This window comes from Poecile atricapillus, chromosome W (genome assembly GCF_030490865.1).
Source record: "Poecile atricapillus isolate bPoeAtr1 chromosome W, bPoeAtr1.hap1, whole genome shotgun sequence".
NCBI classification, from domain to species: Eukaryota; Metazoa; Chordata; class Aves; order Passeriformes; family Paridae; genus Poecile; species Poecile atricapillus.
Window position 1 is genome coordinate 36,306,160 of NC_081288.1, and position 144,179 is coordinate 36,450,338.

Genomic DNA, 144,179 nt, shown 5'->3' on the forward strand with positions numbered 1-144,179 from the left:
CAGAATTCCTGAAGGCTGAATTCAGCCTTTCATTTACTTTTACTCAGTACTGATTTTCCAAAAGTTGTAGAAACCAAATAATCTCTGATACTTCCATCTTCTCATCAACTCTCTTTGAAATTGTCAAGTTATTTATAGTCACCTTCCTTGGAAAAGGTGGAGGAGGAAGAAAAAAACCACACAAAATTTGAGCTAAATTATATTATTATAAATATATATATGAAATATTTCTATAACAAAAGGTTAATGTAAATATCAAAGATCTGATGACAGAGAATTAAAATATTTTGATACATTTGTTTTTAAAAAAAGCCCCATAGAAAAGTAAATTTCCTTTTAAGACAGATGTCCTATAACATTCTTTATAGAGAAAAAATGCAGTTCTTGTGTTAATCTCAATCAGGGGATGAAAGTCATTACATTTTTACCTTAATAAATGCTTTTATTTGAAGAAAAGATCAGGCTCAATAGCTCATATTGAAGTTATTTATTGGCATTATCATTTGCATCCTCAAGATATTTTGAAGATCTTGAAATAGTTTAGAAGGTCAATTTGGGACACACTCTAGAAACCAAGTGGATGGGTGGATTGGGCCAAGGACAAGAGACTAGTAACTCTGCAACAGAATAGTATTAAAACTCATGCTGTAGTCACATTGGCAGTATTTGATAATGATTGTCAAGAAAAACGGGGGTCATAGGGAATGCAGAGCAGAACACAAATATTTAACTTTGTAGAATGATTGAAAAGACAATATTTAACTGACTGCAAATAGTAGTGTGAAGCTCTCATAAAGGGTGGGAATCAACATAAAAATATTTCTCAGAAAAATATGTTTCTCTGCCTCATTAAAAGAAATGATGAAAAGGAACAGATGCAGTTTACAACACAGTTATCATAAGTTATCCCTGTCTGATATCAGGATTCCAATATTAGATATACTTGAGATAGATTTCATTAATATAAAAATAGTTTTGGTTGAAATGAGAACGTCTTCAAATTTTTACCATAGAGGATACCAGTTGATTTGGCTCTTAAACACCCTTTCTATGTTCAAAGATCATTCAAGTCTTCTTCAACCATTCTTTCTCTCACATAGGCCTCAATAATATCATATATAAAAGCAAGACATATGACTGCCATTAAAATTGTATTATTTAGGAAAAGAATGACTATTTAACTTGGCTTTTTTAAGGGCAACTGTCAAAATAATAGATTAAATTTTATTAGTCAAATGTGTTAAGACCACCTCCAAGAGGAAAAAAAAATCACAAAATCACAGTATAGTTATCACAGTTGGAAGGGACCTCTGGAGATCATAATTTTGCCCTTTTCTATATTAGTAAATATAGACTTGGGAAACAAGTAGGAAAAATAGTAAAAGAAAATTAAATTTGATGTGAGAGTCATAAAATACAATCAATTCATAAGTAAAACTGAGCATGAGAGATAAAAAGGCTGAAGAAAATTCAGTAAATAAGCAGTCAGTTGCTTAAAATTATAAAATTCAAGCTTGGAAAATATGGACTGCACCTTGATTGAAGAGGTATTACAAATGAATTGAGATTTATTTTATTCATAAAGAAAATATTTCAAAATTATAAAAAAATAAATCCATTATATGTGACTAACATTTGCCACCATTAAGGTATTAATGTATGTTGATCTGTATAAAGAGTACTGCTTAAAAATGGAAACCGTTTACATATGATAAAGTTTTGGCATTTTTCACTAATATTCTTTTGCACAGAGACAACTTCTATACAACGTCAAATATCAACATGTTGCAAACTGAGGTAAAAAGGGGTTGAATTAAAAATAAATCAAGAAAGGTCTGGCCATAATTTTTCTTTTTTTTTTTTTTTTTAAAGAACAGCTCTTCCTGTATTTCTTGCATTAGTGTAAGATTAAAAACCATGACTTCTTTTTGGTCTTTTTCACTCCACTGCCTCCCACATACACTATTTTCACACACACTTTCACACCCTAATGCTGCAAATGTAGGTCTGCCTGTAGTGAGCCTCCTTTTCTTAGCTACCTTTTCAGTACCTTTTGGAAGTACTTTTGCTGTGCTTAAAAGCTGCTTGTTGTGGTTTAGGAATGGTATTCCCCATTTTAGTGTTCCCATTGAACCACTCCAAATCACGCACTGCTCTCTCACTCCTCCTTTCCCCTCCTTGTCCCACTTCAGAGGAGAATTGAAGGTTAAGTATCATGGGTTGAGAATTATTTACTGGAAAAAGGAATGCAGTGAGAAAACTGACCTTGAAACTCCACCTTGCTCACTGACTGGAGAAGAGCCCTTCCCCTTGTCCTCAGAAAAGCCTATCAGGACCTATGCTCCAGGTCCTGGCCGTCCCCCATCCCAGCTGGAACCAGGACACCTCTGAATTACTAGATTATACCTAGGGTTTTTGCTTTTTTTCAAAAAAACAATCAGATGGATAATTAGTGATTATTTAAATTACAGCTGACCTAGAAAATAATAAATTTACAAGAAGCATGGTACACCACAGAGATTTACTTATTACTACATGAATTTCCAACACAAAAAACCCACAGACAATTACCATGTCTATGGAGCACTTCCAGTATTCCTTTACATTTAGTTACAACAATCCCAGAGGTCAGGCCATAAAGGATGACCATCAGAAGATACCCTGAAAGAATATAAAATTTCACATCTTAATTACATCAGATCCTTGGCTTTGTGAAAAATGAAGCTGACAGCACCCTAGATACAGCTCACCCTTGTATTGTCCCAGCACCTCCTGCTCTAGTTAATTAGGAACATTTGTTCACAGATAATGATGAAAGACTGACAAATGTTAAGCGACAGACACCTGGTATATGTTTAAAAAGAATATACAGCTGTTCATTAGTCTTAGCACATCTTTTCAGCTAGGGAAAGTACATGTCAAAAGAAAAACATTTCAAAACATAGTGAAATCATACTGTCAAACTTACTGAATGAGACTGTCTTTCTGTTACAGAAGAGATGTAATGAAGTTTAAGTCAGCACTTCTGTTCTAAACTCCTCTCTCCAAGGGAGTTGCCATTCAAAAATGTAAAACAGGACTCAAAGACGGGTTAAAGCACATCATTTTTTCAATCCAACAGGCACTTTTTAGCGCTGGGTTCTTTTTTTTATTTTGATAAGCTTTTTGAATTGAATTTCAAGTTCACATCCTAAAAAGAGCAAGTTTTCATTTCTCATGTAGATTTATACTTAATGCTTTGACATTCCAAAATATTTCTTCCTTGAAAATACTTGTGCAAAACTCTTTTTATACTCAAAATAAATAAATATAGATACTAACTAGTGAACTCCTCTGTTTTTATTTCCTTTTATTATAATTGTTTTAGGTAAGGAGGCAAGTTTAGCATGACCTAGCAATCAATCATTTCTCCATTCAGCAAATGTAATGTTCTAATGTCAACGCAATTATATGTATGCATCATTAAAATGAGGATTAAATGGAGTATATGATAGTTCTCATTTCCACATAATTCCCACTTGAATGTATGATTTCATGCTTATTTATAATCTACAGGCAAAAGAGCGTGTAGAAATGAGAAACCAAGCTTATTGGTCATTTCCAGCTGATCATCCCAAAGCTCATTTTTACCTCTCAAACCAGACATTGTGTAAGGAATAGTTTTCTAGTTTAGTCCTATGATTATGGATACTTTTCTTGATTTTTCTATTCCTTTTGTTAAATAGTGAGAAGGTCTGCTTACTCAGGCTCCTCATTTATGAAGGGCACAAACAAAAGAAAGGAGAGGAGTGGGACAAATAGAGTCAGATTTCAGGCAAGTATTTACTGTTGAAAAGAAGGAAAAGAGAGAAAAGAAGGAAAATTATGGTCAGGCAATATTTGAATCTCCAGACTACCTGCCAGTGTATTTAGTGCCAGCAGTAGCTGCTGAGCTTTACCATATCCCAGGGAGCATGTAGTTCCTATAACATGTATGTAGAGGGGAAATGTACAAAACTTAGTGGCTGCCTGGAGAATTGAGTAGAGGTACACACGCAGTGCCCACCACATCTGCTTGTCAGAGAAGAGGTAATATGAGCAAACAGACATAATCCAGAGCTACAAAATGGACAGCTGTGCAAGAGTGTGAAGGAAATAATTTCATCTACAGAACATCCCCATAGCCTGAAGGCATGATCTAGAAAAAATTAATTCATGTTAATGTACTTTTTATAGTGTCTTCCTTCAGGCACTATAAACACAGGAGGAATGGAACTGTAGAATACTAGGAAGAGGAATATGAAAAATGACAAAAGCAAAAACAGCAACAACAAAGGGAAAAAAGAAATTTGGAGGAATTATCTAACAATTCAGGAGCTTCATGGGCAATCATAAAAGATTTTGCTTTTCTATCATAAAAGTTAAAACATACAAATATGTTAAACATTGCTAATCTATTTCTTCAAGTAAAATCAAAATGAAGAAACAAATTAAGGAAAGAGATGCCCCATCTTTTATAATGCAGTAGTAACAGTAGGAATTTGTTGAATTAAAGGCCAACATCAGGTTTTTATGAATCATACTAGTTCAGTTTTATTAGAAAAATAACCTCTGAACTCCAAGTTTCCAGATGGTAATATTTGCTGTGTAATGGTCAAACCAGATCCATAACTTTAACACACACACAGAGCTGACAAGCCTCTGTAATCAAGCATATCATATTATTTTTTGACTGTCATCATATCTTGGGTGTGGCATATATATACATATAAAAAAAAAAAAATATATATATATATATATATGGACAGAGTTTTTAATAAATCATTACAGCCCAATAGTCTCCAAAGGGATATATGAGAAATTAAATTAATTTTCTTGAAATAGGGTACTTAATTTCTTTCACTTTGGTTAGTCTCCTGATAAAACAATTTTCCCTAAAAGATTTAGGAAAAAGGCAATAAGCAAAGAAAAATTTAGTGTTACACTGATTTATTGAAATGTATTTAAACTAGTTGTCTATCCCATGCTTCAGTGCCTCACCTTTACATATAAATGCACAATAACACAATAAAAATATATAGGACAAAAGATTAAATCAAAACATTCTCTCTTGTTTCCCAGAATTTGTAGATAGTTGAGTGATCCATAAGAATTTGGCACCTGGAAACAATTTTGGGGTGCAAAGGAAGAGTGCACAAGATTTCAGGTCTTTTCTCAAAGGTAGGTGTAACAGCACTGTCACAAAATTCATTTATATTATATTAATTATCTTATGTTATGTTATGTTATGTTATGTTATGTTATGTTATATTTATTATATTTATTATATATTATCATTAATAAACATCCCTTTCTATTGTTCTGATTTGTTGATTTTTTTGAGGTTTTTTAATAGAATATGGCAACTTAAAGGCAAGAGTACTATTGAAACAGTCATTAAGCAAACAGAAGAAAATGTATTGCCTGTCCCCAAATTCTTTATAGTCTCCTTGTAAGGTGATGATAAATAAATATATACAGATAGAGGGATGTGTAAGTACCTTGTTGGATTCTGAATTTCTTGTCCTGGTAGCTAAAAATAAAAAGGAAAGATCTTCTGCCATCCCAGCTATGAAGACTTGCAAGAAATTAAGTGTTTTGGAGATATATCTGGGAATTTATTTCTCAACTATAAAAGATTATTGACTCGATCTTCTCGAGTGGCCCGGCTAGCTCAGTGATGAGGTTTCTCTTCACTCGAGTTTCGAGCCAGCATATGTTTGTGGGGTTCACTGATTTTCTTCAAGAATTCAAGTCTATAGAGTGAGTAAAGAAATCAGGGGGGGACTCTCTCTCTCTGGTTTGCATTCCACAGTTTATTTCTGTGAAGGAGAATCCAAAGGACGAGAGACCCAGGATTTGGGGTCTGGGGGGTTTCTTTTAACAGAGTTTCTCGGAGGGTGGGAACATCAGAGAAAGAACCAATTATTTTTCTCAGTTAGTACATCTTACAAACTTTCTACAAATCAAGGTTACACACACCAAGATAAGAAATAACAGACACCAACTTCTTCAAATGCCCACAAAGGTGTAGGAGTATTCTCCACAGAGGGACAGAGGGGGAGAGAGGGGGGGCTTGGTTTCCTGGCAACACAGGGGGGAAAGAAAGGGAAGGCAAGGTAAGCATGCCCTCCCAGCTTCCATAGCTCAGAGGCATTCTGGGACAGGGAAAACAAAGTTAGAAACTTCCGTGTTGGAAAGAGGGGTCTCTCTTCTCCCAACCCCGTGCTTTCCTGGGCTAAAGAAACTTCAAGCAGCTGGAAATGCCAGCACGGTCTTCTCTTTACTCTATCCGGCCTCTCGCCGTGGGGCTGAGGAGAGAAACTTCAGTAACCATGGTAACTTGACGCCAGGTAAACAATTAGGAGAAAGAGAAGCTGGGGGGGAGGAAATCACAACTAAAAGATGGGAAAAATACATTTCAAGCTATCAACTACAACAATTATTTCTAATTAATTTTCCTACCTCAGCTCTGCATATGACAAACATAAGATTTCCAAGAAGAATAGACTTGGAGGAGATTGTCATAAAAGTAAGGAGACATTCAAGGTTGATATAAGAAAAAGCTGTTTCCCCAATCCTTTCTCATGTCTTTCCACAAAGTTTATGTAATTATTAATACTATTTTATTTGTTTTTCTCTCCCTTTGAAAGGCATGCTTATTTTCTTATTTCTTGAAAGACCAATGCTGAAAAGTCAGTGCTTTTAAAGAAAAAATTAGTATAAATCAGCCAACACCTGCAATTAATATATACAATTTGATAAAAAAGTATTTCAACATAACCTTTATGTGAGGTTACAGATCACAGTAAAAAATTACTTTTGAGCTACTAGAAATACAGTCTTATTTCTTTCTGTAGCTACATATAAATAGAAATCTGTCTTTTCCAATTTATTTTCTTTATTTTTTTCAGACCTGTGTAATATTAAAAACAATTTAAAAAATAAGATGGAACAAAACTCACTGAAATTTCTGAGAGGTAAGATAGACTCATGGGCAATATTACAAGTTCTTGCTTACCCCAAACAACAGTTTTGAACACAGTTTATGGAAACTGTAAACAAATAAAGTTTTGTCTAAATATTTTTAAAGAGGAGATTGAATTGAGAAAAATACATAGTGCTCACTGTTTAGTGAAATTGTAAAATTAAAATCAGAGGTATTGAAGAAGAATTTCAGTTCATAAGATTGTCATAAGAAAATATCTGCCTGTTGCAAACGTAGGCTTGGACTGAGAAAAGAAGAGCCTCCTGTGGCTTATGTTTCAATATACTAAGAACGTCCTCAACTCTTGGTTATGTTTGAAAAAAGAGAGAAATATATTTTCAGTCTAAATATTATCTGTAGCCACCAAAGTCTGTAGATTTTTAACAGATCTTTTTATGTGGTCTGTGATGTACACGGTGTGTTTATTAATAAGTGTCTTATGATTCTAAATATATTTAAATGTTATCTGAAGTTTGTTACATGAAGTGTTCCTCAGATTTTGGAAAAAATCTAAAAGGATGAAGATGATTATTTGATGCCCACACTTGAAAGGAATTTTTTTCTTGTTTTTAACATTTACTGAAATCTTGTTCAATATACATCTGTTTTCCTCTAAAACTGCTCAGAAACAGTTTTCTAGTTTGGTTTGAGTTAAGCTTCTTTTGCATTCATTCATTTAATTTATATAATGTTCACTTAGATGTCTATGAAAATTTAATAAAAGAGTAAATTAAAGAAAGAAAAACCTTCCTTATAAGAACATTGAAAGTTTTTATAGAAAATTCTACCATGAAGAACAAACTAATTAATTCCACAGTTCTGGCTTACAATATAAATTGAGAAGAATTATTTGAAGTGCTTATTTGCATGACAGTACTAAGACTGTACTTAAAACTCCTACCTACTTGATAGAGCTATTCAAGAAAAAAGAAAATTATTTTTTCATTCTTTCCAGTAGTGGTAAAATGGGTGACATATATATTCCAGAATTCACATACACATGATTTAGCAAACTTATTGTATAACTTACTCTTAGGCTAAAGTACACCCTTAACAACTGGAAATAACCATTTTTTCCTTCTTTAGTCCATGGTTGAGTCACTGTGAATTTCACACTATTAATCATAATGAAAACATACAAAAAAGTGTTTGTCTAATTCACAGAAATAAAGTATTTACCCAGCAGGATGTATCAGAGCAGATATTCTCCTGGAGTTCTGCATCCTAATTCTAACCCATTCAGCCACTCAATTTTATTGCAATTAGCATCCTCTTTGATGATTTCTTTCAATCTTTTCAACTTCTTTAAAAACTGTAAATTGATCCAAATTACATCCTCTGATCTAAGTGGAGTTTGGATTTAAACTTCAAGAAGCAGCTTGGCATAGCAGATCTTCTCCTAAAAGGGAATTCAATAAGATTCTGAAATATTTATTTAGATAGACAATGACTGAAATACATGTTATACAACAAAAAAACATTTCATTTAATCTTAGTACCCCAAATTACTGCTTTCATGTTGCAAAATGTAAAGAAATCCCAATTAAAACTCAATTTCTTCAATCGATTTCATTTTTGTAAGTACAGTAAAATGGCAGTATAACCCAAGCTGTAACTATACAGTACCACTCCTTTTCCCCCTCTTATCTGCATCCTTACCTACCTCACAGCTTCAGTGTAATCAGTAGTCAATCATGTTGCATGCATTTTGCAGTGCTTCTGATAGCACCTCTTTCCCTGTAGGGGATTCTTGCTGTTCTTCAGGCACCCCAGCAGAGCACAGCCCTGAGAGTGGCGCCAAGAGTCTGACTCTGATGTATGAAGCCATTTCAGGAATTTTCATAGTAAGACTTCTTTCAGATGCGAGATCTTTCAGAATGTCTAATTCTTGCTTCTAGAATTAACCTTGGGGTCTTTTTGCAGGTGGTGCTTGATGTAGGATATCCATGTAACTGTGCTTCACCCCAGTCTCCCTGAAGGTGCCAGGAGAGGTGTATAGGCACAAGTGCCAATGAAATCAGCCAGTGAAGATAACATGACACAGCTTTTCAATAGTTTCAGCTGTTTTCCTCCTGTTACTTGTCAGTCCATAACCTGTACCGAGACTCATCACACCTCTTGCATTGTCCTCTGTCACTGCACAGAGTGGCAGAGAGTCAGGCACTCCATTCTTAATTCTCCTGTGAAAGCAGGGCAGATGAGAAGCATTTTCAGAGGGGATCTCTCTCTTTCTACTAATTACAAAGAGAACCTGAGAGGTTTATCACAGGCATAGGTGCCCATGATATAGATGCTTTCAACTAAATGAGATTAATCCACTCTCCATGTGATTAGCCCTTTTAAGATGATGGTGTGGAAGCAATAATAGAAGCAGGCATATACATATACAAGAGGAATTCAAACAGAGTTTGAATATTTTCATTTTTTTTTTGAATGCCAAGGTTATTTTTAAATTGTAGTAAGGCAACCAGATCAAGATGAAGTCATGCTGTGCTCAGCAGTATTCCTAGTTTTTTAAGTAGAAATTGAGAGAGATGCCAATGGAAACTACAGTCACTTCTCTCAAGCAGCACTCATAAAGAATGCTGTGAAATCTTCTGCCAGAAAAATATATCTCAGCACAGAAAACCTATGTTTTGTCACCAGCATTTTAATTAGAAGCTTATCTTGTGATGTTGGCACTAATGATCATGTCGGTGGTGAAAACCAATCCTATTCACAGTTTACTTCTTGTTTACCATTTTCTTAAAAGCTGAAGAAAGAGATTTAAAATGTTAATATTGTCAATAGTTCAATTGGCAAATCAAGAAGAAGGAATAGCAACAATTTTTCTTTTTCTGACATCTTTCTCTCATTCTGTCAATGTAAGAAATAATGCCAGCTGCTGTTTAAATTAAATGGGAACATTAAACTAGATTTTAATTAAAACTGTTTTCCACTATATGTCATTCTTTGTATGTGGCAATAACCTCAGCTTGTGAAACTGTTCCAGGGTAGAACTTTGAAAGTTTTGAGACAGGGAAGTCAACTAACAAGAACCATCTCAGCATCACTGATCCCGGAGGAGTGTAGGATATTTAGGAAAAACAAGGTCAAAGAGGAAAAGGTCTGTCTAAAAGGAAAAGATCACCACAACATTTTGAGGAAGTTAAACCTTTTTTTCTTGTTCTATGAAACTGTGCAGAGTAGGGCATCTGACAGTCCCCCTTGTCACACCCAGGGCCGTGCTGGCAGGTGCAAGTGGACTGCACATTATCTTTTGGACAGTCAGTGAAATTATGAAAGGATGAAGTAAGCATTTTCAAGGTTATAGTACTATGTGCTTACCCAAGGGGATCCTTCTCAGGGAAAGAGAGGTCGTTCAATATGATCTATTTATTCCAAAACCTGTTGTATAATTATTATTTCAGCTGAATTTCTTTTTCCAGGCTTAGGTAGGAGTGTTGAGAACTCCACTGGGGAATATGAATATCTGCATCATACTGAACTTTCATTTGTGTGAATAGTTTAGTCTCAGTTCTGTAGGTTAGTCATGTATTCTGTGTTACCATTTTTATTTATTCAGCAGATTTTTCAGAGCAAACATCTTTCTCTTAGTTTCTGCTGTATTTTTTTCCCTTCCATGTTTGATCCCTATTTCACTTTCACCATTTCTGACTTCTCCTTTTTAATTGTGTCATTACAGAATCACAGAATCACTAGGTTGCAAGAGATCTTCCCAATCTATGAGATGGAAGAGATCGAGTCCAATCCATGCCCTAAGACCTCAACTAAACCATGGCACTGAGTGTCACATCCAATCTTTTTAAACACATCCAGGGATGGTGACTCCACCACCTCCCCAGGCAGACCATTCCAGTACTTTATCACTCTTTCTGTAAAAAAACTTTTTTCCCAATATCCAACCTATATTTCACTTGGCACAGCTTAAGACGGTGTCCTCTTGTTCTGTGTCCCAAAGTCTTTTGCTCCAGACAAATATTGTCCCTATCTTCCTCATCCTTATGATAAAGAAAAAAGCCCAATTAGTTTAATAGCTACAGTGGAATCCCAAAGACCAGATAGGATCAGAGACCCACATATCAGAAATGCATGTGAATGTTCATTGCAGGGCCTGTATATCTTGGCCGCCCCTAAGCTGAATCATGGAGAATTGAACCAGGTGTATCTAGACTATAACTTTAGCAGATAACCTTGTTTTTCTGGGAACTAAATCCGCTTCTGTCCACTTGGAAATTCTGTCTTTAGAGTGTATAGCTCTGACCTCAGTAAAATACCCTTTTAGGGCAGAATTCACTACACTGAGTCATAAGCTCAGAAGGTCATAAACTGAGAATGTAATAAATGAATTTAATTTTGGTTCCCATTTTAATTTATGGGTAGAGAGGTCAAGTTACCTCTTTTTCTGATGGAGATGATGTAAACTATATGTTATATTTTAAAATTAGGCTATTTTCATCCTTGCAACTCTAGGCAGGCAAAGGGCTTCAAAAGAAACAGGTTCATAGAAGAGAATTTCAGTGTTACACTGTATAAAAGTGAGTTCAAAAAAGCAGCAGTCCAGTACTCTCCTTGCTACTGTACAGCCAGTCAGTCTGTACCATGACCTCCTTCACCTTACCTCAAATGAAAAAATATTTGTTCTTCCCTGTTTGCTTGAAAAGTGTTTATAAGTCTTCTTCAACCCTGGAAGTTTTTGCAAATCACAGGTGACAGAGCTCAAAACTAGCTAGTCTCATTGTCACGTATCAACACACACAGTTTTATAGGATGATTGTGCTCTAATATATCCCCACTTAAAAGAAACCAAGTAACTTTATCCAGATGATTTTCCATTCTGAAGAACAGTTTCAGATGATATTTTTTCTAGTTATATAGCTAGGTGAAGAAAAAAAAATAATAAAATAACTGAAGCCATCTTAGCTCTTATGCCTAGATATTGTAAACAAAAAAAGAACATTCCTGCAAATGTTCTTTCACCCTTGTGTGGTCTGAAAAGTTGTAAAAGAAACACTTTCTCTTTCTTTTCATATATCAAAATGAAAACACTATTTACAAAGAGCAGCTCCTTAGAAATACAAGCATTAGTCTTATTCACAATCACACTCAATAAACCCAAGTATACTGTTAAAGCAGTAAATTGGTAGCAGGAACTCTAAATTGTGACAGATATTTTCATAAAGTTCTTCCTCATGGACAGTGAAGAAAACAGACACTGTTTTGAACACTTGCTTTTAACTCTGATTCACAAGATTTTCAAAATTTAGGTCAGATCATTTCATGGAGTTCAGGTACTCTCCTATTAAATTAGTTTGATATACAATGGTAAGGGATCAAATTAAAGACATTTGTAGCCTCTGAGATAATTAAGATCATTATTGATGCATCTTATCATATCACAGAAATCAGCCTTAAAAGTAAAGCCTTTCTAACATTTGAGGTCTTGTTACTGTGGATTTTAGGGTTAGAGAAAGAATTCCACTAAGATAAATGGAAGCAGTAGCATGTAATAAACTGTTATCAGCTTTTTTTATCTGCTATCAGTGAAGCTTTTATGGTGGAAAACTCTCTAAAGTGGCATTTAAAAGAAAGCCCCACTCTCCTAACAAACAAACAAACAAACAAAACCAATCAAACAACATCTTAAAGGGCTCTTAAAGGTAAGTAAAAACTAAATGTTAAAAATAATTTTAAAAAGCATTCAATTTACTGCTTTTTCTGAAGATGTGAAACAGTATTGAAGTCCTTGTATTTAAGCAAAAATTCAATTCCATTTTTAGGTACACTGAAACATCTGCCAAGTTAGTAATTTCTCCAGATTGTTAACTAAGCCCTAAGGGGTTATCTCATGTAGAAGGATGGTGTTGTGTTAGGAGGTTTCCTGGAGCAAATTTACTTCATTATTCTGCCTTCCTAAATTCTTATTTTTAACAAAAATTCAATTTGATTTCCAACTGTATTTTAAGTACTAAGGAAAATAAAAATAGTCTTTTCTTTCAGGGCTCTCTAAAAATGGAACACTAAACCAATAGTTTTAGCCATAGAATCTGAATGGATAGATATGCACCCCATTTTTGGAGGGAAAAAATTTATCCTTCTCAGCTTTCTTTTATGTGGGGAGTGAAATGACTCTTATTCATGCTTCCTGACCTGGATGTAAGCCTAACTCTTTCTCTGTTTACACCCTGTGGAAAAGAAAGGCATTTCTAAAGGAGAGCAGTGTTCATGAGCAGTGAGCTTTGCTCTGTGGAAATAGATTTATGCTGGGGTGTATGCTTTTCTGCCTAAACCCCTGACAGTGCTCTGAGACAATCTGAGCTTCCTGTGCCATGCCTGAGGACCAGAGGAACCTGAGGAACCTCCAAGTGACACTGTGCCACCACCAGGTGCCATTCTCAGGGACTAACTCTGTCCCTGTTTTCCAGAGACAGACATTTGACTAAAATGGAAGTTCGAAAAATTAGTTCAATAATAAGAAAGCTGATATTTGTTTGTACAAATTATTTGATAAAAATTATGTAGTGTTTACAGAAATTAAGACTGGGTCATGAATAATTCAGAAGACAGCAGATTAAATTTGTTGGATAATTTGACAACAAATAACTCAGTTAACTGAAAGTCATGTAAATCTCACATAAAATCCCCATCTGCTATCTCTGGAAAATTTTAATATAGGAATATCCCACTGAAAAAGATCAAACCACTGTCAAATGTCGGATGGGTTCATATTTTTTTGAAAAGAATGTGTAGATTTCTAAAAATACAATACGGATAATTAATTAATTATGATAAACCATCAACAGAAAGATTTTGTAAGCTAAAGAGAAGACTGTTGGAAACAGAAAATTAGTTGAATAAAATTAGATATCAAACTCCTTGGAATGGCTTTCTTTCACTTGTTTTTTCTTAAATAAATCACATTTGCCAAGTAAAGCATGTAAACAAAAGACAGTGATGAAGGGCATAAGGGATTTTATAAAAACTGAATAATATTGCATCTGGGCTGTGAAGCTGGGATTGGAGGAAGTAGAAAACATACATAGCTAAAATGATTTAGAAAAATATTGCAATGTATTGTTCGATATACTTGCAAAACCTCAGTGTGTCATTCCCAAATGTAAGCTGCAGCCTGGTATGATGCCAGCAAAATGTACATCCTCTTACAGTTGGTTTCACTTGTTTCTCAAGATAGTTTTATACAACACATTGTCTTGATTTGATAGAAACGTCATTTCACTTCATTTCATACATCCAGAAATGGAAAATGTATTGAATTCAGACTCTCAAGCATAGTATTCATTTTGTTTAGATTTAGCTGGAGTTATTGCATGAGAAGTGAAAGACTGCTGGCAGACTCCTTCAACCATTTCTGGACTTTGTTATAAGTACACCTACACGAGTGTATGCAGAACAGTAATTTTTGCACTCAGTACAATTATACCAAGGATTTCTTACCAGTAAATTGAAATCAAATTGCAGTACTGACTTTTTAAATACACAATGTATGTTCTTATGTGTGTATATAGATATAGTATGGAGCTTGAGTCTACAAGATCTGAGTATTATGCATGTGAACCAATAAACCACCTATATACACATCTAATTTATCTAGATCTTCAAAGTTATTATTCATGCTTAATGTTTTGTGTTGTGTTATGTTATCCAAGCTTAGGTGTTTTGGTGAACCTGCAAGTTTCACTATCTTGCAGAAACCTAATCTGTTTCTGAACAGTTCTGAACTTCAGAACATATATTTTAATATATATTTTTAAATGGCTTTGGCAATGAAATGAAGGGTTCAGAGTTTTGGGAAAATTCTGCTTGGATTTCCATAATTAAACAAAACCCAGTCATGAGACTAAAAGAAGCAGATTCTAAGTAATTAACAGGTTAAAATGGAATGTGCTGTGGTTTTATACTGAAGGCTTTCAGGTATTATGTCAGGACACAGCACAGGTTCTCTAGAAATGTTCATGTGATGGGGGCATGCTATTGCAAAGTGCCACAGCACCACTCTTGAGGGCAGCCCAATGAACACTGCTGCAATTTCCCTCCTGTTTCAGGAAATGCTGTCTGTTGGAGTGCTGGTACCTGATTCAGTCATTAAATGGACTATTTGTAAAACAAAAAACTGCATTCTCCCCTGCAGCCACCTTCTCATCATGTCCCTTGTGGTCCTAACATAGGAAATTCAGCCTGAACATTCAGCCTTAGGTTAAGTGCTCAGTTACAAACTAGACAGAAGCACTTCTTTGGCTCATTTGGGACACCAATTGTCTGGGCTTAGCTTTTAGCTTCAATGACCTGGGAAGATGCTGAGGCACTGAATAGAGAGTGCTTTTAGGTTTTTACCGTGAGAATTTACAGCAGCTCTGCAAAGAAGTAGGAATCAAGAATAAATGGGCAGGTAGATTAAGCTCTCAAGTTTCTTCAACAATTCATAACTGACTGTAACCATGTGGAGCAGCATGAATCCCTGTTAAGCTATAGGGATATTTAAAAACAAAGAATTCATGCATGTTTTAAAAGTGAAATTGGCATGCAAAATCTAATTCTGAGGCTGAAACTTCAGTGACAATCTCTCTCCTTTCCTATGGAAGAGAAAAAACAATAGTGGAAGCATCCAGACATCTTCCTATAACTCTTTTTCTTTTTTTGCCTTGAAAATTCAAACCGTTAAATAGAATTTTAAGGAAATTAGTAGTGAGATCTGTTGAAAATCAGAGAAAGATTTTGTATTCTGCTAATCTGGCATCTAGAATGAAAATTCGGTGAGAAAGTTTGGCACTGCTGTAATAGCAAAGACAAAACTCATAGCACAGAGTAACAGAACAGAAAAAAATTTGACCATATCTAATAATTTTGCATAATATTCAGTGATATTTTTAAATTATTATGGATTTCAGAAAATATTATAATTTTGATTAATTTACTGTATCTATCTTATTATATAAAATATATATATAATATTATATAAAAATATATATTATTTTACTGTATAGTTTCACAGGTGTGGTGATACTGATACCACAATAATTGAATATTCTTTACTGTAGCTGTAGAATTACTGTGAATTCATCATGTTTCATGATCTTTTTGCTCTTGTTCACACAGAACTGGAAGATACAGAGTTATAATTTATTTTTTTTTTTAATTTTGCTATAGGTTTGTGCTTAGATGTTGTGGTTTAAATCCAGACAGCAGCTGAACCCCACACAGGCACACAGTCACTCATCCCCCCTCCTCACAGTGTGAGAGGAGTCAGATGAAGCATCAAAATTGAGAAAACTCCCAATATAATAAAAAAATAAACAAAACATAAACCAAAACACAACAATTTTCTCTTCATATACAGTAGATACCAGTTAAAAAGTGGATACAGAAGGGAATTAAAAGAGAAAGGGCAATGGGTATATTACATCCTACTTATTCAAGCAGAGAATGTAGAGCTTGCTCATCTTCACTCAAAAAGTCAGTTATAGAACTAAAAATAGAGCTCAAAAGTGGTGTCTACTATGCATCAGTTACAGCAGTGCTAATATTCAGAATTCTGTATCTGACTTTTTAGAAGTATCTGCCGAGGTCATGTTGAAACTAGGTAGATGATTTCAGCAGACAATAGCAGAAATATCAAGAAAGGTCAAAAAAATTTTTTTCTAAAAAATATTATCATGCAAGGACAGCTGAAACAGTTGTAAATGGCAACAGTCATGAGACTTACAACACAAGAAAATGCCCTAGATACAAAAGCAGGTTTTCCCTGAGCCAACTTTGAGTATGGTTCTCAGAAATTCAAATAGATTATTATTCTGATATCAAATCTGCTCATGACATAACAAATTCATGCATAAACATGTAACCTTTGTAACATGATTATATTTGCATTGATGGTGTTGGTAAAAATAAAATGCTACTGGCTTATAAAGAGCAGATTATTAAGTACTAATTGTATCAGACAATATAATAATCAGCTAGAGAAAGTTTCCTTTTCTCATCCACCATATTTTTGCGAACTGGATTACAGGATCCCTCAAGCAAGGAGTAAAAGGCAAAAATATTTTCTTAAATAAGCCAATGTAAGTCTGAAAAAAATTTAGAGAATCTGGAAATTCTCCGGATGCTCACAAGCATAGCTGCTTTAAATATGTTCTTGTGCCTTTGAAGGGTATATAAAAGCATGTGTGCATGTAAGTTTGTCATAGTAAAAAATAACAGTCTTCATACTGAGTAACAGTTTGGCGCAGCAAGAAGCAGCGTTCTTCATCTGAAGTATCCTGATAACTGATGGCTTCCTTAGCTCTTCAGGTCCCCGGATTCTGGGTTCATGTTGTAAAGAAACCTGGGAAGGCAGAGACTGTATTACTTTTGGCTAAAACTAGACTGGAAGATTTTATGAGCCCACGTTATATCATTCAATGTAATAGGAACCACATACAGACAACCTGATAAGAAGTAAAGCACAAGATGACAAGTCTGCTGTTGGCCAGAGAAGTCACTAGGGAGCTTACACTGGTGTTTTTGCTGTATGTGGCAGAACAGACAACAAATAACCTTGTATAGAGTGGCCTGGTTGAGTAGTACTTGACCCAGAGTAAAACTTTCTTGTATAAAGTTAACCAATAAAATTATCTGAATTGATTTGAGCAAAAGAGTTTATACTGGAACAGTACTTTGTGCCTTCTGCCTGTAATGGTGCAGAGAGCCCTATAGACAGAGTTGTGTATAAAAATGATATATGAGCCTATCCTTTACTTGTAAAAGCTCTCAACAAATAATAAAGAACTTAATACCTAATAAAGTAAAATGTAGTTTTTATTAGGCTACCAAACCAAGCACAAATAATTTCAGAATCATTACAATATAGGCAGAAACAAGTTTCATATTCCCTGTGATGGGTGTCTAGGAATATAATGTGAGGTTCTGCATTTGACCAGTCATTTCACCTGCCTTTTCTTCATCTCTTTTGCTTTTCAGTGATACCAGCTTTATAGTAATACACTGGTCTAAGTGTGGTCTAAGTATGCAGAAAATGGAAAATGAATGCTTTTATTCCAGTTTAACTCTTTATTATCTCATTACACAGCCAAAAATGGTAGCAATACTTCTGGAATGCTCATTCACTCATATGAAGAACAGCTTCTGACACTTAAGTTAGCTCTAGGTGCTTACCATACTTAAAGTGTCTAAGAGGGTTAGAAACCCAAATTTTTGGGTTTCTCTGCTAAGAAAATGCACAAGCATTTTGTTTTATGAGTTAAGTGGTCTTTTGAATCTCACCTTAAGTTACTTAACCAGTGCCATAAGAAAAGCCACTACCAGACCCAGAAAAAAAATCTGACCACCCCCCAATTTCTTTATCACAAAAGCGTTCCTTCTTTTTGAGGAGTATACATGTGACCTGAAAAAAGAATATTTGATAGAGCAAACTTTCATTTTTTGTTTTTGTTTGCTGAACTCAAGAAGAATATTGGCCAGCAACCTGAATGAAGAAATTACTTGGATTCTTTCCAGGATTTCACACAGGTTTTCAAATGCCTTTGACTGTCAGTGAGGAGGTGAAAAGAGGCATCTATAGAAAAAAAGGTGCCTAATGACTAAATCACATTGTGATTTGTTGGTAAATTACTTCACAGCATAGGAAGTGCTGTGCATTAGAGCATTAGGAGTTTTATGTTTTTCCATGAAGAGAATAAATACAAATTAAAAAGTCAGAAAAGAAGTCACAGTAACTGTCAAGCAGATAGCTAGATTTAAAAATAAAACTTAGTGATGCTGTCTGTTAGTAAAACCACTTTTATTATTTGCTTTCAGCCAAAAACACACAGATTGTCAGCCAGCAAGTACATGAATTATATTATTGTATTATTAAGGAATATAAGTGTAATGTCTTAATGCAAGTAAAATCATTGTCTACTCTTCCTGCATAAGGTTGGTTATTTGATGTTATTTACTTGATACAATGTGAAGGATCAGAAAGATCAAACTCTGAAGTTTAGAGGTTTTTATCTTATTTGAAGGTTGCCAATCAATTTCAGAAAGTCTTTACTGTGAACACACCCAAAACATCAGACATTTAAGAATTTCTATAGGATTAACCTACAGTCTATTGGATAGCTTTGTAGTAAGAACCAAGTATTCATCCCACATTGGGAAAGTGCAGTCTCTTCATTAAATATATGGGCTGTCTCTGTGCAACACATTTCTGTTTATCTCTATACTTCTATCAGAAACAAAAAACATAGTTAAAGGAGGTAATTAGGGAAAAAGTGAGAAAATTATACCTTCCAAAAAATTCCATCTATCACATCTGTTTTTAACTTAGTGTTACATATTGTCTACTTAGTTTATTCTGTCATTATTGTGTTTTGCCATAATCTTTTCGTGGTTATTTTTCATATCTATTCTGAGCAATGATATTCTTTAAAAGAAATTTTGTGTCTAGGAAGCGCTATCGTCAGAAGAGATGCATTTGGTTTTCCAGTGTTCACTTAGTTCAACTTTATTCCCAAAGGATAATCAGGACTTAAGAGCATCTGGTAGAGATATTAGGATTGGTACCTGATTGTAATTGTTTTGTCAGCATAATTAGGTCTTTGCAGTTATTAAGCAATTACAGTTGGCATCAATTTTAAATACTTTTCTTTAAACCTAAGTGGTTTATTTCTAATTTTGTGACTCAATATAAACTTAATTGGTTATGATGATTGAATTAAAGAATGATTACATCTTATAAAACTGTACCTCAGATGTTCTTTAACAGATTTTTGTCCTTCTGATAACATGACACAGCCATTGCAAGTATAAATATATTCCACTGAATTTAATATTAATTCTGAGTAATCACAGCATGAATTGTAATAGTTAATAATAAATTGATGGGAGGAGAAACATCCAGACAGTAGATGTGTTTCGGAATATACTGTGTAGGGTGTTGTTATGCCCTTATGTTTAGCATGATGGATTGTTTCCTTCCAGGAGAGGAAAAAATATGCTCTTTTTTTTTTTGCTATGTGTACTTTTCAGGTCTAATAAAATGCTTCTTGAAACTCGGAATAAATCATCATGCTGGTAAATGAGTATGTAAAAACAGAAGTGCATGTTTCCAAAACAATTAAAGATATAAATATGTAATTTCGAAAATATCACAAGGAAACATTTTCATTTAAGTAAAATTCATCCATTTTCAAGAACTTGGCATAAGTTTAAAAAAAATTCAGATGACACATATTATGCATGTACAATGTTGTAACCACCTGGATCTGAGAAACACTCTCATGTTTAATCTGATGCCAAACATGAGAGGCTTTTCATTGGTAAGTGTGAAGGACAGTGCCTGGACATGTTTGTTACAGACCCTAAGCCATATTGGGAAGAGGAAGATATGGTGGAAAGGAAGATACATACAGCAGATTTGGGATATTCTTCTCCTCTAGCTCTTAGCTTCTTCCTCTCCCCAGGTTTTATTCAGATATGAGTTATTGAAAGTAACGTTCTTGTGCCAAGTTTAGACAGCTTAAAGGTGCCACTCCATCGACTTTTTCCCATGATGTGCAAAGTCTGCATTAACACTGAATTTCTGTCCACTTCATCCATTTATATATCTCATATGCAAACACATGGATTACATATAACCCTTCTACCAGATGTACTTTTGTCTAAAATAGGTTACTTAGCTTCTGTGTTCTTCAACTTCTACATAAAAACTTCACAGATAAATCAGAGAACCACGGTATAACATTTTTTATGGACCAATATTCTTAAAATATGACCAAAAACAATTCATGAAAGGACATAAAGGTTAAAGACAGAGGTCTAGGAATGCTACTTCATGTAAATTATAGAGAAGCTTGAAGAAAATTTTTTCTCACATAAATCCTTACAAATCATGGACCTCCAATTTCATGAGTGTCACATTCTGGCCTCGCTGAAATATTACTTAACAGTATAATTGGCCTGGTGAAGCTGCTTTCATGAATTATAATAATTTACAATAACTGGGTGGCTTATTTAAGTATTTTTTTTTTTTAAAAAGTGAGGAAAAGTTATCACAAAGATTCTTTGTGAGTCATTATAAGTTATAGCTTTATTTTTTTGTCACAAAGATCAGAAACATATCATTGCAGAGCTGTGCTATAGTTATTTATTTATGTGTTAGAGAAGCAGCCTGTGTTCTGAAGGGATTTAATAATCTCCTTCCATTTCAGTGTTTCATATCAGTTCAGTAACTCTGAGAGATACATAGAAATAAAATAAGAATTTCATTATATTGAAAAAGAAGAATAAGTCAGAGGTCCTAAAGTGCGGCTGTATTTTTATTTTACAGTTGATAAAGAAAGAAAGAAAGAACCTTTTTAGAGAATAAAGGATTACTGCATTAGGAATTCTGCAGCTCACAAAATTGTTGGATAACAAACTAGAATGGATTGGATTACCTTCCAAAAGCGTTTTAGGTGAAAACCATTTCAGACAACAGAGCCATCAATTTAGTAAGTACCCCAAATTTAACAAAATGCTTAAGCTTCTCAACTTCAGACACATGTCTAAATGCCACAGTGAGTGCTTTGCAGAACAGTGACGTACATATGTATATGCTTAAATTTTTGCTCATCTGAGATCTTAATGAATACTCTAAAAATCTTCACCTAATATAGAATGATCAGTTTTTCTATCACTAGCAGTCCAGATAAATTCTGTTTTTTCTCAACCACAGATGTGAAATAAAATCCTTTAGAGTCTGAGTGTAAACCACAAATTATGCCTCAGACTTATGAACTTAAGTCAGAGATAAGAAACACTTTAATTTTTATGCACTTAGGCACCAAAATTTGGAGGAAGTAATATAATTCTTGCATTTTTAAAGTTCATGTAACTTTTGTGAAATTTCTTTTCATGTTTACTGTGTCCTTTTCTTTGAGTGATTATTTTCTTGGCAGAAGACACAACAATAACAATCAAAAGAAGCTATTCCCTTGAAGATTGTACTGTAAAAGAAGTCGGGAAACAGGATTCAGAGTTTAAAAACTTAATAGTATGAAAGAACTTTGTAGTGTGGTACATACTTGTTTTGCTCAGACAGACAAAGAAAATTCCAACGAACAGCTTAATTGTCCCTTTCCTTACAGATCCAGCTCTTCCTTCTGTAGCATGTATAACTTGATTTTTACAAAGGGAGAAAGAGAAGCTGAAGTACGTGAAGCAGGTTATTGCATATGTTCCCAATATCTGACAATCAAATATTCATGTTCAGCTGCACAAACTGGTGCATATATAACAAACTAGAAGACCTTAAAGAAATAGGAATGCTGCATCCAGTAAGACCTGACACATGCTTAAATAAGAAAGAAAACCAATCTATTTTCAGCCAGTTGTAATTCTGCAATAAGAACAAAAAATACAGTGCAGAGTAAATGTGTGATTCACAGCTCACAAGTCTGACTGATCTTTTAATATTTCATCCTGATAATAATAAAGACTGTGTTTTTCATCATTAAACACATTAAAAAATGGAGGTGTTTGTAAAGTTGTGACATGAACTTTTCAATTTAATTATCCAAGATAAAAATTTTGAAAGAAATATCAACACTATGCAGAGGATATCAGTTTATTTTTAAAATTCCTAACAATTTTTTGTACAGTAATGCAAAATTTTTGCCCTAGCAATGAATTTTGGCACTACATGGCAACACACAAGACTATGGAGTTCATGGCGACATTTTCTCTTTTCTGATGTGTTTGTGAGTACAGTGAGATAGAGAGCTGGTTCAGAAAAATGGAGGAAATCTGTGTGTTGTGGTTTAAGCCCTGACAGCAGCCAAGCTGCACACAGCTGCTCACCCACTCTCCCACCAGACAGAGCATTGTAAGGGTAAAAGCTGGAAAACTCGAGGGTTGAGATAAAGATAGTTCCATAGGGAAAGAAAAAGCCACATGCACAAGCAAAGTGAAACAAGGAATTCAGTCACTATTTCCCATGAGCAGACAGATGTTCAGCTGTCTCCAGGAGACCAGGGCCCCATCACACATAGCAGTGACTTGGGAAGACAAAGGCCATCCCCTCTTCTTCCTCCTTCCCCCCAGTTTTATATAGTGACCATGATGTCATATGGTATGGAATAGCCCTTTGGTCAATTGGGAACCCCTGTGTCCCCTCCCAACCTCCCACCCCAAACTTTCTTGCCAATGTGGCAGTACGAAAAGCAGAAAAGGCCTTGGCTCCGTGTAAGCTCTGCTCAGTAAAAATAAAAACATTTCTATATTATCAACAATGTGTTCAACACAAGGGCAAAGCACAGACCCATCCCAGCCACTGATAAAAAATTAACTCTTACCCCAGCTGAAATCAGCACACTGCATTAAAGCTCTTCCTTGATTAGCCAATATGAACTCTGGAAGCAAGTCAATGAGACTCTTGTCAGATACACCTCTGCCAATAAGGATGTAAAATCAACATGAATGCATGATTCAGACTGAAATTAAGTAATTGCAGTTTTTAAAGTATTTTTTGTTTTCAAGACAGAAATTTTAGTTTACGAGAAGTTCCAATATATTTGGGTTAACTTATAATACAGTAAAATTTTGATGTATGTATATTTTCTTTTTTAAACAGAAAGCCTAACTTTCCAACAAACTTCACCAGTTCAAAAATACTGCCTAAACAGCAAGATGCGAGTTAATATCATTACTTATTAATTTCTCTGGCTGTTCTAGGGAATTAGAAAGCTCTTTCTCTATTTCCTGTCCACACTAGAGGTACAACCATGGCAGAAGGATATTCCCCTTATCGACATCCAGTAGCCCTTTACAGATTAAGGAGTCGTGTCCTTTTTAATGAGGCACGACATAAGCCTGCATGGACTGAACACTCTGACCTGACTCAACAAAGCACTTGAATATACACTTGAATACACAAGTAGGTAGGGACTTGAATTTGGTACATCTAATTCTCCAATCTGCAGCCAACTCACTATTCTACAATACATATTTTCTAACAGAAGAATTTCCATACATTTTCTTTGTCAGATTCGCCAGCCCATTTCTACATATTAAATAATATTTCTGGTACTATGCCTGGGTTTACTGCATCCTAGAGCGAAATCCTTTTTCCTTTTTTCTAGCATTTGATTTTATATACTTCAAATTAGTTCTAACATCAACTAACTCTTTATTCATTATTGAGTAAAGCTTACATAGATGTATTTATTTGGTGATTAATTGAGGCTTTCTTTTTTCTCATTCCCAGCTTCCAAAATATATTTATGCTAAAATATTTTTTAAGGGAAAAATCAAACATACTAATTCCTAATCCCAGGGACTTGTAACTGAATTGCATGATTCAGAATAAAATTCTAAATCCTGATTGAGAGTGATGGACAGAAATCTCCACACATTTGCACATGTTTTAGACAGCACTCAAGCAGCAAGAGGAAGGCTGCTAATTTGATCCCAAATTGTTTGTAGGAATTTCCTATTATCCATTTTATAATATTTTAATATTATAAAATACTAAAATTTTTAATAGTTTTAATAGTAATAGAAACACTTTCTTTGATTTTGCCAAAAATAAATACGTGGATGCATACTAAATAAAAACTTCTAGCATATTATGGTTTAAACATATTTATAGGTCTATAGCAAAACATGAAAGTGTAAGAACACTGAAAGAACTTAAGTCAAAAATTACATTTTCTTTTTTATTTCTCCTTTTTTAGACATCATATTTTCCCAGTCTTAATTTACATTAAGGAACTTTATGAGAATGAAAAATATTCTTGCTGAAATCAAGTTATTAAAATCAACAGTTTGAACCTTCACTTGTAAATATATTCATGTTTGTGAAGAAAAATAAGTATGAAAGACCCCCTCAGTCTGGCGGAATTTTTGCCCATATGGTCCATCTGGAGTTTCAGGCAGCGGCAGCAGGAGCAGCAGCAACAGGAGCAGCAGCAGGAGCAGCAGCAGCAAGAGCAGCAGCAGGAGCAGCAGCAGCATGTCTTTCTGGCAAGCTGCTTTGCTGACTTTTAAACCATTTTCTAAGCAAACCTCCCAAAAAAAAGTTGAAAGAGGGTGACAAGCTTAGGGAACTTTTGGACTAGTGATTAACCAAAGCAGGCCACCTTTTTCTAATTAATATCCCTGCTGTTAGCAAATGTTTCTTTCCAGTGTTAAAATGTTAAATTTCTCAGTTGTATGTCAATGCTGCATTAATGTGATATTCCAGTAATCAACTGTGAAAGGCCCCAGATGTATTGTGGAGGAGAAAAAGGAAGCCTTTTATCAAAAGCCAGTTCCTGCTTCCTGAACTATGATACAGCTTCTAAAGTGCCCCTGCAGCTAATAGAGCCCAGTCAGAGCTCAGAACATGGGAGAAGGGAAACACTCACACACACACACCACGTACACTCAGAGTACAGCTCTCCTCACAGAGGTGCAGATGGAGTGGGTGAGGTGCACTGGTCAAAGTAAAACAAATAAAGATAATTTTCCAGGATCTAGTAAAAAGTCTACAGAGCACATAGTTGCACAATTTCTGGAAATTAAAGTTCTGTTTGAGAGAAGTGGCTATAAAAAGAGGCAATCTTTAAAGCTGTAGTAGTATTTTACTTTGAAACAAAAGCACTCTTCTAGTTAAGTTGGAAGGTCAAGATTGAAAAAAAAAAAAAAATACTAGGCTTAGAAACTGTTTTGTTCTCTTTGCCAAATATTCCAATGGGGTTTGAATGAGCTTAATTATAGTACTGCCTAATTCCATCCCATAAAATTACATACGCACCAAATACTAAAGAAAATGTGTGATTCTGTGTTATTTTTAGCTTTGTGTATTTTTCCTCCACTTTTATTCATTTCACCTTTGAGACTTAAGGTAAACTCCAAGCAGAGACCAGAAAAGCAAATCATTTCCTTTTAATTACTCCTCCAGGAAATCAGTTAATGGAGGTTCACCCTGGGTCATGTAAAACTGCTATCACAAATCTTTAAGCCACAAATGAACTAGAAGCAAAAATCTGTCTGCCACACATGGTGTGACTTTGGGTAATTTTTCCCAGGTGCTTCTTTGACTAATTGAAAAAGAGTAACAAATGCTCTGTGTGGCAAAAAGAAAAAGAATCTCTTGCTCCTTCCTCTAACACACATGTCATGTGCTTTCCCATAACTATGTCATTTGATACAAAATCAACACGGTGTACATTATAAGTATTATAAAACTGGCTGATATGTTTCCAAAATTAATTTTTAATAAGGAATCACCCTGAAACAGGTGTACTTCCTTGAATCCATTTATATACTCTTTCAGTTAATTCTTCTAAATTATATCAGGAAAATCTGATATATTCTTGCTGCTAAAGTTAGTAGATGAAAAATGGATGACAGAAGACATGAGTAAAAAGGAGGGAAAAAAATCCTACAAACCAGACTAATCCAGACAGCTTGATAAGGTAGACATAAATATGCATCTTCTGTCTTAATATGATGAGCCATAAAGCAAAAAATCTATCCAGGGAGGCAAGGGGTCTGTCAGGGATTAGAAAGGTCGTGGTAGATAATAAGGCAAACATGAGCTCTCACTACAGATCTATAGCTGAAAGGCCGAAAGTAAACCTTGGAAGTTTAAACAGAGGATTATCATTTAGGAAGGATAAATTACCTCTGAATCTGGCAATCACACAATTGCAATTGTGAAGCTTTATCCCCCTTTTAGAGGTCTAGAAAGATGTTGATTGGTTGGAGAGAGTTCAAAGCAGAAGTATGAGATTGATTAAAAGACTAGAAAATGTGCATTATTTTGAAAGCCTTAAGGAGGTAAATTTGCTTACTCTAACAATAGTAAGAGGAAATCTAATCCTAGTATATATCTAGATGGGAAAACAATGTTGTTAATAGAGACTTCTCATTCCAATTATGAGATAAAATGGCTTAAAATGTAAACCAGATAATTTCAATCTCCAGTTAAGTAAATCTAGGAGAAAATTAAGAAAGCAAGAAATATGTCTCTGTGCATTGCACTGCCATTCTATAAAAAAGGGAGGTATGTCACTACTAGTTTTAACCTGTCATCATAAAGCAACCGAATTTATAAGAGAGGAATTCAATAAAAACATTAGATACATCTTGGTGTGAAGCTAAGAATGACAAATGCAATGTCTTAATAGAATTCTAGAATGAAAGAGGTATGGATGGTTTAAAAAGTAAAAAAATAACAAAAAAACTGGTATGCAATACACAGGAAGACAAAATAAACAAAAACCTAATTAAATAACAAGTTCAATTTCTAAAACAGGATATGCTTCATACCTCAGGCACGAATATGAGAATGCAATGTGATTTGTGTTAGTCCATATGTGATTGTAATCCTGTTCATTTTTGGGTCTTGCACGACAGATATCTGGCACAAAGATTTCACTTTTAAGGACACCGAACACTTAAGACAATTCCATGTTCAAATACAATACTTCCGGTTTTCTCTAACATATGTGTCAGTCTTCATGGGTTTTTTCAAGTCTGTGGTCCTTGTGCAATTCAATAAATGCCTTAATCCAAATGCAAACATTTCATTGCACAGGTCATGTCCTTCAATGATATGAGTCACTGTTCTTATTCAATTAACCTGTGGTGTTACTGGGTGTAACACTTGGGACTTAAGATTTCAGTAGAGTCTATTTTCAGGAGTCCCAGTAGATTCCTATGAAACCTTGACTCTTCCCCTTTGCTACTGCACTTGGCAAAGACCATCTGCATACATATCAAATGAAAAATGGAATACCTTTAAATAATATAATAAATTCTGAGTCCAAGTTTTGTTTTCTAAGTCATTTGACAAAGCTCTATAAGAAAAATTCCCCTCCTTATTAGATGACAAAACATCTGCTCATTCAGTTCAATATGTCAGCATCCCATCTTCCTCTTCCTCTAGACTAACACTGGTCTGTCATTGGTCATGTATGCAAAAATTTCTAAGATGTGGGAAACTATGAATCACAGAATAGGCCAGCAACACATTTTGTATAAATAACGCAATATAAATGCTTCAGTCTTCCAGAACCTTGTTCAATTAGCTAAATGTAAAATATGGTATGATAATAACTGTATTTCATGATAAGAGAAACACACATGCATCAGCATATTTAATTGGTGGATAATTCCTCCAGAAATTACCTCAAAAGCCACTACAAGGACATTTCACACTCAGTAACTGTGGAATTATAATTTTTCAGGAAATTGCTTTGTGCTCACCAGGATCTAAATTTCTCTTTAAAGTAAAAATAGAGTTACTATTCCTCTTGGTTTTAAAGGAGTCCTTCCTGCTGGGGATAAATACAATATGAATGATTCATGGGTCTTCTGAAGTGGAAATACAGGCAACATCCTAAAGAATTTGGGTATTAACATTATCATAAAGAAGTTGGGCATCAATGTAAAGACTTTATTATTTTGGCAGCAACAAAACTTTATATTAATGGAAATAAAAACATTGTTCAATCCCTTTAGAGGATGAAGATATTTTTTTTACTCAAATGGGGGTGTTGTGGCTGTATCTTTGCATAGTGTATAATGTACATTTTCATATATAGCATAATGAAATACAGGCATTAAATGGCTATATTAATTAGCTGGTGGCAATCAGTGGATCCATCTAAAGGATGTACTAAATTAATTTTGAGAGAAGCAGAAAAAAGACAAAAAGATCCATGGCTAAATGCTATCATCCCTAGAACTTTATGGTTTTATGTTATTCCAAGTTTCTTTGCAAATAAAACAAAGTGTGAAATCGGAAGGACTGAATGATAAGAAACCATGAAAAACTACCCTGAAAGTAAACAGGTGTAATTAAAAAGACAGATTTCCATCATATACAGCAAGAGTTTGAACAGCACAGTCTCAAACAATTTTGTCTTAAGAGCAATTCTTTGCCAACTACACTTTTCTTTCTGGGTATCAAAGATCCTGGCTTAAAGCCAAGAGCTGTTGCTGCATTGTTATAATATACAAACATTTCAGAAATGAAAGCGGAAAATATAAGGAGAGGGGGAATAAAAAGGAAGTTCAAATTCATTTGAACAATAATACGAAAAATAAAGATTCTTTATATCTGGAATTTTGGAAAAGCCAGAACATAACACAAGTTTTGTTGTTTTAAGAATTTCTCCTGCTGCTTAATATTTAGGATTTATATATTTAAAACAGAAAGAGCTTTTCCCTTTGTGGTTTCCAAATGTAAAAACCAGGAAATAATTAAGCCATTATTTTCACATTTCACTTAAGCAAATAATTTTCTTTATTGCAAGTCAGTGATTAAAAAAAAAGTATTATCTTTTTTATTTTTCCAAACTGGCAGTAATCATAGCCAGGACAGGGGAAGGTCCTTGCACTAGAATGGGAGATGTCATGAAAAAAAGCCTAACTCCATCTTCTTTGAGCCCTTCAACAAGTATTTGCACACATTGATAAGATCCATTTACCTTTGATCTGCTGGTCATGCTCTGTCTAATGCATTTTGGGACCCTGTTATCCCTTCTTTTTCCACAAGGACATATTTCTTGCTCATGCTGAACTTAGCATTTACCAGGAGCCTCAGGTCCTTTTCTGTCAACTGGCTTTTCAATGTACTAGTATCTGGTGGTTTTCTTCCCAAGGCACAGGATTTTACACTTTCTTTTTTCCAAATAACAAACTAGCACTTGCCAGCGTGTTTGTAGGAATGGATTTTGAGTCTGCTGGGAATGCCATCTTTGAAAGGGTTAACTTTCTTTGGGGCCAAAGTTTGCTGTCTAGAGATTACCTGTAGTTTTCCTTGCTTCAAATATATAGATATATTAGTAAGATATTGTCTTTCATGAATTCCAGCAGGATCTAAGTATTAGAGCATTTGGACATTCTGTTGGGCATGCTTTGGGTAGATTGAATGCTGTAAGTATAATTACTGTGCTCTGACCTATCTCATTCTCACTCAGTATTTGAAACCTCTTGTATTGGAAAACAAAACTCCTTTTCCTGATATGAAGTGAGAAGGGACTTATGTCAGTCCAGTATGAATAAGTAAAAGGGTGGAATTTATAACATTATCATCATTTGATTAATAAACCAGTTTGCAGCCTAGGTTATAGTTAGACAGTCTTATTCCTTCAAGATGCTGGGGGGAAAGGAGGGGGATTTCCCCTGAAAATCATAGAGTATATTCACAAGATGGTTAACAATAGATTGATAATCTTCCTAAAACTATACGTTACTTAACAAAACACAATAAAATTGATTTTTCAGTGTGGTTGGTGTTTTCAATATTTTGGTGAAATATTAAAACAATTAGTTCTATTAAAATTTCAACACTGGCTGTCATCTTTGCAGATTTTCTTTTTTTCTGAAGGCAACATTTCTATGCAAGAAGCAGGGTCTTTCCATTTCTTTTAACATTACTTATTAAACTTGCGACCACTGCTCTTATCATTCATCTATCTCCTGCTTGTAAACACAAATTCTTATGGATTATCAATCTATCACCTGAATTTAAGAGTGTATCATATTGTTATGCAGCATTCTAGAAGTATCCAAGGTAAAACAAAACTGAATGTAGCAGGACTTTATATACCATCTGCACCATACTCATAAAAATCTGGAAATCATTCAGAGGTAGTAAGTATGTAACCCCATCAAGCTGCTTACATGGACTCTCAGGGGTCAAATAGCACTTCAGTGTTTATGAATGTACTAGCTGTTGTCTGTGAATGTGCTGTGCCCTTGTACACTGCCTGCTCATGAATGGACTTCTTTACCCTTCTCAGTTTCCGTACTGCTCAGGCTCCCCTGACTAATATGTGTGCCACAATATCATATATCCAGGTTTTATTGAACTGTAGACTCGTGAGGTTATGGAAGTATAAGTGTGCTTCCAGACTCAGGAGGGTGCTAGGCACAGCTTGATCTATTTAGTCAGATATCAGTAAAATGCTATTTTTTCAAGAAGTCCCTCAGGGTTTTAAGCCTTTGGAATAGGTAACAAAAACATGCAGACCTTGGTTTGAAAGATAGCACATCAAAATACAAAGGATTCAGTCAAATGCACTGGAAAACAAATGGGTGCTCAATTTTTAATTTGGGCTGGCTAAAACTAATGCTATGGTCTTTGAGCACTCATGGCTTCCCAGAAGCAATTAATTTTCAACAGCAATTTTTTCAACAATGTCAACTACTCACTGCCTCTATTGCCTCACATTATGACAAGTTGCCAATAATATGAAAGAAAAATGATCAGATTATGGAAAGTGAGAATATGGATGATATCTTTTGGAACTACTTGACTGCATTTTCCCTTCTGGTTTCATACTTAACGATTCTGTATTATATAACATTAATATTATAATTTTCAATAGCAATAGATGGATAACATAAAATATAGAAAATATATTACGTTCTTCCTGAAAGCTACCATCTGTAACTTAAAGACCAAATAATATAATTATATAGAATATATAAATACTTTTAACCACATAGGAAAGGAATGTATTGAATCTTTGATCATCCTACGGGTCATACTAAGCTAATGTCAATTCCCAGTGACTACAAAGGGCATGGATTAAATCCACAGAGTATTGGAACATTGGGTGGAAACAATTAGGTTTCATTACAACAAATCTCAGAATTTCCCAGTCTCCTTAGCCTGGTTATAAAAAAAATCAGGAACATGTATTGGTGCAGTAACCTGTAGCAATAATTTGTTGCATGGAAGGTAAAAATCCCCTTCACAAACTATTCCAGAGGTAATAGTTTCATTTTCAAAATCATTTAGGACATGAGTTGCACATTTTTAGCACCCCATAGTGGGCCAGCTCTTTGTATAAACAAACAGATACTCTGTATCTCCAAAATCTGAATCCTGTACTAAGCAATAGCATCTTTAAATTATCAAGGTTTCACTACTAAAGTAACATTATCCTTGAAGCCAATAATAGTATTTTAAATGATGAAATCTTGCCATTTAATTGCTATATTAAGCATTTCAAACCTGTGTATGAAATATTAACTCATAATGTTATCATTATAATTGCTCTAGAGGATTAAAGTCTTCTTAAGTAAGCTGATATATTAAACAGGCTTCTTAATTTCATTAATTGAGGCATGCATCCCAGATGCTTCCACCAGGAAGTGACTGTTTTGCAGTCCATTGAACTACCACAGAGGAAGCTTCAGAGGGACCTCATCTCTCAAACAAAAGCCCAAAAGACTGTCGTCAACTGGATCAATCACCCACTGCTCAGTCCAGGTGTAGCTTTATTTAAATAACCTAAATAATTAAATGCATTGATACAAATAAAAAAATAAACAAGGGACAGGAAGAGAAAAAGAATGCAATTGCTTATTTTGATACTCTACCTTTCTTATTATTTAGGTAATTTTTAAAAAAATTGTCTCAAATATGTAAAGATGCTGTTAGGACATTACAGTCTAGAAGTCAGCAGCTTCTAGATAATAAAAATTATTTTTCTTTAGTGGAAGAGAGTTAAACACTGTAAATTCAGTTGCCACAGACTAAGAGTATGCATAATGTCATGCAGTTACTTTTAGACAGTGATTGAACTGGTAGGAATAAAGCTCTCATTTCAACAATATTTCTGCTAATCTCCATGAAAAATCTACCAATGACCAACACAGAAGACTTTTTCTGTAAACTGCACTTCCTTCACACTGGCAGGACCCTACCAAATTTGATGGGAGCTCTCATTCATGGCTCCTCTCTCTATCCTGTGGTCTCTCTGGATTTTGATTCTACAAGCTCATATCAGCCCTTTTTAACAAAAAAGAATTATTTTATTCCCCATGTCACTAAAGTAAGTGTTACTCATTAAGACCGAAATAAAGAGTATATGAATGATTTAGCTCTGCTCACATCACTCTCTGGTGCAATGTGGAGACACAGTCATGCTCAGCTTGGTGTTAGCTGGGTGACTAACAGGATCTGGCTATTTCCTCCAAGTAGAGACAGAAATAGAGTTCACATGGTTGAAGTTACTGAGCTTACTAAGAAGGATAAAATATTACAGTTTTGTCTGTGAAGCAAAGAACTGAGACATCAAATGACCTCACAACCATCTTTGACTTTATCTCCTTCAGATCCATGAACCAATTCAATAACTTTTCCATATTTTCTTTGACTGTTTTCAGAAAAAAAGAAAGGCATCTGAGTATCTGAATTTTTAAACTGCTCTTTGTCAGTCAGTTTTAAATTTGTAGCTCCACATAGTATCTCCTTAGCTGAGATAGGAAAAGGATAGCCAAGTATGTTTATGTGAAGTTCTGTTGATTATTCCCTGAAAAAAGATATAATTCAGACCACACTTAAATGAATCATTTCAATTGTCTGTGACTCAAACTCAGAGAAATGAGTCTTCTTCACACTAGACAGGTTTATATGTGATTTCAGAATAAGCAACTGAAAATAAATGCATAATGTTTACAGAGGGTACTCTCATAGGCAAAGGTTCCAGTAAGTTTACTGAGAGCAAATTTGAGTGTGAAATCATATGAAAGAAGGGGACATGTGATAAAATTAAGCTGGAAATTTAATATGAAAAAAAAGGAGATTTTTCCTAACCCAGAGTACAGTCAACATGTGGAGAAAATTTTCCATGGAAGGTCATCTAGGATGCTAGATTTAACAAATGAATGGATAGTTTTACAACCATTATTAAAATTTGTTGCTATGCAAGCTTAGACAATGATGTGAGTAATCACATTTCAGGCTTCAGGGCTTAAGCTGATTGCTCATGAGGGTTAGAGACTAATCCATCTTCTCATTTCACAGTACTCCAAATTTATTTAAGTGCTCTCTGAAAGAGAATAACTGATTTATTTCAAAATACAATGTAGTGGTCACTAAGTCACAGAAACAATAGAAAAGAAAGCCACCCCAGTAGTCCATACATTTTGTTTTGGTTTTCAATTACAAATATCCTAATCTAAAGATTGCAGGTTGAGAGCTTATTGCATCAATGAATGACTTTATTGAATTACATACAGATATATTTTGTGTCATAGAGACTGAACAATACCTTATTAGAGCTTATCTTCTTGTCTGGTAATTTTTTAAATCCATAGTTACTGGTATCTTCTCTTCCAGGACACAAATAGAAAAACACATACTTTTAAATTAGGGAAGATACAGTTATCAGACCTTTGAAATAATTTGTAAATGTTCACAATATTGTTGAAAAAAACAGATGGGTCAAGTATTTATTTCTATGTTCCTTATAAAGCTATGATCAGGATATGACCTATTAAAATTTTAAGTTATTAAATTTGCAAAATTCAACACAACTGAGATAATATAAACTCATTTATTAAAAAGGCTTTTTAATAAAAATATTGATAGTGTAAAAATTATAAATTATAAAAAGAGGGAGTGTGGTAGATGATGATAGAACAATGGACAGTCCTTTTAAACTTAAAATAAGTTTAAAAGGAGAGAGAAAGTGCAGAGATTTAGATGAGATATGTGGAACACTTCATGACTATAAGAGTAGGGGTTGCCAGAGAAGGACTGGATACCCGTCCATGCAGAAGTTCAAGGTCAGGCAGTATGGGACTCTGGGGAACCCAGTCGTATTCATTGGTCCAACACTATTCATTAAATATGAAATTTTAGCTTTAATATTACAGTACAAAATCACTGTAAAATTGGTGCAGCGGATTTTCAAAAAACTGTCTTGTCCCTCTATTACACATAGATTTTGGCAGCTTGGCTAGGTTTTCACTTTTCAGTTTTTGCAGTAAATACAGGTGGAAACTTCTTTCTTCAGAATGCCATTTACTGTGAGGTGTGCAAGAAACAGATTTTTCACATTGGCTTCAAAACATGAAAATGTTTGCACACTACCAAAATGACTTTTTTGCTATATTCTTCAACAGGGGCATTATGGGTGAACTTGTCCATCATCTCATCAGTAACGGACACGGCCTTCAGTGTTAGAAATGGTTCAAAGGTGGCAGGGTTAATTTGGCAAAGAAGATAAACAAGTATGTTGAGAAATTCTGTAATGTGACATCTGGAAAGAAATCAGTTTAAACTGCTTCCATTCCTCCAATAAAATTTGTCTGTCATATTCTAGCTTTTCTCATCTAGAAGCATTAGATTGAGTTACAGCTTATAAACATAAAACTGTGTTATAATACCCACTACTGAGCTTTCTTCAAACCCCAAGTGCAAGTTTTCTTGTAAGGTCTTACCACATTATGACAACAAACTGTACAGCATAATCAAGAACAGAAGTGCCAGGAATCAATGTTGAGTCAAATATCGGACAAATAAACCCTATAACGATAGGATACAAGGTAGGATGATGCAGATGTTCTTATACTGAGAACAGTATAATATAGGACTTCAGTAGAGTCTTACCCTTTAACTGCAGACAGACTTTTCCCTTTCAAAATGCCCATCTGAGGTCTCTCTCAAAGAGGATATGCATCCTGTTTGGATTTTATGGCTTATTATTGATGCTCCTTTAGACATAACAATTTCAGAACATAGAGAGCTTCAAAAACCTTGTTTGCTTATTTTTCATGTTTAATTATGTGTGTGCAATGATTCAGAAAATTATTTGCTGCACTAGTTTAGAATGAGATTTTCTGAGTTACGTAATTTGGAAAAAAAAATATTTATGTTTAAGATTTGCAAATTTCCTGAGCATCTCATGGAATTTAGCCAGAATTCCAAGATTTCATGTTTATAAAAGTCATTCAAAAAGTAATTCAAAATGTCCACAACTGCTTAATCTTTTATTTACCTATACTACCAGCTGAAACATGTATATCCTCAGAGTTGACAAAAAGGGCTTCACTGTACATCTGAAATGTTTATAGAAGTACCAATTCATCCAAATAGGAATTGGACTTGATGCACCACAGGACAATTAAGAGATTTAGCTACATCAAGATCTTCTGCAGATGTGTATTAAATCATCGTTAGTGAAGGACAAGGATCCTAGATTGAATTTCTTTTAGATGGACGTTTTTCTTTAACACCCACCCATTGCAGAAAAAAAAGAAAAAAATAAAATTTTGCCAAATTTCTGTCAAGTAATTTACTTTGGCTACAATTCCAGGTGAAATGTTCCCACCTCTTTTATTCCCCTTGGCTTTTCATTCTTATTCTGGACTGTATTTTGCCATCACTTACACACCACTATAGCATTTCATGGAGTTTTAGTTCAAATGGAATAATTCTACTAAAAAAATAATCCTTTTCTGAGATTTGTTTTTAACCTGAATCAGTTCAGCGTCTGGTTTATATTTGCAACAGATGTTGCAACCATTGAATGTTAATACAGAGATAGCATAGAAAAACTGAGGAATGAACATTTTTCAATGTCGTAAATCACTATACCTTTAAACATACTGAGGTTTTTTTTTTTTCCTGCTCCTATCGATATTAGAAAAGTAAACATGGGATCCGTATTGAAAACAGGCTGACAATTTAACATGAACAGGTGGAAGAATTCATAACCCTTAGGAAGACAACTAACCTAACCATGTAGTAGATGAAGAGAGTTAATTCAAAATTAATGGAACATGTTAGTGCCAGCATACTGGGTAAACATCTCAAGGAAACCAATAAAAAATGTTGATGTGAGCATGAGAAGGATGTGAAAGATCTCAGTACTTAATTTAAAGCTTCTCTTCATATAGCATGAAAACTACAGAATCCTTTTTGTTAAGTTCCTAAGCTCACTCTTTTAAGAACTGAACAGGGAGTCAGCTCTTTCTCTTCAGAGGAAATTTCTAAATTAAATATGATATTCCTCGTTTTTACCTCATAATTTGGTGTTTAATTATTTTCTCTTGTTGTGGGTTTACTTCCTCAGGTTTGAGCCACTCCAATGCTCATCTCCCATGAAGACAGCATCCCCTGCAGAATGTGATTTACATTGGAACTTTTAATCCCTGTATTTAGCATAGTTTGAAAAAATAGAGCATTGTAATGAGGATTCTCATTCTAAGTGTGCACATGAAGCAATGAATTTTCAGGTTGTTGTTGTTGTTTTGTTGTTGTTGTTGTAATTAAAGGAGTTATATAGTACCATCTCTGTGTTTTAAGTGGTGATGGTTGCATAAAAGTGGTCAGTAGAATACAAGGAAACATTGCTGAAGCAATCAATGAAACACAGCACAGTGCAGAAGAATGGGCCAAATATTCAGCTGATATAAACCCCAGTATAGTAGCTATATTGGCCAGCTCAGGATCTGCCTCAAGATATATTTCCATCATATTTTCTTGATCTATTTAGTAAAAAAGGTAAAGAGAACTGTATTCCAAAAATGAGAAAATATTAAATATAATGTTGGCCTGCATTTGTAACACACAGAGTTTCAGGGAAATTAGTTTTAAGATCCAATTATTTTTTCTTCTCAAACATGGTCTGACACCATGAATAGCCACATGTTTATGGAAAATCATTTAGTATTTATTTTACAAGCATATTTTGTACATGCTTTTTAGTGCTGTAAAGTGGCAATCTTCCCTGTTTTGGTGCTTACTAACTTTGAATACTGTTCAAAGACAGAAAACTTTTAATACAGACCAAATATCTAAAGTTAAAAGTACATCTCCAAGACCAGTAATATACTGAAAACTTCAAAGATGGAATTTTCCAAGATGCAATAAGTACAGAAAAATATTATCATGATGTGGACCATTTAAATCCTAGAGTATTTTGCTAAGTTAGATAAAACAATGACCTTTGCCGAAACAAATTCTGGTAACAGAAATCCAGGATATGCACTGAATACAATTAACTGTGGATTTTATCTTTAATTTTGTCAGGAAGGATGGACTTTAATCCCATTTCCATGTTTGAAGTGTTACTTCAGATATTTGAATGTGCCATTGTCTCAAGTAGAGACAGCAGATGATAAAACCTCTGGATCATACTGGGAAATACTAGCTGCCCATAGCAACAGCTACAGTTTTCCTTTCCTTTCATAGATAAGACAGAATCTGAAGTATTTCATTGAGACAATGCTTCTAATGAATTGACTGAAGGAGATACCTGAAAAACTTCATACTGTTCCATGCCTTCATTTTGCATTAGAATGCTGGAAGATCTTTCTCAGAGTTCTTTAAAGAAATTATATAAATTTTATTTGAAAAAATCCCAGATAGAAATAGGTATGGAGTGATCTCTATCCTTTTATGAAACTTCTATGCATTTCTGTAAATAATGTTCTATTTCTGCTGCCACTGTACCCAACGGTGTAACAAGTGTGGTCTGGGATGCACTCAAGGTTAAGAAGACAGTACTAAGATTCTTCTATAGAAAAAGTAATAAATGCTTTGTATTACTGCTTAGATACAGCAAAAATATATCATTACGTCTAGTAAATCTAGTAGATGGAATTAAATGTTCTGTTTTTCTCACTTCCAGAGCCCTTGTCTGTCTGATAGAGCCTTAATAGGGTTATTAGAAGACAATAATAATCTCCCAGTGTAAATGATTCTCAAATGCACCATTAACTCATGACCAATGTTAGTGGTCTTCAGTCATACCTTTTCTGTAACTTTTTGTTTCACTCAGATATGAGATTTCACTACAGAGTGTTGCAACTACAGTGTGTTACTCATGCAGAAAAATGTTCTGTTTATCTTACACAACAGCAGGAAATCCCCATTCAATTTTCTGTCCAAATTTCTGAAAGTGATTTGAAAGAACTGTAACCAAGTATTCCTCAGGGTTCTCAAACTAAAGGGCTCATTCTTGCTATATTTCCATATTAATTGCTTTAGCTATTACAAATAACAGTTCTAATTGGCTTTTGAAGACTTTTTGAACTTTGGTAATTAAGTCCATAAGGTACTTTTAAAATTGTTGGCTCTAACCCGCTGTCGTCTCCTTGTCTGCCCACACATTGGGTAATTAATGCAGACTCTCCATGCAGTCCATCCCTTGATTTCCAGTTCACTTTTTGGAATGTGCATGTCTTTCTTGCACAGAAGTATATGCACAGGCATATAAATAAAGAAAAATCCAGGGAGGATTTGATTTTAGGAATAAATAAATAATCTATTACATGAAAATAAAAGAAAGAAAAGGAAATAAACATTCTTGTTCTGAAGCAACTCCTTTTCTTCTGTAACTGAAACATTGACCCTTTTCTGGTTCTTAGTAAGTTAGTTTTGATGGTACTCTGGGAAAAGTTTGCACTGAAGCCTCAAGCTGTACAAATCTTACCTATGAGAAGTTTGAACCACTATCAGAAAGACAAAACTGGTTTTGCCAAGAAGTTCACTCTATCTTTTAATCTGTTCAATTCAAACCACCATGATGCAACTGTTCTTTGTCGCTCTATTAGGAACAGCGAGATGAATGACACAGACTCTCTCAGGAGTCAATCAGGAGAATTTTCTCTCAGTTTATTACTTCAGGTCTTTTTTGTAGACCGATACGTGGAAAGTACAGAAAAGAAACTCTTATTGGTTAGTAAACTAACACATCACTATCATTGGTCAGTGGGGTTCACCACCCCTCGACCTTCTCCTGCAAGAAAACAAGGAACAGACAAACAGCACCTGCAAGGCTGTTTTCTGTCTCTGAGGATTGTTTTAATTCCTCTTCATGATTTCCCAGGCCACTTTCTCAGGCAAGACTGAGAAAGCTATGTGGCCTGTAATTTCACAGGCACTGTGCTTCCCTGTTTCACAGTTAGCATCCATAGTTCTTGCCTGATCTTGGAAGCTAAGCAGCTTTGGACACCACCTGAAAAATGTCATGTAATATGAACATAAGCAAAGGTATCACACCCTACCAGTTGGTAAACACCAAGATGCATGACCAAGTATGTGTAAGGTTTTATTGACTTGTCACTGACACCAAGAAATTCAGGCATCAGTAAGAGGTGGTGAAGGACCTACAACGTTTCATAAAAGCTGCACAAACAGCATTCTTTTGGTGTCAGACTCAGCAGATTGCTTAAGCAGAAAATCTTTCATTAATAGTTGAGGCTATAGATGTCTGGGACATGATCTGCACCCTGCATGAAGACATCTAGTGCTATGTAAGTTGTTCCTGGTTATCTGAGGTCTAGAAAATAGGGCTGGAGAACACGAATAAAGATTCATGTTTTAATGAAGTAGAAAACAAGGCTACATTCTGTCTGTAGTAGCTACCTAAATATAAATCAAGTGGAATTTACTCTAATTTCCTCTCATGTTTTTTGATCACATTGATAAAATATATTTTCCATAAGGGGGTTAAGCCACTATCTTCATATTTTTCAACCTTATAATTCCTCTTTATTCAGTTAAAAAGTAATGTGCAAAGCAAGATGCTTAGGCTTGAGGAGAAACCTACTCTGAAATACCTAAAACCACTAACAAAACTATGAGACTTCAAGGTTTTTTGTATGGTTATTTTATAAATATACACTCCTTTTCAATTCTATATAAATGAGTGATCTGTCTTTGTATATGGAGACACAAAGATGAATAATAGTAAGTAAACAAGCAATCATGCCAGGATAAAATCTAAAGCAAATTAAATTGGAGATGCCTAAATAAATCCTTGAAAAATGGGGTCTCTAACGGAAACAGTTCATTATAAAAATATAACAGTGTCAAAGGAGGTACCTTGTGAAAGTCTACAATTTGAAGATGACATTTTGAACTGAAAAGACTAAAGCCTTTTTCCATAATTCAAATGGAAAATGAGGGAGGAAGACATCAGAAGCTAAATGAGATTTCAGACAGTTGAAAGCTCAACTATTTTGCAAAAACATTTTAAAATAGATCTTTGCTTCTTTTTTTCCTGCATTCATATTTTCAGGAAAGGCAAGTTCATTCCCAGAGAGACACCATACCTGCATCCTGATATTCTGGGCTAGAAAAGTGACTATCCACAAAAGTTTATCTAGATAATTCCCAAAAGGGTGAGCAAAACAAGCATCATCTTCAGTGGTTAATGAGAAGGTGTTTGAACACTTACCCATGTTACAATCTTACTTTAATATCTTCTGGTGCATTTGAGCAAAATCAAGGACTGTCATCTTCAGCTTCAGATGTTTTTACAGAGAAGTTGTCATTCTCTCCTGAAGCCAATTGTGGTTTTGTATGAACCCCTGAAAATTAGGCTAAGAATGAGAAATCAGCCTTGAAGTTCTTGATTCCACTGGTAGGTAACACACTCCTCATTGACTTTGGCATCATGTGAGAAATTTGGCATCACTGTTATCTTGCATTTTAAACAAACTTTTTGTGACTAGACAAAGTAGCCTGAGAGTGCAACTACAAGAGGAGGCAAACAAATCAGAATCATAGATAAAGATAGCAAAGAGGATAAAACCTAGAAAAATGTAAACCCTGTGCCTTGTCCATTATCAGAAATGGATATCCATATTAGTGCTGAAAGGAAGGACTTTCTGCATTAAGACTTACAGAACTGAAAAACCAACAGAATTGATCAGTCAGCTGTGACAAACTTCTATTTTGCAAATTATCTCATTTAAGTGCATTAAAGTTCATCAAATTAGGGATATTTTAGGCCTAGTAAAATATAAGTATGTATCATGAAACTAGGTAAAGAAAATAAACACAAAAGTGAGTTTGGAGTGGAAATGTTCTTTTGAAAGGAAAAGTAAAATCCAATCAAACTTAGTACACTCATATAATTTTTCTACTGGTTTGTCCTTTTGAAAAGTTCCAGTTCCCCTCTGCATTTACATTATCTTTCCTGTATTCACAAAGTAAAACCACAAAATTAAAATTTGTAATGGCTTCTTTGAGTTACGGAGATTTTCCTTCTTTGTTTTTGTCAATATATAAACCCTCACAAATTTTCTTCATAATAGCAATCATATGAATAGAAGAACGTGACTACATCTTTATATGTTTTTTAGTCTTTTCCACAATCAATGTAATGTGATTTTTCCTCTAAAAAATTTGGGAAAATATTTATCAACACATATTTGCTGAGTATTATAAATAAGGAAAAAAAGCTCCAAAGCTAGGAGCATTTTTTTAAGAAAATTGCCATGTGTGTGCATGTGGACCACATGTAAAGCAGATGATCTATGTTGTCCCCTAGTTCTATGGAGAGATGTCAGGTAATGTGTCTGAGTAGTGAAAGAAATTCATCCAAGAAAAGCAAGTCACAGTGCTGCTAATATAGTTTGGAAATGTATTAATTGTCTATTTCCTATCCAGTTAGATTCCAATATATACTCATAATAGCTCAATTCACTAAACTATTCTGAAGTAATATCTGAATGCATAAATTTCTAAGAATAATTACTCATTTGTTATGGGCTTATAGTAACTGTAGGTGGCCAAGGCAGAACTTGTTCTTTCTATTAACTTGAGCTTTAGCTCATTCTTTGCTTCTAACAATAACTAGGCAAAATATATTATAAAAGGGACTGGAAAACATGTATCTTTTAAAAAGTAGAGGGAGAATTTTTTAAAGAGGCTCAGAGGTTTCCTCAATATAATAATTTTTAATTAATTTGTAATAATTGCTGGCCAGCAGCTATTGTATTCAGAGACAGGCAAAATAAATGGTGTTTCCTTGCAAAAATTCACTTAGATACACAAGCAGGCGTACAGATGTCTGTCTGTCTTCCTGCCTGTCTGTCTACCTACCTACCTACCTACCTACCTACCTACCTACCTACCTACCTACCTAAAACCACCCAGAAATCATATCTGAGGTTCTATTTGAAAAGGTGTTAGGTTCTGTTAACAAGCTGTTGTTGGATCCAGCAGTTTTGAAGAATATCTTTGGCACTTGGATTTCTGCAAGGTGTAAAAAAAAAAAACTGCACAGGGCTGTGTCCTGTCTTTTCACTTCATGGTCACCCATTCCTAAGGTTTGCAGTACTTGTTCAAGAAATGGAATTACTAATTCCTGCTCTCTCCCCTCTTTGAGACAATTCCTGAACCTTTTCACGTTCAAGAATTCCTGTCCTTGAACACCACTATGAAAATTAAGTTTAATTTGTTTTGGTTTTTGTTTTGTTTGTTTGGGTTTCCATGGGTTTTTTAACAATATTTAGTGTAAAACAGTGAGACAGATGTGTGCAAGACCTGCAGAATTTTCTTGATCTTCCATAATCATTAAGCTAGGGAGTCTGGAATCAAGTATTTTGACCCAGATATTTGACTAATACTATTTGAGATAACCTTGGATATCTGACAGTTATCAAGTGCCTCCCACAATCACATTTATCACCTGTATGTGCAAGTCATATCCATCTAGACAGTTTACTATGACACAGACACAGCACTTTCACAGTGCCTATTATCTCCCCCTGCTCTCAAACAACCTAGAAAATAGCTCAATACTCTGATTACGTCTTTGAGACATTAAAAATTACATAAAATTAATCTCAGCAATAATAAATACAAGAGATTAATTTCAAAAATATAAAGTAAAGGTCATTTTTGGAAAAAAGAAAACCAAGTACAAAGTATCTGGGATTCTGAAAAAAAAAGTGTCATCAGTGTGACTAATATACCAGGTAAAAAAGAATAACCAGCACTATAGCTTACAAGCCTGATGAGCTTTGTATTTCTTATAATAACTATGTATTAATTGAAGTGGTTTAAGTTGCTACTTCCATCAGCTAACTTCTACCCTGAATTACCAGAGGTAATGTCCATAAACAAGTGCATAAATCTAGTATTCAGCAGATTCCTGACTGGTATAACTCCTGGCATATTGAAACAAACTGCTTTAAAATAATACCCCAGGCAGTAAGCACTGAGAACTGAATATGGGCACACAGATCCTGCTGTTATGCCTGTTATAAGAAGAAAATCTCTGAATAAAACACAAAGTAGAGATGAAAAGTTGGCTGAATATTTTTTTGTGATTAACAATGGCTATTTTTTTATCAATAGATACAGAATATCTTACGTTTTACAGTGCAAAGTTATATTAAGCACACTAAAACATTCAGAGAAGTTAAAGACTGATCAGTGAAACAAGCATCCTTTGCAGACCACTTTTCCATGAAATTGAAGTTTGTGATACTGTAGAAATAACTGGTTACAGGCAGTTGCCAGAGTTCTAATACCCTTCAAAAAATTACCAAAGAAGTATAATCCATCATTTTTTTTATTTAAATACTTGTCATTGCAAGGTTGTTTGTCTTGGAGCATGGAATAAAGGACCATTAATTTTGCCCATGCTAATATTATGATAAAGTAAAAGAATTTGTGGCAGTCAGCCACAAAACATCTCATATATTGTTGCAAGCAGCAAAATTTTCTGAGTGAACAGGCACAGAAGAAACAGAACATCAAATAATTATTCAATCATACATTAGAAGAAAGAGCTGTTATCTGAATTTCCCAACCTTTTCTCAAAGCACTGGAAGAAAACAGAAACATATGTTTCTAGTAAACATAATACACTGTTTCTTAATTGTGTAGGACAACCCTTTCCAAAGCATCTTTATCCATGTATTTTTGATCTATAACCTGTAATTTGACTTCTGGTATATGTTCAATTTTTTTTTTTCTTTTGTACTCAGACACAATAATTCCTAAAAAATATATTCAACATTTACAGGAATATTGTTGTGAGATATGCCTATAAATTCATAACAAAATTATTTCAACTATTACACTGCGAAGACTAGCTATTAGTGGAATTTTATTAATTGGAATGGGATCTAACTATAATACAAAAAATTTCAAAATAAAAGTTAAATCTGTAGTACAATTTTGATAATATGGATATATAAAGTTGTAAGTACAAAAATTATATAAATTGCTGTGTTTGGTCTGAAGTATAGGGATAATGGAGAGAGTTTTCTGAAGGATTTCAGGAGGATAATTTTGTTTAATTTTTTTGTAAGGGTTAGTACTACTTTAAATATTTTCTATTTATTAAGAGATAGCATTATAATGTGAAATGGAAAGTGGAGAATTAAAAGCTGCCTAAGGGATTTGGAGAGGCCTTAGATAGCCAAGGCTGAAGAAAACATGAAATGTCTCAATAGTTTAGGTATTTTTAAAAAAAATCTCACAAAGTGTGGTCACATCTCCCCCATATTTGCTCTTCTCTTTACTGCAATTTTGTGAAATCTGCAGGAAAAAAAAAATAAATCATGGGAACTGCATTTGTAGGTCCCTTAATAATTGTGAAAATTGCAGCATTTGTCTTCATTTCATAGCAGGGTTTCATTAAGACAGATAGATGTAAACAATTTAAAATAAATTGTTTTCAGTTTTTAATAGTTTTTATAGTACCATAATATTTACAGTTATGATGGAAGACAGATTTTCAATAGCTGAATATATAGCTCTTGTCCCGTAAGTGTGGTTTTAAGGGTTTTTTTAGACAAAATCTTTTGGATTTAAAATTTTAATATGAGGCTGAAATTGTGGTGAAAAAGAACTGTCTTCCCATATTAATGTTTGGGAAGATAGATATCAAAGACCCTGCTTGAGCATGGAGCTTGGACCAGATGATCTGCTGTGGACCCTTCCAGCCTTATCCATTCAGTGATTCTGTGATTCTCTGTAAAACATTAGAATTAAAATTTAGGTCTTCCCCCAATAGGAATTAGAGATTATTGTAAAAAAAATATTTGTAAAAGAATTAGCATTAGGATTTGTTTAGTCCTTTATAAAGTGATTGAATCAATTCATTTGCTTTCAAAATTTTCAGCAGCAACTTTCATCTAGATTAATATTCTGCATATAGCACAGTGATGGGTTAGCCAAATGTCATGGTATACCTACATTCAGAGCTGAGATGAACCACTTTCAGCAGTGTTACACGAGTTCATTTATCATCAGCCCGAGAATAGCAAACTTACAAGTCTTCATATCGACATTTTTAAAAATATTGAGTGATGCTATTACAATTCATAATTGTAACATATTTATTTCAGAGTACAGCTTCGCACAATCCTATTACTGATTAAAATCCACAAAAATCAGAAGACACTTGGAAATTCACTGTCCTGGAGGCCCTTTTGCTAAACGTATTGCAGTTTAATTTTCCATGGATAGTATTACATTTCCTCATGTGGGAGATTCTTAATGATGTAAAACTCCAATATGACAAGAAGAATGTTGCTGACTGATGTAGTGATCTGGAGCACTTAACATCTGCATAATCCCAAAGGTCAAAATCATGTGCCAGCAGTAAACAACTGAACATCAGCCATATCAGTCTCTGAATTTCTTCTCTTCCAACTCAAAATTTAGGACATTTGAAGCCCACAGGTCTCCACAAGCATTTAGAAACATTCATGGAATGCATTGCATCACCTATGGGCTCTGATGTAGTCTCATCAGTCTTGTTGCAGCAGTTTAATGACCAAAGCTGCAGTGCTGCTCCTAAGAGCTGCTGGCATTGTAGGGCATTTAAAACACAAGGCAGAGTGTTAATTCACCTTCCACAGGTGGTGAAAGCTTTTCTAGCATAAGCAAGAAAGCTGTGAAGAAGCAGCAATAAGCTGCCATGTATGTGAGAAGAATGGGACTGCATCTTTTTGATGAAAGTTTAAAAGTATAAATTGCATAAATCTAAACTTCTTTGCAGCACATTTCTATTGTTGTCAGTTAAATTCTGAGATAGAGAATACTCTGAATATTTGCTGTAAGCAGAGAACAAAATAAAAAATATAAATAAATACAAAACTCTGCTATGAATAAATTGAAAGAAAAAGAAACCTCCTTGAGTGACCTATTTTCTCCAACTGAACTCTTTCTACGCTATTTCTGATTACTATGTAGATTTAGCTTAGTTTCAGCATTAAATTTGTATGTCTTTATTTCAGTGAAATATACACAGTTTTCTTCTTAGTTCTTGACAGTTGTTTTTCTTTAATAATGTCACAGGCTTTACAGCACATCAAGTGTGCTTGAATCTTCAAACATTACTAGCATTTTCTGTTTAATGCTGTAGATGTAGGTCAGTGCGATCCCACTAGTGGGACATGACACAATTCCATCTGTCTCATTACTCAAATTCAAGAGGAGATAGGAAGAGGGCACATAAAATTCAGAAATAAAGTTTTTCTTTTCACAAACAGAAACCCAGTTGTCCCCAGTTGTCCCCAGTTCTCATACTTCAGCAGCTGTTCTCACAACAGCAGTCAGTGATGGAATTCTAAGAAGTAGCACCTGCTGCTGAAAAGACCATCCTCTTCCTGCTGATCAGAAGCTTTTTTACCAATGGTTTTAATAAACAACTGATTCACATCTGTTGCTTATCCAAAATCTCTGATCCAACATAGTATCTTTATTTTAAATAACCATTCACTCTTTTTGTCTGAGTCATCATTTATTTTATGTAAATAGGGAAAAATTTGAAATGCCTATCTCATTATTCAGTCTATCTTCCCAATTTAATCGAGGTGGTACCTGTTTGTGACATAAAATTATATAAATCTTTAATATTTTATATCCTCATGAAAAAGGTCTAATGACATATTTATATCTTATCCTAGCTTTTATTCCCAGAAAAAAACAAAACCAAGAAGCAACTTCCCATATAAAGTACAAGCATTTTTCCTTTCAGGAATCTTTACTACCTTAACTATTTAGTAATTTTTTTTGTCCTCAATCCAAGTGATTTTCCTAGATATAGTTGAGAATGGAGTTGAAAACAATAAAATGACCAACATGTAAAGCTGTTTTTTCTCTTAAGAAGTATTTAAGGGTTCAAATAAACTACAGCATTGCCAGCAGAAAGGGCAGAGAACGGGTTACTCCAGGACACTGATAAGTTCTGTTGAGTGCTCTCACTAGATTCAATATTTTCTATCAGAAGAGAGGTATGAATTCACCAGAAGAGAGGTATGTATGTTCCACACATAAAGCACAAGTAATTAACAAGGAGAAGTGTGACTTGGTCTCTTCATTGTCTTCATTTCCACATGGCTTCAGAGAGGAGCAATATTCACTATCCCCTGCATTTATGTGCTCAGTCTTATTAGTGACTTGCTGTGTTTTTTCCTCTGTTCTTATGGATATGAAAGGAATGCCAAATAAAATGCCTATCCATACGTTACTTTGCTCTTTTTTGAAAGGAATTGCAAGTACTGTATTCCCTCTTTTTACATATTAAGCATGCTGTCTGGACCATGTTCAACTGCCATAATGGAACAGATATTTCTGTTTTAATCCACCACTATCTCAACTAACTTCTCATAAAAGCAGGAGGATGAAATTGTTAAATGTCAGTTACTGGTAAAATCGAGTTGGGCTGACTCTGTAACTAAGTTGAATAAAAGCTCTGCTCTTCAAAACCTGCTGCTGAATTGTACAGTCAGTCTCTCTGTATCCGTGGTATTTTCTAGGCTTTCTATGAGCATATGTAATACCTTGCATTGGTCAACATGTTGTAGAAAAAAAAAGGTAGAGGTCTAAAGTCAGCAATAAAGTTTCCATTGAAAATGTGACCACTTCTGTACAAGGCTACATTTTTAGACTGTATTCATATATTTCACTTGCATTTTACTTCCCAGATAACTTTCCATTTTAGTCATAAATTGTATATTCATCATATCCTTTAATCTTCTTAACCTAAGTCCAGTAAAAATAAGCAGATTCTTAATTAAGAAAGCTGCAAGCAACCCAATCATCTATAGCTGGAGAAAGAAAAGCAAATGACGGTTGTGTGGGTATAATAGTGTGCTGTGATCAAGACTGAATCATAGCTGAAACCTGAAGCTGATTGTCCCACTGAGGGTTGAATGAAATGTGAAAAAATAATTTAATGCATGCAAAGCCTTCACACAGATTCCTAAGTGAATTACAAAAACTAAGGTAGTTACCTTAAAAATAAATTATATTTCAGTGCTTCCACATGAGTACTAATCTGTATCCCTGGACACTTTATCCTGCTATAGTGGAAAAAAGTAAAGCAAAATATAGAATCCTGAACAATTCAGGGTTTTATTGGTGCATTAAAAGAAGAAAAGGCTGCCTTTGTTTTAGTATGCGTTACTTCTATTTTTGTTTTAATATTCAGAATATTTTAACAACTTATTTATTATTAATTACATTTCAAGAATACCTAATAGGAGACATGCCTGAGCAGTATAATATTAGATGTGATAAAAAAGCTCCTTCCCAAGGGCCTCCTTCCTTAAAATTAAAACAAAGAAAAGAGTAGGAAGACTGTTACAATACAGAGGCACATTTTTCTGCTTTTTCTGGTTTGTCCTGTTTTGGTTTGTTTCTTCTTAAGCATGATTATACCCTATTGTTCATGTAGCAAAGTACTTTTTTGTTTATCTATAGTGTATCCTCAGCAGAATCCTGAGGAGTATGTCTTTGGGGAGGAATAAATACAGCTCTATAATTTTAGAGTATAAAATTCAGCAAATAAGTCTTTGACAAATTGATGGTTAAACCCATTCTACATTGACATCATTCAGAGTTTCACATTAACTTTAGCTAGACTAATATGCTTCTGAAGTGTCATACAGATAGGCTGGTTCAGAGGTTTGATCCCAGAATGTCTGAAATGCACATGGTTTCCCTCTCTGATGGAATGCTCTCATGGAAAGCCCTGTGAGAATGTTGTCATTGGATCTAAACATGGAGGGTTGCTCAGAAACTCACACAGAATATGTAAGTATCTCATTCACTTATGAACACATTGTTCACTTCAAAGGGAAATCTTGAGTTTAAAGCTTTGCTTTGAGAGCGGTGTTTACACTGAACCGTATGCTGTGTCTGAACAGATTGTCACATCCAATGTTTAAAAGCTGAAACAGCATATGGAAGAAGTATTGGAGGTATTGATGTTGCCTAATGTTTTAACTTTGTTTTTATGTTCAGGAATGTTAATTGGACCCACACAAATGCTCTCACATGCAGCATCCTGGATTTTTCCCCTGTTTTAATTTCTATAATTTATTGAGGGTTTTTATAACTTATGTTGCCAATTTACATTTCACAAACCAAAAGTAGTGCAATGCAAAATCCAGTGAATTGATAGGAGCAAGAACTAGTAGACTCTGTCTACAATTACTTCCTGATCTCCAGAACAAAAGCTATGAGTGGCATCTGAGAAATCTCTCTAAAAGTCTCTTCCAGTAGAGGGATCTTCATTTGGTGTCTCTGCACAATATAGTTGCTACAACATTTCTATCTCCACATAAAAATCTTACCACTATCTATCCAATGGATTATTTTATGTAAAGATACTGTATTAGCTTAACTGTTTTGTTGTAGAAGCCTTATGAAGCTTATATTCTTTGTAAAACCTGCACTTGATGTATTTGCATCGAAAGAGATGAACAGGGGTCAAAATTTAGTTCAGGAGATATAGTTGAAATCTTTCTAGACCTTCCCCAAGAACTAATTTTAATGTCTTAAGATCTTACATAATAGGAAATTAATATGATGTCTGAAAATTCATTTATTTCTGAATTTTTAGTTATTTTTCTATCCTTTCAAAGACAAAACAAGCAAAATTTGGGTAAGAATAGTATCTCTAAAATGTTTTCAAACAATTCATGGTAGTGGGAAAGAGCTGTGATTTCATTAAAACTCATTAAATCTCTTTATAAGGATAACTTTAAAATCTCCTTTTTCTCTTTATGTAATGTTTCTAGTTAAATGAAGGGTAAATTAGTTCCTTGTGTTTTGTAAATATTCTTTTAAACATGTTTATTGCTTAAGAAAGGACCATTCTCTTCATATGAGAGGCTCTAAAATGCAGTACTTTTCAGATAGGCTAAAGTTATCTTTGCCTTTAAATACTGTTCTGCTAAATTTCTATCTGGAAAGAGATCAGTGAAACTCTAAAATACTGCTGGGACTGAAGTACAACATAATCCTTGGTTGCATGAAATACAGATGAAACTCTAGATACTCAAAAAACAAAATGAAACATGTAAAATTTTGTCAGTGGAAGATGTGTTTTTCATTGGAACAACACAGCTTTTTCAGCAGCATCATTCTCCTTGACAAGGGAAAAAAGCATAATTCCAAGAGCATTCCAAATGGACCCCAGATGATCCTCTAAGCAAGCAAATCCATTTGCTTTCAGCATTGGGGAGAGAAGCTTCCTGCTGTTCTTTCTTGCCTGATACAGCCTGCTGGCTCTGGAATCAAATAAAGACACTTATGCCTTTATCTTTTTTAGGAGAACATTTCATCAAGCAGGTATCCCAAGAATAACTGTAAAGCTGCATGTTAAGAAATACAGGAAATCCAGACTTCCTGTCAGGTTAGACTAAAGTTTTAGAAATTTTCCTTACTTCAGACAGAGGGAATTTCCAAAGGGCTAACACATGCATCCAGGATAGATATCACCAGTGTACAGAAAACCACAGGTCTACTCTTCCTGAAATTGTTTCTCAATTTTTCTGTGTTTCAGGGAGCTTTTCCCCCACTCTTGAAGCCCTGAATACAATAGCAGAAATTGAAAGACTCCCATTTTATACAAAAATTATGGAGGTAACATAAGGTTACCATAATAAGATTTTGTTCAGAAATATATTCACCCCTTCTCTTCCAAGCTTTCTGGTTAAATTACTCTAGTGGTAAAATGGAAAAAATTATGCAGGAAGCTCAAAGTAAGACAACAAGAATATAATCCACCTTGCATTTAAGCACAATGTGTGAGGCTTTTTCTGGTTACCAAGGTTAGGTTCAGGCAAAAGAAGCCTCTGTCCGCTGGTACATCTTATTCCTGTAAAATGTAGAGCACTGACTTCACAGGAGCTGCATTTTGCATCTTTCAGGAACTCAGTCCTTAAGTTTATTGACAGCAGAGGAAAGAGGTGATTTTAAGCCAATTTGTCAATCTGCATTGTGGAGAACTTTATCAGCCGTAATGGTATGGTACAGCTGGGAAGGCCACAGAGCAAAGCTGCATCACTTCAGAACTTCTATCTTCTGTTTTTCTGAGGCACTAAAGACATGAATAAAAGTACTGCAAGGGAAGAGGAATTGCTTTGTAATTAAATGACAAACCTTATTCAAGAATAGAAAACAGTCATCCTGTCTTTCAGTGTCTCCTCTGGAGTGTGTTTAACAGAGCTGGTCTGTAAGAAATTCCTTAAGGGAAAGTCTTTGCAGCACATGTTCCCAAGAGAGGAAGATGCACTGTGGAAATATTCAAATACTTCTAAAATTATTTAGGGTCTGTATATCCTCTCTTTAAAGGCACAAATCTCAAATTGTTATGTTCTTTCTTATTTCCATGTAAATTTAATTTTAGGTTTTCTGGGTAGACAGTATAACCTTGAATACTATTAAGCACATGTGAGAACATCTAAGGTCTGCATTATTATTTCTAAGGAAAAGACAGTATAAGACTTCTAAAATATATGAAATAATAAATTAAAATGAAAATAAAGAGCTTCTGGTTAATGGAAGTAGTTTATGAGTCTATAAAACAAAAATTTCTATTTATTTTTCCTGTGGTGGGACATGACACCAATAACAAATGACTTAGCATATAACACACTTAAGATATTACAATCTTAATATACAATACAAATGTCTTGAAGACATTACAATCACAGGACAAAAATCCAGAAATGTCACAGTTTATGACATTTCTTTATGGAAGATATTGTTTCAAAAGACCTCACGGCATTATATTTTCTTACATTAGCTGTGATGGCTTATAAAAAATGAGAATTTTACGTGTTAATTTAATCTCAGAGAAGACTTTCAGTATGCTGTAAAGCCACAGAACTTTGGGTAAATGGTCTGAAATTCTGGCTTGCTGGACTGGAAATTTCTAGCATGGTTATGTTTCTTACATTTACTGCGTATAGTAATGCAAAGTAAACATCCCAGAATGGGATGCAATTAACACCTGCTGTGGTCTCTCAAATATCATAAACTAAATAGAGTTGAGCCAAGACAGTTCTTGGAAGATATAGGTGCTTTCTTATATATGGCTCATGAGGAAGTAAGCAGTTACACTTGATGCTCTTCTGTCTTTTCTTTCCATATGTATGAACAAAGGAATTGTGTTCTTATATTCTCTAAATGCATTAAACAAAAATGTCAAGGCTGTTTGCCCTAAAAAAAAAAAAAAAAATAATATGTTTACTTAAATTTTAAGCTGTAGAAAATTATGAAAGATTACCTAGAACTACAAGCAAAGGGTTTAGAAAACAATGCTGTTTGAGACATTATGTCTTTCAAAGACTTCTAAAAAGGATGGAAGAGGCATTTTATAACCTCGCAGCTATTGAGATTTTTATCATGTGAAGTTTTATAATAGAAATCATTTTGCCATCAGAAATGTCATCCCACAAACAACTGGGAATCCTTGGTAGAAACTATATATTATAAGATTGGTTTCATGAATCTGGGTTATTTTTACATGTTTTATATTTTGCATTGTGTTTCTTGGTGTCTCAGAAGTTGAACTTGCAGTTACTTGGAAGACATTTTGCTTTTCCAAGAAATTCAATTACAGACTGATCCAAAGATATCTGGGTCTAATTGCAGAAATTCTTTGCACCTGGTGTCTTTTTCTATTGCACTGTATCAGATTTAAAGCATTTACTTGAAGGAAATTTGCTAGAAAGGATGATTCCTGCTAAATAAACTATCTGTTTGGTATGGATTCACAACTCTTGATCACACAGTAAAAACATTTGAATTAAAGTAATCAAAGGAAATAGATTTTTCCTTCATAGTTTGTTATTATTCCTGGAGAATGATCATTTTCCATCCACCTGTGCTTTCAAATACTGTGGGCAATTTACTGTGATTTAAAGCAGAATGCAACCAGGAAAATAGCAAGATTTTGAAGTAAATTTTACCATGAGAAAATTCTATCACTGAAGTATAAAAATACACTATGCTTTTTAGCAGTGCATTAATTGCATTACGCAGATAGTCAAAGAAATAAAAGCCTTTGAAAACAATGCTATTATAATGGAGATACGGCGAGAATAGAAATACAACTGGTTTGAAAAACTAAGAGCTCTTTTTATTCTGCAATGAAATGCTTCCACCATTTTGCATAAAACTGTATTATATAGTTGCTAAGGTAAATTTCCAAATCTTGGAACAGAAAGCTAACACTGCTCAGCACTTGGGTGAGCAACATTAACCCATCTGTAGGTTAAAGTTATACATTAACTGAGAATCTAAAGATCAATGCTCTGAACTTGTATCCTTTACGATTGCTGAGCATCTGACTGAGTACATACATGTACAGATAAAACTAATCTCTTCCCAGACAGCTGCATTAACATAGCACTATACTTTATGTACTTTATCTTTTATATCAGGGCTCAGTAGTAGGGATTTTCATTAACTCTTGGTTTTGTGATAACAAAGCTATAAAGTTTTTATCCAAGCCTGGTTTATATCCAAGCAGCTTAGGGAGTTAAAGCTCTCATCTAACTACAGTTGTACAGTAATACACTAAATTATACTGGTTACTTAAGAGTTTTATTATTTATATTTCTATGTTTATACTCAGAAATTTTGGGAAGCTTTGGAGAAAAAAGTAAAATTACAGACCAGATACCAATAATGCATTGATGTGTAAAAGTCTTCAAAACTTAAAAAAATAAAAAAAAATGTAATCTTTCTCCCCTTTTATCTGTGTGTGGGCAATTAACAGTATTCCAAGCAATGTGTTAATCCAAATGTCAAAAATTATTGAAAATTTAAAAATAAATTTGTTTGGGGCTATTTCTCTCTTCTGTAATAGAAAAAGGTGTAAAGAATCAGGGAAATGTGTTTTCTAGACATTTTCATTTCAGAATTACAGAGTATGATGACTATCAAGTTTGAAACCAAGGTGGCAAAATCAACAAGTAATATAAAACAACAGGATTTATAGGAAGGGGTGGTAGTTAATAAAAAAGAAATAGGAACAAAACAAAATGGAGAAGGAACATATGGTTTACAATAAATCAACAACAGAAAGAATAGCTTTCTCTTATTTCTTCTTTTCAAAAATTACTACGAATAAGAAAACCACTGACATAGTTCTGAAAGCTAAATTATCTTAGTAATAACATTTAGTAAGTTTCCACTGGTCAAATTTCTTTTCCTTATAGGTATATCCTTTAGGTATATGCAGCCTTGTGCTTAGGAAAATAAGACCAGACTTCCCTAACATATCAAAACAGTAGAAGATGTTTCTGGATATACAAGAGACTGAAAAGATCTCATTTTACAGAGACTAGATACATTATGAGGTTTGAAAATTGAATGGATAATTTAATCATAATGCTGAGGAGGGTCACAAACACCAGCTAGCTTATTACCTGGAATGCTGCTACCACTGCAGCTCCGCCTTTCTGGTAAGGAAAAATAAACTTAGAAGCAATGTTGATACTTAAAATAAACATAGTAGTAGTAATTTCAGGCCACTAAGAGTTATACAAACACAACATTTTTGGACAGGACAATAATGAAAAAGAACCTTGGACAAAAGTTCTCTGACCTCTGGCTGACACAACATCTAATTTCACACAGAGAAGCTGAAACTGTGGTAAGGGTGTTTTCAAGATTCAGTCATCAGGTCTTAGGTATGAAGATAATAATTTTATCTGACCAAGCAGATCCTTCGGGATCACAGTAGAGTAATACTGGTTGTAGCAACTGAAGTGGTGCCTCCTACAAAAGGGCAGCTGAGAATCATATGGAAAGATCTAAAATAAAAATCTTTTGGCTTTCAGGTCTGGACATTTAGACAATTGCTTTATATTCTGTTTTTAAATCTCTTTTTGGAAATTATTTTAGCTGGAAAAATAACTCTGAGGCCAGAAAGCAAGAACTAAGGGATTATTGAGATGGCCCAGTGTTATTTATAATCTTCATTAATAGCATAGGCAAAAGGATTAAGTGCAACCTCAGTCAGTTTTCAAATGACATTGAGCTGAGTGGTGCAGTTGACATGCCTGAGGTTTGGAAATGCCATCCAGAGAGACCTGGAGAAGCCCAAGAAGCTGGCCCATGGGAATGCAGAGTAACAAGACCAAGCACAAGGTGCTGCACTTGGGTCAGGGCAGCCCCTAGTACCAATCCAGGCTGGGGGATGAACAGATGGAGAGCAGCCCTGGGAGAAGGACTTGGGGTGCAGGTGGGTGAGAGCTGGACACGAGCCAGCCATGGGCACTCCCAGCTCAGAACACCAAACGTGTCCTGGGCTGCATCCAAAGCAGCGTGGGCAGCAGGGCCAGGGAGGGGATTCTGCCCCTCTGCTCTGCTCTGCTGAGACCCCACCTGCAGGGCTGCATCAGCTCTGGGGTCCCAGCACAGGGAGGACATGGAGCTGCTGGAGAGAGTCCAGAGGAGGGACACCAAGATGATGAGAGAGATGGAGCACTTCTCCTATGAGGAAAGGCTGAGAGAATAAGGTTTATTCAACCTGGAAAAAGAGGAAACTCTGTGGTGAGACTATTTACGAGACCATGACAAGAGTCAATGGCTTTAAATTAAAGCACCAAAACAGAAATAAAGATGCTGAGGACTGAAGACTGTGTGATATCAGGGTGAAAAGATCCATCAAATGAGTTTTAATTCTGACTGAAAATTGCAGTCTTGAGTAAAACTCTAATTGCCTTCTTGATTAAGAACTGTTGTCAAGTATAAAACCAAGTTTTTGGTTAAAAAAGGAAGTCACTGAAAAGGACTCTGGAGTTGAGTGATAGTGATTCAGAAGTACTGTCTGAATAAGAGCAAAATAAATTGATGTTATTTTGGTGATTTTGCAAGTGTATTATGATTTTTATTTCATTTCTATTCAGCCTCACTCTCCAAGTTAAATACTTTGCATGTATTTTCAGTCTGTTTCTATGCAAAGAATCTACGTTGTCAAAATCTCAGAGTCAGTTGTGATGAAATTCAACAGAGGAAGAAATCAGGAGATGAATGAGGAACACAAAATGGGAGATGTCAGGACCACAGAAGGTTGATTACTGGGTGACTTATTGTATACAAGAGGATCAGTTAAAACGGATTTTAATCTACCCGTACTAGTCAGAAGAGCTTGCATTTTATTACTCTAGAAACATGATCGCTCTGTGATGTATCAACAATTTCTAAAAGTATTGTATCAACAATTTCTAAAAGGATTTTTCAGTCTTCTTTTGAACATGTTTTAGTGGGGAGTTGTTTCTGTCATGCAGACAGAAGGTTAAATGAACTAAAAAAATCCTCCACTGACGTGCTCTGTGAATTAAACTGAAAATTGTTCAATAACAATTGATGACCCTGCTCCTTACTTCCTTTCATCTATTGTGTTACCAAAAAATCTGTAAAATTAAAAAGACACAAATGTGGAATTAACAGCCCTGTAGCATTGAGAAGCAGGCAGTATTTATTTGTCTGGGTGCAGAGAGGAATAGCTCCTCCCAAACACGTGCATGCTGAGAACAAGTTTCTGTTTATATACCCTGTTCTATGTACATACTCATTGATTGTCCAATGAATATGTATGTAAATATGTGTGTATGTCCAATGAAGACTAAATGCACATACATTAATCATTTCCCCAAAATCATTAACATATTCCGTCTCCCCTTTATGCATGCGTTCTTCTGTCCCAGGGGTCTCTCTGGTGGTCCCTGGTGGTCACAGACCCCAACATTACAGGTGACAGATGGGCAGGCAGGGCACTGGGGTTGGAGAACTTCCAGTTGTCCTTACACCATGGGCATTGTGCAGTTCTGTAGGCCAGTGGGTTTGGTAGAACACTGTTATCCCACCAGGTGTAAACAGCTTCTGGTAACAGCTGGATAGAGACCTCCCAGTGCAGATGCTTCAAATGATCTTTTTCACATTCTGTCACTGCTAAATGACACATTAAGTCTGATTACCTGTGGTATTGACTTTACCTGAACTGATTCTATATTAATACAAAGTAGTGCATACACAATTACGGTGTCTAAGTTGTAAGGCCCAAATGTCAGTTTATGGTTAGTTTGGAAACCTAAAACTAGTGGATTCTTTACTTAGGATGTGTGTAAAACTGTGTCCTGATTTTTCCTTTTTTGTCAGATCACAGACAAACACACCTGTACTATATGAAATGCTAATGAGAAGTACTTTACAAAAGAAATGGATAGCAATATTTTTTCTTCTTTTTTTTTTTTTTTTTTTGAGTTAGAAATACAGTATTTTCATCTTAACACAAGCAGAAACTGCAAATATCAGAATGTAAAACAGGACCATTCAAGCACTCAAGTCTGGTCAGAAAAAATAAATTAAATATATAGTGTTCCCACATTTTTACTGTCCAATTACCAACACACAATTTGTTTGACAATTATTATCTTATTTTCTGTCTTTTAAATAATACAGCATGAGAAGTTAAGGAAAGGTGACAGATTTAAATACACTATCTTTGTAACTCCTTAAATAGCTTCAGGCATTTCTTACTGCCTGAAGACAGTACCTAAAACATGAGGGGTAAATGACATTTTCCTTTGTCAAAGGCTACCTTTGGGATTTTTAATATTTTGGCTGTCCTAACACTTAATCAAATATACATTAAAATAAAAATATTAATTCATATTAACTATTATGAGTGCTGAACTGGCTCCCCAGCAATATCTCCACAAGTGTTAACTGATTTACAAATGAAATAAAGCATTCAGTCTACTCAGTCCATGTATTCCTTCTTTGAGGTGGCAGACAAATTGTGAAGTTTAGCTAGTCTCATCTGGTTTTGTGGCAGTTTCAATGAACTTCAACCCTACTTCCTGTGTAGAAATTATTTGGAAACAATGCTTCAATCTCATGCTAATACATCAGTGCTTAAAAAGTTATAATTTAGCCTTAAAAAGTGGTATCCTTTCAAGACTTAGTATATTTGACACTAAAACAAGCTTGAGTTAAATATCCATGTAAATGGAAAAGTGTCAGTGTTTAAACAGATGTCAACAATTTCCTAGGAAATGGAACTAATGTTACAGGTGATGATGAATGAAGAGTTCCAAAACAGCTCTGTTGCAACAATAAAAAATGGCATGTGAGAAAAAAAAATAGATTGCATTAAAACGGAAGATATAGGAAATTTGAGGTTAAGAAATTAAAAGCAGGGGTTGTACATCAAGCTCCAAAACTCTTTTCTGAGTTCAAAACTGGAAACTGTTTAGCTAATACTCATATTTTCTCAGAAAGATGGAGCTTAGCAGAGTAGACTTTAACATAACCATTCTATCCAGGCACAAATATCCCAAAGTAAACCTCAGCAGGCTGGTCATTTTTAGGAAGCAGAGTTTTCTTACAGCTCTAAAGTATCAAAGTTCCCAATGGGTTCCCTGAGAGATGGAGCAGGCCAAAGGAGGTATAAATTTGTAATTTTTTTTCTTTTTGGTGACTTCTACAGTTCTGGCCCCAATTAGTTATTATCACAGGAATAAAATAGAAAAGAGGGAGAAAGCAACTGTCTCTTGAAGCTATGTCTTAACAATTTCATAACTTTTAATACTTGATTCCTTGCATTGACTCCAACAGCCAAAGGCAAACTGTGCTCAACCATAGGCCTTGCCAGTTTAATTTTTGTCATTGCATGAGTTAAATGGTAACAAATGCCAGTGATAAAGAACAGCAAGGGGAGTGAGCCCAGCAGGCAGGCCCAGGCAGGCAGGTGCTTATACCCAATCACATCTTTCACCTGAAGTGCAGAGCCTCACCTTCTCCATGGGCTGTCCCAAGAGAACAGGGACCAGCACACGAGGTCAGAGTGAGAGGTAGGTCCTTCCTTCACTGATACAACCTCAGTGAGAAGTGTGTGGGGTCATCTCTTGGGAAATAAGATCAAGTATACTGAGAAATGTCCAGCGGGTGCACAGGTCAGCAGGCTGCTAGGACATCCTAAAAAGCGGGAGACAGTTCCAGAGGTGTCACTGAGAGTTAAGCTGAGCTGCTGTTTGAGGAAGCCAAGTGCTGCAAGGTTTGGCTTGGATAAAACTCTAACCTCTACTCATTTCATCCTTCACTATGTAGCTCTGTACTAGCTTCCAAGTCTTTCAGGAAGTGTTTCTTTTGTTTTGTTTTCTTTTTTTTATGAGTTAAAAGAAGAAAAAAAGTCTCTTATAAATTTTGGTACTGAACTATGAATTCCAGTGTAGCTGAGATTCATCCTAAGGAATAAAGTCTCAGCAGAGATTACTCACCAGTTCTTTGTACAGTCACAGGAGCTCTATTGTATTCATATCTGGTGCATTATTTTGGTTTTGATTAAAAGCTGTAAAAAACCTGTTGGGTTTCTATGAAGGGTAATAAGTTTTTCTAACCTTTGACTTATTTCTTCTTTTGTGCAAAAACATTTTATGTGCTAAAAGCTGGCAACAAGTTCTTAGTCATCCCTTGTCAGCAACTGGATTTTAAATGCTTTTTTTAGCACTTGAAGTACATGGTTAGAGTCCAATTTCCTATAAACTTTAAATGCAAAAATAATTCCTGGAGGCTAAGCAAATTTAAAAAACCATTTGCCAAAATATCCATCAATTCTTTTATAGTTATTGATAGAATGACTGTGCCAGAAAGTCTCTTGCTTGCAGAGGACATCAAGTAAGTATACCAGGTTAATTTTTTTTTTCTGACAATGAACCCAATACTTGTTTGATCTTCAGCTAATTATGAAATCTTTCTTTCTTTTTTTTTTCTTTTTTGACAATCACCTCAGCTATGTTAAGTACAAGAGCTGAACACCTAAAATAGTTCCGTAGTGCAACGTCTTTAATCTGCAGCCACTTCACAATATTTCGTCCTAAGTGAGATTTCAGTCTTCACAATAATGCAAAAATTTTGAGATTGTCATCCTTATGCAGGGAGTTTCAAGACAGTGTTAACTTTATACTATGGACAGCTGGTTCTATAATTCTGTAGAAATTACGAGCCTATAGGAGGTAATAACTTGAAAGTTTGTTACTGAAGCTTACCAGTGGAGGTAGTAACTGTCTCTGACCTACCACAGTGGCTGAACTTTTTAACTTTGTTTTGAAGTGTAATGAGCCAAATTCCAGTAGGTAGTTTTTCACTGGTTGGAGTCAAGGAAGCTGTGCAATATATAAAAGGAGTGCATTCATGTGTACCTTTTCAGAATAGAATAAAAGATGAAATGTCAGACCAAGTTTTACCCTTAATCTTGTGCTATAGTACCATATTCAGGAGGCTTGCTCGGATGCAGCTGAAGGAAAACTTTTTAAGTTTAAAAGTTTAAGATGCTTTAATTTCATGGGTATAAATTATGTCAGGTGCATTTGGAGAAGTAGTATGTTGAATACACCTTAATTCATGTAGCTAGCACAGAGCATTTCCTTGATTGTTTGGTAGAAGTGCATTATTTTAATATAGAACAATGTTTTAAAATACTATATTAGAACATGGATTCTCATCTAAGTAGTCTGTGTAGAATAAGGAGAAACAATTGTGGTGGTGTCTAGAGACACTGCCTCCCCCACAAAAGATGAAATTTATTGAAAAACCTCAAGTTTTCCTTAAAGAAAAAAAAAGAAAAAGAACAAATAGCATACCAAAATGTCTTAGAACATCATTGGTCTGTCTTGTCTGTACCAGCTCTTGGATATTATTTTAGTATAAGCTGTCTGGGTATTTCATGTATGTGGTGTGTGTCTACACACTCATATGTATGCATCTGTGTGTTTACTTCACCTGTTTGCTTTTTTTATCTGTTGGGACGTTTGTATATTTGTATATGCATAAGATAGAACAGATCAGTACTTTGTCCACTTTGTATGGTTGCTGCAACTGGATGAAACCCATCTGGGAAACAAACCTGAATATTTGCATGAGTATGGATATAAATAACATGTGGCAACAAAACAGATTAATAACTGCATTTAGAAGGCCATAACTAGCTCATTTACATTTTGCTGCCATTGGGAAAGGATAAAATTAATATTTATCATTCCTTCACTGAATTACTTTGGAAAAAAAGATACTAGGTGAACCCATTCTTTCCATACAGTATTTTTGTATGTTTTCATACAAGAAATAGCTATTTCTTTTCCTCTTCATAATGATCAGGAAAATCATATAGCCTATATGAAAATTCTGTCTGAAATTAAATTATTTCTCTGTCAGAAAACAATTTGCCTAGAAGGAGGGTCAACTGGGCTTCCTTCAGCAGGCAAACTGCCTGGAAATTGTAGTTAATGTTCAGAAGAAAATGAGAGATCTGGTAAATATAACTCTGGAAGGTTATATACAAGGTGCAGGCTCCCAGCTTTAAAAGTTTATCCTCTTTGGAGCCTTCATTATAATCCTTATTATTTTCCTCGGAGAAACTGCTTTGCTCTATAGATCTATCTACACACTGAGGAGATAATTCTTATGCATTTGGCAAAAAAAATATATAATTAAAAAACCTGTAAAATGTAGCATCACTTCACTTTTCCTAAGGAAAATTAAGAGAAGCACAATCCATTTTGTAGTTCTCTTCCCAAAATTACAGAGGCATTGTGCACTGAGTAACATTGATTTGAGGACATAATTACAAGTTGCCTAGCTTTGGTATATTTGAAAATTAAATGTTTGATTTTCATTGGGGTAGATGTTCCAAAATCATCAGTTGCCTACTCAAATTCCAGGACAATGGATTCTCAGTGAATCTGGTGGTTTCCTTCAAAATACTCTATATCAAAAGATTTAGGTTTTGACTATACAGAATCATTAACAGATTAATTGCCAAAATTCACACAAAGTTAATGCCTTTCAGATATACTTACAAACTTTTGCATTAACTTTTCTTGAGGAGCCTTGTGATCAATTTACTAGCTCAACAATTGTAGGAAAGCAATTTCCAGAACTCTGGATGTTTGGGAAAGCTATTTGAAGAGTGTAAAATATTTGCTCCAGAATAATTTGTGCATTCCAACAATGAGGAAACACAAGCAGTATCACATTATATATCTTACATGACAGTGGTATAAAGACAGAGGAACAGGGATTTCCTTCTAATCCTAGGCAAATGTGGAAAACACTGTTGCGCCTACTTTGCTGTCTCTTTGCACTGTAATGATGTTCTGATGAAAACTTCCACCAGTCTCTCCTGACCATCTTGTGCACAGCCTTTGGAAGCACTTCAGTCAGGCAGCAGAGCAAACACTCATGCTTTAAGTATTACTACTGACAAGAAAACAGCAGGTTCAGCAAAACTAAGGAAATAAAAGTTACTATATCAATGTCTGTATTCAAGAATAGGTAAACAACTGATGGATAAAAAGTCCTTCACACACTCCCAGAATCATAGGATAGATGAGGCTGGAAGGGACAACTGGAGATGATCTATTCCAATTCTTTTGTGAGAGCAGGAGCAAGTAGCACAGGCTGCTCAGAGCTGCATCCAGTCAGGTTTTAGGTATCTCCAAAATGGAGACTTCACGACCACTATGGGCAACCTGTCCCAGGGTTTGATCAACCCCACCATAAAGAGACTTTTCTTACATTCAGTTCAGCTGACTTTCAGTCCACCTCACTGTCTATGGTGCCTCAGGGTGTAGTACAATTTGTTCCAGACACAATGTTTATTTTCCAGTATCAATTTGAAATGAGGAGGAAGTTATGGGTGCCAGGTCCCAAACTTTACTAAAGTCAGGGTAAAAAACATCCACTGTTCTTCCTTCATCTGCAAAGCCAATCATATCTTCAGAGAAGGCAATGAGTTTGGTTGATTTCCCCAACCATAATCCATGCTGATGGCTTGCAATCACCTTCTTGTCCCTGAGATATTTCAAGATTTTTACCTTGGCTCATGACTTTTGATATTTAATTTTACATTATGAAGGATATTATGCACTGTTATTTCCAGATAGTATGAAAATATTTTTTTTCCTCTTACAACCAACTCACAAAATACTGAGATATATTAACTGGCCAGAAAAAAAAATAAAAAATTACCATATAGACTTCTTGTCTAATGGAAATCCAGTAGAAAAAGTAATATTGTCTCCAATAGGTATAAGTGTGATATACGTGTCTTATGAAATTAGGTCATTCAGAAAGGTATGTAAAACAGGTTTCAGATAGTAGAGAAGCAGGTGATAAGAAAGAGTCTATTTATTGAGCCAAAGCTTGCAACATTTGTCACTTCTATTTGATGAGATTATTTTATAATATACTCTTTAAGAGTAAAATGGTTAAAATTCTGTCATTTGTAGTGGAATGTGGTTTCAGAAAATTTATGAAAACTGACTGTAATTGTATTGTTTTATGTCTATGGAATTGTGCTCCAGTTCCACCATCCTTATTAGTTAAGTGCCAACTTTGTCAAAACAATCACTGCCATTAGAGACACTGAATCCAGAAAGTGTTTGCGAAGTATCCAAATATTTACATCTACAGATGGTTCTTTGATAGTTTCATATTCTAGTTGAAGTACAAGATTTGGCAGTAAAGCAATACACAATATGGATGAGATACTAAACTTCGCAAAGTTTACTGCATATTCAGTAGCTAATTTTCATCCAAAGTATTCTAAATATTACATTAAATGAGCCAAATTCACTCTTTCATTTTTTTTCTCAAACCTCCCATAAAAGTCAGTGGAACACATATGCAATCATCAGATAGGAGAATTTTGGCCTACAGGATGCTTTGTAGAAGCTACAGTAGCATGAATGACCATTCAGGGTGGAATTCTGACTAGTTGTTCTGCCTAGCTGATGGATTCATGGACTAAACTTCTCTCATTATGGTACCAGAAGTAAAAAGCACTGAAGAATGATAAGATAATCAGAGTATATGATGTGACAAAGAAAGGCATAGCAAAGGAAAACAATGCAAAAAATTAGAATTTTGTCTGTAAAGGTAAGAATTTTCTTGAAAGGAAGAATTAATAAATAGCTTAACTGAGCTGAACATTAATATTATGAAGTATAGAGTATAAACAAAAGATCATATATTCTTACTTTCAGAGGGAATAAAACCCAAACCCCAGTCTTTTAATTTTCAAAATATATAGAGAAAAAAGTTGATTAAAATAAATACAAGGGCCAAGCTCTGTAAACCCAAACCTCTAATAAGTCTATCAAAAGCTTGTTAGGAAAATCAAAAACACATAGTACAGTTATAAGGGATACAATATTGTTTATCACTAGTATTTTGAAAGTATTTAAATCAGTCATAAGAAAATAGGCATTAGGCTCCTAAATTCCACCAATCCAGTAATTCTGAAAATATTGACCCATCTCTAATGTTTTTGCACACCTTGGGTAAGATTTTACTTCAGCAAAGACATTCCTAAGAAGTTTAAGTGGTTTGTTTAGAATTCATATAATAATACAAAGCAGGCTACAAAGAGCTCTTTAATAGCATTTCCATTGTCTTCTATCAGTCTAAGTAAAAATATCTATGCCTAAAATAAATGTATTTTTTTCACTTTTTTATTTATTTAATTTCATTACATTTCCTAACTACATTAACATTACTGCCACATTGATTTAAGCATTTTTCTTTAAAGTGGACTCAAAAAGTATATGAAGGGAGATGTATAAGAGACAAAATGTGAACACCCTTATGAAAATATTCAGTTTAGTAAGCTGTAAATGAATTTTGTACAAATTCAAACTTTCATATTGTACTAGTATTACATCATATAACCAAGCCCAGAATATTCATAAAATAGCTTTCTTCATTGCATATGTTTTCCTGATACCACACATGGTAGATTAAAAATCCTTCAGTTAAAGAAAAAATTGTGAATCCAATTTTCAGACATGTTTTTGTTGCACAGTCCACCAAGACAGAACTCATTTAAAAGAAAGGAAGAAAATCTTGCAGCTTCACAGAGTACAAATATGAAGTCAATATATGACCATTAAATAATTCCCTTTCTTTAGAACTGAAGGATGTTTCAATGTATTCCATATTACTAAAGGTTATTTCAATTACTTAAACATTTTCCAGGAACTCTGCTAAATTACATTGAGAATTTTTTTTATGTCCAGATGCCAGCTATATTTGTACATAATAGAAAACAAGAAAGAAAAAATTAAGTTGTGGATGTTTCGATGTTTCTTCCATCTAAATACCAAAAAAACATAAGTATTGTAATAAGATAATAAGTAAAAATAGTGTGCTATAAAAAAGGGTAGGAAGTAAAGACTTTGCCATCATATAAAACTCTCTGTATCATCTCAAAAGGATGAGAAAAGTCACTAGGATTCCTAGGATGTTTACTAAGTTCCTACCCTGAAGGAACTATGTATTCCTGAAAAAGATAGTATGAGGAAATGTAAGTAAATAATTTAACCGTAAAGTTACTTACATATCTTTCCTGCTTTATGATAAAATCGTAAGTTTCAGTATGAACATATTTTTGTTCTGACTACAAACTTCACTCATTTTCTGAACTGGTCACCAAAGATAGAATGCTTTTTTATCTCTTTTGTAAATAGGTTTCATCTTTCTCTTCTTCCTGTAAAAAGCTGTCCCTTTTACTGTGTGGAAATTAATTTAGGACTCAATGACAGCCGTGCTGCAATGAGCTACCTTTTTTGCAGGATTGCACTCTGAAATAAAACAGATCTGGATTAAGTGAAAATACAGAACAGTGTGTAAACAGGACCTTGAGGTATTGTATCAAAAATAAAGAAAGGAGAACAATCTTCTAAAGAACTATTATCTTAGTTTTGGGGTTACATTTTCAGAAAGACTGAATGTTCTAAAAGCTTTTAGTGCATTTTAGGTGTTTATTTAAAGATATAAAGAGTTTACAAGAAGTTTATTTTTTCAAATCAAATGTTTAATTTGCTTTAGCAAAGTCAAGTATACAAAGAAACTAAAATCAAATCACTGAATTTTAGGTTCAAGTAAAGCAGAGGTCAATAGAGAATATCTGGTAACAGTTTGTTTTAATACAGTAATAACATTAATCCATAATGTCAATAATGAACAATGCTGAAGTATTCTGAATTTTAAAATGTCAAGTTCTATATTCAGAGCAGGAAATTCAGATGGTATGTATTTATCTATTATTTTTGTTATATTATAAAATTATATGCTTTTTAATGATGGCAATTTCTATTTGTTTATTGGATATTCTAATAATGTAAAGCTAGATAAAAACTGTTGAAAGCTGAAGAATATTTGCATAGATTTATGTTGCTTAAGGTATTTTCCTTATGTCTTTATTGTCACCTGGAGAAGCAAGACTGCATTTCCAATACTTCGAAAGAGCTCACTGACTGCTGTGTTTGCACTTACTGTCAAACACTGTCCAGAAAAAAGATGTTTACGGTGTATGTTTTTTTATGTAAGGAAGCACTCTGGGAAGGAAGGGGGAAAAACTGTCAGCAGAGAAATAAAGACATGAATCGTTTGTTATTTAATTAATGTTACTTTGATTCAGGTGGTTAAAAATAATCAGTGAAAGCTACATTTTTAGATTTTGAAGAGGAGGTGTTTTTAGTGTCATCACCAAAACCACAAAGGCTAATACATTTACAGAAATTACTGACTGTATTAGGTATGTCCATGCAGACAGCAGAAGTGCTCTCAATAGCCTAGATTCAATATGGAAAATAATTTACTTTTTACCTACCTGAGTTACCAGGGTGGAAGCTAACACAGAGTGAACTAGAGTGAAAATATGTTGTATGGAATAACTATTACTACTCCAAAGCAAAATTAATTTATTTTCTTGATTTTACTCATAAGAAAGGATGGATTAAATTATTAAATTATGAGGGTTCTTTTGGCATCAAGATATCTTGCTTTCACAAATGACAATATTTTTGACTTCCTCTGAACTGGAATCTTAGAGGAGCTAGGTTTTCAAATTTTTTAAAGATTTTGAGCTGAACAAGGCAATTAATTTCAAGAAATTCTGAACTCTCTGGGAGCTGAAAACTAGAAAGTCTATCTTGAAAAGAGGAAACGTCTTCCTATGAGAAAGAATTGTGTCTGTCCACATTTGGGATGAGAGTATGAAGGAGTGATGAATCTCAAAGGGCATCTTGGTTACAGTCACTCTGGCTTAGGAAATCGGAGGTTTTATTTGTACTTAACTTCTCAGAGAGGGAAGTTCAACAGCCCAAAATATTGTTACTATGATTATATCATCATTGTCAACATCAACATCATCATCATCAACATGCTTTTAATTTGCATACATGATGCCTACAGCAACCAAAGTGCAATAGGCAGCAGTCCTGAAGATGATGTCAGTATTAATAAGTTAAACAGTGTCAGAGAATGTACCAACCCCTGGAACTTGATTGTCACCACTATTAAATTGCTAAAACAGCTCCTAAACCAGTTTCTGTTCCGGGTTTTGACACAGTCAGTTCTCAGGCGCAGCTCAAGGGTTCGTGTGGGTCATGGACTAACTACTCCCAGCAAGCAGTTTCATGTGTTGCAGGGCAGAGACCTTTAAGACAGGGAGGTTTGCCTGTCAGTGACAACTGACATCAGTGCCGCTTTACAGTCTCTGACACACATAATTTGCTAATTAAAGCACAGCTAAACTTGTCCCTCTTCTTGGGAAGTTTCTAAGGGTGGTGAAATTTGTATAATTGATTTATAGCACAGTCTTACTTGTGAGTTTAAAAGACAGAACCTTTTAGCAGGAAATCAGCAGTATTTAGAAAGAAAAAAATTTAAACAAGAGCTGTTTTGAGCCAGATGAAAGTTTTTGTTCTTTAATCCAGTGTTAATTTCATTCAGTATTGGGAAATTGTGCATGCCACATGAAAATGTCCTTGATCACTATAACTGCAATTAATGGTACTTTTCATACACATCCCACAACCCCCACAAACCCCTTGGGTTTTGTCAGGCCAGGAGATTGAGCAGTTAACTAAAAAGTGATTTACATTGTTTATAGAGCTTCTCATTCCTTTTATTCATGACATTTCCTAAAAAAAATATTTTTCTTTATGGAAATTAGTGACTTCTGTCCATGTAGACCAGTTTAGGCCATTCAGTAGGCAAAAAAGCTGTTGCAGATTTTCTAATAATGAGTTTTCTTAATTTATTATAATTGTATCTTATGGATTAAAACCAAAAATAATATGTTTCCATTAATTTTATACACAGAGAATGATTATAGATCACTGGACTTGCCTTTTATTTGACTGTGTTTTGATGTTTATTGTATTTTGGTGTTTATATTTTGCTTAGGCTTTGATTAATAATGTAAGCAATTGTAAGACAAAACATGCATATGTGCATCATTTTTAATAGATATGTTTTATCGTACTTTCTAAATAACAAACCAAACAAAGTATGTTCTGGAACTTAAGACATACCACAGAGAAAATCATATACAATGCTACATTAGATAGCTATTTTATTTATTTCTTTGTGGCCTTCATTATACCTAAACAATATGTTAGATGAATATTTTGGGGGCGGGGGGGGGGGGGGGGGAACAAACTCAAAGACTTCAGCAGTGTTTTTAATTAATAGACTTCTAATTTTATCAGTTAAATTCATCATGATATGAACTGACATTGAAAATTCTAAATGATTTTCAAAAGCAAATAGGCTGAACTGAGTTAGCTACTCAAATGCCTTTTCATAGCCTACATTAAAAAGGAATGCATAGAAATAAAATTGCAAGCATTTTATAGGTAAATGTGTGAAATCAACTTAGTCTCACAGTAATGCGAAGATACATAAAGATATATTATTAATCCAAGTTTGGCACTGACAATTATTTATGCTGCTTAACTTTGCCAAGCAAAGATAAGAGTCAGATGTTTTTTCCACGTCTTTCTGTCCATTCTTCTGCCCTAGTGCAGATAGCAGTGAAGCTGAACCAGCCTCTGGTTCACATCTTGGGCAGGTTAATAGGTCTTCAGACTTCATTTACCACTAAGATTTCAGACCATCGTAAGTTTAAAACATAGTTTCATGCTGACAGTTTAATGGTCAAATAAGCAAAGAGTTAACTTACTTGAAACGTCTAAACCTTCTGACCTTTCTTACAGGGCCGAAATGAATTTCAGCATGAATTTCCTGATGTGTCCTTGTGCACATGTGGCACTGTCTAAACCAGCTGCTTGTGTTTACATTATAACCCTTTCCAAATATTTTCCTTATCTTTTTTTTTTTTTTTTTTGCATGGCCTTTGTGAGACAGGGAAGGTAAGCAAAGAGATTCTCCTTTTCTTACCTTTCTTTTTGTTAAGTCAACCTTCAAAGTCACATTATAGATCATCTGAGAGGAGGGAATCTCAAGTTAAACATTCAACTTTGTCTTTTGCCAAGAGAGGGGTCTGGAGGTTGTTTTAATTTTAATGAATGTGTCAGACCTGAAAGTGTTCACCATACAACCAGCTCTTGCCAACATTAGGTCAAAGAATTAAATCATTGTATTCATGAGACAGAAATGTCATCCCTTCCTTTTACACAGAGACCCTTCACCTTCTAGCTTTGTAAACATTCTAATTGGCTATTTTCCAACAAAAGCAAATTAGTTTCTTGACTTCATTTTAACATATGAAGGTAAAAGAGAAATTTGCAATGTGTATAAAACCCTGTCAATATCAAAGGAGTTCGATTTTTGATGGTAGAAAAAAAAGCATTTCAACTTTCAGGTTGTAAACAAAGTAATTATCTTCATTTTTAGTTCTTAATAAGAGTATTTATTTAGAAAAGTCTATAAATATTAATGATTTATATTTACACATTATCAGTATGATAGTAAATGGTTTTGATACATGCTGTTAAAAGGGAATGATTCTTCTGAATCCTTTCAAGACCTCAGAGTCCAGGGAAAAAAATTAAAATAATAGGGACTAATATTTTGCATTTTGTGCCCATCAACAAACAACACGAGAAATAATGTAAAAGTAGAGTTAAAGAGCTTTAAAATAAGTTCAGAGGAAAGAAGGGATAAAATTAGGCATACTAGTGATAAGTTTGGGGACAGTATGACAAGGTTTGAGATTTTTGACTGTGGCCTACACTGTGCTGAGTACACTGAAGTGCATTAGAAATATTTCTACCATAATTCACACAAAATGAGGAATAAACGAGAGGAACTAAAAGCTTTGGCTATGGCATCATTGGTGTAAGTGAGGCTGGATGGGAAGAGTTCTGGGACTGGAGTACTCTTAAGGGAAGTTACAGGCCTTTGCCATGGTCCCCCAGAACTTTCTTGTCTCTAAATTGGAGGGAGGTGGATTCAGTGTGTGAATTGTTCAGTGGATGAGGAACAGAGGGTAACTGTCAATCACCCTGAGTCCCAATAGACATCAGGGAAAAGTGCTGTTCCTCAGGGGGCCATACTAGTGTTATTTAATAACTTCATTAGTGACATAGGCAGAGGGATTGAGCGCAACCTCAGAAAATTTGCAGCTGACACCAATCTAAGTGGTGTGATTGACACACCTGAAGTTTGGAATGCCATCCAGTGGGATGTGATCAAGCCGAGAAGTGCGCCAATGGGAATCCCATGAGGTCTTACAAGGTCAAGTGCAAGGCGCTGCATCTGTGTTGGGACAACTCCCAATATCAATCCATGCTGGGGGATGAGCAGATCAAAAGTTGCAGTTTCTTCCTCTACTGAAGAATTCTTTTTCCCTTGACAGTGCAAACTGAGTGAAGTGAGCTCTAGGTGGAGGTGGAGCTGATCCTGCCAGTATGAAGTCAAGGAAAATCTCCCTGTCAACGACTTTAAAACCACTTTAACTTAACTTTAATCTTTACTTAGTCACAGCTCCTTCACATGGAAGCACAAACAAGAAGAACATGGAAGAGCAAACTGATATTACATGGTTTTAAGACCTATGACCATGTGGTAAAAACTATCCTCTATTGCAAATGCCAACAGTAACTCCAAGGTATTGACCAGAAAAATTGTGAATTTTCCAGACTGGGCACATTTAAATCATGCTAGACACATCCCTGAGAGCTGGCTCTCAATGCACCTGTTCTGTGTAGGGGCAGTGGAATAGATGATCTCCAGATATTTCTTTCACCCTCAGCTGTTCTGTATTTCTGTGACATACCTCATTTCAGTGATTCCACAGGCGCATGCACTTTTGGCAGAACAATATTGATGTTGCATGGTTCCAAGGAAAATGGAATAACACATTTATTAGGACACCAAAAATCTTCAAAATTTTCTAAGGATAACAGATTTTTGCTGTTGATTGAGAATCTTTCAAAACTCAGTGGTTTCTGAAGATAAAGTGATTTTAAAATGGCCTTTAGCGCAATGTTTGTTTCACACTGAAAATGTCAAATAGGTGCTGGAAATGCTTTTCAGTATTCTATTCACCAAACTAGGTGCCAGTGTAACCTATAAACAGACAACACATTGGTAGCTCAAAGTCTGTTATTAACAAAAAGAGAGAGAAATTTATAAGAAAACAACTACTGAAATGTTAAGTAGAAACTTTTTTCTCATTTTATTTTAGATTTTTTTTTCTTAAAAGATCATTTTCAGTAAATATAGAATAAAAGTAACAAAGACAGCAGTAGCCCAAGATTCTCTGCAATGCCCTTTCCATGTGCATCAATCAAGATGTTACACATCAATACTTCCTTTCCTCTCTCATATTCATGAACCTGTTTCCAGTTTTCAAAAAGTGTATGTCATGGAGTCACAAGAGCTGCGTGATTAATCCTCATATTTTCCCCAGCAGGAATGTCTGAAAATATAATTTTGTGCTTTGGTCGCTCAGACAATGTTAACAACCTCTGTAGAGACATTCACAAATAAGTGAAATGGTAAAAAAAAAAATTTTTAAACTTAATAAATTGCTTTATATTCTAAATCTAACTAAAGACTTTTCCTCTCTTACATTTGAATCCTAGTATGCTGTTTTAATTTAAATTAACCTGTCCTTCAAAGAAACCCATGACCAGGTATATAAACTATTTCAGCTGAGAAAAAAAAAAAAGACTTTTAATGTGTAGGTGAAATAAAAAGCAATGATCTATGCAACTGTTAAAGGAGTGGCTATAATCTTAAAGCCATTATTCTTTTTATGTTTACTATTATTCATGCAAATAATAAATTAAATTTTTTCAGAACATTTTTACTTTGAGAATATATTTTCTACTAAAAGAATATTTTAATTTTTCAAGCAAGATATACATTTCTGAGAATAAAAGAAATAATATCTTCCAAATTTTAGGACCAAAGTTTGTCTCCAGTACTTTCTTGTAGGTTTATTAAAGAAAATACCCATTTCATAAAAGTAGTACCAAAGACATAAATAAAAAGCATCATGCATTATTGCATTCTGATCATCTTCCTATTGACATTTAAGAAGAATGCGTCAGATAACAATGTGTCTTCTTCATACTCAGTTCATTAACCATTCATTTTTAACCCCGTATTCCACCCTTTTTTACTTCCTGCACACATCTATACTTGTATTCACTTCCTTTATTCACATCCTCACGTATCCCCTCTTTCTCCAGACCACACATACAGGCATTACAAGCACGAGCAGACTCCATCCTGAACCCATTTATTTTCCAATTTTTTTCACATTCTCACACCCATACATAGCACCACACAGTCTGGTTTCTCCAGACTTACCATCAGCTCAATTTATTTTAATCTAAAGAAAGGAAAAGGAAGTTGGCATGAATAGTAACAGAATTCTAACCGCTTTAAAAATGCACTAACATGGAATTACTTTCTATCTATGTGCCTTAGAACTTTTATTCAGCATGATCCTTCACAGTGAATAGTAAAGGAAGTAATAATTGTTTACTACTTTAAAAAGTATTGCCAGTAGATACAAAATTTATAAATTACTAAATCAGTATATTTACAGGAATCACGGTGAACTCCTTTGGTTTTAGTGAAAATGTAAATAACATTACATTAATGTAATTCCATAGTAATTTCCACATCCATTGGAATTTTTCAGCATACTGTTTTACTTCAGAGAAAGAAAACAGAAGGAAGGCAAGGCAAGGCAAGGGTCTGTACATCAAGGTCCCTCCAAGCGTAGTGGTTGATAAGCATGCGAAAAATGAGCAAATAATAGTGAAATGCTACGTGGAATAGCTGAGGTTTTAAGCTTATTTGATACTCATCTTTGGACAGACAGGGTTCTGGATATGCTAGTAAAGAAATCTGGAGTAATATCTAGTGCAGTACATCATAAATGTAAACCTAAACAAAACAAAACCCAAAACACCACCCCAAAACAAAGATGAGGAAAATAAAACAAAACAAAAATATATGACCTGTAATAAAAGTGTTGAAGTGGACATTTCTGTTTTGTAACAGAGCAAGCAAAGAAAACAGAAACATTCAGACTCTTCAGATGGCAAAAGCAGAAATATCTAAAGAATAGGTGGGAAAGAAAAAGACATACAAATTTGAAAACTGATTCTCGTATAAACAAAAAACATTACATATATTTACTACAAAGAAGACATAAAGGAGAAGAGAGAAAAATGTGTAGTGAATTCCTCAAAACCAAGGAGTGTATAAAGATAAAAAGTGCAGTTTCCTTGTATTAGAAAATATCTTTCTTTGTCAAAAAACCCCCGGCATTTTATTTCACCATTTAATGTTATTTCATGACTTTGAAAGCAATCATGTTTTAACACCCACTGAAAACAGTTTTTTTCTTCTAATCTTTAAATGGAAGCTTCATTTCTGTCTGCTTATAGTACATTTGCCTCATTTTTCTTTACTACAGATAGCATGACTACTTAATGGAAAATGAAGTTTTGTGTGCAAACATCTTTATCAAAACAGTATATAAATTTAGTGGATGCCAAAGACAGAGAATTAGATACGCTGGACTCTTCTAGGTTTCTATCATTTCAGCTGAGTAACCCTGTATTTTCAGCAGTGGTATATACAGAAAAGAATTAATCCTTGTTTTCATTGCAGAGAAGCATTAGTTCCAACACAAAACTGACCTTTATAGTTAATGGTGTTTAAAAATTATTCAGATACTTCAGCTTCTCAGTGAATATAATTTGTTTCATGATTTCTATTCTTTTAAAATCCTCAGTACAAATGATTCCATATCAATTTCCGTTAAACATTCAACATTTGGCAGCCAAGGATAATTAAAATAATTCATAATTTAAAAATAAAGGGTTTTTTCATATTTTAAAAGCTTTATCACTAATAAAATTCATTTTTATCAGTGATATACCCCACATCACTAATATCAACTGGTATCAGTTTCCACTGGAAATTTTTTCAAATCTATTTACAGACCCTTGCTGTATTGTTTGATAAACAGATTTGAATTACAATGGAATACAGAGTTTCACAACATGCATGTTATCAGACAATATATAATACTGGAAATATTTAGCAATAGTTAAGTGGTATTATTCCTACAGGACCCATTGAGTTTTGCTACAGAAGTACAAAATAAGGAAAACTACCTCTATGTTATCCATGAGTTAAAAAAAACCAAAACACACAAAAATAAAACCCCCAAAACCACACAAAACACAAATATGTGACTACATTATGTATTTAATAAACTAGGACAAAACTGAGAGATCTGGAATTCATGTGTATTAAAATTAAAGGTAGATCCCAGAAGTTCAGAATTATTAATTAAAAACATGAAGCACCATCTGTTTCTTATCCTTTATAAGCAGCAAAGACATGTGCAGTGTGTCACATGTGGAAAGAGTTTCTATAAGCTTGTTTTGCTTCTGCAGAATCTGTGCCACCCCAAAATCCATTGCTCCACAATGTCTGAACAATATCAGCACAGTAAAACTGGTGTTTTAAAGGAACCTGTTTGACTATAAATTAAGGCTTCTTTCCCACAGTAGTATACCAGACAAAAAGAATATTCTTCTTACGTTTCTTCTAAGCAGACTTTAACTCCACACACATTGGAATGAAAGAAGTAACCCATTCAATTATCCTCAAAAGCAACTGGGCATGAAAGAATGGATAATATGAATCCTGGACTCAGCTTGCAGCTGCAGAGCCAATAGGAAGGAGATGGAGTGATGCTCATTTATTCATTGTACAATGAAGCAATAAATGACTACCTATTTGGAGGCAACAGATGAAAGAGTCAAGAGCGCATTTGTGAGCCCCAAGTACTTCAAATAATGTTATGCCTTTGGATGGCGCCTAAACTGCTACTCAAGGCTTTCTGTACCTTCATCTGTAAGTCATTTTTATGCACACACTAACCTAGCCTTACAGATAGACTTAGCAGAGAGACACTGGCATTTCATTCTTGTAACGTAGCAATTTACCTCAAAAATATTGCTGATTATTACATATTGCATTGCAAGACAGATGAGATGTTCTTTGGCAGTTCTCTTTTGCAGCAAAACTTCTAAATATACTCTGACTGTAACTTTTATTTTCTCTTTCAAATCACTTTAATATTCTTGACTTTTGTCCAAAATTCAATAGCTGCGGGGATTATTTCCATGTTGGCATTACAAAATGCAGGAGTAACTATAAAACAGCTCTCTGTTTGTTACATCTGGCTCCATTCATTTGACACTTAATCCTGAAACCTGTCTCACAAAGCTATTTTATTCTTGCAATATTGGAAAAAAAAAAAGTTTTATTTTTTATTGTTAATTATCCATTTAATTTGATATTTATTTAGAATACATTTTAAGGCACAATAAATAGATATTTTATTTTCCATCTTTATGATGGGAAAAATATCCACTACTTTGACATTTGATTCTGACTGCAAGAAAATAATAAAGGGTTACTGCTGCTATAATTTTTGTAATGGTTTTGCTACTATTGCCTGCATAACTATGGAACATTATATATATTTTCAATCAGATTTTTTTCTGGTTCTCAGAAGGTGAATAAAAATTCATAAGATCCTTAAATCTTAAAGAAAATACTTTATTATTTACGCTGGATTTGGATATAGAGAGATATCTCTTTAAAATTTTTCTATTGAGAAATGGTACCAAGGATTTTATCTTAGGAGAGGGCTTAACCATTCCAGATACGGTTTAACAAACAAATTCTGTCAATTGTTTCTACATGGAAAAACAAAGAGAAATATCCATGAAGCAACAATTCAACAAGAAGCAATGTTATTGTAGACACCAGCCAATAATTAATATAAACCCTTTTTCAGGATTTGTTTGCATGTTGTCTATGTTTTTGTAGTCTCTTTTAGTAAGTGCAGCTAGTTATATTTAGCAGTTTTTTGAACGTCACTGCTAAATACATATATATATATATAATTATTGCAAATATGCATCAAATCAATTCGTTTTCAGATTTTTATAGCCTAACCTTAGTCATCAAAAATTTTGCCACATAGTTACTCATTCAAACTTTCAAAGAAATAATACAGAAATACAGCAACAAATCTATTTTTGATGTTTCTAATAAAATTCTGATAAATTAACAAAATACTTATCTAAAATCTGCAATATATTCTTTTTAACCAAAGGCACAATGAAGAAATATGAAGATATTCTCAACTTATTTTTATCAGATACTAAGTTTTACACATGTGAATGTGCAGTAACATTTGAATTCTCAGACTCTTTCTGGATAGGCAGGCACCCTCAGAAGGGTTAAGAGGGACATTCCAGACAGCACCAACCATTTGCCCTTTCAAACCTTAAAGGATGATTAAGGTTAGTGATTATTTGCTCTTAGTATCTGCATAAAGTTTCTAAGGGCTATGGAAGAAAGTGAAAATTATGAAAGGATGAGGTCTACCCTAGGATTGCATTTTTCTTTAGTGTCATGCATGCAAGGATGTGCAGTTCATCAGTCTTGTTTCCCCAAAAGTGTAATTGCATTGAACCTCACAGTACCTCACTGTATATTGAACACACAGCCTCTCATGAGGGGCAGCAGGCATTCTACAGGTAAATGATCTAGTGAGGTCTGCTCTAAAAATTCAGAATTTTGCTATTCCAAATCTCTTCTGTTCTTTAGGAATCTTTTATCCTATAATTTGCAGCATTTCTACTTTAAATTTTTCCAGTTATATCTACTTAGGACGCTCAGGCATTCCTATGATGTGGTGATTCGTCATTGTCCGGCACAAAGCCTAGCTCCCAGATTAATATTCCCTGTTTATTCCCATTTGTTCTTTTATTCCCATTCCAACTCTACATTTGTTCCCTTATCGGTATTCTTCAACCCCTGCAAAGTAACACAATGGCACAAAATTTGATCTGAAGCTAACTCATAGAACCTATATTTTTTATAACTGTGTTCAAGTTTTAAGTACAAAAAACTTCGTAAAACCATTTTAGGGAAATGTCATTTGTCTTGAAAGTAAATAAGTCACTTTCCTTTATTAGCTGCCAGAGAAGATATTATAACCTAAGTCTAGCTCTCTTTAGTGAGCATACTTAAAAAACTACTTCTGTGGGAAATTAAACCTGACTAGGAAATTACATTTTACCAGCAGATAGTTGATTCATCTGGAATTCTCACTGACAATCTTCAGAGCAGGACCCTCTTATCTGAAAAATATAGTCACTTCATTGCAATAACTCATCTACTATTTTAAATAAAGTTGAGTAAAAAATATAAAAACTAAGTCTATGAAGATGTTTTGCATTCTTAAATTATTCACATAATTTGAAAATGGTACCCCTAAAGTTTTCATTTAACTTTCGAAAAGGGTATACTGCTTTGTAGATGTCACATTGTGGGTTTTTTTCCTTCCCTTTTAATAAAGAAGTAGTTCCCAGGAAGGCATTTTGAAATTAGGTGCTTGTTTTGACAGAAGAGACAGGGGAAAAAAGGCAGTAAAATTGCTACTGATATTTGTATGGATTATGTCATCTACAATGTCCCCATGTATATTTTCATATTTATAGGGACATTAAAGTAAATCTAAAATCTCTGCATATACATCATCATTATGTACCACATAATAAGGGAAATTTGATTTGATCTCATTAAATTAATGACATGTCCCACGTGTAAAATTTCAGAGAAAATGCTGGCAGTAATCTATAAAAAAAATCTTCTTTTTTTTTTTTCCTCACTACAAAGGCAGCCCTGTGTCACTCAACAATACCATTCCTTTGAACCCAAATTCATTGAAGGAAATTGACTCATTTTTTGCAATACACCTGGAAGAGTGAGCCATTTAGTGATTTGAAAAAAATAAACTAAAGTTTTTCAGTTCATAAGATAATACCTTTATGATTTCTTTGCAGTTGCCTCATAAGTATAATGATAAACAGAAGGCCTTGCTATTTTTCTAGCAGGAATAACTTATAAAAAAATATTATTTCCCTTGTGCTTTTGCTGCACCAGATGGGTTTTTTTTCCCCAGAAATATTTTTAGCAAGCTAAAACATTGACTGGCTACCTTACTCACAGATAGCTAAGATATGCTATTACTGCACAGGTCTTCAGAGTTCTTTGTGGTACAGTTCCAGTGACTGTAAACATGGTGGTAGATTTTAAGGGTACTGTTACTCATTTTACCATTTTCTGTTAGGACGAAGCTGTAGTTTCTTTCCACCTCCTTGCAAAGAAACAAGGCTTTCAAGCACAATCCAGACATTTATATTAAAATATTTAATAGCAATTATTAAGTCTAAGCAGAGGAAGGTATCGGCAGAAGTATTTAAGGATCTTCATCGGATCACTTATTGAATATTTTTAGAGTTCTTACATGAAGATCTACTACCTCACCATTGAAATCAGGTTTTGTTCAAATGCATACTAATAATAACATTTTGCAAACAGTTTGTATGCATTTTATTTATTTCTTAATAGAATGTTGACACTGCCAGACAACTATTATCATCTATTATTTGACTGGTTGTATAATGGTCAAGCATCCTCTGAAACCTATAATCCAGTGGATGCTTATACTGGATGAAAGCACGTGGCCCACTATCATTAATGTAAAATGTATATAGAAATATAGAGCAATAGAGAACTGCCTTTTAATGCTGAGTGAACTCAAAATAAAATGTCACCACCTCACTACCAAAGTAGCGTTTATAGTATACTGGTCTTTGACAAGGTCCAATTTTTCAACTCAATTAGGTACAAAAACCAAGTGTTGAAATAGCTGAATTTCCCCAAGGACCAATAATTTTAATTTTTGCTCAGCTCCACTTAATGTTACCTCAGTAACCTTCTTTTTGCCTGTTAGACAGGTTTGTCCACATTACCAGTGGGAAACCATCCTCATTTATGAGGTGGGAAAGCAACCTCTGCAGAGCCATTACTTCCCCTTTCTATAATGGTGTGAAGAGAGTAGACTGAGCCTTGATATTATTTCTTTCCCCAAGAATGTAACTGCACTAACACAGTGGCACCTGGCCATATAATTGCATCAAGTATAGAGCTTTGTACTAGTCTGTTCTACCCAGAGGTGATGGCAGAAGGCAGATTGTGGCTGAGTTACAATTTGCATCTGGGGCACTGCAAAAAAATCATCTGCTCTTTGCTCTTTCTAGGTGCCATTGGCGAAGTATTTCTACAAAGTCACAGTTTATCTATTACTCACAGCCACTGCAAAAATTTTGCTCTAGCAATATATCACCTGAATAATTGTTTGCCTAGAATAATAGCATCATTAATGTCAATAAAATTATCATTGTACTCTCGGAATGAAAATAAATTTTGTTTTTGAAATGTGATCTCTCAACATTAGAGAAAATCAAATAGAAATAATATGAAATTCCAGCAAATTTCAGATCTCCTCTATATCCATGCAGCATTTTTTAACAATAATTTTTATTTTCTTAGAAAATCTACAAATATTATTTATTATTTATTGACTCAAAAAAATAATTTTAGGATACATTCAACATTCATTAACCTGATGTCTGCACAGCAATGCAAGCCAATACATTTGTATTGCACATTTCTGTATTATATCATTTAACATCTCCTGTGTTCAAGCTGAAAATTAGGAGGAAATAGCTTTTTGATACTCACCATATGTTTCCTTTAAGGAGAAATCTAAGACATCAGTTTGTGAACATAAGGGTGTTTTCTTCTCTGTGAAATTCCAGTGAAGTTAGCAGGACTGTCCCAAGACAGTTCTGCTGCTCAAATTATGGACTCTGTATTCCAGTCCCAACATGCTTCTTTATTACCTGTGTGTATACATATGTAGTACTGAAATATAATTACCTAAGACATTAGCAATACCTTTCTAACAAAATTCAATTTAATAGAAATTTTACATTCACAAAAGAGTTTGGCTAATCCACCCAGATAATTGTGTTTAAAATTATTTGTTAACCTATGAATGGATCAAAATTCATCTTCTTTTACCATGCTAACTAAGTGAAGAGGCACATATGACGAGCATGATTAGGTACAACCATATGCAAGTTCATAAAACACTCATCATTCCTCTTTCCCTGCTTTCTAGGAGAAAGAAGAATCTTACAGCAAACTGAGCACACCATTTAATGAGAACCAACAAACTGAACTTCTACGTAAGTGTCCCTAGGTATAGATACAAGAGCTAATGAATAATGTTTGCACGAAGATTCAGTGCTTTCAGGTACCTCAGGTTCATTGTTATTTCAGGCAAATCTCTGTGATCAATGATTTGTGACATGGTAATGCTATATTAAAATCAGAATAATTATGTCTTTTGGGAAATGACATAAAAAAGAAAAATGAAAAGAATTTTTACCATGGATTATTGTATTTAATAAAAAAAGATTCTCATGGATTGGCATAAATTTAACAGAAGATCAAACCCAGTCAATGATAATTATTACTTAATTTCTGCCAAATTAATTGTAATCAATACAATCAAAGTGGATTTTTGTCAGTGTTTTATATATATATATATATATATATATATAATATGATATATATTATATATAATAATATATTTTACATATATTATATATACATAATAATATTATATATATATAATATACATAATATATATTATATATACAGTATATAAGCATTATAAATATTATAAATATATAAACATTAATGGTTTAATGTTTTCCTGTGTATTATAAGTTACAAATGGAGTTTTCTGAATTTCACAGTTAAGGCACACATCTACAGGAGAGACATTTGCTCAGAAGGGTGGAGTAACCTCAACATGCTTCTCTTGGCAGCCCAACTGCTTGTCTCATTGGCACACCTAAGTAACTGTTTTCTAGGAACATATTGATCAACAACACTTTGTTGTGATCAGACTCATTATCCATTGGGACTGAGAGCCATTGTCAAATAAGAGTATTGTAAATCCCCTGGAGAATATCCTGAAATTTTAAGAACAGGTGAAAACTATATTTTGTAGAAAACAGACCTGGAGAATGTGTCTGCACAGTAAGAAAAGTCAAGTACTTTCTGGAAAAAAAAAAAAAAAAAAAAAAAAAAAGAAAAGAAAATAAAACACTGGAAAATGCTCAATATATCAAGTTGAACATTGCATATGGCTTTACAGGTTCAGTGTCCAAAAGATGAATGAGTAGAAATGCATGCCAGAGATTAGGCAAATAATCCAGTCTGCCTAGAAAAAGAAAAGTAACTGTATTGATCTTGCACACAATAAAAGTTGGATTTTTCCTTAGGCCTTTGGAAAATGGGATACTGTCAGTTTGCACTAATGTGAGCTGAATCAACTGCTGATATAATCTTCATTAGAGGCAATAACTTCACATAATTTCCATTAATGCTTTGAAATAAAAGTTGAATGGAATTGAGGAAATTTTAATCTTGTGAAATTTTAGACTTAGATGTTTCAGTTAGGAAAAGTGTTTATTTGCCTTGTGTGCCTGCGATGCATGCAATAGGAGCCTCATTTAGTTTTGTTTTTCTAGAAAAGAATCTGCTTTGATCTCTTGATGCAGCCCACTGAAAAATATTTCCCTTTTTACATGGAGCTCCAGTTTGCCTTTGAACAAGTATTGCAAGTCTGTGCATCCATTTGCCACAAAATGTATTTATTTCAGAAAATAAGATTTGTGTTTTAAGTTTCTGGTTCTTCAGATCCTTTTGCAGTGTCATGGCTTGGCATATCATATGTGTCATGTTATTTATCACAATTTGTTTTTTATGAAATACAGGTGATTTTCTTTTATTTCAAAACTAGCTTGGACTTTCTCATTTACATTACTGACAGTGCATTGTAATTCTCATGCGGTAGTTGTATTAATCTGGCCTAGTAATTTAGTAAATAAAGAGAAAAAATTTCTGTATAGTTTGATGCATCTGATCTATTTTAGGGCAGAGGGATCAGCCCTGAAAAGCATAAACCTGACTCTCTTTAATGTAGCTGCTTAGACTTGAGACAGTTCTGTAAAGCAAGCTATAGTTTTCCCATGATGCTCAGTCACATATTCAACCCACTTGGCTTAAATCTAAAACTAGGAAAGAGTTAACTGCATGCAAGTGCTCTACTGTTTTGAAATAACAAGACCAATATCTAAACCTGCATAAGAATTTATGTCATATATGTGACATATATAGAATATATGTCATTATTATAACATGAAATTTAATGATTTTATAATAATTTCTTCACTGTTTCTCTCACTGGAGTATTTCCTTGTGTATGTGTCCTACAAACAGTAATAACATTTTAAATTGTGAATCATTCACAAATAGTCATATATTAATGAACCATCAAACTCAGTAACAATTTCAGATTATTAGCCATTGTGTAAATTCTATGGAGCCTGTCAAGACACTGACAACGATTAGTATGAAAGAAAAGAAACTTAAAAGAATCACTTTCCTATAATAGGAAAAAAAAAAAAGAAAGAAAGGAAGTCACAACAGCTGCTAATTAGACACAGGCAAAAAATTAAATAGCCATGGGCAAGAACAAAAGAAATTTGTTAGTGTAAAAGTTCATTAATTCCAAGGAATTAGTTTCCTCCTGTGTCTGTTTCTGAAAAGAGCTCCAGCATAAAGTCTTCCTCCTGAAACAATGTTTTTCTGTGTAGTTAGATAATAACCCTGACAATGCAGAATGATGCACATTTGTGACAAGTATAGACAAACACAAGGTTGAAGATTACTGTGAAACGATTCCCCTCATCTCCATGGAGTGTTAAATGTGAGGCCTAATTAGCTGAATCTGCTCACTATTTTACTGTTAATCACTCTCCTTTAAATACACAGCTAAAGCTATCTACTTTGGTTAAATGGCATTGTTAAGCTCAGAGCCGGGGGAGTTACTGATGCCATAAAGCCAAGAGCATTCAGGGTGCAAAAAGTCAGCTTTTGAGTGTGCTTCTTTTTTTGTGAAGTTAATTTCTTTACTTAGTTGATTTTTGTTACTGCATTTTTTTTTTTACCAGGATGAGACATTAATTCATTAAATAAGCTGCATCAAAATATGAACTACTTAGTCACAGTAATAATAGTAATAATGTCAAAGGGTTTTAAGCCACCCAATCTGTGACCATATTGAGGTTTAAACAGATGGTGACTCTCCACTGCTACATTTTTCAATATATTTACCACAGTTAAGAAGAGGCTAATATATGGGGGTTTAGTTGTTGGTTTTTTTTTCAAAATGCTACCTACCTAATCAGCACAGAAAGAAAACTGTGGAGTGAAAATGAAGGGCAAACTCAGAATGTTGCTGAGAATAAAAGAAGAAGGCAAGCCGAAGTTTAAATCCTGAGACAACAAACTGCATATGTTCACCACATGAGCAGGAGACATGATTCTAGCGGGTGTGAAAGCTATTCTGTATCCTTAATATAGACTTTCATGCACTTCCTCTGAGCATCTGCTAACATTTTACATTTTGAAGTGGAAGTTTTAAAGATTCTGACGAGGTGGCAGCAGTATCTTAAAAGCTGTGAAATGGAGATGACTTAATAGGTAGACAGAAGTTGGAGTAACAGATCTGAGATACCTATGCATTCTTTACACTCATGGGCAGTAGGTGTCTGAGTCAAAAAACCTAAAAATAGCCTTGAAAACATCCTTAATTCAGTATGATTTTCCCTGTGCTGATGATTATGACAAGGGATATGGAGCATGGCACCTCAAAGACAGAAATCCAGAATGGAGAAAAATAAACCTGTAGTTCAGTGCATGACTGCTGTCAGTCTGTCTAAGAGGAAGACAAAAAACTGTTACATCCACGAACATGGATCTTTTTGGATGTATTCTACTTCAACTCTGAATAACACCTCTGATATCCGGAGGTCAAAGAAATTCTGCTTTTGAAATCTAGATATACACCTGTCACGGTCAGTCCACAATGTTTACCACGGTTTTCCCTGATACAAAAGAGGGATAATACTATCAATCTAATTCAGATATCTTGGAAAAATGATTAACAGACTTTAACACGGTACTTTTTATGAATGAGATTTCAGTTACTATGAAGTGCATCAGTTAAATAGCTTCTTGAACTCTAAGACTGAACACACTTTTTTTGAACATAGAAAAATCAGCACATTCCAAGCCTCGTTTACACTTGTGTAAATTTGATTCAGTATCTAACATTACTAAGCACCAGAGCATAATTAGGTTATATATATATTGTGGGTAAGAGAAAAGGAAATACTTTTTAAAACAGAGTTTGGAGAGATGAAATAATCTGAAAGTGGTAAAATGTATAGTTTTCAAAACTTTCCTTGTGGAAAATATTTGTATACAGAGATTAATAAATATTTCTAGTAAGAAAACAAATGTGCAAGCAAGGATGATTTTGACTGGAGGTCCTCTTTACTTTTGTGTGTAGCTCTCATCAACATTACCATGTAATAAGAAAGTTTTAAGAGAATAGTAAATCAAAACATTTTGAAACTATTTTTTATGGGGAAGTCACTGAGTATTTTCTATATCAGTCACAGTGCAACGCTTCTCTTAGTAAAATTGCCTCTGATTTCATGTAACAAGGAGCCTGATATGGATCAAATCAATTACAGGATGAAACATATTAGTAAAGGTGGTTTCAGACACACCTCCCTTCTGTTAGCGTTTAATTTGCATAATAACTTTTTGATTGAGGAAACAGTCAAATGCTCTGAGAGACAGAATGTATGTATTTAATGTGATATTTAATCAGTGATTGCCCACTTTGATTTAGATGAAACATAACCCCAGCTGCTAACTTCTCTTATTATTGCCCATTTCCTGAAAACTGCATTGTTCTCTTGATTATAGAGTGGCTTTGCTGACTAGCAATTCATTCAAATTCATGAATCTTTTTCCAGAGATGTGTTGTTGCTAAGCTTTCTCTTTAAGATGGGTGTGGGAGTGGGGGTAGTCAGACGATTGTCATTACCCTTTTCGAAACACTGAATTTTTTTCTGCTCTGAAATCGTCTTCATTCACAATTGTCTAGAACTAGTCCTGTGGTTTCTACTCCAGCAGTTGCATGACCTGATAAAGCTGTGTTAATCAAAACTATGCATCAGCTGTTCTGTTGCTTATGTTCCACAGTTCTTCTGTTAAACAAATCTGTATCACAAGTCAGCTGTGAAATGCTATACCAAAAATTCTTCAAGGATCTTTAAAAACTCTGTGTATGTCATGTTCCTTGAAGCCATGGGTAAAACATGAGCAGAGCAAAATTTTTTGTTTAACAACAAGACAACAGGAAATTACTGAGATTTAATGGCAATATGTTGCATGCCGAAGCACTAAAATATCTGCTGTTTTGAGAGTTTCTGGTGAACTTCAGAGACAGAATAGGAACCTGTGCTCTAAGGGTTTAATTCTAAGTTCTGTTTAGTCAAGATAGAGAAGAATAGAACCTAAAAGGCTTTAAATAAGTATCTAGTGTGGTATCTTAGCAGTAAATTCTTGGCAATCACATAGCAGCAGGCATGTTAAAGAGGTTTTAAAAAAACATTTGAACTGCTGAAATTTTTATCACATCTGTTTTACTGTGGTAACTAATATGCTACACCTATTGCAGGTAAAGATTCTGCTTATTAAGACTACCTTTTAACAGTTTCAATCTGGAGTCATGCAGAGAAGAAAAGATTAGGGAGAACAGACAAGGCTTTTTAGCAAACACACAACTGTGAAGTGCTGTGGGCTTATGCTCTGTAACTTTCTGTCTTTATACATCTGGACCCACAATTAGCAGAAGTCAATGCTCAAATACTTGCCCACAGCTACTGTCCTTTTCATTATCTAAAACCAATCAGACTGTCAAAATAATAAGATTGACTCAATTTTTCAGATAACATGTACGTTCTGTATTTCTTTTAGTTTCCATTCTGGCAGTCTATAGGAACAGCTTATTTTCTTTTTCTGAACACAGTAGTGTAAGAACTTAAAGGAAAATCTAAAGATCATTTGTATATGGAAAGCTTATTTTTAAACCTTAGGTCTTATAAGCTCAATTTGGTCAGAAATTCAAGCAATTAAGAGCTATCAATGACAGTGTGCATAAGCTATGTAAATACATTTTTGTATTTGGGCCCACACTCTATGTACCCTTCCCAGCTAAAAATGCAGCTTTTCAAACACTGTCAGAAAAAAAAAAAAAAAAAGTTAAACCTTCATATACTACCAGAAAAAAAAGATATATAGATTTGTAAGATAACAGAATTATGGATGATTAAAAATTAATTGGTGAAAAAAATTACGTATTCACATGAACTCAGAAGCATAGATCCATAAAGGAAAACAAAAAAAAACCAAACCAAAAAGAAACACCCAAAAAACTAAATCACATCCCAGGATTCATGAAAACTAGTAGGCAAAACAGACACAGCAACACACACAGCTCATCACTTCTGTTGAAAGTATTGCAGTAATTTATAGTAGTTACTCCAGGCTAAGCAGATCTGGAAATACTCAGCACATTCCATTCTCTCTCTTATTACAAAAAAATAAAAAAAAATAATAATAAAAAAAAGTACTAAATTTCCAGCAACTGGATTACCTTACAAAGGTATTTGTAAGTGTGTTACAGTGTCACATGTTATGGAAATATTCCTTTGCATGGTTCATTTTACAAACACAAATAACATTCAGCGAAAAATCCACAGCACAGAGGAAGGAAATTCAGCAATGGGATACAAAAAGGCTGAGTGATACCAAAGATGCAAGTTTAAAAACATGCAAGATCCAATTACCAAAAGCTGGCCTGCATCCAGGCTGAGTTTGCCAAGGAGGTGTAAAAGATACAGCCGATACTTTACCACACAGCATTATTTATGTAAACCACTAAAAGCATGACTTCACATTAGGAAGTATTAGGAAAAATCTAAAAAATAATTTCCTGGGTTTATATACATTATTTAGACATCAGTCACAAATCTGCTATATTAAAAATGGGCTTTCTTTCAAATGTAAATCATATCTATATCAGAGCTTTCAGGTATGTTTTCAAGAAGGAAGGTTGCAGCAAGTGTGTCCACATTTGATGGTTTCAAATTGCGTGCTGTCATTCTGAACTGCTTCTGAATTTAGGTGGTAATTACACAGCTGCTGCGCCATTTCATGAGGTTTCTCCAAAACAGAAAAAGAACTTGCAACTAATAAGTTATGCATGCTTTCTCTGCTTCAGTTTCCCCATAATGTATTGATAACAGTAATTCAAGTAAGCAGAACCTGCAGCTTCCTTGGGTTTCTTCTGATAGTAAGAGCCTCGGCAGTAAATTTGCTTTCCTGTACATTGAAGAAATGGTGAAAAATTAAGAAGATGGACTATGGCACTATGTGATGGTCTCTCAAAAAGACATTAAATAATTCATGAAAGTCTCCTCATAGACTAGAAAAGGCAGGATCTACACATTGTTTCTTTCCGTTTTGTTTTTTTTTAATAGAATTATTTTTCTTCCTCCAAAATTATGTTCATTCTTGATAACCTAAGTAAATTATTGTAACAGTTTTTACCTTTCTGATGAGCTGTTGCTGCTATGAATTGTTTTATTTATTGTCTACATATGAAAATTTTTAATTTATGGTCTGCATTTGCAATTGGGCTGGCTTCTTTCAATATTTGAAATATTAGACCTTTCAGGACTAAATCCTGGCTGTTTGCACACTCTAATAAGAACTTGGAAGAGTATAGGAGAATAAGTAGCAGATGGAAGATGCTTACATTTCTTTTTCTGCATACTAGGTTCAGAAACTCCATCATTTTTTTTTTTTCCATTGGTCCATGTCCATTGTGAGTTACACCTTGGATCATAGAATCATACTGGTTGGAACTGACTCATGGGCAAGTAGTGCAACGTGCTTAAAACAGCTCCACTAATACCCAGTTACTCAGGGCCAGGCAGGCTTTGGATGTCTTCACAACCTCTTTTGCAATCTGCTGAAGTGCTTTACTTCCCTCACAGAGAAAGATATTTCTGCCTTGTCTCCCCACACAAGTCTCCGTCTGCCTGATAATCTTGGTGACTCCTTGAGTGACACTTTGAGGAGTTCTCAGTGATAGAGTCACTTCTAGGGTGAGATCACCTGGACTGTAGTTCCTTGGATACTCCTTTACACCATTACTGAAGATGTCTGCATTATCCATGTTGGAAGCATTCACTTCCTGAGTCTATGACTGCAGATGAGGACCTTCAGCAGAAGTCTTTCTGTGGTTCAAATCCTACCATGTCCCAGAAAACCGTATTTCAGAGAAAGAGCTTATGTCTCATGCCACATGAAGCATCAAATTGAAGGCCTTAGAAGTAGATAGACTAAAATATTTACAGAATATGCAGAAGAGCAGGATTTCAATCTGGTCACATTAAGACTTCAAACAAGAACATTGATTTTCATGTGCTGCTTAAAACCAGTGATAATACACACACAATTAATTCTTTACAAAGTTATTTTTATATATGGATTTATAATGATGTATTTGCTCAGCTCCTTGGCCTTGCCTTCTATGAATTCTGTCCATACAATTCACTATTTTTGAGTATAATGTTCACAGTGATCTTTTAAACACTATTTGCAATAAAATTAAACATCAAAAAGAGATGGGTTTTTTTTCTACTTTCCAGTAAATTTAGATTGAAGACAGGCAAGTTGCAGATAAAACAAAACATTTAATTAGAAATACATGCTCTGTTAAATCTCACAGTATGTAGCTGAGAATTTTAAATACTTGTATATTTTCCACATGTAACATGTTGTAATCTTCTTCAATATTCCTTCATGACCCCAACTGAGCAGATGTCATGAAAGAATTAGCAGTTTACCTCCAGGTTTTCCACTCATTCCACATGTTTATCTCACACTGTTTTCAAATATATTTTGAGTTAAGCATCTATCCAAGGGTACATTACATATTGCAAATGCATGTATTCACTTCTTGATGTGCTCACTGATTTCTTATTAGTGCTCATGGAAATTAAATGCATTTACATCACTCAGAAAGCCTCATTGTAAACAAACAAACAGAATCACAAAGAAGCAACTGAGATTATTTTGCCTACCTTGAAGAAACTTTAGATGATGGATAATTTAATAGCTGTATTACCATTCCTTCTTGAATCTAATCATAGAGTTGTTCCTGGACAATCAGATTTATGGCCTGATTATGTTCCATGATGTTTAAATTCTGGGATCATGCCTTTGTGCCATTGGCAGTAGCATTAACAACACATAAAAGGATATAAATGGATCTTTGCAAGTCCCCATGTCTCTTTCATTCCCTGAAATACACATTATTTGTACCAGGCACCTTCAGGATCTGGGTTATTATCTTCAGGGGAAAACAAAAAACAAAACAACCCAAACCTGTATTATATATAAACATAGTGGAAAGAAAATGTTTCATGAGGTTTGCAGAAGGAACACCAGACATGCACTGAATCAGAGGTCTCAATTTATGATGTTAGTGATATTTAGAAATACTATTTTCAATTTATATATTAACAACTCTCATACCAAATCTGCATAGATTCACATGGTTTTCTGTAAGATGTTCCCAGAGGAAGTATTTAACGGCCATGGTTTATCAAAATCTCCTATCACAATGAGTTGCTAAAATATTTTAAATGTGATTCTACCTTACAGACCAAAATGGCAAACTGAAGTGACTTATCTTTACTAACCTACACTGACTGAATATTTTAATGAGTTTAGTTTACAAGAGACATATTTTCTGATTGCCAGTCCTAATCACTAGTCTGTGGATACCTGGAAATATCTTTCTTACCATCTGGAAGCTAGAAGAAGTTTTCAGTTTTACCTGTTTCTCTTCTTCGCTTTATGATCTCAATTTTACGTAGGTAAATGGTCAGAGGTGGAGTCCTGTATCCCTGGTATAAACATCAGAATTTCCATTTTACAAGTTCTCCTGTCTACATACTCCCAAATTGTACCTCAGCTGTGCACAAATATGTCAGCGATTTAATTTCCCTGCGCTATTTAGCTGAATAAGGAAAGCTAAATTAAGCATTTTCATGAACACGCTTGTCATACATCAGTAGGCAACTAATTTCCACATAGTAACAGAGATTTACAGTTTTACTAGAACACACTTGATTGAAATGGAATAACTAGTCCCTACATGACTAAAATCATGTGGCTAAGATCTCTTCCACAGAGAAATATATTCCCATTTTCATTTTTTAGGCAAGAGAACTTTTATCAGTTGCTTACTTGATCTTCACAACTGTGGAAACATATTTACCCTCTCTGGGTGGGGAAATACTGTGCTGGCCATTTCAGAAATGGAGACATATATTAAGAGCTAGTCCCTTAAAGCGATTATGGCATGCTGCCACCAGAGTGGAGCTCAAAGCTCCAACTAAACTTTCTATGCCATGCCTGGAGGAAATTATCACGTCAAGAAAAAGATTCATAGCAGTCAACATGATGAACCAGGGATATGCTTAAACTGGACAATAGAAAATAATGGAAAGAGCACATCATTTGACTCATATCTCTTTTTGACATGGATATATCATCTCTGTAGACTGCAACAGTATGGAAGTGATCTAGCTCTGTACTGAAAATATTTCAGCATGAAAAAAATAAGCCAACATTTTACTCCATTTGATGATGATATACAACTTAATCTGAACAATTTAGGTCTTTCTTAACCTTACATTAGAGTATATATTTCAGGCTGGAGTCTGAAGTCCTGAACCTTTCCTTGGAGTAAAAGCTAAGCTGGTTCCCTGGGGGAAGAGAAGCTAACTTCTAATTTCTTTTAAAACATGGACAGTGGTAAAGCTATATCTCATTAAAGTGCTTGAACTCACAACCTTCCCTCAGCAGTGGAACATTGAATCTGAATTTCCTACATGTGTGCCTTAACCCTAAGCTTAGAGGGTGAATATTCTGCATTAAAATATAGAAACAAACCTAGCAAAGGCAACTGGAAACCAGGAATCAGATTTTCATTGGGGTGCTGTAGTCATTAGTGTAATAATGTGTAATTTTTGCTTCACAGAGGCACCATGTCAGTGTGCTGGGCTGAGTGTTTAGGCCTCATTACTAAATGGCATCTTTTCCTACATCTTGCAATGCATTCTTTCTATACTTCATGCATTTAGAGGGAGAAGTTGGATTTTAGAATTTTGTAGTCATGATCCTGGAATACTTTCCTACTCTCCCCCTCAGGATTTGTGGTAAAGTACTTGGGGTAAAAAGGCCCATGAAAATTTCTCTCACAAAAAATCATTCTTTGGCAGCTGTTTCTACCCAACTGTCTATATATTTGTGATAAACAATATATATACACACCTATATAAATATATGTGTTTTCAACTTTTACATGACAACTATATGTCATGTTCAGCATTCATCTATGCTCCCATTAAACTGAAGCTTGGGTTTAAGAGCACAAGCCATAAAGTACTAACTCTTTTTAAAAACACAGTACACACTGGTCAGCTGCAGAAATACAGGGAGAACAACAGGGAACATTTTTTACATCTTTCAGAAAGGCATGTAAGTCTTACACAAATATAAATATATCAATATACACTTGAAGGCTTAAGAAAGTCTACTATTTATAGAGTCCATAATTCCATTTTTCCTAATTCCTGGCATTTTTATGAACTGTTGGGTTGAATGAATGTCTTTCAGGTTTGCAGGTATTATGCATTCACATAAATTTATATATGTGCCTTTGTGTGCTGAAAATATTTGTACTGCAGCTTTTTAGAAAACATCTATATTTTATTCCTAATTTTGACTGATTCTTTACATTTAGGCAATTCAATTACAATTAGTCAATACAATTTAAATTTTTTTACATTAGGCCATAGACTTCATTTTGTGTATAAGCAAGTACACTATATTTAGGGATGACTTCACATCTTTTTCTTATAGGACTGGTTAGAGATTTGAAGTTCCTTTATAAGATAGATGCAATCTATTCTATTGCCTACAAACATAGGAATTAAAGCAATTACCTTTTACAGTCAATGATAATTTACAAAAAAAAAATCTAAAGTATTATAATAGTATAGCATAAATTATGAATTCTTTATTCTGTGCTATTACAACATAACTATTTTTTGTGGGGATATGAACATTGCTACTGTTGTTACGTCCGTAAAACTATTCTCATGGAGAAAGTTTAGGTAATGGATAGTACAAATGTGTTTACATTTTGCTGTTTCCTAGTGTTCCAGGACTTTTCATCTATTTATACATAAATACTGGTAAACTAATGTCTTGATATTTCTTTTTCACCTAGCTGTAATTCCAGTTCTCTCTGCTGTAATGAGGAGGGTTTGATTGACAACGGGCTTTCCACTGAAGAATAGTGGTATCTGGGCTTCCCAAGCTGTTGTCTTTCTCAAAGACAGATGGTAAATCTGTCAGCAGTTGCATTCTGCACAACAGCAGCCCAGATGCTTTTAAGCTTTCTGTGTGAAGCCTCTCCACCCCTCCAGAGTACCAATGGGCTACTTGCCAGAGAAAGGTCCCCACGGCAATTATCTGTCTCTGAATTCAACTCCAGCTGTCTGGAAAGTCAAATGAAGGCAGCTTGTTTGGTCATACACCATTTAATGTGAAGAGTCTGCTTCTTCATAATTAAAGCAGCCTTCTGTATATCAGTCCAGCTGTGTCCAGAAAAAAACACCTATGTGACCTTCATTGTTTGAAACAGCAACTTTCCATTTGCTGTACTTTTTATTTTTTATTTAATGAAAGCTATAGTTCTAAAGACTATTATTTTGTTCCTTTTCTGAATGTATGTTTGCCAGACACTGGATCTTGAACACACAATTTTTGCAAGTAGTTTAGTGCACATTAAAGGACCAAAGGACAAAGAATACTGCATGCAACCTTTTTCACATTATTCTTCACAGCTGAAGGCTTTGCACTTCAGCTTCCTGGATCTCTGGTTCCATCTTTAGTATGATTTGGACTCACTGTAAAAATTGATAAAAAAACAGAAATTGGTGCTAGCAATTACAAAATATATGAAAGCTGCACTTTTGCAAATTTGACTTCTTTTTCAAACCACAATAACCTGTAATCAATTAATGGGAGAGAGGAAGTCCCCTACAAGATTATGGACTAAATTTTACTTGCATGAAAAATACTGTTAGAGTGGATTCAGTGCTTGAAATCTCCATCCAAAAAAAAAAGACAATTCTATACACAGAAGTATGTATCCTACATAAACTCATTCAAGATACAAGAAACAAGAAGTAGCTAAATTATTGAGGAAACAAGGTGACAATTTGAAATATAAGTTCAGTGTCATTCCTTCAAAAGCAATAGAAATGCTTTGATTTGATACCTGATGTTTCCACTGCACAAGATTTTATGCAGGCTAAGGTGATCAGAAAAATAATGTGACTGTTATAAAATGATATTGTAGATTTTTTAAGAGATTAAGTATTAGCGTTACAGTCCTGAGATATTTAAGATTAGGAAAATGGTAATGAAGACTGAAAAAAAAGCGATAATTCCAAAATCAGTGAGCCAGAAGGTGACTAAAGGGTCACAGCTGGAAATAGGGAATAAAAAGTATGCAAATAAAGAGCATTCACAAGAATTAATTTTTGTCAGTTAATAACCAGATGAATAATTATTCACTTTCTCAGAATGGAAGGGAAGATGAGAACTTTAGGCTTACAAGATACTAGAGTGACAGCAGTCATGCAAAAAAAGTGATGTTATCAGGAGAAGTAAAAAGGAGAGAACTCCAGTGAGTCTCAGGCTCTCTTCTTTTCCTCTGTTCCTGTTAGGATCAGCACAACAGAGGCACTGTTTGGTGTATTAACTTGGCTACAACCTAACAGTTGTTATGGAGTTAGCACTGAAGTAGAAGCCTTGCAATACAAAAGCTGGTTACTGAGGCCTGGTTTTGGACTCAGTGCAAGTACTGTCTGAAACTTGTTTGAAAACTAATTTTATAGACTCTCCACAAAAGCAATGGCAAAAATAGTAATGAATGTTACAGAAATGGCAACCACATTTTTCAGAATGCCTTAATACACTCAACACTGTGATCAGAATTTTCTCCTTTGCTTTCAGTTAATCTCTGATTATTTGAAATCCTGTCACAAACTTGCATATTACTTCATTCAACTAGCTACTATAATGAGTCTGCTGCCCTGGTAATGGGAGACAAAAAAATCCAGTAAATCAATTCACAATCAAGCTTCAGTGTGTACTTCACCCAATGCAATATTGATTTTAGAAGCACATGCTATTTCTGGTCTGCAATGATTTGGCAAGTTGTATATCACAAGAAAGTTGGAACTGAGATTTCCAAATTACTTTATGAAGCATTTTCTCCTTTTCTATGTCTTATGTGTTTTTGCCTTGCATTCTTGCCATGCATTCAGAATGCTGGGTATCTACACATAGAAATAGATGTTAAGTAAAGAAGAGATTTTTATAAAAAAAGAACCTTTCATCCCATCCATGTAAAGCAGTCAAGTCCTACTCACTTATGTGATAACCCTAAATTTTTTTTTAACTGAAAATACAATTTGAATATTTCCTCTTCTGTAGAAGACAAAAGGAATTCTCTGTGAAGAGGCTTATCCTTGTGTTACAAATTCATACGGCTGGTTTTCATGCTAGCTTTTTCTAATTTTAGACTACCAGATTATCCATTAGAAATCTGCATGTTTTCCTCAGGAAATCCATGTTTAAGTTTCTAAAATTTAACAAGCAGCAAAAAACTATCTGTGTTATTAATGATGTTATTCTGTCTTGAGAGAACAAAGCAATATTCAGGATACACCCTTATATCACTAGCTATTGGTCAATGGGCTGGAAATGTGTATGGTTCTGTTTGGTGATTAGGAATATTGAACTTAAGTGGAAAGACTGAATGTGAGAATAGTTTTATTAAAAAACAGACATGGAAGAAACTGACTAGACAAGACATCTCTGTCCATCCAAACACAGGTTGCTCTTTACGATATTTGGTCAAATTTTCTTTAAAGAAGCTAATAGGTGCACTATTTTAAAAGGTTATTTTTTTTCTTTTCAGCTAAATACGGCAGCAAGGAATGGCTAGTAGGTCCGTCTGAATTTTCACCTTATCTGTAAATAGAGTATTTTAATGAATTATGTACACAAATTAAACATACACACCAAATTTCTCCCTTTATTTTCCTCCTATTCAATGAAAGAAAATCATATTTCAAAACAGTTCTAAAGGTCTCCAACCTACTTCTAGTTAATGATTTACATTGTCAATATATTGCTTCAAGATTACAGGTTGCTCATAAATAATGTTTCTGCTTGTTGCATGCAATGGCAATTGGGAAATTGCCCTGTCATTACAATTCAATATGTTAGTTAGAAATTAAGATTCATAAATGATTCAACTGAAAGAAACACGTGGTCAAAACATGTGGCTAAACTGTTAAGCTATCTTAGGAGATGTTTTAAATCATTTGTATTGATTAATTACCAGACCTTAAGTGAAGGAAATCAAAATAATATTAATGACTTCAGTGCCACTATTTCTTCTCATTGGCAGAAAAAGAAACTTTCCCTGGAGAAGTCATGAGGTTTTCCCCCATTCCCCAATATAGGTCCTCAACTGGAGTATTTCATCCATTTTTATCCAGTGAACTTTAAGAAGTTAAATGCTGAAATGCAGTATTAATGGAGAAAAAAAAACACCTAAACAATAGACACAATAAAAAAGATCAAATATTGTTCAATGAAATATATCAAAAGAAATATTTATCTTAAACACCAGATATTTACAGTAAAAAAAATACCTTGAGAGGGTGTTTTCTGCATTTATTGTGTACCAAAAAAAAACAATAGCTTTAATTGGAGTATTAAAAAAAGGTGGGGGGGATTGAATTGTAAAAAAGTCTTCTAAAAACCTAAAAGAAAAGTAAAGGATGAGAATAGCTGGCTGAATGTCTCTAAATATATATATCACTGAGGGCTTTAAAAAAGAATTAGGTAAATATGCACTCAAAATCATATAAACATAAAGAATCCTGTGCTGTATCAAAAGAGTGGTTGAGGTGACCTTGCAGTGATCCTTCCAAGATTTTTTCCATCTTCTTGCTATTACTGTTCTTATTTAGCTATTTACTCTTACAAGCAAGTTTGATTGATTGAACTGGGAGGAAATTTTTTCCCCCCAGTTCCTACAGACATAAATACAGAATATAGGTTTTGAGAGAAGTTCTCATGCACTCTGGCCTTTGTAAGCTATAAAGAAGAAACACATAAATTAAAACATAAATAAGACACGTATCAGAAGAAGGCACACAAATTATTCTTGGAAGAAATACTGCTAAGGTGAACAATGGCAAGCACCATGAACCTGAGAAAACCATTGCTAGCTGTGTTATGTCATTAATAGACACTAAGTTTGTTGCAAGCTCAAATGCCTCTCGGTCCTGCTGCTGGGCACTGCTGTAAAAACTTGGCTCCATCTTCTCTGCACCTTTCCTTCAGGCATTTATATATTCTGATTAAACCTTCCTTGAACCGGGCTAAACAGTTCCAACTGTCTCAGCCTTTTCTCATAGAAGAGATGCTCCAGTCCTTTAATCATCTTTGTGCCCCTGCACTGGTCTCCCTCCAGCATGCCTGGCTCTCTGGTACTCAGCCCAAAACGAGATAGAGGACCCCTGGCGTAGCCTCAACAGCAGTTTGGCACCTACGGGCAATACTTTGCTTAATGCAAGCCAGGATACCATAAGCCACTTTTAGCACAAGGGTACAGTGTTTACGCATGTTCAACCTGGTTCCACCACAACCCCCAGGTCCTTTATATCCAATATGTTTTCCAGAAAATCTGCCCCCAGAGTGTCTTGGTGCACGGGGTTGCTCCACCCCCAGTGCTGGACTTCATACTTCCCCTTATTGAACTTCCAAGAGGTTCCTGCCAGCGCATCTGTCCATTCTGTGGAGGTCTCTCTGGACAGCAGCACGGCCCTCTGGTGCACCAGGACTCCTCCCAGTTTTGTGTCATCAGCGAACCTGCTGAGCTGTACTCTGTGTCCACTCACCCAGATCAGTATTGAAGATATTGAACAAGACTGGACCCGTCCCCTTAGTTGTTGCATGACTAATTACTAGCCTCCACTCAGACCTCGTACCACTGACCATCACCCGCTGGGCCCAAATGTTTGGCCAGTTTTCAGTCCAATTCGCTGTCTGTACATCCAGCCCATACACCAATAGCTTCTGTCTGAGGCATTTATGGGGAAGTGTCAAAGGCATTACTGCAGTCACAGTAAACGATATCCACGACTTCCTTTTCTGTGATTTTTTAGTATTTATGCTGCAGTTTGCATTGGGCATAATTTGTTGTCATGCTGACTCAGGTGAAACTCACAAAGCTGCAACAACTCTTCACAGGCTGTGTATTCTTATCATCTTTTAAACCTTCTAAATTGCATTCACTCTCCTACACATCCTGTTTTGGACCTGTGCATGCTCCTTTAAATCTGTGTGCATGTGAGTGTGAATATGATATAGCAAATGAACTATGAATGTTGCTGTGCTACATTCTCCAGCACTTTAGATTTGTTGAGCTATAGTAAATTCAATATGAATCTTTTGTTAAACTGCTAAATTAAGCTATCAATAAAGGGCTGTTTTAAGTGCTGTTAAACCTTTAGGCTTTAAGTGCTGGTCAAGTCTGGGCCTCAGTTTAGCAAAGAGGTCTAGTCTAAATCTTGTGATTAAATGGGAGGGTCTTCCTTATCCCTTTTTTTATCCTCATCCTTTTCTACCCTTACTCATTCCTCCTCCCTGCATCTTCCTCTTCCACATAAATAATTTTTTAATTGATTTTAGGTTTAGATTGATTGATTTTAGATTTTAGTTTGTTCTTCCTCTGTGCTTTAACCATTTAGCAAGCAGTAGAGTGAACCTTGCCAATGAACTTTATCATGCTTTTGCTTGTATATTAAACCTGATTTTACCAATACCTTTAATGGTGATTCTTTAAGAGACCTTAAAACACTAATTTATAACAGTATTAATCAGAAAATTTGCATGTGATGCCATGAATTTTGATATTCTTATTTGCAATGTGGTCATACCTAAGAACTTTGCAGTCTTCAACAATAATTCTACCACATAGTACCTGGTAGTCTTATTCTGTAGGAGAAAAAACAAAGCAAAAAAGGGAAAACAAAAAGGGGAAATAAATTAGAAAATAGAGAAGAGATAATAGAATATAGAAAACAGAAAATAAGATGAAAAAAAAAAATGAAACAGAAAAGGGAGAGGTGGAAGAAGAGGAAGAGGAAAAAAGAGAAAATATAAAAAAGGGCATATTTTATATTAACTGATAACTTCTAAATGAACCAATATAATTCTCCTTAAAGAAAAAAGTGTTCAAATATAACACAAAACCAAGTATTTTTGCAATTTTCTTTGTCTTTATAATAGCTGTCTTTACCCTACCAACAAAAGGTGACTCTCCATCTCATTAGCAGCTGCACAGAGAATTAATGGCAGAGAATTAATTCTATTTTATTAAATACCAACCCAGCATTCAGCATTTGTAAACTGAGGTCTTTATACATGCAAGAATTAAAAACAGTCACTACATAAAACAGCGCACAGAGAAAAACGTTATTTCTCCAAGAATTCTAGCTTTTATTCTATGAGAATTCTACAGTTTGATCTGCAGTTGTAATCTGTTATGTGATAAATATAACTCTCAAAAAGCTGTCGCTGAAACTTTAATCTGCACCAGGAAAAAAATCATCAGACAGACTTTCATTCTTCTGGATTAAGAGAAGAAGTTCTGAAACAAATATTTCTGTTGATGTTCATATTCTAGTCACTTAATTAAATTTTCTGTTGGCCAGAAAGGACATGAGTCACAGTTATGAAAAATGAGACTTAAAAAAAGATCAAGTTTCATCCATTAACATTAAACTCTAAGCACTGGACCTCATTCTGAATCTTTCACAAACCAGATTGTACCATCCCTCCATCTCAGATATTTAGTCACTGTCTCCAATACTCTACACAGTCAGAAAGCAGATACAGGTTTAGAAGAGCCCAGGATCTAGTTTAAAATAGCACTTCATAAATATTTAATTCACAGATGTGTTTCCTTAAAAAGGTGTGAGCAAAGTATCTGTAAGAAAGCCAACTATTTTCCCTTGTCTCATACCAGAAAGCTCCCTTGCAGCAGGAGACAAGAGGGACTGGGGAAAAGGCTTAGTAGTTCAATGAAAGGTGCACAATGAGACAGGAGCTTCAGTAAAGTGAATTCAAAGCTGAGGCAGTAACAGCATTTCCTTCCTATATGACTGATTTCTAAGAAAACATTTTTTCTTATAACACACAAGATTTCCCTTCCTCTTTTAAATTCACAACTGTCTTACTCGAACTGTGTTTCTGTTGGACAACATCTATTGTAATTTCCCTCAGCAATAGGTTAGCGGTTTTTTTAAATTCAGTCCTACCTTGAAAGTAATTATTGAATTCTCTGTTCATTATGTCCCAATGATTCCAATAATAAAACTGCTAGCAGTGAATATTACACCCCCCTCCCCACCAGCCACACAAACTCAACCTGCAAGTCAAGCTGTTTCCTTCCTGTAATAGACTAAGACTTTGCACATCAAATTACACCTCAATTACAAGTGTGTAGCTCCACTGTCTTCTGATTATATTTTCAATGACACCCGTGGCACTCTATTGCCATCAATTCTTTTATGCATGTATAATCTTAGGTAACTAACTGGAATCTGCTTAACCTTGTCCTTGCTAGTCCTCTAAAAGAGATTACATGATGCTACTCTTTTTTAATATTTCACAAAAATTAACATAGAGAAAAATAATTTTAGAAATCCTACTCTTTTTTGTGTGACTATTATGCTGGTTTTTGCAGTAGACTAAATTTTTAATGCAGCAGTTTACACATGGGGCTATGTTCTAGATTTGTGATGGAAACAGTGTTGATAATTCCGAGATGTTTCATTAGACCAGTTACTGACCAATGCTCGCACGGAGTCAAGGTCTTTGCTCCCCCTTACCCACCCCACAAGAGAGATGCACAGGGAGATGGGAGGTGACACAGCCAGGACAACTGACCCCAAGTGATCAATGGAGACAGACAGATGGCATTTTTCTTCCCAAGTCACCATAATGCATAATGAATCCTTGTGCTTCTGAGAGGTAGGTGAGCACCTGCCTGCCCATGGGAAGTGGTGAATTAATGCCCTGCTTTGCTTTGATAGCAGACACAGCTGTTGCTTTATTTATTAAACTGTCTTTATATCAACTTATGCGTTTTGTGCTTCACACTTTTGATTCTTTCCCCCATCACACCAGGGGGAGGGAGCAAGCAAATGTGCAGGGCTGAGTCACTGGCTCAGATTAAACCACAACACAGTTCTTAGTAGAGAATCCCCTCTTAAGAAGCATCTATCTGTTTGACCAGAAGAACAACAGAAGTCCTATATTTAATGGCAATATACCCTGAAAGTCATCAGATATGTCTGCACTGCTGAAGAAAACCCCTACTGCAGGTCTTTGAAATGGAATTCAGAGGAATGTACGTTCATGGGTAGGAGGAGCAGCTTCATGGACTTGAGCTGTCCATACACTGTAAATATAGAAATACAGTGTGAAGCCTATGGTAGTAAACTGTCCTGCAACAACAGCTCTTAACCTGTGGTCATGCTTTAATTTTTAGTATTCAGTGCTATTTCTGTTCTAGAGAGGAAGCTGTTAGAAAGCCATGTGATCCAGCTAACTGATGGACTTTAAAGGATACCTTGGTGCATAAAGACAGGGGTGTATTAAGCAAGGCTTTTTAGAGTTTCAGTTCTAAATTTCAATTGGAATCAATCACTAAGCTCTTAAATGCCTTTTAGAAGGCAATAGCACTAAATTTCACTTTGATCACTTCTGATCTTCAGTTTCTTCTTCTATTTTTAGTAAATTTTACTCATAATCTGATTGTAACAAAATAGTCTATGGTAAACTCATGCACACTCGAGGGAAATTTGTTTTAAAACCACTTGGAAGAAGAAACGTCTTTGGAGTCTGTAATTAGAGCACTTAAGTGCCACAGCATTGAAAACACCTTTCCCAGAACAGTGCTAGAAAGCTGTCCTAAGGGAGGTATTTGTACCCATAAACTGTTCAACAATTCATTTAGTTGGATGAATTAGTTTACCTAGATTAGTGCATCAGTATCCTCATATATTGTTTTGTTCATGTACTCCTTTTGCTTTTAAATGCAAAATATGAATTAATTTTTTCTAAATTAATTCATGTCAGCTGGATTTAAAAATTATTTGGAATACTCCAAAAGTAACAAAATAATGATTAGACTGTCAAAGGACACAGATTTAATTTTCCAGGCAATAACATCTATAATCCTAGTTGAATGCTTTCATGCAGAGAAAGTCTCTGTTTCTTTCAGATCAGTAATCGAAAACTTACTTGACAATATAGTCCTATCAGCATGAATTAAATGAGGAATCAAAATATAGTAGCTCTTTAAAAAGGATCACCATATAAAATGGAATAAATTTTGAGAAAAAACATTTATTTTCACAAACATTGTTTTAGATAGCATTTTTTTTTTTACTTTTTTTCAATTTTATTCATTAAACCTTTTTTAAGAAAACTGGAAAGAAGATTGAGGATGGTTTTTTAAAGATAATACTTTTTCTTTTTTAACTGTAAAGTTGGAATAATTCTTGATTTCAACAGACAAGTGGTTTTAATTTATTTATGCACTATTTGTGATGGCATGTGTTCTAGCATTGGTGAATGTATGGAACCAGAATAACATAAACTCTATATTTACCAACAATACAGATATAAAATTTTTCTCCAATAAGAGAATCTGACATCTTCTGTTCTTCAGAAGGAGGAGAATAACTAAATTAATTTAAAATTCCTTACAGGTGTCTGGAAGGGCTAAAGAAAGTTAAAACCTGAAAACTACATTCATAGAATGCAAATTAATGCAAATATGAGTTTTTATTTAAAAAAATGTACATTTAAGTATTAACTTAAGACTAATGAGCTTCAAGTTGGAATCTAAATGGTTTCATATTGATAAATCAAAGATCACAGAACCACAGGTAAGTGAAAGTATAAAGCATGTGGTAATTAAGTTTCAAAACACTGTTTTGAGTCTTGCCAGAAAACCCTTCAATAACAATATCTATAATATTAAGTTGAAGTTTACAGTCTTAAGCAATCAAATCTATTGTTCAGATTTCTTTTAAATACCTCCCTTATAATCATTTATCATTCCATTTTACAGCTACTCCAACAAAACTGCTACATTTCTGCTTTAGTAGGTCTTGAACTCATCACTTTAAATACCCTATCAGTTCTAAAACTCTCTGAAAGCCTAATTTTCTATCCTCGAATTTGTTTTACCCCATGTTGTAAAATAATGGCTATGTCATAAAATAAATCCTGAAGTTTAGCTAAGAGCAGTTATAAAACAATGTAGTCTAGCCAGAACAAAGAATCTTCTTTTGGATAACCATTTTATTCAACTTGGTTTACACAAACTAAACAAATATAAATCAAGAAGATACTAACATAAAGGTATTCTACACTAATTGATGAATTATTACATACAAACAACCTCAGTAGCATTGGAATTGCCTCTGATCTGAGTATCCAGTCAATATCTCCTTTAAAATAGTCTATTCTACACAAAATATTGAAAATATAAATTCTGGGTGAAATTTATTTTACTAAGACTTTTGCCAAGGGTTGAACTTTTATTTATGTTGCCTTATTGTATAAGATTATTATATCTACTCTTCACTTAAAATCAGAATACTTTGGTTTGAAAAGGACCTTAAAGTTCTTCCATTTCCCACTCTCTCTTCACCATAGACAGGAATATCTTCCACTAGATCAGATTGCTCAAAGCCCCATCCAACCTGGCCTTGAATGCCTCCAGGGATGGGGCATCCACAATTCTTCTGGGAAATATATTCATGTTCCTCACTATTCTCAGAGTAAAGAATCTAAACCTACTCTCTTTCAGTTTAAAACCATCTTCCAGCTTAGCATGTTTAAGTTTTCTTGATGATTTTCACCACTGTAACAGAGAAACAACTGTCATACCTTTGCTGCTGTGCACTAAATGTGAATGAAAGTAACTTGATATACAGAATACTCATTTAATTTTATTAAAATAACCAGCATTTTGAATTCATACAGAGGGAAGAACCAAATACAGGCATAAACTTTCTATTAAATCATTATTCACTTGCAGCTGTTAATTTTTTTTTTCTGTAAAAAAAGTTAAGTATTACTTTACATCCTAAATATTTTCTAGCTCACTCTCCAAACCAAAGTTATTCAGGTTATCTTAGTGAAAATTAGTTATTGATAAAAGAAGAAAAGCTGATCTGAGAAAAGTAATAGTAGACTTAGTTCTTAACTCATGTGATTAGAAGATTTTACCTAAACTGCATTAAAATAAAGTATCAAAAAATATAATCAGTCATCACAAAAATCTGCCAAAATTATATTTAAAGATACATGAAGAAATGAATTCTCTTCCTCTTTCACTCTCTTTCTTCTGCCCCTGAGTATTAGAAGGTGCTAAAATGTTATATGGCTTGGAAAAAAATATTCACAAAACCAGGTGCAGCTTCTCAGAAAACTCAATTAACTTGCTGCCATACTTAAAATTCAGAATAAATAAGTGATTTTCAACATTATACAAATAAGGCAGCAACAAGAAGTTGTGAAGTGCATCAAAGAAAGAAAAACTCTGGTAGAGACTTTTAGATTAAAAAATAGGAATTGAAAATGACTGAAGAAGTCCCATACACAACAATAAATGAAAAATGAAGACAACAAATGAAATATGGCAACCCATTCTGACCCAAGAGGAAAAATGAGACTGAGTCTTGAAGTTTTATTCATTGATTTCTGGAAAGCTACTAAATTCACACTCATATATCACAACCCTATATTTCAAATTCAAGTAAGCTCAATGCTGAAGTTTTCTCTCACATGTTTGGACATGATACACAGTGAATAAATAGCCAGTGATAAATAGAAAAAACTAAAAGTTTCTCCAAACTGTTAAATAAAAGAATTAAAGTCCAGATTCATTTTTTGATTGCTCTTGTTTTATCAGTTCATTGAATATTCTATCCATCTGCCTATCATGTTTTTAACAAAAGAAAACAAACTACCAGGAACAATTGCAAACTACTCTTTTAAGTTTTTCAACCTATCTTTTCCTAAATGTTTCAAAAAGTGGCCTGACAGTAAAGTTTTAAAATTATCTTTGAATCATTCAATATGGTCCTCATCAGAAATACTGCACTTCCAGAGGAAAGTAAATATTTCTTCCTGAAGGTAATTATTGAATAAGTTGTATTCTGAAATTTGATTGATAACCCTTAAAATTTTATTCTAGAATTACTAGGAGAATGCTTTTCACATTTTTGTGATGCTGAAATATGCTTTTTTAATTACTAGGCTGTTTGCCTATCTTGTGTTAATGAGCTCCACATGGTATCTCCCTCTGTAAAATTTTGCTTTCCTCTACATTTTAAAATCATCTATTTTAACATTGAGAACCCTTCTATGGTTTTACCATTGATGGAAGTAAATGCATGCAACTGATTGACTTTTCTCTTTTATTCATCATTATATACATAAAACTCCAAAGTTATTTATATACTAAATATTAAAACATTATGCTTACAACTTTTGAATCTGAGAACTTGATTCAAAGTCTGAGTGAATACTCAAAAGTGCTTCGTCAGTCTTGATCTCCTCTTTTGAAATCAATGAAGGTTTCCCCACCAATCTCTTGGGAGACCTGCTGAGCTACAAAGAGCATGATTGTACAAAGTTGCTGCAAGTCACAGATGAACACAGACATCAGGTTTTTTATCATGGTATGTCTAAAATAAATAAAAGCATTTCATTTATGGCTTAATTTATAAATTATTAATGTTATTATTGTTGTTGTTATTGTTATTATTAATAAATATTCCCCATTATAAATAAATTTTTGCCTTTTTTAATAACACTCTAACACATTTTTAAATACGTGTTCTGACTTTTTACTTATGATGCATTTACAAGAGAAATCAATGTTCTCAGACCAGCACTCATATAATTATCTATTTAAGGCATTGTAACTAATAAAAAAAAAACTTTAAGCAGAAATTTATATGAAATTTCCATAGAATAAAATTACATTAATTGAAAAAATATTGTATTAATTAAACAGTTTTACCATTATAAAGAGCTGTGTACTGATCTGCACAGCTGAATTATTTAGTTGGATGTCTGTTGCGTTATATGCATATGACTCTCTGAAGATCACTGAATGTTATGTGAAGTGACATGGTTTATTTTTCCATTCATACACACATCTATAAGCCACAATGAAGAATGGCAGTGATAATTCTAGGAATTCATGTCAGGTTGCTTTCTGAGTATTCCAAACAGTCATACAAACCAAAGAGCCTGACAGTCATCTGTGTGCCCCCTCTAAAGCTAGTCCTGGCAGCAGTCAGTGAGTGCCATGCCTGTGGCTCTCCAGGCTGGCCTGGTGCAAAGCCTCAGAGCTTCAGCCAGCTTTGGGGAGTCTCTCCAGCTACACCTCCATGTGCTCTGCTCTGGTGAAAGAGACAGAGAACTGAGTGCTGTAAATAAACTTTCTCCAAATAAGTCATTTCTAGCAATGATAATTTCATATGCCCTTACCTTAAAGTTAAGGATTAAAGATCAACCTTAACTGTAAGTCATATATCTGCTATTTCACTTAAGTCTGAAGCTGTTTTTTCTGCTCCCTATCAAGTTACTATTCTATAATTATTCACATTACAACACTGTCTGCCTAAATATTTTTTCCTGATGTTAAGCTATTGTTTCACTTGCTCACTACTGTGGGTGTCTTGTTCTCTCTTCTCAAGGCAGTGGACCTGTGAGCCAGATTAAGAAGTGATATGTAAGGTGATGTAAAATAGATCACATAATATTCACTTGAATTCCCTCAGTGTTTCCTACTCTGCTCTTCATAGTATGGAAGGCAATGTAACACAATATAATTCTCCTACAAAGTCATTGAAAGGAGTTGGGTAAGTAAAACATCTCTTTCAATAAATTATGCCTTCTCCCAGCTGTTTCTAATGTGAGCTAACTGTGATGTAAGTACAAGAGGTCTGAGGGAGAGAGTAAAGTAGTAGACACTGATCTGAGGTAATTCTGCTAGTTGTGGTTGCACTGGCAAGTTATGCATAAACCATGTAAAAGTATAGGCTCTGTGTGGGCTAGTTCAGCTCAAAGACAGTTTAGCTGTGTTAATTGCAGGTCTGCCTGGCTCCATGTATTTATGAAGACATTCTACTCCTAGATAAGCAGAATCAAGCCATCCAAAACACAATTTTTGTGGGAAATACAAATGAGACACTCATGCTGACTCAAAGAAGGAAGAATATAACAAAAAACCTACTGAATTCTCTCGATTGTTTCCATTATTTTTAGTAACTCATCTTCTGAGTAAATAAAATGGGGTTGGCTATGAGATACTCTGTCTGCATTACTCTTCATTTTTACCTTGTGCAACACTTCTGAATTCCATCTACCCTTCAATCAAACTACATATATATGTTTAGAGAAACACAAGGGTTTTGATGCAGTCTTACCTATTAGGTACAATAAAACATCCTCTTTTTAAAGATAATTTTATATTACAAAAAAAAATTATGATTGGTTTATTATGTTGGGGTTTGGGCATTTTTTTATTCGTTTGGTTAGTTTTTTGGTTTGGGGTTTTTTTCCTGAAAGAGAAAAAGAGATTCATTTTCTGCAGTGATCTATGTGAACCAGTCCGAATTCTCAGGACTCAGAAGACATTGTAGCACACAGTGGCTGGTGACAGAGACAACAAAATGTGAATCTGCGTGTCCAGAAGCTCTGGACAAAATAAATAAATAAATAAAAGTAAATATACTGGGGAGTAGTAGTGGAAACAGATTGTGAGCATGAAGGTTGAAGACATGGAGTAGATAGTTTCTCTGAAGTGTATCTGTATTGCCGCTGCTGAGAAAAGAAGTTGAAGCTCAGAGAAAGCATCCAGGTACTCCTGCTTCAAATGTTACTAGAGGAAGCAGTAAGAAAAAGGAATCTAATTTTTAAAAAGAAGAACAGGTTTGTAAGAGTGAGTTTCTGCAAGCTCCCACTAGACTAGTGCCTCAACCCTGTCTGTATATCTCCCCCAGGTATTCATTGCCTTCCATAATTCTTTATTGTGACAACTGACATTATACTGCAGAGCAGCTTATGGGAACTGAAGTATACATTAATAGGCTTTCCATATTCATTTCTCCAGAAGGAGGATGTGTTTGAAATAAAACCTTTGCACTCAATCCTCTTTGTCACAAGGAGATTGTAACATCTTGATCAATTCTAACACTGTTGTGAAATTTTCAGCAATAAAAATTTTAGTGTTGCCGATATGATTAATTATGAAAGAATGGATAACAAAAAAAGAAATGGCACTCTAGATCCATGCAAATTCTCTGCATCTGAGTCATCATAGTCATAGAAATTATTAAGAGCCATGCCTTTTCATTTCTCTTGAACACAAAAATATTTGAATGCAAAAATTAATCTCCGTCTTCTTTGGTAACCAGTTTTCACTCCCTGATAACAGAGAACTCTGCAAAAAATGTCTTGAACAAGCATCTTGTAGGTTTTGCCTAACTTGGAATTATTTCTGGAGAAGTATTAATACATGAATTTAACATGTAGTTTCACTGCTAGAAAACATTACTTTTTTCATATTTTAAACTTCTATCAAATTTCAAAGTTTAAAAGGATGAACAGTTGCATCCTGCTCAATTTCAATGCAAGCATCAAAATTTAAAACAGTTTTAATGAAGCTTCAGTTTTGACTGCATTATAGAAAAAATATATAGAAGTATATAGAAATAATAGTATAGAAGTAATTTTTTTACGGTTGTCAAAGGGAAAAAAGGGATTGTACAATTACTTTGGGCAGTGTTTCTTTATTAAAAAGTCTATATTGTTTGCTAACTCTAATAATTTATTGACACTCTCTTCTCTGTGAAAAGACAAAAAGTACTTACCTGGAAGCAACATCAGACTAATGAGAACTGACATTTTGTGCATACAGCAGATCTAGAATTTTACAAAGTCAAGAAGATGAGAAATTCAATCTCCTTCACTGAATTGATTATGTTGATGGGAAAAGTCTGCAAGCCACATAAGTACATGCGTAGTTCTAATAGCCCTGTCAATACCACTTTCTCTTCACATGTGTATGTATAATCCTTAGATTTACTCCATAACAAAAAGTACTAAGCCATCTAATATTTTATTACATATCCATAGGTATTTGAGCTATGTAATTCTAAAAGTGCCCTTTCTCCTTTGTGGCATTCCCTTAGTGTGTGTCGGGTTCAGCAGAGGAAAAGCCCCATTATATGCTCCGGTTCCTATTCAGTCAATTAGTATACACTCAGGAGCTATTCTTCTGTGGCAAACCTACCCATAATTGGATTTATGTCAGATAAGACTCTGTACTTATACATCCTCTGGGAGCAGAAATGAAGACATCAGCCATGAGGCACACAAAGATTTCTCTTCCCTATAATCTCAGTGAAACACCTGCTATTTGTTTTAGAGTATGGTGCACATGCTTAAACAAGCCAGGGACTGCATGACCTGACTTCTTCTATTCAGTCATTCCTCCAGCTAATAATAAATTAAGTCAGGCCATCCCATGGCATGAAGATGATAGATGAAGATGTTTTGCTAACTTATCATTAACACTGATGTCAGAATTACCTATGTACTATTTCAGCAATTACAAATGTCAGAACATTTACCTTCACAATGGATTTGGGGCACTGTTAATCAACTTAGACAACCACTGACTCAAAACCTTAATTGGTATATCCCTACCAGTTTTTCATCTCAGGAGGACTGATTTCTTTGCAAAATTGCATTTTACATTTACATTTACATTTTACATTTCTAAACTTAGAAATACAGGAGGTTTTTTTTTTTTAATAATATTATGTAATTTCCTTTTCTGGTTTTAAATTTCATTCTGAATATATCCAAATGGAAAAAAGATGTTACCATTAATAAATTATGTGAAGAAAAGCCAGCATCTAATTGAGACCTGTTCCAGTCATAGGCCCTCCATCTCTAACCCACACAGACTAAAGTCAACTGAACATGTTAACACTGATTCGTCTACATGTTCCTCAGAGAAACACAATATTTCCTTGTGGCAAAAGAATCACCACTTGCTTTTCAGTTGTTTCTTCCCACAAATCCTGCAGTGAAAAGCGCAATGAGCAAGGTTAGAATCTGGACCTTGCTACATAAAGTGATGTACAATCAAAAGTGAAAAAAAACCTAAAATAAAATCAACACAGATAAACTTAATTAAATTACAAAATAACTACAGTACCATTACAGCAGGGCATTCAGTTAGCACCCAAGGAGGTAAGTGATTAACAGATCCATGTAGACTGGGTCATTTTTCTTGCATAAAAATAAAACAATGGAAAATGACAATGTGTCTTTAATACTTACCATATTGAACAGTTACATACTTTCATATTCTGAAGGATTTATTCAATTATGGGAAAAGACTCGTTAAAATAAATAGAGCATTTTAGCTCACCCTGTGAGAAACTCCTATTAAGGAAAAATGTTTGAGTCAGAAAATTTCTTAAGCTTCAAAAATAAACTGTATGGCTAAAGAGGATTCTTCAAAATGCACACTGAAAATGTTTGATTCCTCTTTTGTTTTTACAGATGTAAATCATAATTCATTTAAACTGGTGAAAGAAAGTGCAGAATTGAGTCTACACTGTCTGTCCAGGGGTACTCCAGTTTTCAACTTAAAATTTTTTACTTTTATTTTTATTTTTATTTTTATTTTTATTTTTACTTTTATTTTTATTTTTATTTTTACTTTTACTTTTACTTTTTTTTTTTTCACTCAACAGAGGTAGCATTTACAATAAGCCTCAGAAGTTAGAATCACAAAGAAATACTCTATAGTCAGTTGTCTGATTGTCCCTTGATTAGACGCTCCTCCAGACTGCATTTGTTCACACTACTTTTTTCTTTCTATTTTCAGGATCCACAATTGCAATCAAATCTCAGACATAAACAAACAATCACAGTCTATTTTAGCTGAAAGGAGCATTCTTTTCACACAGAGGGGAGTCCTACTGTCTTTTCCAAAGCATAGAGAAGGAGGTTTTGCCACACACATAAAGAAAAGGGTCTGAACCTTTAATTTTTCTTTGTGACTTAGTGCTGCAAAGTCTGCAGAGGGATTTTAGATCAAGTGTAGAATGGGATACCCTGTAATATCAACTCCCATCCTAACTTTCTAAATTCTAGTTCATGCCTGTTCCTAAGGAAACTTTCCCAGGCTCAGGTGTCACCTGCTTGTAACATTACTCAAGGGTGGTCTCTCAGGCTGATCTGAGCCTAATCTAAGAAAATATAAGCTGCTTTGCCTTATCTAACATTACTGCCCAAAGCAAACACTTTAAAAGCTATCATGAAAATCATCTTCTTAAATAAATTGGCTTTTAATTTTTAGGACATTTCAAATTGCTGTAGACTACTTTCATGGATTTAACCCCAGACAGCAGCTAAATATTGTGCAGCTGCTTGCTCACTTCCCATGCGTCCTGCCCCCACAGCGGGGAGGACAATTGAAAGGGAAGGGTAAACCTCATGTGCTGACATAAGAACAGGTAAATAATTGAAACAAAATATAATAACAGTAATAATAATAGCAATAAGGAGAGGGAGAGAAACAGAACACAAGGGAAACAAGGGATACACAATATAATGGTTCACCACCTGCTGATGGAGATCCAGACCATCCCACGATCAGCCCCTCTCATGTGTAACTTTCCCAGTTTATATGCTGGGCATGACATTCTATGTTATGGAATACTCCTTTGGGCTGCTTGGGTCAGCTGTCTTGGCCATGCTCCCACAGACCTTTTTATGCAGCCCCTTTCTAGTGATGCGTGAGACACTGAAAAGTCCTTAACTTGGAGTAAGCACTGCTTAACCACAACTAAAGCAGCAGTGTGTTATTAACATTTTTCTCACACTAAATCCAACCACCACTGTACCAGCTACTAGAAAGAAAATGTACTTTGTTCACAGACAAAAATGGGACTACTAATACCAGTCCAAAATAAAAATAAAGGTGCTGCAAATCCTTTCTCTCTGGCTATAGTACAATTTTATACCTTTTCTTATGTGTGAAACAAGTTGTTCTAGGAAGTGAGAATTTTACTTAATTAACACATTTTATTTTCCATATATTCTTCAATAACTGTCAAAAGCTGAGGCTAGTCTTCTGCTACTCAGCATCAAACACAAACCCATCAGAACATAAAGTGACATTGAAAATTAGCAAGGTCTATAGATTTAGCAGGCAGTACCACAGAACTAGTTGTAGGGCATCTTTAATGGGCACATGTCATTATAAATGTGTTCAAATTTCTATGCCTAATCTATGATTGATTCATTTTACAAACGAATTAAATCCACTAAAGGAGCTTGCTTGGGAGATTGACAGAAATTAGACAGCAGACCAGTGAGTTAAGAATTAACTTGTTCATTGAATGTACTCAAATAAATATGGAATTGTCATGCTCATAAAATCCATTAACTTCAGTACATAGGCTAGTTAATCATGGAGCACTTCCAATATTGCTCATTCTCTGGGCCCAGTCCAGAGAAAGAAATAAGATGGAACATCTCTTCTTTCATGTACAGATTTTCAGACTATGTGCCCATATTCTGTAGGAAATCAGACATTTCAGAAGCAAATATAACATAGTCTACTAACAATCTTGTTAAAAATTATCTTTAAGGAAATTATGGTACTTAGCTGCAGAACATTCTTACATTTCCCAGGCTGACAATTATCCTTTCTTGGTCAAACATGCAGTACAAGTCAGATTTTAGCCAAGATGCTGGGTCCATTTACAGAGTATGCTGAAATAAAGCTTGACACTCTTTCCATACCAGCAAAAAAGTATATCAATAAGTACTTATTTGACAAAAACACCTCGGACTACAATTCCTTTAAAGAATAAGGACTATGCAGTGGAAAATGCTTAACTGCAGATACAGAACATAATATTTCTATATTTGATTAATAAATTAATCAGAATCCTAGAGCCCTAGAGGCAGACCACAAACAGCTTGCTGCCCAAGGGAGCAGAGTCAGCTGAGAAAATTAGCTGCCACGTAAGGGGGAACACTGAAGGCAAACACAGAAAGAGGAAAGAGCATGCAGGAGCAAGACATGAACTGAAAGACTGTAAATTCAAAGGGCATGATTTTTTTTCAATATTTGCTTCTAAAAAGTTAACCCATGCAATCCAAAATTTAGATTCAAAGGGTTCATAGACTTCAGGGGGCATTCACAGTCAGAGGTTTCAGTATCAGGGTCATGGGTTGCCAGCTGCCAAGCAAACATACACCTTCTGTCCCTGACAACAGGGAGACAGGAATGCAGAGAAAGTTTGTGAACAATTACAGCAGCCTCTGAGGTATCCAGCAAGGGACAACTTCACTACACTTCTCACAGGGCCCCCAGGATGCCTTAGCACATTGTGCTTGGGGAAATAAACAAGACTGATACTGTAGTAAGAACAGAGGATGGCCACAGAGCCTAACACGGTGGATGCCCTTTTAAATGTCATTAAATCAATTCTACACAAGTCAATTCTTATTGAAATTACATTTATCTAGCTTCCTGTTCACTCTCCTCTGAGCAATAATCCTATTTCCTGCTTCTCTCAGTGACCCCTGGGATAATAGTGCTTGCTTTGCTTGCTCCATACATCTATCTCTTGGTGATAATGAGTTTCCCTGTGCATGTGCACTTTTAAACCCAGAGTTAATAAGGCAATCACTAGTTTATAAGAGACAATCATATTTGCTCCTGTCACTTGATGTTGCTCTGTGACATATTTCAAGAGATAAATTTCTTTTCCTGGAAGTAGGTAGAATTTCACTCTGTTCAAAACTTCTCATTCACATATATCACTTAGGTTTCCCAGTTTTGGTTCATTAAGGGTCATAGAGAAGGGGCTAAGTAGAATTTATTTTGTTTCTGCAGATCCAGCAGTCTCTCTTTTGAAAACTCTACTTTCTGGGTTAGCAGACAGAAAACTGAATTGAAAGAAAGGGAGTAAATGAGTCAATATTTTATGGAGCATGAGATACAATCTCTGTGTATTTCTGGATTCTGGATGTGAGACAAACTTTTTCACTATAGGTCATATGCATGCTGAGGACAAAAACACATTAACATTCGATGTCAACAATTTTTGTGTTAAAAGAGGTCTCCTGCCCTGTGAATCTTAAAATTCAAAGATTTTCTTTGCTGGATTATAATTGTGTTAATTGATTTTAAATATGTTATTTTTTTCTTTTTGAGTTCATTTTAATAATGATAATTCACAGTTTCCTACCTTAGGCTGAAAACCTTATAAAATAGCTTCAGAAAATAAGTCATCATCAATGCAAAGAGTTCTTTTCCTCAGAATGACATGAGAAATCATAAGAAAGAAACAAAGACTTTCATTGAAAGAAAGGTAGTCCCTTTTTCTATGAGTTAATTGCTACTAAAGCATATGAAACACAGTTGCAACACCATTGGTAAATCATTTTTCTAATGTGCTAACTCTCTGCTAACTGGATCAGCCATACAGAAACAGTCTGCAATAAATTTCACAGTCCCAAATATCTGTTCTGCAAGGCAGAAAAAGATAAGTAATGTTCCTTATTCCACATGACTGGATCATAGATCAGGGCAATGCTTGCTCAGAAAGACCAAGGATTTTTCTTTCACTTTCCCTTTTCTTTCCCTTTTATGTCTTATGTGGAGCAATTCAAAATTCAGTCCTTATTCATAGTCATAAAGCATTAGATGCATACTTATAAACAAGAAAATATTATTCTTATCTTTACTGACTTAAACAGTGTACCTAATAGCAAGTGTATTTCTAGTAGTTAAAATTCTATTTATTTTTAAATTATATACATATTTAAATATACATAGGAAACTACTTAGACCTCCTTATCTTGAATTTTGCAAGTCTTCTTGATACTTTAATGGAAATTTTAAGCAGTTAGACAGAAAATATAATATTTGACCTAAAAATAAATGATGTTTCTCTGACTCATTTAAAGAGAAAAATTATTTTTTTTTACTAACAAGAGTGTGCCTATAAACTTACATAAAATATGTAGCAAAATATAATATTTTCCTCTATTTTAATATTTTATTATAGAACTAATAATTTTTATTACTACCATTTCCTCTTAATTTTCTTCTGACAGATACAATACAAAACCGAATGGTATGTCTGCAATAGGAATGTTGAAGTGTTACGCCAGCAAAGTTCCATCTGAGAACAATTGGATCTGCCCATAAAATAAAGATTAAAAAAGCACCTGGGTTGAAAGTCCAGAGAAGAAAATTAACAGATTTTTGGCATGTGAGTTGTATCTGCTCATGTAATAAAAACCACCAAGGAAATATAAGTCCTAATTTAAATTCAAAATTACAAAATAACCCCATTACTTTTGTCCTTGCATAATATGCCCTCTTCTTGGACTCTGATACAGGATGCAGAGGTTTAAAGGTCTACCTTTAAGATCACACTTTTGTAAATCATCTTGCAGTATTAGGGCTGATTTACTGCCAAAGGTTTTTTTTGTTATGCAGGACACAACACTTGTATTACATTGCCAACGAAAATATATTGATCAGTAACAAAGTAAGAGATTTTTACTGTGCAGAAAACAAGAGAAATATTTTTTTACATTGAAATTTTAGGTGCTTAACAATTTTGGCGAGAAGATTTTTTCTTTCTATAGCAGTACTCATTACATTCATTTACAATATTCAGTAAATGCCATAGCACAGTTCTCTAAACCTGTTTAACTGAAGGGAGTGATTTACAAAATTTTCATGGAAAATATTTTTTGTTAATCCCAAAATAAAAAAATTCAGGTATTCATGGTAAGAAGTCAGAGAATATTCTGTGCTATGTGGGTCATAATGGATCATATCCCAGACCTCATTAGAACAGCCTAAAAAAAATTTTATGTTATCCAAAACACCCACCCAAAATCAACAGAATTCAAGCCTACATAATCATACCTTTCTTTATTATATAACATTTGGTCAGAATTAGATTTTTTTCTCACAGCACAGCAGAACACAAGCTATATTGATAACTCATTATAAACAGAGTGAACCACCAATTTTTACTTTGGTTTTATATAAATAAATTGCTTCTACATCTTCACATAGCTTCTAGGTATGGCAATAAATCCTTCAGCTTAGAAAGACACCTTTGATACACAATTATCTACAGTCATCAATCATTGGAAATAAGAGTACAAAGAATATTGGAATAAATGATGAATAAACATCACCGTGAGCCAAGCTCTGACTTTCTTCCTCAGTTTTCTCTAAGCCTTCATTTAGGTAGACTTCTCTTGAAGACTGGAATTTAGAAATTAATCATAACCTACAGCTCAGTGTTTGGTTTAGCCTCTGCTGTCTGCAGGACAGTAAGACTACCATTTCTTCCTTCTTCACACTGGAGAATGGTTGGTAGGACTTGCAAGATTATGTGTTCTTTTCACATGAAAGGAGGGTTTTCTCAAACACTTTGGTTTTGATTGGTCTGCCAATGCCCCAGGAAGGCTGGAAACCTTGTTCCCAGCCAGTCTGTCAGTGCCTCACTGTAGGGGCCCCAGTGAACAACCCTCTGTACCCCAGAGCAGCTTGACCCACTTGTCCAGGGACACGGACCACCAGCGTATCGGAGTGAAACCTTTATTGCAGCTCAGAAAGTGAGAGCCCCTCCTGCATCCCCCCACTGGTGTGCTCTCCACTGCCAGCAAGAGCTGCTGCCCCTGAAGGATTCACACGAAACACTTCACAAAATTACACACTTCATTAATTTACACACTGATAATAGGAAATTGTGACAGGTTAAAGTTTAAATATTGACAGTAATAGTGATGGACTGCCGACACATTTAAAACAACATACAGACAAACTCTAATCACCAATAAAATCTAGATCAACATAAAAATTTAACACACATAAAATATGGTTCTTTCCCAATAGGTGTCCCTATGTGGAAGAAGACAAATTCAACTAACCAACTGATCCCCAAAGTTACAAAGGAGTGTTCCCTAACTTCTCCCTATCCCTAACTCACTTTTACACTATGTCTTTAGGTGAAGCTTTAGTGGCTCTGGTCACACATACTTTTATTATTGATTGGTATAAAACTGTCTTGCTTCATTTTCAAAAATACAGTCAAAATATGGGGTGCATGTCCAGCGAGGGGTGGTCATACCTGAGAGGTAGGTAATTTTGACATGGAGGTGTGTGTTGGTATTGCAATCAGATTATAATGGACCAAGTTAACCCAAGGAGAGTGATTTCACCCCAGCTGCTGCTTCAGCAGCAAGATATCTCCTCTCTCCCTTGGGTGGCAGCTGCTGTGCAGTTTATTGGCTGCATGGCACCACTGGGTTCCCATCCCTGCAAGGATTTCAACAGAGCCTGCCCAAGGTGTCTTCCCTTTGCTCCACTCTCCATTTCATCACTCATAGCATGTGCTCAAGGTTGCAGGCTCTGTGTGTGGTGAGTTATCATGGAATGGATTTCCTCCATGCCACTTGCATTCCATCCTGGAAGCAGCAACAGCATTTAATCCTATAATTTCCAGGCTGCTACAACTTCTGTTGGAATGTAAATATAACTTCCAGGTTTTCTCATCTTACTCCCAGTCACATTCCCATAGTTTTTCTTTGCTCAGATTTTCTATATTAAACAAAGTTGTACTTCCTCAAAACTGATACATATTTTAGTTTGAGAGCCATCTCATTTTCAGCAGACGCATTTCTCCCACCACTTATGTTGGAAATTACAAAGGTCCATAAGCCACCTGCAGCTTCCCTGCAACCTCAGTTCTGTGAAACAGGAGGGTCAGGTGCAGTAGTTTCCACTGCTTACATGGCAGGGTTTGCTCCTACTGGTCTGCTGCCAGAACCACAGAAAACATATGCTAATAACAGCAAATCCAAGAGTTAATAAGACGTTTCACTCACCAAGGATATGACACAGGATCATTCCTGGCATTCACAGTATCTGTTATTATGGGGATTCAAGGCATCAGTCAGACAGACCTCTAGAAGAAAACACACCCCAATGATAAAGGCAGCAACTGTAGAAAGAAAAAAATGAATCCTTTTCTAAATCAGCATAGACGGATATATGCCTTCCAGTATATTCTACTTAATCTATCCAGGTGAAATGCAAGATATTTATATGGTAATATTTGCTGGCTGCTAACAGCAGACTGATGTCTGCAAATATCCCTGAATTGGAGGTGATACCTAAATGCAGGTTTTCTTCAGCTCTTATTGTTGGCTATTCTCAGGTAGATTTCTCTTTTAGGGCTGTCACAACCTGCAGAAATAATTTCAGGAGTATTGAAAGAGGGATTTGAGTTTCAAATTCCAACATCCTATGTTCAAAGCTCTGAAGTACAGATTCACTCCTTTTGGCCTAAACGTTAATTACTTGTGCAGCTCTAAAAAAGTGTGAATAGAAAAAGTCGAGAAACTTTCACAAAAATATGTGAGACTTTGGTGATTTATCAATGAAGGCTGTAGAAAATGGCAGAAAATAGGGAATGGTTTCAAACCAGAACAAAGCAAGAACAAACCAGGAAAAACAAGAGATCTATTTTATTGACTATTAGCATATGAGGTTTTTTGATACAGTTTTTCTCTCTCTCATCTTTGCCAAAGCACCGAAGTTGCATGCTTCTTTTCCTTGTATCTTGCTCTAGTTCATTTCCTTCATTGAATATCTTGTTCTTTTGAATTTCTGTCTTGCATATTTAATATCTCCTCCGCACAATGTGGCAACGGAGAGGACCTCAGTTAGGACAGCAGCTCGTACTAAACAAAGAAACTTGAAATAATAATAGTATATTATTCTATAATAAATAAAAATAGCTTATCTGTAATAACAGTTTATTAGTTCAATTTATTAGTTCAAGCACTCTGCATTCAAGCATCTCTCTGACAATGGTTTATAAGTCAACATTAATTGACATAAAATATTTGCATCTTTGGGTCCTTCTGACTTCAGTGACAGATGCGGATGCTCAGCACCGTGTCAGATCAGCACAGAATTCCTATTTTTTTCAGAAACTGCATTTAGTTTCTTCAGTCATCTTTAAGGTATTTGGGAAGCAACATACATTTTAAAGGTCAAAGATGGAACAAATTTAATATAGTAGTTTTTGCACAAAAATAGATGAAAATAAGTTTATTCTAAGTACATTGTAGCTTTTTTATAAGAAAAGCTACCACCAGATGTTTTTATATTGGGAATATATCCAATAAAAAAAATCAGCTAAAATTCCAACCTAGACTGTACCATAATTTTTTCTTTATTATTCCTGGTTTTCCTCTCACTACTCAACAGATCAATTACAGACTTCACCTCATTGAACCAGCTACAAGATTGTTCAAATCTATAAAGCACCACTTGGCTCCATTTCTGTCAAAACTGCTAAGTCACATTTGCCCAAGATCTAAAAGAGCTTATTCATAACAAATGTATTGATCAGTTCGTGGCCATTTTAGATGAAAGACAGTTTTATAAAAGGAACCTCCACTGTCTGCAGATTTATAACTCCCTAGTAATGATGTTTGAACTGCATGAGAGACAGCCAATGGTTTTTTATGAACTCATTATTCAAAGCTACTGTACTTTAAAGTGGAATGAAGAATGGAATTAAATGGTTTAATTTTATTTGTCTTACTTAAAACTTTCCACTTATCTATGCAACAGGGAGATTGAAATCATGGATTTCCTAGCACATTCCATGAAGCAAAACCACTAGCATAGCCAGCATCTTCCCTTTTTAGCTGAAAAAGAATATTTAACGTGCTATATTGCGAAGTCTATTTTCAGCTAAAGTATTTCAGTAAATCTCATGCCAAGTTCAGTACCTTTACATATTGTTGTAAATTTAGCATGTCATTTTTTGGAATACTCAGGTGTTATTCTTAAAGTTATGACGTATTTTGAAATCCATGCATAAGACAAGGTGATCAGAAAGCTTCCATTCATTCTACTGCTTTTTCTGCAGAGGAGAAATAGACACCTGAACAATATAAGCAGCCTCTAGAAAGTCTTCTTTTGCTGAGAGGGCACAGTTAAAGTCCCACAAAAACTCTGCCAAGCCTCTACAGGAGGATGGGGAACAGGAATCCTGTTGTATCAGCACTTTCATCTCCAACCCACAGCACTGTCAATAGCATTTGGGGCAAGATCAGGTCCCAGTGGTATATATATAAATGCTTGCATGATGGACTGATGCTCAAAGAATCTGTTCTGTTCCAGCAGAAACAGTGCCTGAAAATGGAGGGTGGAGGGGGGTTATGTTTTTAGAGGAATGGATTTCAAAACACCCCTTGCAACAGCAATAAATCCCTTCATACCCTGATCACTGTGGGAGTTTTAGAGATATATGACCATTTGGGGCTGGCCAGTCAAAATCTTTAACCCTGGTAACTGAGATTGCAGCCCTCTACAGACCTGAATATATTCTGCTTGGTTTGATTTTGGGATGTCAGGCTTGATGTATATGAAATCTAATAGATATTGTATTTGACACAGTGTGTTTTAGTTCTAAGCACTTTTAGAAATCACAGGCTTCCAAAGGAAGACTTTTCATCTAATTGCAAAGAGACAAAATGTTGTTTTAATCTCACTTCATCTGAAAACCTAATAACTGAAACTCTACTACAAACTAGAACCTTTATTTAAATAAAGCATATAATTTTAATTGTTTCTGATATGGGTAACATCAACAGCAGTTTCACTGAGAAGAAATGAAGAATGAAGTAGAGAAGGGGGAGAGAGAAAAAACACTCAGTGGGGCACTGCTTTGGTGCAATCATTCTTTCTATTTCTTATTTCTGTGTTTCCCAGCTTAATATGTCCAGTAACTGTTTCTGCCAGGACAGAGTGGTGGTCAATTCCTTAGAGTTCACTAAACTCTGATTCTACTTTGATTATTACAAAATATATTCATTTCAAGAGCTTTGGTTCAGCACTACACACTGCAAACTAAAAAATGTGTATTTTCAATAGTTCTTATATAGTTGCTTGTTGAAATATTCAATTTGCCTAAATATTATTTCTTTTCTGTTCACATTAGGTGAACAAAACAAGGAGGAATTAACTTAGAGTCAAAAGGAAGCCTTTAATAGTTCCAGGATATATGACATTTGGTTTTCATTTACTTCACTTCAAGTTTTCTACCCAACATCCATTCTATGAACATATAATGAAAAATAGAAAGCCACAGAAATAGAGCAAGAAGACCTACAAAAACAAAAAAGTTACCAAAGGAAGGATACAAAACAGAAACTGGTGAAAATAAAAATATACCTTCTCGTTAATTTCACTCTCTTGTTTATCCTTCCATTTTCTTCTTTCATTCTGCTTTAGTTTATGTATTCCTGACATCCCTGAGAGATGTTTCTTTGGCTAACAAGATCATGCCCATCCCATCTATTGCACATTAGCTCTACTAAAACAATCATCGCAAAACTGAGTAAGATTCAACAGGGCTTTTAAAGAATAGCTAACTTCTTCACATAGAAACTTCATGAACTAGGTTTTCACATGTTGCGCTTAATTTACTCAGTTTGCATCTGTGAGGTTCCTGAAGAGCATGAAGTTTTTCCCACTGCTGACAGGATTTCCATGTAGCACCTCACCATTTGCAGCTCCTGCAACAGTTCCACCATCAAGTCTGCCAGACAGGCTTGAAAATCTGAATGTGATACATATCTTGTCCACTAGAAGTCAAGATTATGCTTTAATCACAGCCGCTAGACTTCTTCACTTTCCCCATTCTTCCCTCTTCCATGATTTATTTCTCTGCTGAGTCTCTTTAAACATCCGATTGGCATTTATGAGGATTCTGGTGCTACAAAGGGTTATTCCACCACAACTGAACAACACTGGCATAGCTGGAAGGGAAACTAAGTTATTGCAGTTGCATATTATTATGTGTTAGCCGAAATGATGACACTGCTTCTCCTCTGGTTTTGTAACCTTGTAGGTAGAATTGCTAGGAAAATTAACGTGTTTACTCTGGAAAGGTGGCAGTACAATTCAAGAAGCTAATTCAAAAGGTTGTTTATTGCAAAAAGCATATGTGTTAGAATAGTTCCAAGGTGAAATGTTATCAGCAGCTCCAGTGATTAACGGTCCAAATTCCAGACTTATCAACATATGGAGAGTTCTAATGATGCAGAAAGGCTTCAGAATTGCCCTCTGATAGCCCGCAAATTTTAGGAATATTCCTATCTCCACAGCCCAATTATCCAAGCAATGACCAGAGCTTGTTTTCTTGTGAGTTTGGACTGAAATGGAACAGGATTAAAGACAGAGGTTATTGGCAACTGTAGGCAGTAAAAATACCACAGCAGTGGAAGGTTTTGTTGCTAGTTTACCTTTTTTTTTGCCATTTGACTTATAAAATATCTCAGAAATATTCAAGTATTGCCAACTTGGATGCATTTATTGAAATATTTATGAGATTTATGAATCGAGCTTCTGGCCTTTAACATTTATTTTTCAAAACAAAATCAAGTGGTATTTCAGAAAAAAAAGTAAGTGCAACAGTGAAAAGGACCACCTTGCAAAGATTCCTCCTGCAGTGGCTTTACTTCCTTTTCTCCTCCTTTCTAGCCCAAGCCCACTTGTGGCCTGAAAAGGGAAACCAAGAAGAATATGAAAATGACAGTCAGAAGTGGATAAACAAAAGGCCTTTCATAGAGAATAAACATTTATCACTTCCTATCACTACCTCCTCCTCTTAAGAAAATAGGAGAAAAAACTGCCTTTGCCATGGCTCCTTCTCAGGCACTGGAGCTCTACCTTCTCATGGAGACAGTCATCATCATTCATGCTAGGTGACAGAGGAATCAGCTGATCTGAAAAACCAGCTCATAAATAATTTTTCTGTCTTCCTTCAACCTTTCACAGATAGGTAGCAAATAGCCAGGATGTCCCCAGGATGTCCACAAGCTTCTAGAAGAATCAAAGTGGTCAGAAGGAAATTATCTAGCTAGCTATCTCATACCAACAGCAGATTTCCTCTTGAGCAGCAAAGCATGAGATGAGCAAACCTGAATCAAAGAGACTTCCCTGTAGATACATCTGCTTTCCTTAGATACTTGGATTTCAATGCAAATTTTTGGCTTAGATTTAAGGCTATAAACTTCTGTAACCCAGGAAATATATTATTGTCATTGTTGAGAACAGGCCACAGGCTCTGTAAGGGTTATACAAGGCCTTGGCGCTAGGGCTTGTCTTAAATTTGCAATTTAAATATGACAAATTGGTGATAATAGGCTGCCAGCAATTTTACATGGCAATTGTATAAGGCCCTCTGAGCAACCTAGGATATCAAAATTTAATGTAACAAATCAGTGGAGAACGTAGGCAATATGGATTCTGGTTTGGGTATAATAACCTGAAGAAGACCAAGGGCCACTTTCATTAACTTATTCCAAAACTAATATTATCTGTCTACTACCATACTGTCATCAGTCAAGATCCAAACTAGAGTCCTGACCTTCAGAATGTATAATAATTATGAAATTTTGCAAATAATTATAAAATTTCTATAGGAGGACCTGGTGGTTCTCAAGCCGAGGAGGGCAGAGTAGATCTGGTGATGATCAGAGCTGGCCACAGCCCAGACAGTCAGATAGGTCAGAAGCAATGATGGAGGTCCCAGGCGCAGTCAGGGATTCAGCCCAGAAAGGATGGATGCATCAGGGCAGAGATTAAGGGCACAAGCACTGGCACAGGCAGAGCTGCAACGTCGCTCAGGCAGGAATCAAGGACATAAATCACCCTTCTGCCCTCACTTCACTACCTCTGAGGTTTTCTTGTGGTCAGATCCAAAGTTATGTGGTAGCAAAACTGGTCTTGAGCATCAGCAGCCAAGCTCTTAGGAGGGGATTGCATTTGGCTACTTGTGGGATTCCCACCAAGATCATCTTTTGAGGTCTGTGATGATGGCAAATGTAACTTTCTCTGTTTTCCCATGTGTTTCTCACTTCTTTCATTACCAAGACTCTCCATCTACACAGTTATAAAAAAATCACTACTAAAATGTGCCATTAATTAGCACAATTCACGTGCCTATACAAATGGATATGGAAGCATTGATTTCAATGAACACCTTTGATAGGAAAAAAGTAAAACACCCTGGAAACTTTAGTGATACTAGTGATACTGAGAGATATGTTGTCAGAGATTATAGCAGCAACAACCTCTTGGCATCTTGTAAGTAATAAGTAATTTGTCTTACTCTACAGCAGAACAACTAACAGTTATGAAGTATTCATCAAAAATCTGCCATATTTGGCCTAGCTTGATTAAATCCCTAAATATGAATTTTTATCCCAAGCTCATTCAAAGCTCCAGAGCCAGCAAACTTTGGCAGAAAAATGTACAGTATATTTCAAATTCTTGCTGGTTCTTATAATTGCTGAAATATGCACAAATGATAAATTTGACATGCTAGGTAAGAAAAGAGAAACTCTGTGTTTCAGAACCTGAAAATATCTAGCTTTAGTATTGGCAGAAGTAAATATGTAAGGTAGTGATTTCGTTTAAACACGTTTTATCGGACGGGATCTGTTTGAGTATGGATTTGCCTGTATGGAAGTAGACAATAAGAATCAGTGTCTGAACACAAAAAACTGAGGGAAAGCATGGGAGAAATAATCTCAGTTGTGTATATATTGTTGATTAAATAAGAAAAAAATAAAATCATATAATGAAATAGTCTTTAAGAGCACTTCTTGTGCTAATTTCAAGGGGTTTGAAACTTACATTGCTTACCAAATATTTTAAAGGTTTCCATGCTCAGGAAAGATGGGAACTTTTGAAAGCATCTATTTAGGACATTTGAAATGAGGATTGTATTTAAAGTTCTCAAGAAATATTGCAAAAAAGTTAATTGAACTTTCCCTGAGATCTAAGTTCATTTCAAATTAATTTAATAATGCCCTTGATAACATACTTTAAAATCATCCACATAAAGTCACAAAATGTCATGACTCTTCAACAACACAGGATGCTAAATTTATAAATGGTGTTTGTGAATCTCAAATTTGACACTCCTCACAGTGTTGAGGGAAGTTCAGTATGTCTTTTATCTTCAGCATTTAAAGATGACTGGGCTGCCCATCACATGTATAAGCCTAGACAGCAGTTCACAGTTTCATTCATCAGTCAAATCAGGCCCTTCAAAAAATAGAAGATCTCTCTGCCCTTTGCAGAATGCTAGTCCAAGCCTGTTGCATGAGAAAATGAAGACTTACATCTGAAAAATGACAGACATCTGGAGTCTTAATTTTATTATTTTGCCCCTCCTTAGAAGAACTTGGAAAAAAATTACATTTAACTCTGTCTCTCAGGAATCTTTTAGAATCTAATAATACTTAGTAAAAGTTACAGAGCAGCACATATGAAAAAAAAAGCAAGGGAAAAAGTAAAAAGAAAACACAAAAGGGAAAAGCAATTTAGAAAGCATTTAGAATACTGTGCTCAGTAGCCTAAAGGAAAATCAAAGAAACAAGCAGAAAATATCCATCTTTCATATTATTTGTTTTAATGATGTCAAGAAAAAAATATCATGACTCTAATTTAAACCCTGAGGAACAAGACAAACTTTAAGAATCATAAAATTTTTAAAAGGGTTTAGGGTTTTTTTCTGTTTTAACCTATTCCAGTCATAGTGAAAAATAGTCTGTAGTGAATGAGATTAAAGAGATGTCACTGGAGACTAGTTGTCTTTTCTGTGCCTTGTTCATCTGATGACCCTTTGATTGAAGTTGTTTTATTTTTCAACATGAATAATAGACTGAAAATGCAGAAAAAAGAAAAGTTTGCAGTGTCATTTTCTCAGATAAAATTTCACAACAGACTCAGATGCATAATTTATATAAACAGCAATATCAAGTATTTTTATGCTGTTTTTATAGTACAAGTAATAGGTTGGCGGATTCTGGAACATATTTATACTCTCAAAGATTTCTTGCTCCAATACTTCTGAATCTGTGTTTAGGGGTATTTCTGTTTTCCAGGAAAGCCCTGAATCTTACTTCATTTCATGCGAGTCTGGATTTTCCTTTTTTATCTCGTTGTCTTCTGACACCAATACTCTCCACAGTTTTCTTCAGCCTTCCCAGTCTTAACATGAGGATAAGGCTTATCCTTACAGTTATGAATAGCATTATGGCGATGCAAAAAATTCCCCCCTCCCCTGGCAGGATCCCAAAACTCAGCCTCCACTGCAACAATGCACAGCTCAGTCTAAATTCTCCTCCCAAACTTGAGTTAGCCTTTTCTCCTTGTTTTATTTTTTTTAACAGATGTAACATTGAGACATCACACCTCCCCTTACTTTTTATGACTGAGGGGGAAAACATTCCACCTGAAAGCCTTGGATACGCAAATCATCAGACTATTTCACCCAGCTTTCTACCCTTGAACTTGGCCTCCTGTTTCCATCCAATTGTCCAGAATTTACAGTCTTTGGGCAGCTCAACCAAATCAGTCCCCAGGCTGCTCTGAAACAAGCCAAGCTCCAGGAATCCCACCTACATATTTAAGGTTTCATACAACAAAGGGGGAAAGGAGGGCAAAGTAGAGCTGACAGGTTAGCAGGGCTTCCCATTATGATTCCTCCGGGGAAGAAAAATAACACGCTAATGATTTAAACAGCCTGATGTGTGCTGTCAAGCCCATAAGTCAGCACCAAAGAATTATATGTAATATACCCTATAGCAGCTAAAAAATGCATTTGCCATAAAGCAATACTGTGTTATTCACCTAATATGCTCCACAAATCCAGCCCAGGCCCTTTAGTAGGTGACCAATTTAAATAAGGTAAAGCTCTGGAGACTGGTTATTACCATATATTGTACCTTGCAGAACAGCTCTATACTAATGATCTGCCTGAGAAAAATCTCCTTTGCATATACGCTTTTATTCTCATCTCAGAAACCTAATTTCCACAATATCAAGCTATTTTAGAATGTGGTTAACTTTCACCAAAAACAAACGCTTCAAATTTAAGGAGTCTCCACAGTGTTAAACCTGCAATGAATTGGAGTTGAGTGTTTATTTCAGAGAAAAGTGGCAATGAAAATGACATTGTTTTAATTACAAACTAAGAGCAATCCAATATATGCATATTGGATTGAGTTTTTCTAATGTCATCAGGAAAATTATTAATCTGTTGGCAAAGATAACTTCACTGTATCTGCATCCACCTGTTGTTTAATCCCAGCTTGCAACAAAAAAACATTTGTGTTGAATTTAGATGAGTTTATAATTTAAAAACTACAAAATATTTTAATAATAGGAAAGAGAGAGAGAGAAAGAGAAAGTGACTGGTGATGTACAGTACAACTGCTCACCACCCACTGACTGAGCCAGCCCTGAGCAGCAACTGGCCCTTGCCAAACAGCTTCTCCAATTTATATAATGAGAATGGTCTGTAATATCCCTTTGTTCAGCTCAGGTCAGCTGTCCTGGCCACGCTCCCTCTCAGTTTCTTCTGCACCTTCTCACTGACAAAACATGAGAAACTGAAAAGTCCTTGGCTTAGAGTAAGCACTACTTAGCAACAACCAAAGCATTACTGAGTTATCAACATTGTTCTTGACTAATTTCAAAACACAGCACTGTACCAGATACAAGGAGGTAGGAAGAAAAATATTAGGTACTAGGAAGAAAATTAACTTTATCCCAGCCAAAAAAAGGACACCACTTCTGTTCTCTCTGATGCACAACATATGTTAAGGAGAAAGGAAAATGACCCTCACCCCTATTTCAAGGAGATCTGACATAAATAGATTCCCACACTTGGGGATGCAGAGATCTGTGTTAGTGGTTCCCAGTAAGGTGCATTGCACTGCACATCAGTAAGCCTTGGCTATCCCTCACTGCTGCTGCCTGCTGGAGGCACCTGCCATGTCAGTGTGATATTTGCTTCCAGTGCGTGTTGCTACCCAACACCTGCTCTGGTTCAATCCTCCAACAGCCAGGTGTCTTTCCCTACCAATGGCCTGGGAATCTGCTCATGATTTGCTCTAAAGGCCAGATGGATTTGGCTCTGATTTGAACAGGACTACTCTTTATCCTCAAGTGAAGTGTCATGTCAGGAGAGGATATGAGACAAGGTTTGGGTTTGGCCCTAATTTTTCATCCTTTCTGAAATAAAATCTAAGCTAGCAGGAGATGAAAATCAGTAATAATGCTTTCCATGTAACTGATTATTATTGCTGTCACTTGGCCAAGCAGAGAAGTTGAGGGTCACTACATTTTAATACAGGCTCTCTTAACTTTCAGTGCTATTAAGACCTTGTGAGTCACCCAAGGTAGTTTTTCCAAGTGAGGGGAAAAGTAAGGTAGATAATGGAGCCTACAGGCATGGAAGAGATTTTATTATTCCTGGGAGACACTATACAGAAATATCAGACAGGACACCTACTGAAAACTGCTGGAAAGAGTGTCTTTACCTAGAAGTGAGTAATGCTCAAAATAAATTCATTAAACTAACATTTATATAATAAAAGAGAAATTGGGGAGATGGAAGATTCTTGTCTGATATTTACTCTGGTCTTTATTTTTCTGAAGATTGAACTGAATGAAAAATAGTTATATTTTGCTTTTACTTTTGGAATCCTGAAAAACTATAAGAGTACTATTCATATGAATTTAGGTGAGATGAGATGCAAGAACCCTTCTGGTAACTACCATATACCAGAAGCTCACACTACTACCATGACCTAATTTTTCCAGACTATTTCCCTTTGAAAGCTCTTCCTTACAACTTCAGTACGGTTTATTTTGTCTTTTTAATATTAGAAAAAGGTGTCCTTGCCTGGAAATAAACTCAGGTTCCAGAAGCAGAGAAAGCCGACTTTTGAAAGGCATGAAGTAGTAGCTTAAATACCCATTCAGTATTCCTCAGATTCCTCAGTTTCAAAAAAGCTTAATTAATAATTTAGTATTAACAATACTAAAAAGTCAAAGGTCAGAATCACCATGTTGAGACATAAGTTTCAACTCTTTTGAAAGTGTGATTATATTTGCATATCTAGCAGAAACTAAATTTAAGGACATTATTATAAACACACTTGCCAGCTCAAAAGCTAATTTATTCAAAGAAAAATAATTAGGTTTATCAGCAGAAATCTGAGGAAATCTGTCATAGTCATGGACAAAGACCCAAGATACTTCTGGTAATCATTTGTTCTGATCTTTTCTAGTCAGTGTTTCCTCTACGTCTGTTCTAAAAATTAATATTTAAAAAGCCAATTCGACTTTTTCTTTTAATATTTTGTTAGAAGTCCATTTAATATGCACAGAATAGATATGACAGGAATTTTTGTGATTATGGTCATCATATTGGTTCTCCTTTTAATCAGAGACATCTAATTTCCTGTCTCCTGTTGATCTATCCAGATGCAAAGTGAAGTTCCAAGAAAGTCCCACTTCATCACATTTCATTACAAGTCAGGTTTGTGTTCCTAAATTTTATAGGAGAAAATATTAGTCACATAGGTCCTTGGGACTGATTACTTAATATATTCAGACTTGAGGATTGTACTTGAGCCAGTCCTGAACAACCTGGCAGTTCACTGCACCATTATTTAAAGACATGAACTGTGTCTCCAAAGTCCTGTCTTTACATTTCACTTCCAGTTTACTTTTTACTCATATAAATGTAGATAATCTGTGTAGGCAGGTTACCAGACTGCTTGTAAAACTTTTTTCTGCCTTTTTCTCTTTTTTTTCTCTTTTCTCTGAATGGTCTCAGCAGATTTAACAGAATCACAGAATCATCAAGCTGGAAAAGATCACAAAGATAATCTATTCCAACTTCAATCTAAAACCACCAAAATCACTCCTAAATCATATACCAACCTGCCACATCCAGAGGCCTCTTGGGTACTTCCAGAGGTTCTACCACCTCTGGGCAACTTATTCCAATGCCTAACCACTCTTTTAATGAAAAATATTTTATATATATATATATATATTATATATATATACTATATATACTATATATATATATACTATATATATCTATATAATCAGAACATGCTCTGCCTCAGCTTAATTTCATCTCATCTCATCTTTTCACTTGAGACAAGACCAACTCCCATTTGGTTACAATTTCCTTTCAGGTTCATTTTAAAGAGTGAAAATGAGCCTCCTTTTGTCCAGACTAAACAACTCCAGCTTCTTCATCTCAATTCCCATAGGATTTGTTCTCCAGATCCTTCACCAGCTCTGCTGCCCTTCTCTGGACACAGTCCAGTACCTCAACATCTGTTTTCAAATGAGGGGCCCAAAACTGGACACAGTACTCAAGGTGTGGCCTCACCAATGTCAAGTACATGGGAAAGAAGAAAGGAAGGAAATAACATGTGCCAAGCAGGACCTGCCTTGCATAAACCTGTACTGGCTGGGCCTGATCCCCTGGCTGTCCTATATATGCTGTGTGATCACACACAGGGTGATGTGCTCCATGACTTCCCTGGGTGCTGAGGGCAGGCGGACAGGCCTGCACCTCCCCACATTACCTCTCTCACCCTTCTTGTACATGGGTGTTACATCTGTTAGTTTCCAGTCGACTGGGACTTCTCTGGTTAACCAGGACTGCTGGGCAACGATTGAAAGTGGCCTGGGAAACTCTTTCACAGCTCCCTCATTACCCTTCAGTGCATCCCTTCTGGGTGCTTAGACTTGTAGGTGTCTAATTGACATAGCAGGTCACTAATCATTTCTGCCTAGATTTTGGGGGCTTCACTCAGCTTCCCATCACTAATTTCCAGCTTTGGGACATAGGTAGTTTCATAACAACTGGTTTTGTTATTAAATTTGGTATTTTGCTTATTTCGTGTGCATTATTGTGCTCATATTATATATATGTGTTCATATATGTGCTCATATATATTGTGTTCATATGCATATTTTGCTCATATGCTTTTGTTCAGACTTGTGTAGAGCATCAGGAGTATTTTGCTTCATACTCCCAATGCATGTTGTCTAAAAAAGCTACCTGATTAAAAAATAATTTATTTTCTCTAATGATTTCTTTTCCTTTAAAAAAAAGAATATAACTGAAGAAACCAAGTGTGTCTACACCTCCATGTTTTAGAGAGGGGAAAACATGTGACCTCTGGCACCTGTTCACAGAGGGACAGAGAAGAAAGAAAGGACATACAGCTTTTATTCACCGTAGTGTAGCTCTCTGGACAGATCTGTGATGGTCCGTCATGAGCATTCATAGGAGCACGAAGCATCATCCACAGAGCTGATGGGCAGAGAAATTACCCCATGTTTCTACTCTGCACCTTCATAGGACATTTGCAGTTCCTCAGTTACTCAGATTTGCTGTTCATTCCTTTAACTTCACCATTTATATACGCCATTTCCAAAACCTAAGTAAACATTTAGTCATGATATTTGTGCAGATAGATTTCTAAACATCCTTCTCCTCACACTCCTTCCTTTGTTTAGGCAGCTGTATAAAGTTACTCTGTTTGTTAATAAGATTTTATTTTTCACTTGCAGATTCACTTCTGTGTCAAGTTGTATTTAAGCAAAGAGGAGACACATTTCCAAAGCATGATGAAAATTCAAGTTCAGAAAGAAAGAAGTTTTGGGGTATGTGTCCTGTGAGTAGAAGAGATTGAAAACAATCACTGGCTCTGAAAATAGAGCATTTACCAAAGGACTCCTGTCTTTGTAGCTGGACCTAGTATGTCCCTGATATACACCGAAGTAAAAGGTATAAAATTGTTTCAAACCTGAATAGATTAGGAAATGAAAAAGCTTATTAAAAGCTTATAGTAGGTGCATGAAAAAGCTTATAGTAGGTACATGAAAGAGGTATTGACATGTTGTAAATCTTTGTAGCCCTTCATGTCCCTACAGTTTAAAGCTAGACAAAGTATTTCTTTTCAGTTATGAAAAAAATACAAGTCCCTGAGCCTATCTGTCTTTCCATCTAAGACATGGGCTTAGGACACAACTGACAGAATTCAAAAAAAGGAAACTCAAAGTGCTTGTTACCATTTTATTTGTTTCCATTTAAGTTGTTTACTTTGGAAAGCTACATCCAACCACCAAAAAAAAAAAGGTCTACTTAACTAGAAACACCAAAAAGAAGGTGCATCCTAGGAATCTGCTCTTTATATAAAAATATGTTTTTTATCACAAGGATGAAATTGTGCCAGAAACCTTTTAGGATTACATTTTGTCACCTTGGAGATAAAAATATGCAGAGGAAAGTAATTTTTGAAAGAAATTTTTAAAAGAAATTATAATAAACATGTTCACATCCTGCATCTGTTTTCTTAAATATGCAAAGTAACATTAAAAACTATTTTCTTTTATATCAATGAAACCAATAAAGTATAAAAAGGAGAGAAGCTTCTCAGATAATAAGCACCATAAATCTACAGTTTACTTTTCTTTTAAATGTTCTATTTCCATGTAGACACTTTACTGAAAGAAATCGTAGGGTCCATAACATCCTTTACATAAAACACAGCCATTGCAAAACCTCAGAATGTCCAAGTGGACTTCAGTCAAACTAAAGGATGACTAAAACAAATGATTTGCATTGGATTCAGACTTTACATAATTTAAGCAAAATCTACACTTCAAAATTGTTCAAAATTACTGAGGTAGTCCTTCCTCTAAGGTAAAGAGCGTTCATTTTGCCTGGCTGGGAATATGGATACAGACAGGGATTTTTCCAGCAAATCCACTTCAGAAATTAAAAGAATCAAACCTGCTAAGATCCCAGAAGGAGTGATGCATCAGTGTTTTTTTTAATTTGACAAAGAAAAACCTTGATGTAAAGTCAGCATTCCTATACCCCATGTGCTTCGCAAAACAGAGATTACACTGTCCCACAAACCAAGAAGATAACTTGGTGTAATGTTAATGTTATTCTAAGAAAGAAGAAAATACCATGAAGTGTAGGTTTATGTGTGAAATTGAATCAAGATCTCTGGATCTGATGCACATTTAAATATAATTTAATCTTTGACAATGTAAAAGAAAACTGCAGTGCAACCAAATATCCTATGAACACCATGGCATAAGAAAAGGAATCATCAAATCTCTTTCCCTAGGACAGATTTTTACCATGTTAGGTTCTTTGCTTTAAATAAAAAATAAAAAAGGTGCAAAAGCTGACTATGAATTATTCTGCTGCTATACTAAATTCAGAAATTTTATAGACTGCAGCAGGCAGAAGTCAAACACACATGGGAAGTGTCAGTGTCAATGCCTTTTTTAATTTTAGTAATAGCATAAAAATGTTTGACAACTTTTTTTAATCTGGTATTAAGACTAACAATGACTAATACACTAGTTCCTCTAATACATTTTTCTAATAAAATACATTGCAGCAATAAGAGTATATCTTTATGGCCTCCATCAAGATATGTGTTTTTGTACTGATGACTATATTATACCATAGATTTTTTACAAAAACATCAGGAAGTAAGCATACATAGCTGTTCAGTATGTTAAGCTGGAAGTAAAAAACATAGTTGTTGTTTTTAAGGTAGGCATTGTGAAGGGAAATGTTGGAAACACAGTTTTATGGAATGAAAAGAGAATTTTGGAAGAAAATGCAATACATCTGAGTTCCATGAGACCACAATGCCAAGGAAGAAATAAAACAGTACTAGTAATGGCAAAAAACCCAAAAGGACTTGTGTCACAATGCACAAACATGCTCCCTTCGGAACTGTTGCACTCTAAAATGAGTCAGTTTTGCAAAGACGGAAATAAATTTACTTTTGAGGAACGACACCATCATTACATAAAATTGGAGGGCATTACATGTTCCATGGAGTATTGGACAAAATTATGTGAAACAAGATGAAAAAAGAATTGTTGTAAAAATAAAAATTAAGGTGCTGTTTTAGCCAAAGGCTGGAGAGTTGTACAAACAGGGAATTTATATCCACCTCTGGACTAAGTTGTATTTAGTTCAGCTGAGAACCTGAACATTGGAAGGAGCTCAACATATCTGCACTCAGATCATAACTCTGAAGGGCTTTAAATCTGCTACATATATCTTTTGTATCAGATGCTCAAAAAAGGCAAATGTCTTGAGGTTTTTTTTTTTACTTCTATCCTCAAAGATGTCTTTGTGTTTTCATCTACCTCATAAGGAGAATACACTGCTATTAAACGGAGCACATCCACTTATATCATGGTCTTACTCAAAGGGTGGGAATAGAAGATATCACATAAACTGAGAAAAGCTCTTTATCAATCAACAAATAGCAGGAAAAAATGAAAGAGATAAAAAATCTGCTGAGATGTGATTTAACTTAAAGTGACAGTAATTTAATATATTTCATTTTGCAAGGAGGAATATGGAAAAAACTATTATGATATAACCCATTGGATTTATGACAATACTAAAAGGAAAAAAAGGAAATAACTGTATAGATAGAGTATTGTATAGAAATAAAAAAGTGAAAATAAGTTTGTAAAAAATAAAAAATATTTGTCTTGTGATAGTAAATTCAATAAATAACATTAATATGTATTTTTTTAAAAAAATATTGCCATCAATTTTACAATAAAACACATAAACAAAAGCTGACAAATACACTTTTATACTTCTATAAAGGCTCACAGTTTTTTTTCAAATTCCCCTTTTTAATAACACCAGAACAGCCTTTAAAGTTCAAGAGAAGGCAGCAATGGCTGGTAGAGTTTTACAGAGGTGTTGCTGAACCTAACTGAGAAGGCTTTGTTTTGCCTTTGGGGGTGTGCTGGGAATGTGCACAGGAGCAAAGTGATGATGAGGTGCTGGGGAAGGACAGAGTATCATCTTGTGCGTGGTGTCACGCGCATGCCTCGATTTATCTGCTATATACTATTTTGTCTCTGTGCATAAGCTGAAGTACGATAAAACATGGTAGGAAGGGCAAATAAGAACTTGATAGCTGAATGAATATTGAGTTCTTTTGCTTCAGTTTCTGACCAACATGTTTCTTAAAGACTGCACACTAATTTTGCCAAGGCCAGAGAAAAGATAGGAGAAAATGAATTGGTCAAGTGCTCTGCCATGAGAAAAAAAAAAAAAGGGAGAGGAATAGTGGCTTATCAGAAGGAGAGGCTAGCAAAATTTCCTTAAGATCCTTTAGCGACAGACAGCTGTGCTCATTTAAACACTGAGCAGGTGACAAGCTGCGGGCAATTGATCTAACAGTATGAACCCTGACTGCTCCCTGCAATTGCTAGGTGAATAGAAAATAGGCCTGTTCATTCCCAGCTTAATAACAGATGCTTGAAAGGTAGGACCTGACAAGCCTTAATTGCTGTTTTGCCTTCATGTTGATATGGAGGGAAGAAGTAGGGAGTATCATTTTAGTGTCTGGTCTAAAAATTTAGAAGAGGTTTTTCTGGCAGATGGTTATACCCAAAGGGCACGGATTTGACCAGTATCAAGTGGGGGCTGTGGAAAATGGTAATGAAGGCCTCTTCCAGATCTCTAAAAGGGTGGTATATATTGGAATTTTGTCATCTTTGTGGAACTACCCAGTAGACTTTTCATCTGGATAAAGGCAAGTAACAGTCTGTCACTGGAAAGAATATTTACAACAAAACAAGGTGGGGAATCATATTCTGCAATTATTGAGGTTTCACAGCGCTCTCAGGTAAACACAACTATTTCTCTAGAGAATTGTTCCAAGACATATTCTGCCATATAGAATTTTTGCTAAAAGAGGCATCTGTTAGAGGACAATTTCCTTCATTTTTAAAAAAAATTATCATGTTGTAACTTTGACAAATTTAAAAGATGTACGATCTTTGCAAATGTCTAGGACTCTTTTGAACATATGGTGCAGTGGTACTGGAAACTTGTACTGGAAACTGCTGACCTTATTTTGGTTTTGATGTGAATCATAACTAATTACATTCTCCTAAATGGCTGATAACACTGGTAAGCAGATATTATTTGCTCTGATCTTTTCAGAAAGCAGTTACAGCTGTGCAACTGCAAAAAATGAAATTCTGACTGGCATAGGATGAAATCAGTATGGAGAAGCTGAGGCAGATGTCAGCAGAGAACTGCTGAGGAACATCCTGTTGCTGCCCTTGCTGTCAACTAGAGACCAATGTCTTTAGGTGGTCTGTTTAGATGGACCAGGCAGTCATTTTTTCCCACTGTCCTTGAGTCAAAGAGGGTGAAGATTAATTTCTACTCTGAACATTGTTCTATAAAAATGAATTAAGTGTTTGGCAGTTCAGTGATGAAGGATTTTACAATATTAACATACTTGCTTTTTCTAATGCCAGTGATATTTCAGTTCTGTTATCAATTCACCAAAGCTATTAGAAGTAAAAATGGTCTGTTAGGGTTGTTTATCAAAAACCAGTAAATTTGCAGAAATGGGGAAGAGGGGAGGAAGACTGAAATGAACAATTTTGGACTGAAATTTTCAAGGTGTTGATCAAATAAATGTAAAAAAAAAAAAAAGAAACCGCTGGAAATCTCAGGGCATCCTTGGATTATTTCAGGGATGTTTAAACATCTTGTCTTCTTATTTTCTACTTTATGCATGTAGATCTGAAATATATAAACGGTTAACTAAAGTTAAAATACTATTTCAATCTTTGCATGCTGTATAAATATTTCTATGCTTCAAAAATTAAATATTTTAAGGTAAAAAGAAATTAAATGTTTTGTTCCCTAGATAAATTTCTATTTTACTGTTTTTGCTCATTTAAAACAAACATGTAAACAGATACTGAATCTATGCCTTAATTCAGTCTCCAGTTGCCGCGTTTTTCCTTAGTGTTGTAGAAAAATTGTTCCACTCTGAATGCAAGAGTTATTTTGATTGTCTTTCATGCTTCACTCCCCCTCTCTAAGGCATGCCAATGTTCACGGTTGTCATTTCTAGCCTTGGCTTGCACTGTGTAATGAGGGGTGGACCATGCTACAGCAGAAACCTGCAAAGGGCAGAAATGTAAATTAGAATGGCAGGTTTGCCACCCTCAAGAGATGTGATGTACAGTCTTTTCCTGCATGGTAGTGAGGTAGTTTTAGCTTTGCAGCGTCTTCACAGCTTTTGTTTTATGTAGGGGTGGTGCTCATTCTGAGCTATCATATCTGAGCTACCTGAATTTGTTGTGGCTGTCTGCATGTACAGATCACATCACCCATGCAAGAAGGTGTCTAAGCACCTTCTTTTGTCCTGAAGAGGAAGCCCAGGACAATCTAGATATCAACTTTGACCATGTAGGTTTTCTAAATTTATAGTTATTCTGTTCTTTTCTCATGAATCTGTTCAACACTGACCATCATAACAGCTGTAACCAGTGCCAGTACAACAGACAAACATTTTAATTTTACCACGGCCAGTAACAGAGAGTGCAGGATGTCCAAATCCAGCATGCTGTATGTGAATCCAAATGAGAGCCATCTGTGGACATACAGCAGGATGTCTGCTATCCTGTGAGCACTAAAGCCCATATGAGGTTAATTGGTTTTCAGTTCAAAAATGCCACTTTTCTATGCGCATTATTATTTGGTTTGAAGATAAATGAAAAGAAGGAAACAATAAGCTGTGCAGAACAAAACAATTTAGTTAGGAAATAGGCATCAGAAAAGTGGGATATATGCCATACTTCAAAGGTCATTTACCAACAGGGTATTTGAAAAATTACAATGAACATGTCTTTAGTACATATGAGCCTTGAAAGAAACAATAGCATGTAAGACAACCTAAGGTGGGGGTAGAGCAGAAATCCCTCCCCCTTCATCTAGGGGTACAGGACTTAGCCAAACCAAATACTCAGAGTGCCAGTTCCTGTGCCATTATGCCCTGCCAAGCTCTGACTTTGGAGTGGTTTATCTCTCTGTCTGTCTGCCTGCCTCAGTGTTTGTAAAATGAATCATTGAACAAAATACCAGACTGATTTTTTTCAACTTGTGGTAAAACAATGGGGAATTAGTAATTCTATTGCCTCCTGTGTCTACTACCAGTTTGAACAGCATTCTCTCCACCCTCCCTCAGCCTTTCTACAAGCAGTGAGAAGGAAAGACTGTGGATGAAGGAAAAAGGTATCAGACCTTTCCTTAGGAAAACTCACTCATTTGCTTCAACTATGTTTTGCAAGCTGTTAGTTTTCATTTTGCCATTGCTAACAAAATATCTTTACATTACTCTTTCTCTATATTCTGACATTTCAAGTTTCTCTGCACTATCCAGATATGGCTGAACTCATAAATAACAGGAGTACAATTAATATAGTCAAAATCTTATGGTTGTATCTTGGCAACCTACAGGAAGTTTGGGAGGAAAGCAGAAGCAAAGGCTGCAAGAAATGCTTGCAAAAGGCAGTAGAAACTCATGCAAATTTAATGGAAATAGCTCCCTGTTACCCACAGGCATCAAAGCTGGAAGAGATGGATTTTTATCTGGTGATTAAGACAATTCCTAACCACTCTCCCAGCTGCTATTCTCTCCTAAGGTGTTATTTACTGAAGAGCTAGGAAGACAATTAGCCTGAGGAGAATGGAGATGCTCTAATTTGAACTAAATTTCACAGGAAATAAAAAAATAGAGAGCAGAAAGAAGAAATAATTTGGAGAAATCTGCAAGAAGCAATTCTGTCTTACTTTTTCATTTCATATTAGCAGGAGACACGGGGTCTACAGAAATATCTTTAAAACTGCCATTATTCTTCATACAAATATGAATATATACATAAATATATACACACTTTTATATTAATATATACATAAATATATGTACATAAATATATATACACACTTTTATACACTTGCATACACAAATATTCCTGTTATGTTTTAACCTCACATCTGGTGTCTATAACCAAACTTGAGGTATCTAAGTGTCTTTGGCAACAAAAAAAACCCAACACCTTCCCCCCCCCGAAAAAAAAAAACAAAACACCAAACCAAAAAACCCAAAACCAACAAGCAGAACAAAATAAAAACCCAAACAAACCCCCCCCAAAAAAAACAAAACAACAAGAAAAAGCAGGCATAAAACACTTACTGTTTAACCTCAAAAATTCCCAATGTCAGAGCATTGCAGCTCTTACACAGTACAGACTCAAATGTTGATCTACAATTCTTCAGATTCCAAGACAATGTAGAAGCACTTCAGGAAAAAGTGCAAAAGCAAAGACTGAACAAAATGCTCCCCAGAGAAGCAATGTCCACACTGGTACCAAATCAAGTCACGGGTTCATTATACAAGACATTATTTTTGTCATCTTGAAAACATTTATATTTAGTTTATGGTGATTTCTGCAATTCCCAAAGCTCACTGAAAGTGCTTTTTTCAGTTCATTATGAGTTTAACTTGCATAACTTTTCTGACCACAGTGCACATTTTCTGTCAATAACTATTATTCAAAACAAGTTTATAGATTAAAGTGACTTCTCCTTTACCTTTCAACTGCTTTATGTGTAACTTCATAGCAATATTCAAGATATCTCTTCCTCCCTCATTTATCGTACACACTGATTCAATTAATTTCAAATTAAGCTGCAGTCTATTCTGGGCAAAGGTTACTTCCAGCAGGGTATTTGCTGGGCATATACTTCAAACAGGTCTGCTACAATTGAGCATTAGCAGAGTACAATAGCAACTGTTATTAACAACAGCAGTTTTAGGTTCAAAGATCAGGTGAGTGGATGTCTGAAAACAAATGAGACAATTCCATTCTGCTGGCTAGTGAATAGTTATCACTTCACAAAACGAGTCCCGTGTTTGCAGCTTCTGCTGACAGTACCTGATTGATGGGAGTCCTGGCTGGTGCCACTTGTCAGAGCATAACCTTGGTGTGTACATTGCAGTACTGCCTGCCTCCCTCTGTCACTTTCACTATGTGCAGAGCTCTAATTTGTTGATTATAAGTTGATGGTCCTTTTTGGCGATACTGATTTTCTTCATTTAACATTCTTGATACTGTCTCTTCACTCTAATCTCTATGCAAACACCAGAGAGGTACAAAGTAACAGCTGAGAAATCAGATAAAGAAACTTAGAATGCATAGTTGCAGAATAGTAACTGGAATTAAGATAAAATAATCGTGCATAAAGGAGGAAATATTCTCTTTTTTTTGACTCAGCAATTTTCTAAATTGAAATAAAGTGCTATAAATTCAACCTTTAATACAATCAGTAAGGTAATTTAAAAATGTTAAGCCTAGAATAGCAGCATATTGAAATTTTAAACCTTATAGTGAACGTCAGTGAGGAGCTATATGTGTGAAGATTTTAGTAACCTCATGAAATGTGCTATCTATAATAGGAAGAGCATGATGACTCATGGCAAATTAACATATTTATTTGTCAGCAAAGTTGTCAGTACAAAATTGCTGCAGAAATTCAAATAAAGTAATGGGCATATATAACAAGACTTAAACCAGATGGGATAATACAAATGAAATAACATTGGAATTAATGTATAAGTTTTGTAACACAGTACAATATTGAAAAAGTAAAAACATGCCTTGAAGGTAGAGTATTTGACGCACGGTAATTCTGAGAAACTGTAGAGATTTTTATATATTCTGATAATAACATAAACGTTTCATTTTGTTCAGAGAAAGCTCCAATGTGATTTACATAGAAAACAGTTCCACAGAAGAAAAATAATAGAAGATATCATGTCATATGTTTATTTTTATGAGGTGTGCATATAGTCTAGTCTGTAAAGTGGAGAAGCTTCACATCTTCCGGAAGATCAGAACAATTATAACTTGGTAGACATACAGACAGTGTTTCACATGCTTAACAGTAGAAAATTCATGGCATTTTTGACATTTTTGAATAATTACATGGGACCAGTTTATGCAACATATGACCCACAAGAGATACAGGTCCTACGAAGATGCTGCTATATATCAGGCTTTTATGTATCACCATAGAATTGTGCTGCATCTAAAGAGATCTCAACCGGCTGGAGAAATGGCTTGAGAGGAACCTCATGAAGTTCAATAAGAGGAACTGCAACATCCTTCACCTGGGGAAGAACAGCCCCATGAACAAATATATGCTGGGGGCCAGCCAGCTGGAAAGCAGGTTTGCCTAAAAGGACTGAGGGTCGTGGTGGCTCCCAAGTTGAGCACGAGTCAGGAATGTGTTCTTGTGGCAAGGACAGCTAGTGCTGTCCTCAGTTGCACGAGGATTGTTATCAGTAGGTCATGGGAGGATATCTTTCCCTTCTACTCAGCACTGCTGAGACTGCATCTGGAGTATACTGTGCCCAGCTCTGCACTCCTCTGTGCAAGACAGGCATTGGAAGGAAGCTTTTAAAAAGGGGCCCAGAGATGATAAAGGGGCGGGAACATCTGTCTTACAAGGAAAGGCTGAGAGGGCTGGGACTATTCAGCCTGGAAAAGACTTAATGAGGAATCTCTTTAATGTGAACAATTATCTGAAAGCAGGATGTAAAGGAGACAGAGCCAGGCTGTTTTCCATGGTGCTCAGTGACAAGGCCAGAGGCAGTGGGTACAAAACAAAACATCAGGAAACACTTCTTTTAGTGAGCACTGGCACGAGTTTCCCAGAGCAGCTGTGCAGTCTCCCTGCTTGGAGATATTCAAAAGCTGTCTGGCCATGGTCCTGGGCAATAAGATCTAGGTGATTGGTTAAGCAGGAATTTGGACCAGATTACATCCTTTCCAAATTAAAATTTTCTGGAATTCTGTGAAGGGACAATCAAAAGACCTCTTGATACTGCAAACATTCAGCATCTCAACATACAAAAAATAACAACACTCAAGTCCACACAAGTTATGAACATCCCACCCAGCATGTGAATTTGGGAGTCTGTAACTGAAGTCTCTCTCAGCACAGAGGACTGTGTGCAAGCTCAAGTTACAGATAAGGAATTACGTGTATTCCTGAAGATGTTCTGGAGAAACTCACACATTACTAGAGATATGGGCCCACCTATGATTCAGGCATACCTCCATGGCACTGCATTTATTAAGCACATATTGGGTAACCATGTAAAACTCTCAGCTATATGCATAAAATTATATTTGCAGGATGCAACAGACAACACCTCTACTTTAACATCCCTCAAATTGCTTTATGTTTCAGGCTTCTCTCCAGATTAACAGAGTTCCACGACTAGCCCCACAAATATTTCTTCAATTCATGTGAGAAAAGTTCAAATAAAATATACTCTAGGGCTATCATTAATTTTATGTCAGTGGTTTTGTGGATGCTACATTATAGCATTTTATCTTCTGTTTTTCTTTTTGTGATGCAGCTCATTAACCACATTTCTTATTAGATCTTGTTGTATTCATTCTGATTCACTAAAGCCCTCTGTGATCAAGAAAAGCCTTCAGGAAATATATACTTGAAACAAACCCGAAACTCTAGAGATTATTAATTTTTTTTTTTATATCAATATACTCAGCTCCATTATTGAAGGTAATATTAAAATTTAAAAATGCAAAAGCAAGGAACTGTGTGGGAATTATTCCCCCTATACACTTTCCATTTCAAACAAATAAATTATCTCTATCTTGTTATTTGTAGTAAAAAAAAAAAAAAAACCACAAAAAATTGCTACAATAGAATTAAGCTATTTACCTTACCCATTTTCCTACCATATTTGCTGTAAAATGCTTGAATAATTTTGCAAGCCAGTAAATGGCTACAGAAGGAAACCATGTTTTACATATACCTTAAGTCAGCTGGTTAATAAGAGAAGAAGAAAGAATTAGAAAGCCTTGTTTTCAAACATGATAGGAGATATCTCACACTAACGAAGCTTTGTACCTGTGAAATATCTGACAGGTCTCAATACTTATTGAATGGAAGCAAGTGAAACTCAGGTGATTAAAATTATAAATTATGATATGTAAGTTTATAATTAAGACAGCCTTGTCATGATTGATCCTTTCATAAAATTTTTCACTTTCAAGAAAACTGAAAAATTCCATAGTTTTGAATATTTGATTTCCACTTAAAAAAAAAAATGGTGTTCTGAAACCATGTTTAGATCAGTCTTTTCAGTCTTAGAGGAATTGATGAGAGCAAGTTAATTTAGAAAGAAGGGAAAGAGGAGAGCAGACCAAATGGTGTACCTTTCAAATGTCAAGACAGTTGACAATGGCCTGTCCTACCATTCCCAGTCCACACCTGAAGTTTGATCACAAACAAGTTGCTAGACTACCTTTCCTATTAACAATAGAAGTTTTCTGGGGAACCATGTATTTTTTGTTCCTTAGGTCATGTTTTCAGGCTTCAGATTTCATTTACATATGGAAATGGATAAACAGAAAACAGAATCATCACACTTTTTTTTAAATCACCTCCCCCTTATTTCTGTAGGATACAAAATGGAGTAAGAGAGTGGACAAGTACATACTTGTCCACACTTCTACAAACTAAGTTTCAAATGAGATTTTATTCATTATAGATCACATATGTGCTATGAATTACGTCTGTAACCATAACTGGTGTCTCACTTTTGTTGCAGAAAAAGTGGGAGAGTGAGCCTGGAAAAGCAACTTATTTTTTAAGATATAAAGCTGAAGTAAATTTAAAGTATAAGGCTACTTTACATTGAAAAGATACTGAAGAAAATAGTATGAATTATTTTGAAATGTTCTTCACAAAAAGGTTGTTATTTCTGAAACAAACAAGAAATTATGATAAAAAGTTGGCCTCAGTGTCTAATTTTTGCAGGAAAACTGTAAGTATTTCATCCTTCTCTATCAAGAACTTCTAAGAAGTAAAGACCATGTGGCATACCCGAAATTTGCCTCTTGGACTACCCATAAGGCATCTGTACTGTCCA